Consider the following 144,179-nt stretch of genomic DNA (forward strand, 5'->3'; position numbering starts at 1 on the left):
CCTTCAGGAAAAAACCTTTATTTATTCTCATCTCTTATTTTCCTTTCTTACATCTTGATCTTGGCTCACAGTCAGTCAGCTACAGGGGGAAGTAAAATGATACACCCAGGCTGGGGTGTTGAGTTTAATTTTTATTTTGGGCTATTTTTCTTTTGACTGCTTGTCGTAATGAAAAGTTTCAACAACAAAACAAAATAATTACCCTGGGTGCAATATTTGGAATATTTCATATGTTCGCTTTGCTCAGTTGTGTCAGGTACTTAAGCAATAAACACATTTGATTGATATATTTGGTGTATCTGGGCCATATGCTTTATTCTGGTAGATGTGAAGTAATTAATCATAGTATGTAGAGCTGTAAAAGCAGCTGTGATGTATTTTACTGAATTTATTTTTTACATCAGATCATCTCCATCGTCCTTAAGATGGTCCAACTATGAACTAATAATTAAAAACTGTAGGGAAATTATTTGTGCTATCTTTGTTGTTACTTCAGATATCATTCTCCAACTTATAGCCTATACATATTTTATAGTCACATAATCTTTTTTTGTATTTTTTCTCCTATTATCATCTTTACCTGCAGCAATAAGCTGCACCAACAAGTGTCAGTAAAAATGTAATGCATTCAAATAGGCAGATTGTGGATGAATTTATCTACCAACAATTGTAAGTAAATGATTTTAACCACCTTTGTTGTCACTAGAGATGTCATTTTTCACATTATAGCATATTTTTCATCGTCCCATTATTATTTTTTTCATCAGAGCAAAATTGTTTTTTTTAAGTTATTATCATTTTAACCTGCAGCAATGAGCTGTAGCCATAAATGTCACAAGATTGTTGATGAATGGCTAGCACACGGAGTGAAATATCATAGTGATGTAAGCGTTTGAAATGTACTCACAAATTGAATTATTATGGTTTAATTGATCTTTCTGTGCTCTAAACAGAGGTTCATTCATGTGTAAATATCTGGTAAAACTGCTTGTCAAACTGTACATCTTGAGGAACAATATCAGCAAGCTGGTATGTTACATTATGTTATGTAAATGACAGTTAGCCACTAATAAACGTTAACCCCGCTAGCCTAAACAACAAGAACTAATTTAGAAGACAAAAATATCTTAGTCTTGTTAGCTTGAGTTAGGATGGATTTTTTGGTCAAAAGTTTCTACTCACAACTGAATACTGAGCTGATATTAATGACACAAAAGGTGTCAATCAAGAAAATGGGTGACATTACCGTGATCCCCTCATTCATCCACCTCCGCCTCAGGAGCCTGGGTACAATAAGAGCAGAGGAGAACATGAGGAAAAACTGCAAGAACAGAGCCAATAGTACTAGTTTACTACTGAATTAAAATCAAAACCTACATTTATAAAGTGCACCCACAAAAGTCACTCATCACTCTGTTATTTACTTCTTTATTTCTGCCTTTCCACACTGTTCTCCTGCTCTTTTCCTCTTCTCTCCTTCACTCTTTACTATCAGTCTCTCCTATACTTGTCTTCTCCCTAATCTACAACAGAGCAACATAGAGATAATATTGTAATCTCATGGTAATCTAATATAACAAGTTACACCTTTACTAACAACAGTGACATACAAAACAGTGACTCAGGACATCAGCTGATCAGATGGTCTGCATATATAACTACTACAGTCAACCATTGACTTATTATTAATTAATTTATTATTTTTAACAGAGTCTCAGGTCCCTATGCCTACAGGAAAATCATATACTACCAAAGCAGTCTTCCACCTCCCCCTCTTCCAACAGAGCCACATACAATGTTATCACCTGGTAATCTCATGCTAACGTTAACGTTACAGCTTCACTAATGACAGATATGAAAACATTGTCATAATGTTAACGTTCACTGACTTTTATAAAGTTACGTTAGGTCTTCAGTTCAGATAAACAAACATACTTACTTTAACGTTACATCACTTCACACACACACACACACACACACACAGACACACACAAACACACACACACACACACACACACACACACACAGCCAAGTCTACTGCCAATTCACACAAAATAAATAAGTTCATACATAACATACCATTTACCACGGCCGCTGGTCTTCTTTTCTCTCCTTTTTGCCGCCTCTAGATGTTGTTGTTGACGCTGCTGCGTCTGGTCGTACGTCCTGATAACGTCTGTACGTCATACAACGTTTTCTCTGGCGATGCGTTAGATGGCTACCGTAATAACTGGTGTTTGAGTCTGCGCACATTTTCCCCCCATTCAGTGTCAAAATCAGGGACATTTTCGGGGACAGCTTTGACCGGGCACAGGTCACCCAAAACGGGGACTGTCCCCGGAATTCGGGGACGTCTGGTCACCCTACTGTAAGTCCTAGATTAATCCATGAACTCTGGACTGGAAAGGAGGAAGAGTCGAAGAACATTGATTAGTTTAAATTTATCTTAATGCTCAGTGGTGAGTGAATTATATTCTTGAGCATTGTTAACAGGCATGTGACAGACAACCTGCTCAGGAACTCCTACATTGATACCTCAGTCCAGAAAGGAGGGGTGTATGGAGAACACAGACATGGTCCAGCTGGTCATGGAAGCCTGGGAGAACTTCACACTTGGCAGCACCTAGATACCATTCATCACCAAGAAACCACTGAAGAGCCTGGGGAAGGTGTTTGACACAGCATCCATCTGAAGGACCAACCAAGAGCTGGAAGCCTGGCTAGCTGCAGTGGAAAAGTCAGGTCTACCTGGCAAGTTTAAGACCTGGATATACCAACATGACATCCTCCCATACATTCTCCGGTCCCTCTTGTTCTATGAATCCCCAGTCTCCACAGTTGAGGGTTTTAAGAGAAAGGTTAGCAGGTTTCTGTGGAAGTGGCTGGGACTGCCTCGGAGACCGAACAGCATCGCCCTAGTCAGACAAAACTACAAGCTGAAGCTCCCCATCAGCCGAATTCATGCTTACCTGTACCGAGAGAGACCAAAACAATCTTTCTTTTCAATTGATACCATTGTTGGACTTTTTTTTTGGAGAAATGCTTTTATGCTTTCCAAGTTAAATCGCCCAATATGGCAACATATCTTGGGCGTAAAATGTTCCACCCCTAGATCCACTTATTTTCAGTGTGCTGTGTCATTCAATTAGTGGCCACCAGGAAAAGCTGAACATATTACACACATACTGCCATCTGGTGGTGAAAAGGATGTCAATTGGCACACCAATAAGATTGCAGGCACTTTCTCATTAGTCATCACGTTTGTGTAATCATGTATGATTTATGTCAGAGTAACATCTGAAATTCATACAAACACAATACAACAATAACATGATTAAAAAAAAGTATTTGACCATTGCAATTGCAGTGCCCTTAATGGTCTACATGCCTATGATGCAACAGCAAACCATGTATATTCTAAAATGAGTTTACATTTAATTAGAAACATTATTAGTATTACAAATGTACATTGACATTTGTCATAGAATCTCAGAAAGTCAATGCAGTCATTTAAATCCACCTTTACCAGTATGTGTAAGTTTATTAGCAACCTCACAGCTGGCAGGAAAATGACCTGTCTTGTATTTTCACATTTATGTCATTGATTTCCTTTGAAATGCTCTGAGACAATCTTTAATTGATTTGACAGCAAGGTGTCACTCTCACGTTCTCCTGTGTACACACTTCACTTCCTTCATTCAGGCCCCTATGGCACCCTATTTAGATCTGAAGGAGAAAGGAGGATTTTGCTGTAAGGGTCTTCCATATTGCATGGCACTTTGTTCCGGAGCTGCAGCACAGCATCGCTTCTGCATGCTGTAGACGAGGACTGAATACTGTACTGTAGACCCCAACAATCACAATCTTTCAGCAGCTATGATTAACAGTGAGTTGGAACTAATTTGTTTGTTTACATGTAAGAGAAGTGCTCTAGAGAACAGTACATTCCTGTCCCCGGTTCTATATTTTAATGAGGAAGGCTTCACATTCTGTCAACACACATTCAACACTCAATTCTCTTGGGCTCTCTTTTTTAATCAACACACCCACTCACTTATAGCATGCAGCATATTTCTGTAACTGCCTTCATACTGTTTCATCTGTCTCTCATGCTGGGTTAACTCAGAGCTTTGTATTCACACACTTTGAGGTGACATGGCCATTGTTGTCGTACTCAGTCATTGACAGCCATCCTAAGCCTGCTGCAGTATATTTTTGGCTGATATGCCGATATGATTTTCTTCCAAAGCCTTTGGGGTTCTTAAATCCCACAGCATTGAGGGATGCTTAGCATTGATGGGTCCGCACAAACACATTTCCATTGCTTTGGGCGTTTTGTTGAACAAAACAATCAAGCAGGGTTAGAAAGTCACACGGTACATTACAGTGACAGCTTCCTGAAAGCCCAATAAAGACCATTACATCAATGCCAGTTTCAATTGATTACTTTTAATGAGTGCAAATAAATAATGCAGGGTGTTCACACACACACACACTGATGCATGCACACACTTGCAAGTAACAGAAACTTTAGTTAGGTTTAATGCCCTTCAATTGCTTTTCCTTTCTTAAAATGTCGTTGAGCAGAGTTGCTTGTTAGCCGTTCACTCGCCACCAGATCCCAATACCACCAATAAGATGGTGTCAGAGGAGCCTTCAACTTGTTAAGGCAGAATACTTTTCGGCATTTATAAAACAACATATTGATATAAATTTCTAGGATATCCAATTTAACACAAACAGTACAACTTTTCCATGTGTTGCCAGGAGCAGATCATAGATTTTATTTAATCCATTTTCAGAGTAGATTTGTTTCTTGTTCTTGCTTCTCTTTAAGAAAAAGTGATACAAAACTATACCTAGAATTATAATTGTTTCCACACTACAGATTTAATGTTTGCTTGCAAAATTCATCTGCACCACACTTTGGTCCAGAGCAGTTTATCTCAACATTCATTAGTTAGTTTCCCATGGAGATAGAGTGACATATGGCTAACCTCTACTTTAGCAAGTTATAATAAACCCTCGTGATCGTGAGTCTATAGGCCTGTTACTGTGTGTATATTATACCTCATTACATTAATTAACATATAAGATATAGGAGAATTAAAAAAGCAAATGTCATCAAAAGTAAAAAGTTAAAGAACGTAACATTTTACATAGTCTACTGTCATCAAAGTAGATTTTTTTCATTATTGATGATAATAATTGATGTTATTTTCTTGCACATCGTCACTTTCATATTGCTATGAATAATGGATAATTTTGGATATGTTTTTTTAAGTATTGAGCCCAAGAAAACTCCCTAGAAGTCTGCTTGAGGCCCTTTTAGGACTTGACAAATGGTGGTTTGGATCGTAGACTACCCAGAGACACACCTGTTAAGTGCGCAAGTCTGCAAGTGCAGTGAAGTCCAGATATTTGGATTCTGCCACTGTATCTTAATAATGAATCGCTGAAATCTATAGCAGTAGTTCATGAAACACTGAAACCACGCTTACATTAGCTGATGGGCATCAGCTGCTTATTTCATATTACACAATCACAGGCTCATTTAACTTATTCACAGCTGCTTGGCTATCAGCTGACTAACTAATCATGTTCTTGCTCTGCTAATACCTTCAGGCCAACATTGTTTGCTATCACTGCTCAGATTCTTTAAGAACAAAAAATTCCTATTTTGTATATATATTTGACATTTATGTGTCAATTTGTCTTCAACTGACAATTTGTTCTGGATACTTTTACTCTCCAGAGGATGATTCTGATCTGAGACTGTCCCGACCAGAAAAATGATAGCGTTAAATGCTCAAAACATGTTTTCCTTGTTTTACCTCATAAGCACTTATATTGTGGCCATGCAAACAATGTCTGCTGTCTTTTAGAAGCAAAGACTGAAGTAGAACAACATTGTTATAATACTCTTGAAAACCCTTGAAGGAAGAAGGTTCACATGACTCATTTTCAGTAATGGTAATTATAACAGGTTTGGAAGGGCTGTATTACTAGCAAAGAGGACATCTGCCCCAGACCTCATGGGGCCACAAAAGCCCCTTGCTAATTATTTGGTTTGTGGTAATTTGATTCATTGTAATTTTATTTGGGAATATGGGAATGTGTGCTACTGAAGCACACGCTAATTTGACACTGTAAAGGTCTTAGGACGGGTGATCTTGAAACCCTGTCTTGAAAAGAGGGTCTTTATGTCAAAATCTTCTTTTAAGACCTTCATCATTTCAGCTGATGCTGTGCCTCCATGATGCATATTCATAAATTAATTAGTGCTTAATTATACTACAATGCAGCAAAGGGCCATGTCACATACTGACATAAGAAAAATTCAGAGTGGGAGCAAAGTAGGAGTTAATAAGGGCCCAGAAGCTAATTTATTCCCTGGGTCCCTCATGCAATTTAATGGTACTGACGAACAATGTCATCTTGTTGATAGGGGCACCAGATCAGTAGAAGCTAATAAGGAAATACCATATGTTCTATTTTGTCATTTAGGCCAACCAGGCATTGTGGTGACAGTCCTCCTATTCATTTGCATTGTGCTAGTACAGGAGTTTTGACCACAGTTGTGTTGCACCGGCTTTCCTTTCTGAAGAAATGCAACCTGTGGTGGCCAATCACAGCTGGCAATCAACCCAGCCTTCTCTTCATTTATCAACATTAATTAGTAAAGTTAGACTTTGCTTTTAGCTGCCCTACTCATTTTAAAGATGACGAGAGAGAAAGAGAGTTGCTGTGGTCAATCAAGCTGAAGAATGAAAGAAGAGAGGGAGTGGTGTTAGCGAAAATAGTTTCTGATTGTTTCATGATGGTTACATTCTATAGAGCACAAATAAACACACCCATACCTCCACTCTACCCTGTGACGGTCCCCCTGATTTGGTTTGAATAGTGCCTTAAGTTGGAAGTCGTGTTTATTGATTTTGGTCATCCAGTGGCTCCTGTAGCATCTACACTTGTTGTGACAAAGCAGGTTAGACCACACATGTTGGCCCTCTTGTTTTCATATACTATCCTGTTTTTGTCTTGATTGATTTGTTATAGTGACATCTAGAATTCTGGTTTAATCAAAGGCAAGTATTGTTTAAGGTCAGTTGTTTATCGATTGTAAGTCCAGAGTTTCTTGAGTTATATGTTGTGTGGGGTGTAACTAGTTACAACAATGTTAGGTAATTAAATTACAAAATGGGTTGGACACCATTGACATAGATGGATTGGAGAGCATGTTGAAGGGGAGAGTTGTTGATTTAGGGGGAGAGTTAAAATTGTGCAATCATAAATTTGTTGCGTTTTCCTAGTAAACCAGATTAAGCCATGTTTGATTTGCTTGTTTTCATTTTTTGAGACACTTGTTTTTGGTTACACTGCTCTGAATAAATTACTTTTTTTTTTTTTTTTTGTCATTAAGCCAGTCTGAGTTTGTTTCCTATCATTTTTCTTGATGCTCTGGCTAAGCTTTTTCACACTTGCACTCAAGACATTTTAAATTGTAGTTAATGAATTTGGGGAATTCCATTAACTGTTATAAATGTCATCCTAAAGTCTTTTTTTTTTTTTTTTTTTTTACATTGAAGCAAACCTGAGCAAGCGTGCCAGTATGTAGTTAATCAACATCGCAGCCTCAGCGGGGCCACTTATGAAGCTTCAGAGTTGGTCAAAAAAGGAAAGAACTTCTTGTTTTTTTTTCTTCTTCTTGATACTTCCACATACCTCTAGTCATCCTCCTCTCTAACCTTTAGGCCACTGCATCCCTATGGTGCTGCTGTGGTAGAATCTTCCCCACTTTGTCTGATGTACAATGTCATCCTGGAGGTGTGAGGAAGCAGTTGAGAACAAACTGCTGTGCGCCATGCCGTGTTACCAGTGGGGTGTTATGCATTAAGGCTGGAATCACAGCGTCTCTCTCGCTCAGCATGGATTCTGTCTTCCACAATGCACGTATGTATATTTCATGAGCGTAGGAGAACATAAACTTCAGTTATCTCGACGGTTTACTTTTTTCCTCGATGGAGGCACATGAAACGACGACAGATCTCGGGCCATCTGTGAGCCATCGACGGTGCAACGACACCATATTTGTGAATATGCAAAATTCTAGTCAAACAACAATTTCCACATTTCCTCTTTCTTTCTGTTGTGGTATGACCAGTGTCCTGATTAGAGTGCTAGAGGCGGGCTTGGTGGTTTACGCTATTTTTCGCCTCCACAAAAAATATCTGCGTCATTGCTTGCTGAATTAACAAACGTGGGCTAAGGGTTAATTTTGTATTGTTGCTCGTGTAGCTCTCCTTCCTTTGCTCTCTTTTGCTACTGTGCCTACTTTGCATTCTGAATTCACTGATTAAGTAAACCTGATTAGCTGAGCTGCCGCCGCTGCCAAATTTACTCCTTAATTCCAAAGAGGCTCTCTCTCTCTCTCTCCCTTCTCTATCTTTTCTCTCTCGCTCTCTATTTTCCATTCCTCGATCTTGTCTTTCAAACAGATGAATGGATGATGATATTTGACAGGCACATTTTTTGCCAACAAAGAGGTAGTTTCCTGTTTTCCGAGGCTTACACTGATGAAGGCTGACTGCCAAAAGCGAGATACATGCAGTAAGACCAATTTTGTGATATCGCCTGCAACTGCTACTTGTTTTCCCCTCCATTGCCTCAAATGCCACAGCGATCATTTACGAGGAGTCTAAAAAGTTAAAATCTTAGAAATATACCGTTTAATTATACCGTCAACCCACTCTATTTTTCCATCTTTTAATCAGTGGGCGGTTGTGTAAGTGAAGGCCAGGCTGGTTGGTTTTGAGTAACAATGAGCAGTACTATCAAATGAAAAATGATTAAGCTCACACAAAAGTAACTTTTCTCCGAGTCTGAAAGTGGGACAGTTTTTGGCACTGTCAGCACTTTCTCCGCTTCACTCACTATAAAGCACAGTATGTTACTCACCAAACAGATGGGATTCCTCAGTGTTTGAATTTCATCTGTGAAAATGGTTTTATTTAAATATTATTTTTGATATCGTCATTATAATACAAACTGTTGCAATGTTCCAGTACAGAAGCCTCACACAATACCAAATAAAAGAGAATTATTATTCATCAGAATTTTTGACAGCTCAACAAACAGACAGGACCGCATTGAAATGAAATACATTAGAAGAAACAAATACATCTAGAGTGAGAGAGTGACGTGGTATATAAAACAGAACAGAAAATAATGGAGTGGGTGATGTTTTCCATGTTTTCTGAAGGAACTGCTGCTCTTGCTGCCATTGTGAACTGTTCTCCTCTTTGGTAATAGAGACCTTGTTTGCTTGTGAGCAGTTTGGCCTCCATCAAATTCCAAACTCATAACTTCAAATTTTTTACTAAGCATCGTTTTCTGTCTCTTCATCCCCGATATCACATCATTCATCGCTTCCATCTCTCCTTGTCCTGTTCAGTATGTTGCAAGGACCCACAGTCAAGCGAGTCCCTGGAGAAGGGTGAAAGCTTTATAACGTAGATGTTTCTAATATATATACCTGTAGATATAATTTTTTTTTGTCAAATACATTTTACCCAAGTTCATTTTGAAGAGATGAAAACCTGAATATGAGTACATGACACCATTGTTACAAGTACAGAACATCACTGGCCTCTGCCTTTTTAAATGAATTAAAATAAAATAAAAATGTTAACATGCTGATTATTTCATTTACAAGTTGTACAGATCTGTAACTTTTTACATGAGGGTTGGACTAATTGTCCATTCTACCGGTGCACACTTTCTTCAAAGTGCCTGGGAACCTTTTCCATTCGGAGTCAATATCCAAATCCTGTTTGCAAGACCTCCCGAAATAAGTTGTACTTTTTTTTTTTTGTCATTCAAACATTCAGAATCACATTACATAACAATTTCAAAACACAGCAATTGATTTCCAGTCACAGGAGAGTGGCATATATATGACAGCGGTGTGAGATTGACTGTCCATATACACCCTTGAGCTATTTGGAACTTGAAGAATTAGACTAGGGTTGCCCACACATCTTGTACCCAGGCTGGAAGCTGCTAATCAGTAGACGTCTCTGGTCGGATCCCAAAGCATGACACGCTCTGTCAGCCTTTGAACCTCGGTTTTTATATCCATCCAGACAGTTCTTTGGGAGTGCAGTTCAACTATACAGGGGCGTGGATTTTTGCTTTGTCTGAAAAGCGGAATAAAAGCTTGGAAAGGATGGCGAGTGTTTTGCTTTTGACAACACACAGCACATATTTGTTCTGTATGTTAGGTATGAATGTTAGATTATACCATACAACACACGAGGAACTACAGAATCATGCTTCATGTTACCTTAAGTCGGTGTAAATTTGGGGCATCATCCAAGCAAAAAAAACCCCCCCAAAGAACGGTATGTGCTTGAGGGTCAATGCCAAAGCAAAATAAAATATTGATCTCACTGCAGGGCAAATGCTGTATTCTGGCAGTATGGTACTCATGGTGGGTATTGCGTTTTACACTGTTGACATAAATCAACTGGTCTATTATTCATAAATATTTCCATTTGAATTGGAGCATCTGCATATCTGATGGATGGTGCACAAAAGAACAACAAAAGAATCCCATTAATCCTGGAGGTTATACTGCATCCCGGTAATGATCTAAATAAAGGAGCATGTTTTGCTAAGAAACACCTTTGTCTGTGTTTGTGTCAGATTGTCAAAGCGTTTAGTTCATAAATGCTCTGCGTGGATAAAAACCTCTATGATATATCATCTGAAAATAAAGCTAAAAATATATCACTGCGAGATCTAAGATTCCAACTAAACTTTACTTGCTTCTCCCAAACATATAACATAGTGGTAATGATAAGCAAGTCTACTCTCTCTGTCACCATCCAGCCACTCAGACATCTATCTGTGTATGCAAAAATTTCCAAAGTGGGTAAATACTCAATCATCCTTGTAGTAATACATACCAGGGAGGTGCACAGCAACTGAAGCATGCTGTTTAAAAATGGTGCCGTATGGAACAAGGTGCAGGTCAATTAAAATTAATCATCCACTGGTCACATATTAGAATTTTGAATGACTCATAATTCGTGACATCCTTTTTATTCCTACTGAGGATGCAATACAAATTAAAATGACAAGGGACATATTGTTGTTGTTTTTTCACACCAAAGCTAGCACATTGAAATAAAGCTAAATTCAACATACTTATAACACTGAACTCCAAGTGTTGACTGTTCAAATAACGTAGTATGTTCCTTTCTTTTAAGCCTTCAGACCAATAAGCATGCACACCTGAACATGTACCACTAACAAGATGTAAAATTATGCACATTAGATCATTTGGATGGCCAGTATAGCTTAAAGAAAAATGAAATATTTAACCTTTTTCACCTGATGGCTAGTGTTAACAGTCAAACTTAAAAGACCAGTGTTGAAGATTTAGTGGTATCAGGCGGTGAGGTTGTAGATTTCAACCAACTGAACAACCATTCCCTTCCAAGCGTGTAGGAGGAACTATGGTGGCTGTAAAGCTTGCGATAAATGCAGAAAGTCCTCTCTAGAGCCAGTTTTTAGTTTGTCCGTTCTGGGCTACTGTAGAAACATGGCGATGCAACATGGTGGCCTCTGGAGAAGCGGATCTAGTCCCTATGCAGATGTAAAGGGCTCATTGTAAGGTAATGAAAACACAACTATTCTTATTATCAAGTGATTATACATTAATTGAAACATACTATTATGTTCCAAATCCGCTCTGCTAGAAGCTACTAAATCTTACACACTGGTCCTTTAATACTGGTCCTTTGTACTTTAATTTCTTTTGTTTCTTATCCTTTAAGAGGGCCTATTCACAAAGAAGTTCCATGGCCAATATGGTGAGCATCAGCTATGTATACAGCACATATAGTAAGTCTATGTGTTTCAAATAAAACAGATATACGTATATCTAGAATCATTTATATTACACAAATATAGATTTTCCTTTTTTCTTGTTCACATTTGATCGATGAACACATGAACCGGAACAGCGAAACCATAAGAAAGTCATTCTTCCGTGAGAGTTATCCAACAACAGAGTCCATTTTCACATCGGAGCGTTGTAAATCAGGTGGTGTCGAGTCGGCGTCTGTACAAAAGGTAATCCAACTGGTTTAAAGGTGACTGGTGTCTACAGTGGCTAAGAACAGTAGTGGCTGGGAAATGACGGCCAACTGTGCTGTCCGCATGGTGGTGGTGGTGGTGGGTGGGGAAAAGGGGGTGGGGGGGTGGGGATAAAACAGGCAATTTTCTTGTTCACCTTGAAAGCAAACAGAGAGAGAGAGAGAGAGAGAGAGCGAGATCTGGGCACAAACCACGTCAGTTCCTCAAATTATAACAAGACATCCCTCACCAAACCACAAGCCAGAATGAGGACAGCCAGTCCATAGCTGGTTGATATTCTTGCACCTGTGAAGAAAAGAAACAGCGGATTAAAAAAAAGATGACGCATCACATTTCATTTTCGGATAACAAAATACAAATTTATCTTAGGTGCCAAGTAGACAGACCAGTGGGATTCCAAGAATGTAAGAAATTAGATACTTTTCAACACATGAAAACAAATGTAAGTGCATTTCCCACAGTGAGGGTTTTATCACATATCACTGAATAAAGATGGAATGTGGTCTTTGGAAAGGATATTGATATTTCCAAACAAACAAGATCAAATTTGTACTTGCACATTTACAATCTAGCCAGTGACTATTCAGTGTTGCATTTACTGCCAGCTAGTAAGAACTGCAGCAGCCAATGGAAAAGTGTAGCTTTTTGTGTACTGCGCTGATGTATTATTAACTTAGTTGTTGTTATGAAGAATGTGTTTTCGGTGTCAGCCTTACAAACTGTAGCCTAATATTCACACTCTTAGCTCTGGTTTGGTCTCCACCAACTCTTGAGGTAAATATCTGGCTCTTTAGCTGCTCAAGTCTCCACTATGGAAACCAGGTAGTCGCTAACTTTGTGTATCTGCTGTTTGGTGCTGGATAGGTAGTGTACAGTTGTTTTTTAGCCGAAAACCAGGTTGAGAGTGATACGAGTGAAACAAAACAGTGTTTGGGCTGTAAGACCAAAACAAGGGGCTGAAAGATGCTAAAGGGGAACTGCAGAGTTGGATGATTGAATGATGAAGGATGAATTTGTGATGAGTGCAACATGAAGGGGAAACATGTTGGTAATAGTAAAAAAAAAAAAGAACATTTGTCTATGACACAGTGCAGTCTCTAAAAGTCAGACATCCTACTCTCCTGCCTCACCACACTGAGTGCAGACGACATCCAGCACTGGTACAAGGAATTGGCACTGAACATAAATCTGGCACTGCAGCATCGTCCACTATGAATGTAATTACTATTACTGATGTAATTACACTGCATTCCAAATTTGACACCATATGGTGTCATCAGATCTAGTCCATAAGGCTGCAGTCATCTATCAAGCCAAGGAACACTGCTTGGCTGCAGAGCAGGTTTAAAGGCCTGGATTCAAACACATAAATAGCAACATGTTGGGTTTTTTGTGTCTGTGTCGTAAAACAGAAAACAAGTGAGTTTTTGTATTTTTTGTTTAAGATTAAGAAAAGAGTTATTCCAATGTGCAAGACTTCTTTGCATATTCATCTCCTCAAGTACAGACATGCAGCCGCTGCTCAATGCACTTGCAGAGTTAGGATCCGTAGAGTAGTGGAGTATTCAAACAAAACCGTAAAGGTCTAAGATTAGCACCGTGCTCATAATGATTGGACTCATTCTTACATGAATGCCACAATCGCAACCAAATAACTGCAGAAAAGTGCAAGTGTAACTCCAACTGCTTTTAAAGTGGATTTACACAGGCAGCTACCGTAGCCTCGGCCGGCCGAGCCTCTGTCACACAACAGGTTGCTCTCACAGTTTACTGAGCATCTGACATGACTAACAACTGCAAACTGGAACGCGGCCGCCTCAGCCCACCATTTGATTCGCATGGGGACATCGAATCTGAACGGTTGAGAGCAAAGTAACAGATGACACGTATGCAATTCTATGCAGCAGGATGCTATGGACACAGAGAAAAATATTTTTTTTTAAAGACAAGATTTACTCTCAATTGGCAGAAACTGCAGAAATGGAGAGAAAGAAATAATCAGAGAAAGAATAAAACAGCAGAAAGAAGTGAGAAAACGAGGAATATGAAGTTGTAATCCTGTGAAATAAGGCAGGGGAAATAGAAAATGAAATATTCACTAAATCATATTGACATTTACTGGATCCCTCTGTTAGACCAGGCGATGCTTCTAAGAGGGAAATCGTCCACAGGGACTCTTTGTTCCTTGCGGCCTGGCTCTGGATTGTCTTGGTTTGCTGGTGGGGGATTGAGGGATGAAGGGGGAGGGGAAGGGGGAGGGGAGGACAGAGATGGAGGGCTTTGACCCTTTATTCCTCCCCACCACATATCATTTGGCTTGAGGTGATCTAGAGAACAGGAGTGCCACAGAGGAGCAGCAATCACTCTGGGCCAAAACATCCTTCACACAGAGAATAATTAATCAGCCTCCAGCTAGGAGTCAGAGCAAGACCCAGACAGGGAGAGGAGAGGCAGAGCAGAACAAATGTACAGGAGAAACGTGCCATAATCCAGTAATATTAAGCATTTTTACAATTATTAAAGATGCACAATTTTGTTGAAGTGCTTCATAATATCTGCATGGAGGATTTGTCCTTGTCTGTTTCCTTCTGTTTTTATGGATAAAACCTCAGAAACACAACACAAGGTAGATTTTCCTGGGGGGGGGGGGGTTTCCATACATGTGTGAGTCCCTAAGCCGTTGCACAGTTTGCCTATGCTGTTCAGAACATCCTGTATTGCATCGTGTTTGAAACATAGTCATGGAAGTCACATATCTCATGTTCAACAAGCTGGTAAAGAGACACCGAGGTAATAATTGGATTCTAGTTTTTTAATCTACTATGTCAAACTGCCATTTCAAGACAATTTGGCACATTATTGGCCAGGTTAGTGCTCTACTAAGCGTTGAGTATCCTGCTTCAGATTTCAGTATTCAGGCTTAAATAATGTATTAATAGCTCAACCAGCTCTGGCCTCTTAACAGTGTGAATTGTGACTGTGCTGCATGCTTTAGCTATGTTAATTCAGTGACTCCCTGTTTGTGTGGATTGCATCAGTCATCGTATGAACTCCTACTGCACTGCAAAGAGTTGATTTCATCAGTTGTTTATATTCCTAAACTGCAGATGAGTAAATGTTATATGTGTCCTTGTGTTTTTCTATCTAAAAATTGACATTTATTTCCACTAGATTATTGAATGTGATGAATAGGTAAACTGTACAGTTTGTTTTTACTAATCTCAGCCTAAATTGAGACGCTCCTCTTTGGTATGTGCTGTATCTTCTCCAGTGTTTTCTGTTTAAAAAGTATTGTACATCTTCATGCGTGACCCTTACTGTACATACTGTTCAGGTCAAATTTTGACAAATTTTGATCATTTTGACCATTGACATTTGGCAGCTTTAAAAACACCCCAAATGTCTTTTATTCTTAAATGTGATTACTTTTCCTAAAGTGGCCCAAAATGCACAAAAATGAAATATATTAAAATGTTTGTCCATTGAAGCTGTTTTGGGTCAAATTTGACCCGTATCTATTGAAATGGCCTTTTGTTAAATGAATAGTTAATAGTTTTAATAAGATAGTAGTTATGAGGATTTATTTTAATGATGTAGCAGTGAAGACTGATGGCTCTAATGGTTATACAATAAACCCCACACTTCCATAAAGTTATAAAATACATTTACATCATTATTGCTATGTTATATTTTCATGTCTGAGGTAAAATAGGACATGATATTGTGTGATAGGAGATGTTTAGTGGTGTAAAAGCTAAAAAATACACTCTCTCTGCTCTCTGAAACATGAATCAAGGTTTAATCACATTTATTGATCAGTCAGATCCACTATTGATGCTTTCTAAACACATCTGTGATTCAACATTTGGTATAAACACTTTTTATGAGAGGATTCTTAGACCCTGAACATACCGTTAGGTTGCATACTATGAATAGTATGTAAGAGTTAAAGGATGAGGCTGAAAATATTCTCTATTTCCTTTATTGAAATTGTGATTCAATGGAAAGACCAAAACCAACAATGAATAGATCTCACTAAACAGTGTTAGCCACACTGTTGTATTGGCTGACATGTTCCTTTGTTGTTCCCATGAATAGTAAAAGCATAAAATCCATGCCTGAAAATAACACAGTGGCCGGTTGTTTCAGTAAAAAAGAAACTATATTTTCAACATGTTTTAAAAAAAAAAATGAATGATTCTATTCACGTCTTCAGTAGGAGCTGATGGGCTTAGGGCTGAATGTCACAGACAGTATTGAGATGCACACTAATCCATTGTTGAGTCTGGTCTGCTCATGTGGTTTGCCTTATCCATGAATATCCATAAATCATACTCTGTGATACAGGTAGAGTTAAAATATTAAAAATATTTCAAATTTAATTTTGAACTCTAATTTTCTCCTTTTAAATGAATCTAATTAAATTTAGCTTGTGTTGCTGCTTGATCTCACTTTGGCACCTCTGTCAAGAAGTATTGATAAAAGTAATTAAACATCTATTTGTGTTGGTTTAGAGAACAGTGCTTGTGTTGATTGGTATGCCCTTGGAGTAGATAGCTAATTTAAACTGAGGGCAGAACAAAACTAATCACATAACAACACTGTTCACAATGCTTCCAATCCTAAAAAGGTCCAACCGCAGCACAGCTGTGAATGCTGCATTCTGGATATTAAGACTTTCCTTTGAAACACCTGAAATATCGTTTAACTGAACAAATCTGCGCCTGTTTTTTTGTCAGATGAAACCAAACACAGCAGGATTGCAGAGGCAGGCCGCCCAGCCGTCCTTTAACCCAGCATTTCTTTAGTATTAATTCTGACAACTTGACAACAAGATGCGCTTTAAAAAAAATTTGCATAACTAAGTCTGAATTGTATTCCTGACACCTGCTGTCTCCCCAGAACCCGGCGATCAAGCTACTCTTTACTCACAGAGCAGCAGGGTGATTGTTATTCATGCTTTTGTTATTTGCTGTAGTGATGGTTTTTTATTGTTTCACTCGGTAATTAGAAAGCCTTTTTTTTCAGTTTGGTTGTCTGAATAAACATAGACAGTGTAAAGGAAGTGCATGTTGGTATGATTACAGCTAAATATCACACACATGACCATGACCATGTTTTCAGATGATCTGCAATGATTCTATTCATATTATAATATATTTTTTATTTACTCTGATCAATCTGGGTTTGGGTTTTTTTTGTTGGTTTTATTTTCATACTTTTGGACATGATTTCTTCAAGTTCTTCATTTATGATACAAACTCATTTTTACTATTTTCCATTTATTTCATGACAGTTAAACAAGTTCATAGCTGTAACACAAGAGTCAGTGTAGCAAAGTGGTGTCGAACTGCTCCGTTTGAGTCAATGTATACTGGATTACATCACTAACCCTGGAACTCCAAGTTAATTATATTTGATACATGAGACCTCTACATTATCAGTGTGATCCTGTACAACCTGCTGATATGATCAGTTACATGTAGTGCACAGATAAACCAATGCAATGTTGAATGACTAAATATTTTGTAGCTTATTTGATGGTTCATTCCTGTTGAAAATGTGTGTATCAAATGAGATACAGCAGGTATACTGTAGAAGCTCATTCATCTGTAAATCTGTCAATTATCATTGTATTGCATTGCATGCTTTATGTATCATCATCATCATGCATAACAATTATTCAGGACCTATAAAATGTTGTATAGTATTTAATTAATTTGAATTACTTGTCAGGAGGTAACAGTGACACAACATGTTGATGGTTCAGGCTTACAGAATGAAATATGATGCTGATCTCTAAATGCATTGTTTTATTTTACTTCGAGGATCAATCCTTGAATGTTTCCACCTTTAAATATTGTCATTCACCTTGTCATATCTTATCACTGTTACACAAAAACTTTAGAATAACAACTGTTCACCAAACTTCTTTGGCTTAAAAAAAATGTTCTTATAGATTTCAGACAGCTCCGGGGAAAGTTGGATCAGAGCCGATTATAGATGATTGCAGTATTTTCTGTCTGATTGTACAAAATATAATTGGTCACGATGAATAATATGTTAGCTGAAGCAGTATAATTAAGAATAGAATAGTTTCAACCTATTGAACACCTGATAGGATGTTGAACTACTTTTTTGGGGAACTTTTTATCAGGGATGCAAACAAAGAATAATACCAGATCTGATATTGATTGTTTTTTTAGCAATCATCATTCTAAATGTCTTCATTGTCCACACTTGTCACTGTGGTATAATTCTACATAATATATGTTTTTCTCAGACATACCTCACCCAACATTAGAATGTCTAGCAGCAGAATTTTGTTTCCATTTCAATCAAATTATTTCTCCTGTATCTATATATTTATACATTATTAATGATTTATATTGTTGTTATATTGTTATATGTTAATTATTCCCAGACAATTATAGTTTCCACTCAAATGATATAAAATGTGTGGTATTCTATAAATATACCTGACTATTGCTGAGATGTAAGAACAACATGGCAGCATTGTTAGAATAGAGTCTGACAGGACAATCACACAGATTGGAAATAAGCCAGCAGTTTAGCCACTGGTTCCTTTTTTTTTGGGGTTTGTCCCTTTCTAACATCAAGGTGTACAGATAACCTCTCACAGGTTTAACCAATGCAATTCTGAGTTTCAGTTCAATGATATTCAAAAGGCCAATGAGGTTAAAACTCTCCAACAAAACAAGAAACGAGAGAAAAATGTTGAGAACAGTAAGAAATGAATAATTTGTTCCTTCTTTTTGAATTGCTTAGTCATCTTGCAAATCCCTCAGATATAACTTAAGGAGTCCCAAACCCCACTGATCTACATGTGGGGCTAAAACTAAAACTGAAAGCACCTGGAATGTTGCTAATAATCCCTCATTGCACATAATAATACAAAACTCCTCTTTAATTTGACTGCAGCAGTCATTTGGAGTCCTTCCTTCAATACAAATCACATTGAAATTCAGTCTGATTTCATATTTGCATAACTTGCAAGTATAGCCTCAACCTATTAGCATGCATCTGGTGTCTAACTATTTCCATTTGTTTTTACTCATAAATTGGATGTTTTTTCACTTCAAAACTAACCTTGCCAGCAAGCATACCAAAGGTAAGAGTAGCTACCTTCTGTTTGCTAAAGCTATTTTTAGAAAAACAACAAAGGGGGAACATTTGTGAATTATTGTTTTTTTGTACACTTGCATTTTAATTGCTGAGCGAAGGAAAAATACAGAAAAAAAGAGCTGAATATATAAACATTTCTACCTTTTATGTAGCCAGTAGTATTATCATTTCATGTGTTAATCACTCTGGCTAAAAGCATCTCCAGTCTCTTTCTTTAGTAGATTGGTTGTCTAAAGAAAAAATGAAAGCTTAGATTGAAGAGGCAGATATGATTTGGAGATATCTGACTTTTATTCAGTGTCTCAGGATTTAATAGTGTGCATAATGCCACTTTTGAGTTTGTATTTCCTTGGCTCTGTGCCACCGTGTGAGGGACTGCACACTGACTTATCTGTAGGTATAATGAGTGAGAGTATCTGTCTGAGCTGGAGACCTTTTCAAGCTTTCTCGCTGCACGCTGGGATAGAATAGACCAGCCGCTGAATACTCTTCATTTTGTCCTACTTAACCTAACACAACACTCTATATTTTGCCAAACAGTTTTGGCTCGGTGAAACGGTGATGTGGAATATCGATTCCGGGGCCAGCAATGCGGACAGGTTCAGGGGAGGCAGGGAGGTGAATCACCACAGCGCCTCCACAGGGAGCTCAAACTGGCTTAGTGCCAGTTCCATCTATTCCTCCTGATCCCTGTTTGGCTGACGGGCATGCCGACTGTCTCTGTGACTCGCTTGCTTGCTTGCTTGCGTACTTGCCTGGTGGCTCTGTTGTAAAACTGGCTGTCTGGTTTGCTTGTCGCCCCTGATGTGCTCTCTCTAACTGAATATCTTGCTGCCTGAGTCATGACTGAATTTTTGGCTGACTGGCTGGTTAAATACAACCGGGTGTCATTACCTTGCAGCTCGACTGTTAAACCGTGGGTGAGGCTGAATGTGATAACAGTCTGTGTGTGTAGCACATATTATACAATGTGTAACACAAAAGCTCCAAAATGACCATCCACCACATTGGAAAGAATCACAGTAGCAGTTTGGAGTGGTTTAGCACACATTACTGCAATAATTTACTAAACTATTTCACCTGAACTGACAAGAAGAACATGAAAACTAAGCAGCTGATTAGTTTTAATGTGAAGACCCACCAAGGACTTGAGTTTCCAATTGTATTTTTCATACAAAAATACCTATTCTATGAAGTTTTCATCCCGTCTGTACTCGTTAACACAGGAAATTAGAACCAAGCTGCTAGTTTGCAAAATGTACAGCTAAATGTTGCCTTAAACCTTCATTTAACATTTACCATCAACAGCACAATGTTCCTACAAAACAGTACTATTGCTATACAGACCTGTAAAGTTCTTGCTAAGGTTTTAGAGAGGTGATTGTGTCCATATAGGGTATCCTCAACCCCAACTGGTCGAGGCAGATGGTCGCCCACTTAGAGTCCGGTCCTGCCTGAGGTTTCTACCCGTTAAAAGGGAGTTTTTCCTTGCTGCTCATGTGGGAATGTTGGGTCTCTTTAAATTAAATTAAAGAGTCTAGACATGCTCTATGTGTAAAGTGCCTTGAGATAGCTTTATATAAAAAAAGATTGATTGATTGATTGATTGATTGATTGATTGATTGATTTTCTGGTATGAGATATTCATGACACCATTGTCACATCCTGCCTGAACTTTCTGTTTGTGTTTTAGTTCCTGTTTATTTTGAAATGTTTGTGTTTCTGTTATGTTTACTTCTTGTGGTTGTGGTTCTCTTCTTAGTTGATTTCCTCATGTGTTTCACCTCTGTCTTGTTCGTATTACCCCTCGTGTATTTTAGTCTTGGTTTTCTGTTCAGTCTCTGTTGGATCTTCTGTTCAGTCTTGTCTCCACGTGTCAATTTTTTGTCAGTAATTTTTCTCCTTAGTTCTGTTCTGCTCAGCGCTCAGTTCTTTTGGTTTTTGTTCACACATTCAGGAGATAAAACCTTTTTCTGCAGCCCTGACTTCGGTCTCCTGCATTCGGGTTCCACCTGCTCAGCTTTACATGACAACCATGTCGTTTATGGCTGCATTAGACCTTCAAATGGAGATACTTTACGTGAAATTTGTACATATTCGCCAAAAATTCAGTCTGAAATATTTTGTATTTTTAGAAAATGTTGTGTTCAAATAAAAATTGAAATTAAGTTTGAGCAAAGTTTGGCTACAAGGTATGAGTTTGTATTGACAGACCCACCAACAGGTCAGCTCTTGTTTAGTAGTTTTTACAGAACATAATGTTTGTTATGTAATGTTATAATAAAACTGTATTAAGCCAAGGACTGATGCATCCAAAGCTGGCAAACATTCTGGAAACAACTTCCAATAACATCTCAGTTGTATAAAAATAATTTTGAGAGGACAAGGACAAATGTGACGACTGCTATAACCAAGTAAAAGGAATGAATTCAGTGTGGGCAATTCACTGCTGCCAAAATACAGCTGCTACCCCGCTGCACTGTCTGAAACACAACAGCTTGAAACTGTAGCTTATACTGAAGAATTGTAACTATTTGGAACATGTAGGTGTTGAATGGAAGAGGTCTGAGGATGGACCTCTGGGGAACAATTAAGAGTTGTGAAAACACCCTACTGTATATATATATATTTTTTTAGCCTTTTTAATATTTTTCTAATGTGACCCACAGTATACAAAAATAGAAATACAATGCTTACAAATTTGTATATATGCAAATATACACATCTGACCTGTGTTTATTAAATAACTAAATAAATAAATAATTCAAACATGTTCTTCTGGACCATAAAATAGTTATTGTGAATGGTTTTTTTTCACAAGATTAATCAAACATTTATTAATTGCTGATTGCGGAATTTATCAATGTGAATTGGTGTAGAGACTAATTATGAGTCTGAATATGAACAGTATGTAAGAGTTAAACTAAACGGGCCTCACCTTCATACCATATCAGTTACATGACACCAGCTGAGAGCTTGAACAAGCATCAATCAATCAAACAATCAAACTCAGTAAATGACCCATGATACCTGCCAGTCACAGTTAACATCTTTTGAATTCTTAACATTCAGACTATTGTCAAATAAGCTGCCTGTCAGTGTGGAAAATGTATGGATAAAATGCAGTGGCATGTACAGGTTCAGATTCATTAAATAGGACTTGGTATTACAATCCCTGAAGATCGGGCACTTTACTTGCCAGTGTGGAGTCTTTCTTGGATATGACCACCAGATGGCACCACCATTGCGACACATCTAGGGCTGGGTATCGTTTAAAAAATTACAATACCAGTACCAATAGTACTCTTAAAGTGATACTGACACCAACTGAGTACTTTATTCTATACTCATTACACATTTTGTTTACTTCCTTTCATCCAGTGTAACAGGCGTGTAGTGTAGACACACTTTAGAGCATTCAGGTGACATTTTGGCTGCTGAATGCTCAACACGCTTATTCAAATTCACCACCAAATATGGGTTCTAGCTGCTGTGGCAGTGGACCAATCACATGTCTCGTTATTTTGAAAGATGCTTGTGATGATTGGCTGTGAGGAAGTCAGTACAAACAGTCATATTTTCTAGCTGTGGGTGCAAAAAGGATCGATTGCAGGTTTGACAGAAGATGTTTCTACTTGGTATCGATTTATTTTGGTCGATACTTTAAAAGTATCAAATACCAATACCCGATGTTATTGGGTGATTCGGCCTTTTGTCACAAGTTCAGAAGTAATATTCAGTGGTAAAAATATACAGGGAGTATGGATACTACTTTTTGTTAAAGCTAAAATACACAAAAATACAATCATAAACCTACAAACGTATTCTTGGAAAGTCTTTTTATTGTTCTAACTGTTGAGAATTGTTCATACCAGCTGTATGCTTCTACTGGTTGAATCTATCCCAGTGTAACCTCTCTATGCTCCATTGCAACCGTTGTAGTCTTATTTGACATGAGGACATCCAACCGCATCCACCACGAGGCTTCACTGATGCTCCGAACCGTTTTCCCCCTCACTCTGCACCCTCAGACATTAGCCAGATTTAAACACACACAGACAAGCGTGATTAAGGAAGGACGTGTGGAAGCATTCAAATGTACTTGAAATGACACATTGACATTGCGTGCGACTACTTGAGCGATATGAATGTGGAGGATGAACAGCGGTCCTGCTGTTCTTAACCACCTACTAGAGTGATGACTCATTGGTGTTCTTTCCTAAGACATATGCAGTCGAGGCAGTTGGGAAAAAAAATTACATGGTGGTTCTTAAAAACAAGGTCAGTGATTTTTTGTTCGGATGAATGCTTATGCAATCAAGCTGAGTCCATATTTGTTTTTCTTTCATGCAGCAGGAACCAGGCTGGCCTCAGGGGGTGTGGTGGTGGTGGTGGGGGGCAATTCTCGCTTAGGGGACATTTTTCTTCCCTTTTTTTGTATTCAGCTACCGTCACCTCTGAGCTTTGAGAGAACAACACTGCCAGGAACGATGGAGGCCGAGCTGTGATCTAACAACAACTGACACACTGGTGGGGAGTAACTGTGAACAAACCACTCTGCTGCTGATGCTGTTAATGCTGCTGCTGCTGCTGCTGCTGCTGCTGCTGCTGCTGCAACTCCACCAACCACAGTAACCCCCCCCCCCCCCCCCCCCCCCCCCCACCCCCACCCCCACCCCCCACCTGGAAAGTGCCTCATTGTTTACAGATGCAGCAATGCGGAAAAGGAAAATATCTGCACTCTTCCAGGTTTAATTTCATCTCAGCCCATTTACCTATTGTTGCTCATCTGCCTCAAACCCGAGCGAGGCCGTAATAGAACTCTGTCGCCCTCAGCCGCAACACCTCTCTTCCGCTCAGAGAAGGTGGCTAAGGCTGCCTGAGCAGTCACGGAGAGGCATTTATCAGTGTCAGACACACCGCACAGAGGACTCACTGCAACATAGTTGTCAGCATAATTTGGCTGCCTCATAATCTCCGACTCTGCAGCCCTGGGGATTATTCAACTTTTTACCTCTATTCAGTGGCAAGTAATATCTCTGTGTTTTTGCTTCAGGGTGCAGAGGACTGTCTGAGTCCAGAACAGGGCTGACTTTGTGTTTGAACTGTCTGACCAGTGAAGGGGGGAAGGGGGGGTGATTGGCATTCAAAGATGAGGAAGAACGGTACAATTATAACACAGTGCGATAGTCGGAGGGATGAAAAAAAAATGCAAAGAGTTAATAAGGAAGAATTTAAACTGCATGGGCCACCTGAGGGCAAAATGTAGCCTATTAGATAGGAAGCTATACTGCAAGTTGAACACACCAAAAAATACAAGACTTCTTCTATTCCCTCTATCAGCCTGACGATACCGAAATGAAACAGATAAGAGGGAATGTCAACCCTTCAAAACATCTTTCATAGTCATTAAATTAATCATGCAAAAATGAGATTTGATTGAATTAAAAAGTAAGGATTATAACTAACTAACTTGCAAAGTTAAGTTTTTTCTTTTCACTGACAAAGGCAGATGTAGCTTGATGTGATACTGCTCTAAAGCCCTCATACAGAGGTGGATGGGTTGGATGGATGGGTGTGAAAAGTGATAGAGACTGCCGTATGTCACCTGATAACAATCAGTGTTGGTTTATTTGAAGCATTGACTGAGATCTCTCAGAATATTACCCATCCTCCAGTTCAGTATGTATGTATATATATACTTTTTTCATACACAGTTTCCTCAGTCTGCAGTGATGAATCAGTTGCAGAGGTGAGAATTTCTATACTTTCTATACCTCTCATATTTGGCCCCTCTGAACATGAAAGTCTTAAAATCCGTATTGCATGACCCCAAACAAGGATCTTTCAGCTGTGCCGCTTTAATTTCATTTTAATGCTGCAAAACCTTTATGCAGCCAATAAATCAGTCAATAAATATCCCCTTTATTTGTCTAAGCTGAACTAAACTTTAACCATAGAAGTGGCAGAAGAGGAAATACAGATGAAGAGAATTGTTTCAGTAAATTCTGAAGTGTCATTTTAAAAGGCACTTGACAAACAATACTGCTGCTGTTAAGGGCTACAGGATAAAAGAAAACTCATATATGATGTTTTTTAAAGGCAAAGACAATATTTCTAAAGGAGACCTTTTGGATTATTAAGACTATAACAAAAGCACTTCATATGGTCTGCAGACGTTCATACTTACCAGACAGAAAGACTAAAATGACAAGATAAATGTGCTCTGAATTATCTGTGAAATAATGAAATAAACATGAATCATTTTTTTTTTTTTTTTTATCTCTAAAATTATAGGTTTTATGATTCTATCATTTATAATTTAGCACTTAATCCATTTGATATTCTACAAATGAGTGAGAAACACCTTCATGGACCAAATAAAGCAAATCATTAAAAATGGGTTGAGATAGTAGATAATTACAGCTATTTCAACTAATATTAATAATAACCCATAATTACAGGTTAACATCATTGTGTCCAGAAATTGTGTATTATTGTTATTTATTTAGGATTAACAGGTATATATCATCAAGTTGTTCTCGTGTCTTTTAAACTAGCAACAGCTCCCATAATAGGGGGAAAATAAGGAGAATTTCCACTCTCCATTAAGACACAAAACCCTCATTTAAATACTGCTGTTTTCACCGGTTGTCATTTGCGCAGTTATTCTTAGTAGATCACCAGCAAAACGCACGCTAACATGCAATCTCACACATAATTTAACATTCTTTATTTTGGCTCTAAGTAAATCAGACCCTAAGTGTACCTATGGGCAGGATTTGTCATCACAGCTACATTAGTTTGGAGCTTTGTGTGGTCCCATTAAATTAACACAAGTATGATTTGGAAACTTAAAACCTCTGTAGAAAAAAAAATATATATTTTCATAAGGAGTGTGCATCAATTTATGGATTTTAACAAGGTAACTGCACTTTTTTGTAGGGAAAACTTTAAAAAGATTATATACATCTTAGAACATGATCTTTAAATTCAAAGCTCACATTATTGAATCATGATGAAGTGTGATCAGATGGTTTACTTAAAAAAAAACATTTAAGTAAACCAACTGATGTGAGATGGTGATAGCTTTAGAGGATGATTGAATTGTACAGATTGATGCAACACTTGATAAAATTGCTTGAATGGAGGATTTTTCTCACGTTTGTCAAAGTAATCCACTGGGGAAACACGAGCGAACTCATGAGAGGGCTCAATCATCCTTTGCCGGCTCGGACCACACGTTTTCCATTTCTCGCCGTGGCCGATCGTGTTTGCACTCACCAAGACGACTCAATACACATTACAGCTCCCATGCATTTTTGAAAGGATTTCACCCTCGCTGTGCTTGATGAAGGACAAAGGTAACATTGATATTCTTTGCAATCTGCTGAATGTAATTACATACTGGGTATTAGAATAAACCGACAGAGATGTGGTTGAACTCCCATGATAGAGACATACTGCAGTAAATCTCATGAATTACATTTGTTCAAGTTCGATGGAAATAATATTAACTTTAATCCACTGCTTGTAGCATTTTATGTGATTAACTATTGTAATGGTGTAACTTGTGTGTAGATACACGAGACAATCCTATTAAAAATGAGTGCAGTGTGCGGCTTGTATTACTTTCAGCCCCTTCGTTCTTATAATACCTGATCTGCAGGTGTCTTTTTGATCTGACTAATGTGGCAAATGAGCATGATAACTGAGAAGTGGTGGAATTAAAACTAAATAAATCTGTAACATTATTTAAAAAGCTGCCATCCAGCTTAGAAAAGGGAGTTCCAGAGCTGAGTAGCCTGCAGCTTGAAGACCCTTTGTAATAAAGTGAGTTTTCAGAAGCACCAGAGGAAGCCCCCGCTGCTTATGAGGAATGGGCTTTTCTAAAATGGGAGCCTGACCACATAGAGCCTGAAACATTAACAGTAAACTCTTAAAATCAATTTTAAAACTGGCGGGTGGCCACTGCAGACAGGCAAGAATTAGTGGGATGTGTTCTCATCTCGGAAGCTATTTAAGCAGCAACATTTTGGGTATGCTGGAGGTGAAGGGTTGACCTCCAGCTGAACTCTGAATAAACAGAAGTGCAACACTTAAAAGAAATATGAAGTAAAACAGCAGACTTCTTCAATATCTGTGATGGCTTTAATCCTCAGCTAAAGGAAACCAGATTGCATCCTCATCGATTGGTTATCATCGTTATTATTATCATAGTGGACAGTCCGATTTTGATTCACTGACTCCAGAAAGGTGGCATCTCACTCTAAAGACCTGCTGCTTGGTCATTATGCCTGCTCTGTAAACCTTGTCAGTTATATAATTGAAGCTGTTACACAAATATGTGACTCACGCCTCGAAATTTGACACATCACCGCAGGACTTGCGTGCCGCTCTGACTTTACACTTCGCTGCTGCACTTTTAATTCAATCAGATTCAACTTTGACCTTGTTTTGTCGTGAATTTTTGATGTGCAGCCAATAGGATGACAGCTGTCTATGACTTAAACTGAAAGTGACTTGTGACTGACGAAAAGGTTATGCCGTGTTCCTGGTTTCCTAAAGAGTATACCACCACCTTAAAACCTTAAAACAGTGGTTTCCAACCCTGCTCCTGGAGAGCTACTGCCCGGCATGTTTTAGGTATCTCCTCACTCTAACACACCTGATTCTAATAATGAACTCATTGTGAAGCAGCTGAAGTTGTCAAGGGGTTTGATAATCAATAATTATTAGAATCAGGTGTGTTAGAGTGGGGAGATACCTAAAACATGCCGGGCAGTAGATCTCAAGGAGCAGGGTTGGAGACCACTGCCTAAAGGGATTTCACTAAGGCTGAATGCCAACACAGCTCATTGCGATCATGTAAAATCCAAAATGAAATCAATATTAGACTAATTCAGACAGGTAACTTACATTAATGGATGTGTATAAAGTTCAAGGTTTAAACATAAAATTAAAGTGATGAGGATCGTTGATTATTACCGAAGTCTCAACAATTGTTTGGCCTGCTTTCATTAAAAACACATTTTCCAACTGTATTCTAGGGTCAGAAGATTCCCAGCTCGTCCAGTCCACATGTTGATGTGTCCTTGGGCAAGATACTTAACCCTGAATTGCTCCTGATGGCTATGCCATCAGTGTATGAATTGGTCTAAATGGGTGAATGTGACATTTCACATGTAGTGTAAAAGCATTTTGAATGGTCAAAAAGACTAGAAAAGTGCTATAGAAGTATAGTCCACTATAGAAGTGCTATAGAAGTACAGTCCACTGACCATTCTTAGTTTTCAACTGTTACATTATGTTACAATAGTTAGGTAAGTCCATATACCTTGAACACAGTCTGCTAAACTATTCAGAGCATTTTGCACACTATTCAGGATTCTGAAAGTTGGACTTCCATTGGATCTGCAGGGTCAATCTACATAGTATCTGCATATCTGCATGTCATTCTGAATGATGCAGAATCACCCTTTTCAGAGTACAAAGTTTGAACGTATGCCTCCATTCACTTTTGTCGATTGTTGAATGTACATATAAGGAATCAAAAAGTACACAATAGTGTTATTGAGCATCATTATCTGCCCAATAAAGCCATCAACCTTAACTTTAACATTTGTTAAACCAAATTGGCAGCAACCGATATTACACTGTGACCATGAGTCCAATATTTAACTACCATATCTCACCCTCAACATGTAAAGGCAATATCAGTGGCACAGTTAAATTGCCCAAGGGCTTGCCAAAATAAGACTTCTATCAAGCATTCGCAGTACCTGTAGCAAACCAGATAGTAGTTGAAGTATAAAAATGACAGGTATTTGTTTTGCCACCACCATTAACTTATGGAAAATCTATGGTGGGATACTTATCTAGATTGTTAATTAGTTCCCAAAGCAATCTTTGGTAGGGTTAGGCATTATGTTTCACAAGAACAAAGTCCACAAGAACAGAGGTACAGACAAAAATGCTCATTAGGAAAAGAATTGCCTTCTTTTTTAATGGGAGTGGGGGGTTCATAGAGCACTTGACTGCTCTATGACATCATGCCAAAGCAAAAGTATGTTTGTAGCTCTCAATGTCAACCAAACATTCTTCTAATTCGGTTACTCACTGGTGTAGTAGTGTGACTAGGATGGTGGCTCACGGACATGTCAAACTCATGAAGGTGATACAGCCAGAATTTATGCTGGAAGTAAAAAGGCTGCCAGTATTTTGTGTTCTACAGTGCCCTCTTTACGTAACTCCCTCCCAAGGGCCTTACCTGAGCCGGGGTTGTGTTTAGCTGTATTGGATGTGTGAGAGGTGGAGGTGGAGGCCACCCTCTGGTCTGAACTCATGCCGTCGTGGCCCAGAGATGAGCTGGACTTTCTCGGCTTCTTGTCTGTCAGGTGCAGCGGGGAGCTCTTCTTGGGAGGTGACAGTGGTCGTCGTGGCCTGGCCGTGACATTGACCTTCAGCCAGGCTTGGGCTTTGTATTCCACAATCTCTCCGTAGTTAGCTCGTGTCACCCGGCACTCGTACAAGCCTTCATCATTTTTGCTGACTCTGGACATCTGCAGTTTGTGTGAGATGTCGTTGCCCTGGACTTTCACCGTCTGTAAGAGTGATTACAAGAGACCACAGTGTGAGAACATTGGACTAAGTACTGCAAGGGTTCATGACCCGTCATGCCATTGTATTCTATCCTTTTATGCTAACACATTGAAAGACTAGTCAGACAGAGGTGAGAAATAAACTGCTAGTTGCACAGACAGTATTTGGCTTGACAGGTTGGGGCTATAACAATATGTGTGTTTTCATGCACATTTTTATACATATTTTCAATTTTCACAAAAAGGTTGAAAAGATACAAAAAAGTCTTTGAACTTGACAAACGGAACAGACACAAAACTTGGTTTATCAATACAAACAAAATGTAATTTAGTAAAATGGAAACACACTTATTGAAACAAATCATGACAATAAGTATCTTCCACTAACTGAAGACACAAAAAATAGCAACAGATGCAAATATTTGATCTGTGGAAACGATGAGGAGAGTGTAACATCCCTCAGAAAAGTACATGAAACAAAAATGGATGTAATACTTCCATCATGTTATTCACATTGTTTTCCATCGTTTGAGGTTTGACCAGTGCTCTTTTAATTATGTACATACTCATTGTGCCACCAATTATCGCCACCAACTTTATCTTGATGAATCAACATCTAATGTTAACAAAACAGATGAAGATGGAAAACAATTATTTGCATTCCTTGCAGATTTTCTAAAAAAATATAAAAAATTCGCATTGCATTTGGATGGAAACCTGACTGCCATGATTGTTTGCAGGTTTGTTCTTCCCTCCTGTGAATAGCCCTCAGTGTTCCTGACTATTTTTTTATACTGGTGACAGTTTAGGATGGGCCAAATAGATAAAATACTCTATCACAGTTCATGCACATTTATATAAGGATTTCAATATACTGTATATGATAAAGCACATTTTTCTGAATCCAATATTATTATGAAGCTGTCCTGTTGATCTGTAACACTGGACAAAATAGTCTAACACAATCAGAGATAAAGTGATTGCTTCTTTAGTAGACAGGGTAAAGAAAAATATCTGATGGTTAACACATTTCAGTTGTCTCCCTGTATGTATGTCACTGTTGACAAATGCATCCGGGTTTATCCCGACAATAAACTCTGGATGACTAAAGAAGTGCAGTGCCTGCTAAGGAAGAGGAACACCGCCTTCAGGTCTGGTGATGGGGTGCTGTACAGTGCTGCTAGAGCCAATCTGAAGAGAGGCATTAGAGAGGCCAAGGCTGCCTACAGGAGGAGGATTGAGGACTGTCTCCAGAGCAACGACTCCAGGCAGGTGTGGCAGGGGGTCCAGCATATCACTAACTACAGACCCAGTAACATCTCGTATGTTGTTGGTGACGCCTCAATGGCAGAGGAGCTGAACCACTTCTTCGCCCGCTTTGAGGTGGAGTCACCGGAGGCAGCCACACTAAATCCACCAGCCCACAACAGTCACATCCTCAAGGTGGAGGAGCATGAGGTGAGGTGCACGCTGAGGGCTGTGAACCCGAGGAAAGCTGCAGGACCTGACGGCGTCTCTGGATGGGTGCTGAGGGACTGTGCGGACCAGCTGGCTGGAGTCTTTACCAAGATCTTTAACCAGTCACTCTCTCAGTCTGCCGTCCCTTCCTGCCTGAAGTCCTCCACAATTGTCCCACTCCCGAAGAAGAACAACACCAGCAGCCTGAGTGATTACCGACCAGTAGCTCTCACACCTATCATTATGAAGTGCTTTTAGAAACTGGTCCAGAAGCACATCACTTCAAATCTTCCACCCAGGTTTGACCCTCACCAGTTCGCATACAGAGCCAACAGGTCCACAGTAGACGCTATAGCCACAGCTCTCCACTCTGCTCTGTCCCACCTGGAGCAGCAGGGGAGCTACGCGCGGCTGATCTTTGTGGACTTCAGTTCGGCGTTTAACACCATCATCCCCAACAGACTGGTGAACAAGCTGTCAGACCTGGGAATATCTCACTCCATCTGCCTCTGGATCAAGGACTGCCTGTCTGACCGCTCCCAGAGGGTGAGAGTAGGCCCCCACATCTCCTCAGCGCTCAGCCTAAATACTGAATCACCTCAGGGCTGTGTGCTGAGCCCCCTACTCTACACCCTCTACACCCACGACTGCACCCCCGTCCACTCCAGCAACAGCATCATCAAATTCGCTGATGATACCACTGTGGTGGGGCTCATCTCTGGGGGGGATGAGTCTGCATATCGGGACAAGGTGGAGCAGTTGTCAGTGTGGTGCACAGCAAATAACATGGCACTGAACACTACCAAGACAAAGGAGCTGGTCATAGACTACAGGAGAAATAAAACCGACACTCCGCCCCTGTTCATCGGCGGGGACTGTGTGGAGAGGGTCACAGACTTCCGGTTTCTTGGAGTTCACATGGAGGATGACCTGACCTGGAGCATCAACACCACTGCTATCATTAAGAAGGCACAGCAGAGATTGTACTTCCTGAGAGTACTCAGGAATAACCAACTCTCACAAAAACTGCTTGTGTCCTTTTATTGTTGCTCCTTTGAGAGCGTTTTGACCTACTGCATGTGTGTGTGGTTCTCTAGCTGCACAGCTACAGAGAGGATAGCGTGCCAGAGGGTCATCACCACAGCCCAGAAGATTATCGGCTGCCCTCTCCCCTCCCTGAAAGATCTGTACAGTTCCCGCTGTTTCAGGAAAGCTCGCCATATTCTCAGGGACTCATCTCACCCAGGACACTCGCTGTTTGGGCTGCTGCCCTCAGGCAAACGCTACAGGACATTGAGAGTACGCACAAATAGATTTCAAAACAGCTTTTACGCTAAAGCCATAAATGCACTAAACTGCATTAAATAATGGCAATTATTTATTTATTTTTGTTTCTGCACTTTAAAGACGGCATCTCAATTTCGTTGTGCTTTGTACAATGACAATAAAGACTTTCTATTCTATTCTATTCTATTCTATTCTATTCTATTCTATTCTATTCTATTCTATTCTATTCTATTCTATTCTATGATGCCGGTGCTCAAATTTAGTGATGTCATATTGAAAAGATAGAAAAAGTTTGAAAAAGACTGAATTATGGCCTTTTAGGAGATTTAGTTTATACTCTTACAAATGATTAAAACATCAGAGCAACACTGTTAAAATATTCCTCCATAACATTAAAACTTCATGACTAAATTAGCAACTATTAAAGTTAAGGTTGAGTTGCTATTTATTAGATTTGTAACAGTCAAAATCCCACAAGCATTCAAGGTTCAAAGATAAATTCCAATTGGTGCACAAAACTACTTGACATCACATTTTCCTGACTGAACACAACCACTTCAAAACACTTGAGAAGACAAAAGTGCACGGTCAACATATATTCATGTAGGACCCGTTATCACTTTGTTAAAATGATTGATAAAAAAAGATATGTTCAGGGTCCTTAAAGCAGGTATCCTGAAATGGAGTATTTATGGCTCAGGATTAAACTAAATGACTTGTTGGAGGATTTTGCAGCGATTGCCTCTTGACTGCTGCTGTGACTGGATGACTGTGAGAAGACCAGTGCAGGACTGTTTCAATGTGAAAACTAATACATTAGATATCATATTTGGGCCTGTATATTAAATGATAAGGCTGGCAATTTTTTCTATATTGTTCCGGTTGTCAACAAATCTCATGTAGAGCCATGTGTGTGTATTAACCATGAAGGAACATGTGCCTCACTAGATTGTTGTGCTGTTTGGATGTCATGTAGGTGTATACAACTGCAAACCTCCCAACATAGCTTTCAGTCTTTTATGACTGAACGCTATCCCTCCCATCACCTATTCTCACTACTGCCATCTGGAAGATGCTACAGAGCCTTAAAGACCCACACTTCCAGACTCAGAAACAGCTTTTACCCAACAGCTATCAGTGAACCCCTCCACCCCCACTCCTCCACTGCCACCACAACAATTGTACCTCAAGTGCAATCATAATACACTAATGTGCAATAACTGCATAAGAACTTTAACTTATTTTATGTTGTATTTTTAAAGTTATTTACTCATTCTACCCACAGTTTCTTTTAATGTGTGTGCATGTGAGTGAATTGACATATGAGTAGAGTGAATGGGGTACACTTTTCCTTTTATAAAGACCCAGCCAGCATATCCATGTGGGCCCCATAAGGGTTAAAAATATGGGTCCCATGTGGGTTTGTCTGCCGTTTCCATGATGGCCCCACCTGTGTTTGCCCATATGGGCTTCAAGTGTGTTCTGACCGGGTTTCAGGTGGGGCCCATCTGGGTGAGACTATGGGGTCTAAGTGGGATCAGAATGGACGTTAAATTGGGCCCATTTAGCCAGCCCACATGGGCTTCACATGTGGGGCTACGTTTCTGAAACAAACCCTAACCCACATTTAACCCATGTGGGGCCCACATGGACATGCTGGCTGGTGAGAGACAGCAAATTTCATTGTACAGTATGTTAACATGCAATGACAATAAAGGCATTTTATTCTACTCTATTTATGAGTAACAAAATAAATTCCCAGAGAAAAATCTATATTTTCTAGCAGACCTCAGGGCTTCATTTGAGTAGACATGGAGAATGGGTGTGTCTGTTAACCTGCTTGCAAGCTATGTGTGACGCCTGATAGAACCTTTTTAATTCTATATTTATTCAAGATTAGATCCACTTTACTGACTAATCCATTAAATAAACCAAAGGCACACCTGTGTGTGATTTCAAATGGCTTCCTTTATCTGTGTCTTTTAAATAGAAATTCCAGTTTCACACCTATGGTACTGTTCACACAGCAATGAGGGATTAATATCAACATTTCAGGTGTGCCCACTTTGGGTTTTACCTCCTCATTAAAGTTCAGAAGTGAGTATTGATTTGGCTTTACTTGATCTGAAACCTGTCACTCTGCATTGCACATCATGGCTATTTGACTATATTTAGACTCCAGTGAGGCAATCCTGGAGAGGACAGGTTGGTTCAGTGGGCAGTGGTGTTGAATGCTCCTCTGGGCATGGAGCTCACATGCACAGCAGCAGAGAAACAAGGGGCGGAACATTCACTGGTGCATGAATGCAGGAAGGGAACCACTCTGACACTAATAATACACTGCCACTGATTTCCCTGATTAGCTCCTTTCTCTGGTTGAAGGTGTATTATTCGAGGAATCAGCTGCTGTTGTGTGTACGCTGGGAATGAAACGCTGCCAACGTGGGGTTTTTTTGAGAAGCGCCGGGACACACGAAATGTTCTTAGACTTACACTTATTTTCGTCCCCTCGTCATCAGGATCAGGCTCTGGTATCATCTCCATCTGGGAACACAGAAAGAAAGAGAGCATTAGCAGAGATATAGCAGCAGTGTGTAGCTCTCAAAGAGCCACTCTGAGGAGACATTCAAAGATGTATTTTATGTCAGACTCCCTAAAAACCACCTATGAGATTACAACGACAACTTCGAAAAAAGGCATCGTCCGCTTAGAGTTATAAATCTTTCATTTTGACATTGACGCGCAGTTTACAGACCGAGCGACCGCACTGCCACTGTTCTGCCTTTAAAAAATGAATGCACAAAGATTTCACTCTTGCCATTGTTTTTTTATTTATTTATTTTTAGATTTCTTTGAGAGGTTCTGTGTAGAGAAATTAAAAGGCAACTCTCAGACGCTGTAGTGAATGGAGGGGGGTGAAACCGGTTCAAACCAGGATGCTGTGTGACAAACTAAATTATGCCTCAAAACCTCCATCAGTCTCTGCAGTAAAAATAATATTAGCCATGAAAGCTTATGACAAATAATAAAATGTCAGAAGGCCTGGAATAACTTCTTGGTAAAAAAAAAAAAAAAAAAAAAAGAAGAAGAAGAAGAAAAAAATCAAAGTAGTGAAGCTCCTGGGCTCAAGAATTTACCCATGTTTGAGCCCCAGTGGCATAATTCAAGCACGGTGGCAAACACTAAGCCTACAGCCTACATCATGGACTGGGCATTGATTTTAGAGGCTATAATTTATTTATCTCACATCCGATGCCAAATGGATGTGTGCCCGGAAAAAAAAAAAAAAAAGTCTACTGACTACAAAGCTGAAGAGGAGCAAGAGAAGAGTGGTGCAGCAGAAAAGGGTCGGGGAGGAGGAGGAGGAGGAGGACAGGGTAGCTATTGGCTCCCTGGCCGACACACAAAAAAAAGGAAGGGCAGGAGAGGGATTAGATGGCTACTTATGAGCATTTGCAGGGGGGGGGGTTCCTTCAAGTGCTGTAATTACCTCGGAGAAACCGGCACTTTTCTCTGGAGGATGCCTGGCAGACAGGTGATTAATGAGCAGAATTAGGAGCCATAGCTTTCCTCTGTCTGCATGTATGCATGACTCTTACATCTTGACTTCACAGTTGGACCTGGCATCCTCCATTGTATCGAGGAGACGTCTTTAACGGCGAGGCAGGATTAATTGCCCTCAGTGTTGGCGTCGGACTGTTTCAAGTCATCAATTTCAGCCTCTTTTTTTTTTTTTTTTTTACAAACTTCACAGTGGTTATACGAGCTGGCTGTGCAGTCTATATATGTCACCTGAGAAGGATAAAGTTAGAGTGCTTCACTGGAGGACAGCTGCTCTGCTCGCGTCCTGATGCATTTTTTGGAAAACATTTGTTCACAGAGATAAAGATAGAGACGATAGAGGAAAACCATTAAATTGCTTCTCACACATTTCATTATAGAAAATCCTCTAGGGCTATTAAAACTCTATTATTTTCCAGCTCTAGTTTCCAGTATTGATTCATAATTTTTGCAATACAGAGAGAATAGTTTTCTTTGTTTTAATTGAAATCCTTTACTGGACTAAAAACAATCAAATTAACATGATTTTGCACGCTTATCTGGAGTTTTTAACTCGCTTAACTCTGAGAAAATAACCAGTGTGATGTCGTCAGGGTGATGCCGGCTATTAATAGGTGTTGGCAATTGCGAGCACCCACAGGGAAACCATACTGTGAGCACATATCAGGAGAATAATGCAGAGCAGAGAATCAGCAAGGCAGAGTTTTAACTGTGAGCTAAACCCGTGTCCGTTCTTTTCATGGTGTCCTGACAGTCTCCTTTAAGTTTTGACCACTCAGTGGTTTCACATAGTCGTATAAAAAGTGCATCATTTTGCATCACCTTATGAATCCCTGCTGTCTGACATGATTGCCTCTAACAAGCGCACAGTAACTTTCAGACCAAGGCCTTTGAAACAAATCCAGTCTATTAAAAAAGTTTTTAATGTAAGGTAGAGTTCCCCTTTGGCACCAAAACAGCCACGACAGCTCCTGAGCCCTCCGCCTCCACAGCCTTATTATTTGTATTATGTATACTGTTATTATGATTTTTTTTTTATATATATAAGCCCTATCTCTCAGTCCCTGTCACCCATGATATTGGTTGATATTTTTTTGCCATTAATTGGAGCAGTGCAAGCTTACCTAATGGTTTGCTATGATATACACCATAAGATGATGCCCCTTTGAAATAAAGGGGAGTGAATCCCTCTTACTGTAGTAGAAGTGGAGAAGCATACACTTAAAATGTAAATCATACAAAGTGCGTCATAACTTGTCACCCAATGATTGAGTTAATGTATTTAGTTCCATTCTATTACAGGGAACAAGGAGGTTACTGGTTGCTAGGGATGACATGAATTACGTATAGTAACAGTAACTAAGTGGGACAGTGTTTAAGTTCAGGATTTAGGTTTTTACATTTGTAACTTGTGTTCCCACCACAATTTGTACGTAAACAGGAATTTGATCAGATATTCAATCCTTTTTTGTGTTTGTTCTTCTTTTAAAAAAAATCCAGTGAATGAGCAAAGCTTGACTAATTGCATCAGCCAGCATACCTTCAAATGGTGTGCAAGGATTTAAAAATGACTTCCATGAATTTGTCAGTGTAAAAATTCATCTTAAAAAAAAAGATTAAACTATTTCTTAGGTTTACACAACAGCACGCAGCCACCAAACACAGGGTGCAAGACAGCAGCAGCAGGACTTACACACTAATCATACACACCAGTATCTCTGACTCCAGATCAGCTGACTTTACCTTTCCTAATTCACACAATGAGAACAAATCCACGGCGGTGTTCACCCTCACCTTTTCGAGCATTTGGAAATATTTGATCTAAATTGGTTTGTTGAATTTGCACGCACCACTACAAAAAAGGAGGCAGTATTTTATGATCATGAACCCATTAGTCACCCAGAACTGTGCAAATACACAATTAAGATAATTGTGAAATAATGAATGTCCAATATCGGTTCATAATCCTGGCATTTATCATGTACTGTAAAATACATTTATTTGTGATGAAGATGTTACTATTCGTCCCTAAATATTAACAACAGTAGTAGTAACATAGTATTATTATAGTATAGTATAGTACAGTGCGGTATAGTTCAGGATAGTATAGTACTGCATATAGTAGCTTCAAGTACTAACACTAGGAGCAACAAGGAAAAGAATAATCCAGTAAAATACAGTATAGCATAGTACAGTACATTATAGTAAAGTACAGTAAATTCAAGTATAGTATAGTATAGTAGTAATAGAAGTAATAGTAGGAAGATATATATTTTTATTTAATAGTAAGTAGTAGTAGTTTAATAGTAATTAATAGAAGTAATAGTATTTATTGGCATCCACATATCAGAAGATCATTGGTTCAATCCCTAGTTCCCCCAGTATGCATATCAAAGTGTCATTTGGCAAGATACTGAACCCCAAACTTATCCTGAGTCTGCGCTCTTGGTGTGTATGTGTGTGTGTGTGTGTGTGTGTTTTTGTGAGTGAATAGGTGAGTGAGCATTAGAAACATTGTAAAGCGCTTCATCGCTCCCAATGAGCAGGTTGGCACCTTGCATTGCAGCCTTTGCCATCAGTGCATGAATGTGTGTGTGAATGGGTGAACGTTGGCATGTAGTCTAAAGCCCTTTGAGTGGTCAATAGACTAGAAAAGTGCTATATAAATGCAGTCAATTTACCATAAATAGAATATATATATATATATATATATACAAATTGTTAAAGTATTAAACCTGTTTGACAGAGCAGTCACTCGTTGCATTTAACTATTTCAACTATTTCCAACGCCATCTTTTTCTTATCTAAATGTGTACCTGACAAATGTTCCCTGAAGTAAGTTTCCAGCCTGTGACAGCAATGTAAAAGTTTTCAATGACACTGTTGGAGTAAACCTCCATTAATTTTTCATTTATATTTCATTTCTATCGCATGAGTGCCTTCTGAGCCAAAGCTGCGGCCGCTTGCAAGTATCTCAATTTCAATCGCTTGTCTCTTTATTGCAAAACTCCTCCACCATGACACGCTGCCATTCTTCATGCAAATCTCAAATTGACTTCTTGTAAAAAATGTGCTCCACAATTATTGTGCATCAAAAAAAGGCTTCATTGAGTTCCTGAAACTAAATTAACGTCACATGAAGAAAAATGGTCATCATTTAAAACTGAAATATAGCCTCGACCACCCGGTGTTGCGGCGATTGCATTACGGCTCTTAATGTGACAGCAGGAGATCTCGTGTGAGAGCGTTGACCTCGATGATGGACGTGCACGAGCGATGAAGTGCCCGCTGAAAACACATTAGTGAAACCGGATATTTAAATGATGCCCGCAGTTTATCCGGCAGTCATCAACACAAACATGCAGGCGAGGGTTAAACTAAGGCCACGGACTTCATGTGACACATTATACCCTCTAATCTTAAAATATGGTGGCAGCAGTAATGTGTCATTATGCGACCGTGGTGACAAGCTTATCATCGCCAGTTTGTATAATGTGACACCTGCTTTTCTAAAATATAGGAATACACATCAAAAATTGTCCTTAAAACATATTGATGATAGAAAGCACTAATATTTAAGTGGTAGATGCCTTTGTGATGTGATATTCACCAAAATCGACCTTTACACATATGGATGTCAGTATATTTTTGTATATAATGCGAATGGTAGTGCATGCAGGGTTTAAAAATAAAAAAAATAAATGTATTATAATGAACCATTTTCATGGGTTTGTGATTAAATAGTCACTAATTGTATTGGTGCTCTTGCCATTTATCTCTTAGAAATGTCATCAATTTCTGCTCCTATTTTCTTAATTTTTAACATGTATATTTCATGCTTCTCACATTTGTTTTTCAAAGAATTCATTAGTGAAAAAGGGCAGAATAGAAAACACTGCTCTACCTGGGTATCACCTTTGATTTGTGATTGACAGACGCTATTTAAATGAGTGTTGAGAAATGGACAACATTCCAATTTTGGTGAGCCAACTACAAGTAAAGAACGTTTTTTGGCTCTTTTATTACAATTGAAATTCCAAGGACGCTCAGAGTCAAAGTAACACCTTTTTTCTGAATAAATAGTAAATTGGCAGTGATGCTGTGTTTGTCATCTACATATATTTACAGTGAACACCCACTGGAAACAAACCAATAGACCTTTTTTCACAGAAGACATTTAAATAGTCGGTAGATAAAGCACAGGTGTAAATAATAGTTAATTATAGCTGAATTCCATTTAGCTGTATCGGAAATCACTCATTGTCTACACTTTAAGGTTTACTCTACAGTGAGCAGTGCATTGAGATTTTGGACTCTTCTGCCACATCACACATCATATTGTTCAGACTGTGATTACAAGCAGAGAAAAAAACATTCATGTCAATCTTGTTTTTGTAATTCCAAGTCAGGTATCTGGGATATCTGAGAGCTACAATCATGGCCAGATCTACCATACAGGCAATGTGGGCAAGTACCCAGGGGCCCTAGAGCATCATGAGAGAAAAGTTTTGTCAGAAACCTAGTGTGTCCAAAACTAAATATGGAGTTACAAGGTTTCCAAGCGACAGTAAAGTTATCCAATCGGAATAAAATAATAGTTGTTTCAAAGAAAGTTTAGACTCATGATTGACTGTTTTATTAACCAATCATCACGGCTAGGTAAGTGATGATTGCATAGAAGGCCAAAGTGCACTGTGGGTAGGTTGTGTGGGAAAAATGATCCTCTTGTTGTAAAATGGACAGCGCTGGTGGTAAACAAAAGTCCAGTAAAGTAGTAGTACGGTTGGAACATAAATGTATTGTGTGTATGTGGGGTACATTGGCTTCAGTGCACCCTTGGCTACAATATCTACCACTTTGCAAGAAGAACTGCAGGAATGTCAACATGTACAGAACAAAAGTAGCTCATCCCAGGTCAAATTTTGGGAGATCTTGCCGTTCTTCCCATTCTGCCTGATTCAGGGGTCATCACAAAATTTTTGAGGACTAACTTAAATTTCACATTTAGAATTCAGACATCCAGATAACATGCGGGACAGTAAATAAAGTGTGCTATGTAGAGGTTAATTCCACCAACCATTTTCCAGCAATCACTGTGTTAACACTCACTAGATTGCTTGTTTGGTAGCAAACATCGTGATTATAAGCAACTTAAGACTTTCAACAAAAATTTATGTTACTTTCTGTGGAGCAACACTTTATTTTTTTATTTGTACCAGTAATCTTGGAGGAATCCCAAAAACGACAAACATCTTCCCCACCTGCTAAAGGCTAAACTTTCTGAACCACCACTGTATAGTACCACTTTTTGTCATCTGCTTTACCAGAAATGCTGACAGAAAATTTTCTTTTATTTGCAAAAAAAAGTAGCATACACTTATCAGCTTTCAGTCACTTTATGCTGATGGTTAGCCCTGTGTCACCTGCTTTCCCATAATGCCCTGTGAAGTGAGTCACTCTTGTGCTAAAGACAGTGAAAAGCTGGCAAATGGGTTTGTATGACTCATGAGCCTGTCTCATTTCTCTGGTGTTGCCGTCAGCACTCGGCACAAACTAATGTTTTTTTAATGTTTTTTGATAGGTTGAAGTTGGGGAAGCTGCTCTGCTGTAATTTGTGTGTTTCATGTATGCTTATCGCCATAGCAACATATGATGTTATATGCCTACACAGTATACCACGTGTACTTTTATAGAGATATGGAAGAAAACATGATTATATCTATACATCCATAATAACAGCTATCGGCTGTGTTCCCTGTACACCTGGATCCATTTAGTTATTTTCTGATATGTCTGTAAAACTGGCCTAATGTGCACAAGGTGACAATGTCAGGATATTTGTAGTGCAGCATAAATGGGGCTTGATAACAGGAAATATGTCAGAGATCTGAAAAACCATGTCTTGGTGTCAGTCTCTCAGAATCAAAGAGTGAGGGTCTCTTTGTAGAATAATGATAGAAGGAGAAATCCATCATAGAAGAGGCCAAGATAACAGTATCTCCACCCACGGCAGCAGAAAATAGACCAGCATCCAGTGTAGCAATATGATGATGTGTTTTGCGTGAGACAAACACAAACCCGCAACTGTATGTTCCCACTTCGGAGCTAATCATATGCACAAACATCCACTTTGATTGAAAGCAATGAGTTCACGGCCTTTCTCTTAGGGATGTTGACGAGGAATATAGGACACTGTGAGCTGAAGTCGGTAGACGAGGAGACCTCTGACGCATCGAACATCACAAATTGATGATGTTTAACAATGTAAGAGCGTGAGTAGGGGAGTGTTTTTTCAACCGGTGATCCTGTGAAAGAATACATGGACACATAGGCTGCACAGAAGTATGAAATGGTTTGATTTTATATTATTATACAAAGACGGCTTTCATTATTGTGGATCAACACAGAATATTCTCCCTCTTTCTATTGAGAAGGCAACTGACTCAAGACAAGCAGACTGATTTCCTGAGCCAACCAGATACACCAATACAGACAGAAATTGTGTCAAGTATAGACACAGTTCCTTACATCATCTTTGAGAATATACAGCCTGGAATTTGATGAAAAAACATGGCATGTCATCATCTTCATCAAATAAAGGCTTGTATAAAAGCTGTGTGCGCTTGTCCATCTTGGAAACTTGTGCACGATTCCGAACGCTTCATTAAATCCCATATTTTTGCTGTGCTACAATTGCGTCATAGGTACGCTGTATAGAGTTGAGTAGAATATGGTTGAAAAGGAGCTGTTTTTACATCATCCTTACACATATGAAATTTGCATGCCGGCATATTGGCTTGTGCAACACTGACTCTGCACATCGTCATCACATAAATTATCCCTGACCTGACCCCTGACTCAAATACTTTCCTCTACTCACCACATTTAGCACTTGATCTGCTATAAGAACAGAAAGAAAATGTAAATTGTGATCCTTCTTGCTTTCAGCAGTCATGCAACACTCTTCTCTTTTTAAGGGTTGATATGATATCATACTGCACACCGTAACTTGAGCAGATTCTGAGCAGGTGTTATGATCCAGCACTATAAGGAGACAGAATGTCATAAGCATGCATCAGTTGATTAATAAGACTATACAGCACTTATACATACACTCTTAACGTTTTTAGAAAGATCACCCTTATACATATTGAAGAGAACAGGTGACATAATTCCACCTTGTTGGAGACCGTTGGTCACTAGAAAGGGTGCAGATATACTTTTGCCTCATCTAGCTTGTATGGTTTGATGTGAACATAATATAGTTTAATGCATAGTTTACCATGACTAATATGGTCAAATGCTTTGGACAGCATTAAGTATTATGTCTTCTACGATTACTACCAACTTTCTTCAGTACATACATACATGTCTGTTTCATGTTTATTTTTATAACCAAATTGATTGTCAGTGGTTATTATGTAGAGTAGTCTTAAAGCCTATCCGAGATAATTAATTCTAATTCTTTGGAAGTATGCTGGCCAGAGCAATTGGTCTGTAATTTTCTATGATTGATATTTTACCAGTTTTGTCCTTGATAACATGTGCTAATAAAAAGACAACATACTTGTTTGTTTTTTTTATTTTTATTTTTTTCTGCTTTTTGCCTTTATTGGATAGTTGGTGGCAGACGGGAAAATGAGGATAGAGAGAAATGGGTTTGACATGCAACAGAGGTCGCTTGCCGGACTCGAACCCGGTGCGATGTGTGTATATGGCATGCACTGTAACCACAGGGCTACGAGGGCGCTCTTTAGCCAGACATTTGCCATGTTTTTAGAACATTATAACAAAGTCATCCGACTTTTTGTTACATCATTCTGTTCAGTAAACCTTTAAAACTAAGCTACTTCACATGCTTACCACTGAAACTTAACACATGCCAGGGGAGATTTGTCTGCTGCTAACTTGAAGGAAGGCACTTGAAAAGCTCAGTTTTTTTTAAAGCCACAGTGATTCTGAGGGGTTTGGAGGCCTAACATACTTGATGGCTCAATTTATTCCATTTCAGATCACCAGTATACCAAAGAGAAACTTTTACGTCACTTCTCCTAGATCTAGAAAGGTTTCGGTTTGCTGCACTTGCTGTCCCATTGTCTGACCTTCTCTGAACACCTGGGAACTCTTCCATGTAAAATCCTATGAACTGTATGAAGCTGGACTTGATAATGTTCTTTTCTTACCTGAAAACCATGGTAGCACAACTCTCACCGGTTTGTTTACTTCTAATGACTCATCTTGTGAAATACACATCAACAAACCTTCACTGCAATGCAATAATAAGTAGAGTAAATGCTTAAGGCACCTACACATTGACAGTGTATTGATACTCAATGACACATCTCCAATTATGATGGATGTGTCTGCTGTTTTGGCGCCATCGAGTTCCATTACAGCGAGGACACCTTAATCGTATCTGATCATGAATATTAATACTCATAATATTGAGTTAGGAATGTTGCTTGCAAATCCAATCTGATCCCTGTTAGGAACAAAGTGAGGGCATAGTGGGTGTAAAGTTAGAGTACATAAAGCACAGTAGTGCGCCCTGTAACTGTTCCCTAATTACAATGCTCACTGACTCCCGCTTGAAGATGTTTTGGGTCTAAGCTTAGTTGTTAACCCTAATTACATCCCACAGCTGACAGGGGTCCCATTCACATGCAAACACTAATCCCCTTCACAGCCCATTGGTTTATGACAAGAGCTATGTTAATTACATGTAAAGCCTGCAATTGTGCGTGTAAAAAACATGAAAGTGCTTGAATTGTGTACAATTACTCCATTACTTTATCCAGTGAAGGGTAAATGATCCTTTGACAAGCCAGTGTTACAGGAATTAAAGACCAAAGGAAGTCTCCCATTGAGCTGTGGGATGGTCTCAAAGCACAACTAAAAGAGGAGGTACAGTAAAACATTGCTCTGAGGACTGACTATAAATGCCATAAAAGTCACTGCATCACTATTATCTTTCCAGCTTTATTCATGACACCCATACACACTTTGGCAGCCACATTAACGTCGGAATGAGGACATCAGTCCCAGTGCGCAGCTCTGAGGTCAGAAATTGGAGGTTTGTCCTCTTTTTTTTCAGCTTCTGCTCTTGTAAATAGCCGTGCTGATGTCCTCAGACATGCACTTGACTCTCTTTGTGTCCGAGCATCAGAATTCCACGGCGTCAGCTTCAGCGAATTACAATTAGTCTCCCGGGTGCAAAGGGCTGCTGGAGCACGTTTAGCTCTTTATCGTCCGTTCAGATCTCATCAACACTGCTGCACATAATTGTGACGTCTCATACATATAAAATTATGTCTTTAACCTTTGTTAAAGACAACGGTTAAAGACTGTGGGACCTGTTTTTAAATATTCATTGAAAGAAAAATGATGAGGTGAATTATTTTCATTGTCAACCTGAGTCTCGATAGCCTTGGCTTATTATCTGTAAAGAATATTTAAAAGAACCAATTTTCATTGTGTGTACAAAGTGCACCCTCCTAAACATTCATTAAATATTTTATCAACAGTGTAAAGCTCAGATTCAGCTCAGCAAAAATAACTTAAAGTTATATATATAGCATTTGCAGCTGTAGTTAGTATGACATGTGGATATGACACAGTTAAGATGACATTAATATAAGATGACTTGATAATATGATTTTGCCTTGTTCGGGCGAGGTGGGTTGGGTGGGTTGGTTGGGTGGCCTGATAGTTAGTGAGCTTTGTTGTGTGTTTCCCATTTCCAACTGCAAGTGTCATGTTTCCAACCATGAGTTGGGATTAGAAAAAACAAAAAAACATAACATCATGTGTTTACTGTTTCTATGACGCCAAAGGTTGCATAACTTGGAATAAGGGTATGTAGTACAACGCTTTTTGTTATTAACTTGCACTTTATTAGGTTATGTGTTTTTATGACAGAGTTTAGTATCCTTATTTTTTATTTTGCACTTTATAATCAACTCTATTGACTACTGGCTTTAGTCTTACTCTTTTTATTGTCTATTTGTTGTTCGTTGCTTTATTACTTTTATTGAGCTACTGGAAACCTGAATTTCCCATTGGGATCCATAAAGTGACTATCCATCCATCCATCCATCCATCCATCCATCCATCCTTCCTTCCTTTAAGTACCTTTGAAACAGAGATCCTGCAATATTTCTGTTAAAAAGACCCTTCATTTTGCCAGCTTTGCTATTGTACACTGAACTAAACAAATGCAGCATGTGATTTTCAATAGCATACCAGCATTACAGAATTACAGGCACAACACGTAACACAGCAGTGTCAGTGTCTAGTGTTGACTGTCCCACCATGCTGGCTACCTCATATGGGCTTAATGGCGGAACAATGCCCCCCATTCCATTTTGGTGTGTTTAATAGAGAACGGAGAGGCTAAACAACTGTGCCTGTGACACTGTGACATACCTGCCTTGAACAGGGTATATAAAAGGGGCTTCAGATATGCAGTGTGTTTCATAGATTGAACATGACCCTCTCAACCATTTTATAGGCATTACTGGCAAATGTCCCAAATTTAGAACCAACAAAGGGCTGACGCGGATGGCGGTTACTCATGATGAGAGATCTCCAATCCAGATATGTTTTTAAACAAATGCATTTTTCGAGCTTTACATTTTTTTTAATTTTAAACTTTGCAACCTTTAGATGTAAGGACTTGCAAGAAAGATGCGTAACCTTTAATTTCACATTTGTTTTTTTGACTGAAGTCTGGTTACTGTAATTACTAATTACTGTAATTAAGCGGCTATTTTTGTGCGCTCGTCTTATCTTCAGTTGGAATTTGTAATCAATATGCTTTGATGAGAGTTGGATTCTGCTTCATCTTAAATTGCATTCTTTTATCATCCACTTGTCTGATGCTGTGTATGGTCTGCATTGCTTGTTCAAACGAGTTCACCGCTGTTTAAACAAGTGATGTGCTTCAGCCAAGCCAGAAACAGCCTCCAGGCATGTGTGTGAGATACATCAGCAATAGTCTGTCATGCTTTGGGATAAACAGCCAAAAATATATCTGTTGGACAACACAACAAGCCCAGCCAATAAAAACGTCTCCTGCATTGGGAAGGACTGACTCATCAGCCAAGAAGGGTCTATTCAGTGTGGACTGTGCAGATACACACTGATAGAAAAGTGTTTCATTATCCTGTTTTATTTCAATGGTTGTGGTTTTTGTATTTGCCAAATCTACATAACCCTGAGGCAGAGCAGAAAGAAGAATAAGACTGTGTTGTATTATAAAATAAAGGGATGTTTCCTCAACGTGATCTGGTGGGTATAGGGCAAGTTTGGTGATATTGAGATTAGCGTTTCTATTACTAGTTTAAACACACCAGGGCTGGGTATTGTTTACAAAATTACAATACCAGTACCAATCCAAAAACCTTTGATACAGATACCAATTGAGTACTTCACTCGATACCCATTACACATTTTGTGCACTTGCTTTCATCCGGGGTAAAAGGCGTGTAATGTAGCCACACTTTAGAGCAGTAAGGTGGCATGTTGGCTGCTGAACTGCTAAGCACACTAACACATTAAATCAACAAATGCTTGTGCTGCATCTTCGGAGTGAGGACAAAGTGCGCCTGACATCTTATGGTGACATCTCGCCAACCACAGCCAACCTGTGACACCCTCTTCCCTCTACCCGCTTCTTCCCCTCAAATGAGCCATGATAAGTTACTGCTGATGAAAACATTTTCTGTTGTTGCTTCATATTAAAAGCTTTCCACTAGTAAACTAACTTTTAATGTAAATAATATTTAATAAATGATCCACTGTTTTACAGCCCCAACTTTAACCACATGATGCGTACAACCCGCTGCTTTTGGCTCACGAAATCATCAGTTAAAGACACACCTTCAAGCATGTATCCCTGTTGTAATGGATTAGAAAATCCCTGATGTGCTGGGCTAACTCACCAAGTCAAACGGAGTCAAAAAGTATGGAAAAGGCCTGCATGTTTGCCACTTGTTATAGCAATTGTCTTCTTACAGATAGGGAACTTTTTTGCATGTCATCTACCCACATGTCCTATCTCTCTTCACTGTGAACTGTCACACAGAGGCAAAAAAAACAAAAAAGTAAATAATTAAATAATGCAGGGGAGCAAAATTGTCTAAACCCAGACGTTAGAAGACCACTTGACAGCCCATATTACTATTCAGTCATAAAAGTGTCATGAACAAGTGTCATGAGAGGAAAAGCTATAAATCAGACGGGAACACCAAAGGACCTCACAAACACAAGTGCTCCAGGCTCAGTGACAAAATATGGTGCTTGTCATTGTCGTACAAAACAACACATGAACATTTTCTTATCTAACGCCTCCATCTGCGTTTGTCACTGCCTTTCAAAACCGTCAAATCTGACTTCGAAAAATTATTAATTTGACAGTTTTTTGATTTGAACAGACAAGAAAAACTATGTTGACTGTTGGTACGAAACATAAAACAGACAGGTCTCCTGCGTCAAAGTCACACACTCGGTTGACCCATCCATCAAAATCTCTGTAAGAGGTTTTGTAAGATCACATTACTTTCATCTTTGTTTGGGACAGATATAATATTTAGGTTAATATAACAGCTCATTTTAGTAATTTGAACAAACATCAAAATATAGAAGTCTTTGAGGAAAGTCTTGTCAATGATCAACATCTGTCCAGATAGTAGTGATGGTTGAACTTGGTTGGTTGTTTTTTGGTCTAAAATATTTTAAAAGCGTATCTGAGTCAGTAACAAATAATAGTCGTCAAGATGAGCAATTCAAAAATATCTTCACAACTAGTTTTAAAAGCAGCATCAGGTTCGTTAAAATGTACATTTAGTATTTTTGTTGGTTTTATGACATCTGAAATGACATTTGCACCATTTTTTACCAAAAGTAAGACTGAATGCTCCTGAAAATGTCAAATGGTGTAACCACAAAAGAATGATAAATATTCAATATGTTATCCACCTACAGTGTATTTAGGCAAGTTACAATTCATTTTAAAAGAAAACACTGAAATGGTTCCTGATTGACATCATTCCCCAGATTAAATGTAATATTTAGAACAATTGTATTCCATTACCTTTATTTAATATAAAAAGTTATAATGTAAGATGATGCCAAACTAGTTGATATGGTGTTTTATTGAGAATTTAGTGTTTTTAAGATAGATAGCCTTTTATTGTCCCATGGGGAAATTTGTTTTCACAATCAAAAACCCCACCAAACATTGAACAATATTCTCTCAAAATGGATTAAAAGCAGAAATCTTATGCTGGTTCCACAAAAAAAGGATGTGTGCAAGTTATTTAAACGTTTACTTTTACATTTTAACCCCTTTAAATTTGACCCGACAACAAAAAAAACATAATTGACCCATCTATTTATATTCAAACATGAAAAACATGTCTGTGTTTTCATTTTACAAAGCAAATGAGTTACTTTTTGCTCTGCACAAAATGTTTTGTCCACATTAATAACATAATAATAGCCAAGTAACTGTGCATAACTTAAGTGGGATACTTTGGTGTTCTTTCCAATGCTACATGAAAATAATTTCTTCACAATGCAGCGCCTGTCCTTTAAGTTTCTACCTATAAAGGTTGGCATATAGCAAAAGAGCAACCAATAATCAAGGGATGGAAACTGACAAGCTTAGAAAAGGGCGTGATGAACAAGCATGAAAATGAATCTACACCTTTTGAGAACCCCCAATTGATTTGGCAGTTTAATTTTGTCCTGTCTGGCTAATCCATTTCCAGGGAGACAAAAAAGGTGAAATGGCATGGCTAGAAATGAGGGGACATAGGCAAAGGCAGTCTCAGAGGAATACTGAATGAAATGAGAGACACTGAGTGAAATGTCAATTCAAGTCAACGGCTACCAGAATGACAAAGTATGCACTCCTCGCAATTGGAATGCCTAATGAGAGCCGAAAGGTGACATTTGAGGATAACATTGAATTGTGACAGCTTTAGCCCAGTTTTTAAAACTCAACTAGGCAATTTTGTACATTGGCAGCTCTAACTGACAACTGTTTGAAAAAACCTGAACCGAAATGCATGGAAATCCTCAAAGGTGACATCAGTTAGCAGTCTGTTCAGTTTTATCTGGATTGTGTGTGCTATGTAGGAGACACCTTTGGATAAATTTGGATTTCTCTCATCCTGTGACAACACAGAGGATAGGATTTAATCTGGACGAAAGGGCGAAACTGCAACAACTTAATTAATGGGAAGCCCTTTTCTCTTCCAGCCTCACTTTTTTTATTTTGGCAGGTCACTTTTACATCAATGTTTAGTCTGCTGCAGCTTTGCGTCAAGTCTTTCAGCTTCCAAATGAACCCTATCCCCTTTGTGTAGGAAATATCTATTTCCTTCTTTTCTGCAGGTACATTATAATGTCAGCAAACTTGGTTAAAAAACTAAAAAACACTATTGAGATCACTTTATATTTCATATCCACTTACTGATGATCTTAGCACAATATGGTCCAAACACATTCCGATGTACAGGATAGACTCCTAATGAGTTCACAAAAACTTTAAAAGGATTTGAAGCATGCCCCTTGACTTTGAGAAGAAGAAGTAGAGTCTTTTTTCAAAGCACAGAAGATGGCTGTGGTCTGCTTACAGTAATGGTGTGAGACTGTTAAAAAAAGACCCACAGGGGTGGCACAATAATGGGAGCAGCACATAAAAAAAGGTCTTTGAAATAACTAGATCACAATTACAAATGAAGCCACACAAGCGAGTCATGTCAAGCTGAATGACAATTAGCAGTATATGTGTCAGCAGAGAGAAAGTGAAGAAGAAGTTTGGCAGTCACCACTTTTATAGTGAACAGAATGGGATTTTTAAGGCCTTGTGAATGAAGTAATAGTTACCTAGACCACAAATGATCCTGAAGAGAACTGGTCACAAAAACATCCTGAACCCTTTGGCGGTATTTGCTGTGCATATATGGATGTTTAACTTTGACACTGGAGAGATTGCAACCACTTTAGGATACATCAATGTTTAAAGCTTCACAAGACAGAACAATAGGCATACATTGATTTTATAGAACCGCAAGCTGTTGTCCAAATAGCCAAATTAGAGGATAGAGGTTATGACTCCCCTATAGTAGTTTTCTAAAGTGCAAGTACATTTGAATGTCTTACTTCAGTATACCTGGTTCAGGACCTCAAAGTATGTTAAACCTTCAAGTTTCAAGTATTTGGCAGGTATTAAACATTGTGCACCTCAATGGAGTACAGAGAACACTTCTTCTAAAACTGTATGGTAGGCTACATGAAGCTTATGACATAAAATTTACTTATTTTGATTAATGTGTTGATGCTAGTTGATGAAGTATAATTGTGTACTGTAAATAAGCAAAAGGCTATTAAGTTGTGTGCACAATGACAATAGTAGGAATTAGAAAAAATGACCTGGAGATGTTAAAAGTATTTACATCAAAAAATACAAAAACAAATATTAACATTATCAGGCACGGAATGTTGTATAACTATCAACCAAGCAGTGCAGGCAGCAGGAACAGTATCCACAGGCTAACAGGCTAACAACCACTACTTGTATTTATACTCTGGCAAGCCCCCGAAGCCTACAAGCAGTCTCTTGGTATTCTTAAACATATGGAAACAGTTCAGCATTAATGGAAAGTGTTGAGGGCAGCGAGTTTATATGAGTATCAGTATCAGCAGCATGTGAGTCAAGTCAGGTTGAGTATACCGATTGGTAGTACTGCCCTGAGGGGGAAACCTGGATCAGTCAGTCACCATGCACATTGCTAAAAGCTAAACTTTGTGTTTGTAACATTATATGCGAATCAAACGCAAAAAAGTGTTCTGTCATCCATTGGCAGCACTAGTTTGCTACTTATACTAGATTAGGTAACATTATACACTTGCTAGGGTGTTTTTAGAATGATCATAAATCAATTTATATTAGCAGCACAGTACTGTCAATTTTAAAGATGCATGTCGATGCAAATAGGTGCAAACCCTGGGTGGTCCATCCAGGTTGGAAATATTTCAGTTAGAGCAAAACATTCTTGTGAATCCTGATTGAGCTAGCTACAGCTAATGTCTGTCTATATATTGGCTGTTTGGGGCAAATAAACACCAAATGCTACAACATTGTGCTCTATAAATTTATGCAAATGATGCAAACAGAAAACTTCCTTTGGATTCAGTCAGACCTTAACCATGAACAAGTTTTCATTTTTTTCTTGTTTTCTGTTGATTGAAACATAAAATCAGCATCATCCACATGATTGTTTGGGTGTAGCACTTTTCTAACTTGCTAATGTATCTTTTTCATTTCATTCATGTAACTGGAAACAGTTTTGAACCAGTGAAAAATCTCTCTACAGGCAAAATGTAGTGCGTGTTATGTCTTTGGTTGAAAATTGTCCAACTGTATAATATCGGTTTGATTTGTTATGGTGCTAATTTAGCAAACAAGCTTCTTAAACTCGCATTGGGAAAAGAGAACAGTAGCTTAATATTCTGGGTCTCACTAAACAAAGACAAAGTTTATAACTTAAAAATTGAAGAAGTGGTAAATGACTAAAGAAGTCTAGCACAAGTTTTGATCACAGCTGAGCTCGATTTTGAAAATGATGCCACTTTTCAACTCTATGAAAACTGCTTTGACACATCAATATAGGACAACTTAGATTTAGTGACTCATTTCTGTTGTGCTACTTTTCAATGGTATAACCAAACCCCTTTGTTTCAGCAAAGCAATCCCCCCCCAACACCCCTTCAAAGCCACTTGTCATAAAATAGTGTGCCTCCAGGGTCCTGTAGCGTTACCTATAGCAACATCCCTGATAACACATCTGCCGTCTGACAGTCACTGGAGACAGGGGAGAATGAAACACCTGGCACATTTTAATCTGAATATGTTTTGGGTCTTTTAAAAATCAAACTGAGCCTTTCACCACAAACTATCATATTATATCACTTTCCAGCCTGACAACTTAAGACGCAAAAAGCATTTTCAACATGTTAAGCCCAAATGAGGTAAGTATATTTCTATTGATCACTTAAAACTGCAGTGTACCACACACAGCTCATGTTTACCAACCAGCTTGAAATGTGGTGTTAATAGCAAAGAGATAACAGAAGGGAAAAGAGAGGCAAAACATCTATCGTTGGAAATATCTGCCTCTGAGGTGACTTTACACACCATATTTTTCTGTTCTGCTCATAAAATGCATACTTCAATACTTCCTGTTCTCCGAGGAGGCTTCCTGGCAGATGCAGTTTCCAGCAACCTGAGTTTTATTGTGTCCCATTTCTCATACAGTATGTGGAGTCTCATGCATTGATTGGTATTCAGTATGTACTGGATCTGAGATCCTTGTTTTGACTCATGGATCAGGAGATGTTACTGCTACTATTTTCTACAGGGAAACAACAGAAGATAAATGGTTTGTCCACTGACATATGGACCACACTTGAATGCAATTTAGTATGATTTCTGACAGTTTCAAACAAATGTTCCAGGCACTCTATGGTTGAAACAAAAGCTAAATAAAAAATGACTATGTAACTATGATGATGTTAATCAATCTGGTACCAGCTTGCAGCATGACTTCAGGACTTAATGGTGAATTGTGAGGAATTTAGTGGCAACTACTGAAATGGACTCGGCAGAAATGGAATATAATATTAATATGTTTGTTTTAATTAGTGTATAATTGACAAAAAAATAAGAATTGTTGTGTTTTTGTTACCTGTAATTAGGAACTTTTTGTCTAGATCAGGAGCTGGTCCTCCACCATGTTGCTCCACCATGTTACTACAGTAGCCCACAAACCAAACACTAGCCCTAAAGAAGACCTTTCATTTGTAGGTTCTCCTACACCAGAGATAACTATTCCATAAAGAAGCATGTAGCTGCAGGTTTTCATTCCAACCAAGCAGGAGCACACCAGGCTAATTTAACTCATTTAATCAAGTCAATATTCAGTCTGCGCTGCAATACTGACTCACAATGAACACAGGCACACACAGCTAATTCTGACAGCAGCAAACCTCTGTCTGTTAGACCTGTATGGGAGGGCCTTTCACATCAACATACCCTCAACTACAGACAATGAGTATCAGTCCTTAAGTTCTGTAAAACTTGTTTATATCATCAGTCATGTTGGGATCTCATGGTCATTAAGACGCACTGTCATATTCATGTTGAATAATTGCTATAATTATGCGATAGATATTGCTGATGCAGAGAATAATTACAGACTAAGATATTATCTTATTTGATGGAAATTAATTGGCACATCAATCAAAAATTCAGGAGTTCCATTTTGGTTGTTTCCATGTCAGCAGTATTACTAAATGCTAAATTCAATCACAGTTTTAATTATGACTCCAAATAGAGTGGATTTTATCATAAGATTAACACAAGGTGACAGGGGGAGTCCCATATTAATAGCTTGACAAGCTTTGTAGTTATGGAGATGGAAAAACAGCACTGATTTCGTCACATCTACTGGAAATGGACTCAATGATACCACAGGTGCTTCAAACCAATGCTATTTAACAATTGCTTTGGGGTTTTGAAGTTGAACCTTTTCACTTTTTTCTTCCGATGAACCGTACCCAGGGAAGGTGTATGTGCTGCATTATTGAGAGGCTGTGCTTCAGCGGTGCTTTGATTCTATAAGCAATAGACCTCTTTAAGCAGATAAAAAGTTTGCAAGTGTGAGAGAGAGAGAGATTCCCTTCTGAATATTTTGCCATGAATCCATATCAGCTTTGAAGTTCAGATGCTTGACTTCAGAAGGTAATGAAATAGTTATCACTAAATTTCCCAGAGTTAAAAGGGAGAAAGAAAGCATGGAAGGGAAGAAATTGCAGTTGGATGTCACATTGCTTTAAAAAGATTGTGGGAAGAAAAAAAAAAACTGAGCTTGATTTCTCATGCAAGAATGAACTCCCAGCATATAATATATCAGGCGTGCATTACATCATTAAGACATTCTATGTAAAGGATTTACATAAATCACAGCATGCACTCTTGTGCTTGTATTAAGGCTTTCATGCAGTTCAGCCATCGAGGGGGATGAGCCCCACCAGTCCAAACCCACAAATCATGTGCCCATCAACCTGACACACAGCCATTCTATCTGTAAAGTTTAATTGCATGTTGCTCGTGGCTAATGAATAGCGTTTCAATTTGAGGCGCAACCTTGGACAACTTCTTCAACTCTCACCGGCAGTCATTAGTGTCTTAATCAATTTTATGAGGTAAACGATCACAGTGGAGATGTCGGAGGTGTGGGTGTTGGAGGGGGGGGCAGATGGAGGGAAATACATTGTGAAAAAATTAACTGTATTGCAGATGTGTGCAGTTATGACAGGAAAGGTTTCACTTTAATGATATGATGGTGAACAGTATTGATTCACTGCATTAGCCCAGTGCAGCAGCCTGAGTGCCTCTCTTTCAATGTGTAAAGAAAGGATTTTTTTCCTTTTAATCTGATAAGCACCACCAGTCTGCTTGTTAACTTGTTCCAACACTAGTCCAGAGCAAGATATTTCAACAACTACAGGCCAGATTACCATGAAATCTGTCATGGTTTCTCATTGTCCTAAGAGGATTAATCATAATGATTATAGTGATGTCCTCTGACAGTTACTCCAGCACCACAATCAGGCAAGACTTTAGTCCATGCAAAGTTAATTCAAAAACAAATTTGCATGAAATTTGCTGTGGGTGCTCTGGGTCCCTAGAGGATGTTCTTAGTGACATTAACCTCTAGTCCCCCAACATGACATACCCATTCCCAATGGGATAATTCTTTCTAATTTCAATTCCCTCAGTGCTCCACTAACGTTCTACCCTTAGCCAACAATTGCCAATAATGAAAAGACCAAAACCAACATTTAGTTGATCCACAAGTATGTTGTGTGTATCCAGAGTTTTATACATATTTTTCCTCTGTGCCATAGAGCTCCATTGTTTTCCAAAAAACTTAAAAAAAAACATATTAACAAGCCACCCTATTGTACTGGTCACATGTTCCTTCATGAATGATGAATGCACACACTGTAGTTTATCTTAAGGGCGGCTGTGGCTCAGGAGGTAGATTGGGTCGTCCACCAATTGGAAGATCCCGACATCTCGCTTTTGTGATGCTACATTTGAATGAAAACTCCCACTTGTTAGAACCTCTTCTACTAAATGTCAAGAAAATAAGAGTCACAGTACTGCTTAAAATGATTGAGGCAAAGAAAGTAGAGGTTGGACAAGTTATACCCTTGCTGTTTCATGTACTGATATTTTCATGTTACCTTCCCTTTTATTTCAAATACCTTTTCCTACCATTCACCTTTACCATATAAACCAAGGATAACATTGGCGACTGAAGTGGTATGACAAAGGTTTTTATACAAACACCTTTGTCACCATTGATGTCACATACAATGACAATAAAGCTCAATTGAAATGCAATGGGGTTTTTTTGTTGCTGTTGTTTGGCCGTCCTCGCACTGTCCTGGGAAACAGCACAGCACAGTGATGCCGTCAGCAATCATCAGCTTCTCTGCTCTTATCTTAACAAAACTGAACCTCAATCTCCCAACTGCCAATCAACAGCAAACAGTCTCATTAACTAACACTCCAGCAGAATAAGAAACCACTTTGCCGCAGTTTTCTTAATCTCCAAACTCTGCCTGTTGTGGTAACACTGTAATTTTTTTATTTTTCTGAATAAAAGTGTTACCATTATCACTCAAAAACAGACGACTATAATATTTTTGTCAATCCCATCTCAATTCTACAAGCAGAACATAACAATTTTGCTCCACACAATCCACAAAGATAGGACATTACAGAATTTATCTAAGACAGGCATATGATACAGGCTTGCTTTTTCAACCGCAAACTAACTTTTTTTTCTCATGCGGTTTAAAACCATGGCGTGCTCTCATAGTCAACCCTGCCATCTCTGATTTGATGCTAGGCTGCATGGTACACCTTTCTTGCTCTGTCACATTTTGACAGCACTGCCCATTCCAGTCTGCGTTGTGACTGCTTCTCTGAAGCTCCTTATTCTTTTGAAAGGCATAAATATAATTTGTCAATTTAAAGTGCTTTTGGCTCAGAATAATACAGTGGACTGAAAATAGCTTCTTTGATGGTGAATTTGTCTAAAACAAGGTAAAAGATGCCTATGTTGTGCTTAAATGTTAACATCTATTTTTGTAATGCATTGTTATTTAAATTCACTGGCTAGAATAGATTGTTGTACATTGACATCTTGGGAACAGTCAAATCTAACTTTCCCATTTGTATTAACCACTTCTTTGGATGATTCACATGCACACACATAATTATGCACCTATTACAAAATTTCAACCAGTATTAAGACAAGATAAGATATTCCTTTATTAGTCTCACGATGGGGACATTTACAATATAGCAGCAGCAAAGTGGACAGTAAAAAAGCTTCAATAAAAAATAATAAAGAACAATAAATACTAAGTAAGTACAAAAGCAATAAAAACAATAGTAGTAAAAAATATAGTAAATAATGGTAAAATTATGTACAAAAGTAAATAAGTAATATTGATGTTGAGTGATAATATACCTGAGTTGAGATTGTTATTCTAAAGGTTTAGAGTGAGAATATTTAAATATATAGATATTGCACAGTTGAACTGAAAGGCAATTTGAAAGCAGTGTCTGTTTTTATGGTTAGGACTGCTGATGTGGTGTTAAACTAAAGTGCGTAATATAGGAAATCATGTAGTAAATATTTTGGCACCATGGTGTTTGTGGAATTCTTTACTTTCTGTGCAATTGACCAAATACCAAAATACTGCTGTCAAGTGTTTTATGTGCATTTATTTTCTTTTTATTTGTTGCTTTAATTGGCCAACTACTGTATGCATGCCTTCATTTCTGCCTCTTGGATACTGACTATTATCCAGATTGACTGATTTACTCCTGAGCCAGAGCAAACCCTGGCTCTTCTTCCTCTACTGCCGTCCAGTGTAATCGTCTATTTGACTGACAGCCTCTGTCAGGAGCCGTGCTGGAGAGATACTCAGCAGTGTGTCAGGATTTAATTACTCAGCCATTATTAGGATGTACACTTTTAACTTTTATGCGTGCAAACCTGATGCTTTCAGATCATTCTGGTGATCGTGTTACATAGATGCCAGTAAAGGCGTGAACACATCATTTTTCAATCAGCTTCTTGATATGAATAGATTGTCAGTTGGAATAAAAGCGACATTGTGAACTCCCATGCACCAATCAGGATGTGATGGCAGTTGGTAGTTGACCACACACACACAGACACACACAGACACACACACACACACACACACACACACACACACACACACACACACACACACACACACACACACACACACACACACAGTACTGATTAGCAGTCTTTGTGTGTTAAACTCTGAATAAATAATGCAATTGCTACTTATTTAAGTGTGAACTTTTGATGTGACAAAGGAATATAGTAATTCTCGCTATTATAGGAATGGTGCATTCATGGAAATGCATCATTCAAAAGACAGTATGTTATATGTATATGTAACAAAAAGTAGGGACCACTGAACTGGAAATAAGAAGAAACCAGTTTTATTTGGAGTGACTCAAATCAAGTACTCTAATACACAGACTGCAGCTAATCTGATACTCTATTCCTTCCTGACTGCATGGACATGGAGTGATCTCCAGTAACTGGTCTTCAGTTTGGGCTAATGTCACTGCATTACCAGGATAAACCTCTCTCTGCACTCTAGGTGATTGATACCTCCATCCTCAAGCAGATATCAGCGATTCTTCTTGATTGACAGTTTGAAATGACTTTCTTTACTCACCCAAAGTGTTTTCTGTTTGCCTCCACCTGAGGATATTGAATCAGTCATTCCTGCTGCATCCCCTCCACCCTTCCTCTACTCAAACACACACACACACAGACTGCGCAATTATATAAAGAACTTCCTCCTTTATTCCTGCTAAGTGTATGCTGGCCTTCAGGCTGTCAGTTATAAAACTCTGTCAATTCACCTTATTTCGGAATGTCCGTTTTTGTGTCGCAGTAGATAGATGACATGAAGATGAGGCTTCATATAACATGCAAGGTCATTTTTTACTATTTTGTGTTGTGTTTTGGGGGGGGGGTGGGGCCACAATGTGCAAATACCTTCACAGTGGGAAGAAAGAAAGATGTCCAGCCCAGTCAAAGCAAAGCTGATGTTAACTCTGCCTGGGTCCTTACCACATCAGCCTATGGAAAGAAAAGGCTAATTGTCTGTTCAGAGCCATCATTTACTAGCTGTTACCTCATTGTGACGATTATTTACAGTTAGCCTGTTTCACAACTGCAAGAGAAGATGTTAAATTACAATGTTAAACATTGTTGAACAATGAAATTGCATCTTACTATCATATAAAACTATACAACACATAGTCCTGTATTTTAAAGGTAAGATTGATTGTACGATTAGAAACAGTTTTAGCAGCAGAACTTCAATTTAAATTATATTTTAGGCTCAGCCACAGATTAACCCTGATTAACAGGCTTTTTGACCATAATTTCCCAAAAATATATGGGTAATGATTTAAAATGAAGTTTTGGCTAAAAAGGTCTAACACAGAATTGGGTGTTAATTTATACCTTACGCTTATAAAAAAAAGTCAACAGTCACTTGCACGGACGACAGGAAGACAACAGGAGGGTTAAGGAAAAATGTAAATTGTTGCTCAAAAACAAAAATGACAAAGGAAACACAGGGTGAAGTATTTAAGCATCTTATTCTCTAAGTATACAAGTGTGATCTCAAATGACTATTTGGGTATGGGCATCACGAAGGCAAGATTAAAAAGAGAGTTGTCAATATAAACAGAACTGTCCATCTTTTCTGTTGAAGTGTTGTGAAATCAAAGAAGGAAATACCTTAAAAATGCTTCATTGTTCTATTTGAACTTTTGTTAAAGGTGCAGTTTTGCAGTGTCTAAAGGTCTGGCTGGATTGTCCTTCACCGATGAGCACCACCACTGGAACTCAGGGACGTGGCTCAATTTAGCCCCAACAACGTTCAGCAATATATGTTTCAAATGCTGACATCTCTGAGAACATGCTGCCCTCTCTCCATCTCTAGTGCCAACCCTTGCCTACAGCTCACACGAGGCACTGAAGATGAGCTTAGAAGTGGCCAATGTTCCAGTGGGCTGCCTCCTGCACACATGCATGCTCTCTGCTGAACCACACCAAATTCCAGCAGCACCCACACAACTTCCAACAGCCTCATAGAGAACATGGTACTGACACTTTCTGACATTTTACAGCATGTATGTTAAATTAGATGAGGATTAAAGCAAAAAATAATGACTGCATTGATCTAATGCTTTATTTTAGTCTTAATTCTACACTGTAAAGAGATCATATTGCACAATGTGATGCAGCAGTATCAGCATTGTAAAATAGTTTCACAATAAAACACGAATCTGCTGAAAAACTGCAGACAAAGTCGAAGAGAAGTTTCATGATGCACAGGATTAAAGAGTTTGGGTAATCCCGATGTCTCCCGCATAACAGGCGAAATGCAGAGTTCTAACCAAGCAGTCTGAAGTGTATGGAGGCTGCAGATTAATTAACATATCTGCCCTGCTGTGCTCAGATGGCTGCAAGGATTTAATGACCTGAAGGAGAAGCTTTTCACACAGTTTAAAGCAGCTGTGAACAACAGATACTGTCAGAATCACTCATATTAATTTATAAATCTATGCAGATTAGTTTACTGCCTTAACCACATTAAATTTGATTTTTTTTTTTTAATGCAAAATTAAAAGCATCTTTCAGCTGGGGAGGGTTTGATTAAATATGTTTTTAAAAAAATATATTTTAAGCATTATTCTGTTATTTTTGTGCATTTGCTGAAATAATTTGTTCTTGTTGATAAAATCACTAGCGTGTCAGTTGAATGACATCGCTTCAGAGGCAGATGAGGTTCTGAGACATCTGTTCTCAGCACAGCCACACCAACAAACTCGCTCTGCACTGCTTCATCTGAATAAACCCCCTCCACCGCCCCCACATGTTTGTTCCTCTCCTCCCACCTGTGCGTTGTGCGAGCCGCGCTCGGCTCCAAAAGACACAGACAGGCAAAACAAATTCAGGAAAGCGGTCGGTGCGCTGCCTGCGTTGGTTGTTCTAATCAGTAACTAGAGGCTTCTGTCTCTCCCACTCGGTCTCTCAGCTGTCTCTCACTCGCTCGCTCCCACCAAAATAACCTGTGTGCTATTGCATCCAAATAACAATCGGCAAGACAAGTAATTCACAAAAAGCTTCATCATAGTTCTTTGCCTCCCCTAGCCTCTTATTAGCACTGCATATGGCTGCAGGTTTACAGTTGAGGAGAGAGCGCAGTAGTTAGTGTCACTGAACCATAGCTTTCTGTAAGCCCAGATGGAGCGTTAAACTCTGCAGCACTGCTGGAGATTAAATGTCCTATTTCGAGCAAGTATTTTGTATCTCCGGCTGAACGTTTTTCTAGCAAGCTCACAGATGTGAAGCTGGTGGACAGGGTTCCACAGGTGCCACCAAACAGATCCCATGATTACTGTATAAGACCATACAGATGCAACCTGCTTGTCTAGGCTCTGTCTGAGAAATTCATTGTTGATGTGCCATCTGATTTGACTTTTTGTTCACATGCTCTCCCTAAACTCACATCCCTATATTTTAGTCTAGGATTTTAGTAGGTGTCTCTCAGGCAGACTGACTCTGTGATATAAATATGTACATAAGTCAATGATGTTTTTTGTGTCCATGCGGTTTAGTCAAATTTAAAGGGGTTAAATGTGAAAATAAACGTATGAATAACTTGCACACATTCTTTTTTTGTGGACCCAGCATCGACTTTCTGCTTTTAAACCATTTTGAGAGAATATATTAGAGGATTATGGCAAAAATGTCTAAGTGGTGTAACCATAAAAACTTTGTACCAAATAATTCAACTTGCTTAAAAACAGTAAATTCTCAATAAAACACCATATCAACTAGTTTGGCATGATCTTACATTATAACTTTTTATATTAAATAAAGGTAATGGAATACGATTGTTCTAAATATTACATTTCATCTGGGGAATCATGTCAATCAGGAAACCTTTACATTATTTTAATGAGGTAATTATTTGTAAGTCCACTTAAATACACTGTAGGTGGATAAAATATGTAATATTTATCATTTTTTGTGCTCACATCATTTGACATTTTCAGGAGCATTCAGTCTTACTTTTGGGTTTTTTTTAAAAATGGTGCAAATGTCATTTAAAATGTACATTTTAACAAACATATATATGTACTGTAATAGGTTCAGGTTGCATTCTTAAACCTGCTGTATGGAACTCTCCACCTTTTTACACTTTATTTCCATTTTATGGCTCCCAGGTCACTTAGGGGAATGTCTTCCAGATTTGACATGGTAAGAAAAAACATAAAAAACAACAACTTAGAGTCCTGGTATTGTCAGGAAAGGTAATTAGTCATGCTATAATAACAATTATATGATTCCATTAGAAATTGTGTGGTTGATGTAAAATGGATCACTAAAGGTTAAACGTGCACCACCACAGTAATTTAAGACACAAGCTTTCCAGCGTCTGTGATAATGTGTAATAATAACTTAATTAACTGTTAGCTGACTCCATGTAATGGTAATAATTGTAATGAATTTCTATGGCTTGAATAAATGCCATATAACACAACAAATGCCATGAGTGAAATATACCCTTTCCAGTTTATAATAAGCTTTCCTTTTCTTTCCTTACATGTGGTTCAGTTTATGACCAAATCCACCATCTCAATACACTGTATGAGTAAATACAACAAATAACATTAGCAAATGAAACTAAAACAGAATGAAGACTTGAACAATGGCAGACATATTTTAGTTGAATACAATTTAAATAGCAACATATTTGTATCTGTAAACATTTAAATAGTCTAAAAATCTTCAATATCATTCAGTATGAGAAAAGTCAAAGCAACAGTAAAAACATCAAGGGGTCAAACTCAAGAACTGCTTAGTATAAAACATGAGATCACCCAAGACACACCTGCTTCTTTGTGAATTATAATTATAGTGGTTTACAGTTTACTCCAAAACAAACAATCAGCAATGCGACACTGAAATGCCTGAAAAATATAATTTTAGAGGCTATTCATATGTATAAATGAAAGTACAATCAAGGCACCGCGGGCTGTCTAATCAGGTCCACTCAGCAGGGCAAATAAGTCAATATTTACAAATATTCAGGTTCAATGGAAATCAGAATCTTTTCAAAATGTAATCTGCCATTCTCAATCAGAATCCTCACAGATGTTCCAAACCTACGTGTCAACAAGTGCTGCACAGATTTGGAGGGTTTTTTTGTCCATTATGTGTGCCAGGTTGATATGTACAGTCTGGGAGATTATTTTGAACACTGATAACTCTGTGCTCATTAGCTATCGTCCTTTTGCCGGTAACATCCTCGTCAAACAACAGACAACCCTTATTTCAATAGAATATCTCTGACAGTAAGGCCTCTGTTTGCCATCACTTCACCAGGCTGAAGGTACTCCAAGAAGCCAGACTCTTAAGGTGAAGACTGCTTCAATGAAAGCAGGAGAAATGAACATAACAAGCTGTAGAAAATGCAAGAAATTTGCTGGAATCATGATGGCTGTATGATCTGCCCCTGGAGTCAAGGGTATGTGGTTTCTGCTGGGTGGTTTCAGTGCAGTCAATGATGTGGTGGTGTTGTGGAACTTCAACCCGAAGAAATGAGGCATCATACTCCAGATTGTCTCCCATGGAAGCCAAGGAATGTAGGGCCTCATGTACTCCTCCACTTTGTTCATCTAATAGGCAAGAATCCTGCTGATTGGGCACAGAAAAGTGTTCTGCAAGATCTCCCTGAAGTAGATTCAACTTAAACCTCATTGCGGCTCAGGAGGTAGAGCAGTCGTCCACCAATCTGAAGATCGGTGTCCTTTGTCAAGACACTGAACCCCAAACCGCTCCCGATGGCTGTGCCAATGGCGTATGAATGTTAGTCTCCATCTGATGAGCAGGTTGGTACTGTGTGTGGTAGCTCCTGTCATCAGTGTCTAAATAGGTAAATGTGACATGTAGTATAAAAGCTCTTTGAGTGGTCAAAAAGACTAGAAAAGTGCTGTAAGTACAGTCTTTTTACCATTAAGTACATCTTAAAGTTGGCTTTATAAAAAAAGACACTGAAAGAAAAACTTGTGTATAACACACCACTAGTGTCATTCTTCAGGGTAGCATGTTCAAAGGGTTCTTCACCATCACATTGTGTTTCTCTGTAGCAAACAAGCTTTTTGTTTTCTCCTAATGTGTAGCTGTGATCCATCTGTGCCTGAACCTCCTACTGAGTGTTGGCTTCTTTATGGTTTGGTGACACTGACAGTGGAACAGTCTGGTCAACCTTTCTATCACAGTGCGTATCGTCTGCCAAACATAAGATAGCACGAGACCGCAGGCAGTCAAGCATACAACATGAAACATACCCAAACTACTCACACAAAGCTAATATCACCACTTTTTTTCCCAAGAGTAACTATAGTAGAATAGACATATAGGTGATGAACAATAGTGACATGGGAAGATAAACTTAAAGACAGCTGGCTCTGCAACCTTTATGTGAGAGCGTATTAACTGTTATTAGGGACAGCAACTGACACTACTAACTAAGATTTAACAGTACCTAGTTTAGGTAGCCAAACGTCCTTTACCTGTGGCTGCTGATGTCTTGTAAAGACATCGCCCGATTTTGCATCATTTTTTAATTGGGGATTCGTAGCCCTAACACTTCTCTGGAATCAGGTGGTCTTCCGTATGAAGGATGAAGGTCATTGGGCGCCTCATATCCACATTCAGGTCTTGTGCACAGTTGATAAAGAAAACACTTCTTCTCCCAGTAAAACCTTCAGTTTGTACCGGTTAATATGGCAACCCCAACTTCACAAATAATTCCCTGGAGCCGTAGTTGTCCAAAGACTTGTTGTGTTAGTTGCATTAGTTGAATTAGCTAGCTGGAAGTCTCACACAAAAAAAAGATAAATTGGCTGCACCTGTGTTTCCATTGATAATAAGGTGGATAGAATGTCTGCAGTGTGGGAGTATTCAGTCTATGAAACAACCAACTCATTCATCAAAATTGTGTTTTGAGGTTCTGGTTGTATTATCTTATATTATAGTAATGAAATACTTCTTAATTTGCAGCCACAGTAGTACATTGACAGCACACATGTCAGTGTTTTGGCATCTCCGCTGGGGTTATGCAAGTGGAGAGCACAGATAATACTCACATAAAGCATGGTTGGGAGGGTAATTTGCCCTGAATGCAAAACTGTTGCTGCTTCATCATCTCAAGCGTGCTGTAGAAAATTGCCTAAATGTTAATCCAACTGTTGTAAGAGCTCGTGACATCTCCTCTACCCCTCCACACCAACAGAAATCCTCTTCTTTTGTATTCGTTCTGTGTTTTTACAGAACAGTCACTCCATTCACTATGGTAATATTACTGTTCCAGACAGAGAGGCAATAAAAAAAGAGAGAAAAAAAAGGAAAATAGAAAAGAAAAAAAAACGCTGAATGTAATTCAAACAAAAAACCCACAGGATGAGTCAAGATTTAAGTGGCCATTTAAATTAGGTGTGAGGAGTTGGAGTGGAATGAGTGTGAAGTCTCAGGTGATGAGGGTAGTGTCACTGGAAGGGTGAGGCAGGTTTTAAATGAGCTCATCCCAGTTTGTCGGATTGGAAAACCAAACGCGATGACAAGTAATATAAAATACAGAGATCTGTTTCAGGCTCTGCTTTCTAGGTGACCATGACCCATTGAGTGATGGTTCATTTGGTCAACATTAACACTTCATTAAGGGATATGTTTTTTAGATTGTTAAATGAATGGTTGGAGGCTGGAAAACCAGTTCCAAATGAGAACCAAAAATAAAATACCAAGAAATTAGTATTGTGGTTCCGCATTCAATTTCTAAGTAAAGTAATCCTTCATTATTGCAAACTAAGGTTATATATCTGCTACATTTTTTTTTTACCATATTTGAATTGAAACTGGGAATCGATAAGCAGAATTGGAATTGGAGTCAAATGATACCCAACCCTACAAATGACTGTGTAATATGAAAGGGCAGCTACCTCTTACCCTCCTGGGAAATAACAACTCAGCTCTGCAGCTCTATGCAGTTTTTAGCCAATTTAATCTTATTGTTTGTGGGTTTTTGTGCTCATACAGACTGTCAGCAAGGTCGTGCACAGACATTATGAGGAGAAGTGTCTCAGGTAAGAGCCGATATACCTAAAAAAAAAAAAAGTAGAAAGTAAGAAAAAAAAAGTCCTATAGCCTGCTTCGAATAACATACACACACAAAAACACACATGTAATGGATGTATTTACTTGTTTTGTACTACCAGAGTGTATAAAATGACACTGCTGACATTTTTTAGTTCTATCTGTTAAAGTTGTCATTTTTTTAATTGATATTCAAGCTACCGTGCAAACATTCCCAAAATGCTCTTTCATTCTGATCTCTCCATCCAGCCCCTACAAGCCCTATCATTACACTAGATAACTGCTGTTGTCTTAGTTATCACAAAATGCTGACGACTAGGAAGACGTGCTCAACACATAAACACGAAACTGTCAGATATGTAATGTGTGGAAGGGTAAAATGCATTAACCTTACATGAACATTAGCTTGTCACTCAAGCGAGGTGGGAGAGGCACTGAAGAAAGTCAAATCCATAACATATAGTTTACTACCAAACTCTGAGTGTTTCATTTGCATTTGTTCAAATGACCTACATGATAGTTTGAATTTTTTATAACTTGTTTTTTTAAGTGCTTTACTTTCCATTTAGTGTACTTTTGTCCTTGTTTTTTGAATGTCTAGTTGTTCCATTTGCACTGCCAACCAACCAGTAGGAGTCAAGGACAAGATCTTGACTGCAAATGTGAACAGTTGTGCTGTTGGAAAGCACAGCTATTGAACTCGGATTGTTTGTAATGGTGGCCGTGAACTTCACCTTTGCCTCAGCCATGTGCCTGAATTTCAAAAGATTTAATCCTCTTTTTGTGTGGTGTGGTTACCTGAGATATTCTCTAAGCTTGTCTCAGGCTGGAGTTATAGTTAGTTTAAGATACACATAAAGATCTCTTTGTACCTATGCCAAGAAAATACAGGGAAATAAATAATTCATGTATGAACACAAGTATATAACTCAATTTTTCACCAGTGTGCATCCCAAAACGACTTGCTCCAACATTGACACTTCTCCACAATTTGGTTTAATTCCCTCCAGCTGTAGTAGCTCATCAAACTCTGTTGTGCACTGGCCAACAATGTTCATTATTTTTAATATACTTAATCTAAATGTTCCCATGTAAACACACTATTCATGCTCAAAACCTTTCTTCACTTGCCTCCCTCAGCTCCTGTCTGCTTCCCCTCTGGAGAAGCTAAAGTAACTGTAAGCTAAGCTATGTGCAGAAACCAATATGAAGCTTCATTTGGAGAGTTACATTAACCGTAGCTGACTACAGTCAACAGTTAACCTATAACAATGTTAAGGGATTATGAGCTCCAGTATATCCAATGCAAGATGATGAAAACAGTACTGAACAATTTAGAAAAGAAAGGCACGCTTACTAACATTAATATTATTAGCTCTCTAGAATTCCCAATTCCCCCACACATTACACAAATGTATTTTTTAGTATTTGATTCAGGGGATTTGCATGCTGTTCCCTTTGAATTGGATTGTTACATATTTAAAAGTTTTTGACATCCCAATACAGGTTACAAGGATTTAAGGCTAAGAGTAACTACATAAAACAACATAACTAAACACTAATCAAAGTTTACCCTCATTAACTGATTAACGAGATCCATTTTAAGGTCCAGTTTGTAGAATTTGGTGGTTTTATTAGTCTTTAATCAGCGTATAATCACCTGAAAATAAGAATAGGTGTGTGCATTCATTAACTTACAATGAGCCCTTTAAAGGAGCAAGCCATGTTGCACCATGATGTTTCAACAGTAGCCCAGAATGGACAAACCAAACACTGACTCTAGAGAGGAACTTTCAGGTTGTTCCGGAGTTTCACGACCTACACACTTGGAATAGGAGTGGGAGTACAGTGGAACCTCCATCTTTCAGAAACAAACTCAGCAAAGTACCGATAATAATGAACAAGCTTTATGATATAACATATAATATAATAGATAATAGTGATTAAGTAAACAATAAGTAACACATTACTTATTTTTAAAAAGTAATAAGTAATGTGTAATATATAACATTTTTTGAATGGTATTCATGTGGTTGCAATCTGCTGTCTCTCTGCTAGATGCAACTGAATCTGACTCACTGGTCCTTTAAGAGCTGGTCATGTCAGACTAACCTGGGTTCCAAGCAAACAACTGTACCAGTTGATTAAATCAGAGTTGTGATAAGGACATGCTTACATCATGTTCATCCAAAGACAAAGGTGAATGCAGGCACTCAAAATCATGACATCATCGCTCAATGAGAGCTTGAATCGAAAGCAGCAGCGGCGGCGGCAACAATAACAAGCACAAAAGGAATAACATTTGCAATGTTGATTATTTATTAAATATGTATATCCAGAAGGGCACTCCATCCAAACAGTGCAAAAGAACAGCTGTGTTAATGCCATAGTCAGCTATTTTCCTGCAAATAAGCTGCTGCCATTATGCTACCTTATCTCTCAAGATAGAGCTAGGTCTTTTTTCTCTATGGTTTGTGGAGACCGAACGGTTAAAGAGAGAGAGAGAATATTGTTAAATATAACATTTAATAACCTGACAAAAATCCAAGGTAATAAAATCCATCAAACTTTTTAAAAACACCAGCTGCTACCCCCTGTTGTCATTTAAGGCTGCTAAAGTGAGACATGGCCAGGCGCAGCTTTAAAATAAACAGGCTGATATTTTGGGAAACATTCATTGATTGCCATCTTACCCAGAGTCAGATGAGAAGATCAATATCTTTTTTATCTTTTTATTTTTAACCTAGCTTATCACAAAGATTGGAAGCAAAGAGAAGCTGTTATCGTAGCAACAAAAGGGAAACGTGAAAAATGCTCTCCAGCAACTCCAAAGTTGTCCTTTTTGCACCTTTATTGATGTGTAGGATCATAAATGTAAAATCAATCTATTGTATTTTTGGAAGCAATGGAGCCATTTCTTGGCCAACAACAGCTGACTGAATGCACCACATACTGAGGTTACCAGACACACATGGTTAGAATTGAGGTAACATCTCAACATCACTGTCAAAACCCCCCTACCTACAACATGACCTTGTTTATCAGTGATTGTTTACTGTATTGTAGGCAGGATTTGAATTTATCTCTCAAACCCCCTTTTTAAAATTCTACACACAGCTACATCTGTCATATTTCATGTGTGAAACACCATGAATACCTTTGAGGAGAGACTGCATAAAAAATGTGCATGGTTCTTCTCTTTTTTTTAGCAATTGCTGCTTCTTGCTCCTGTCTATGACGGCAGGTGAAAAACATTTCCAAGACTGGACCTACAGAAGTGTCGCATCCAAGCTCCTCCATTTGCTCCAGTCAAAATCCCACAGATACTATCCCTGACATCCCAGTTGGGGTACGTAACAGTTATAGGGGGCCTGTATAAGGGCTGGGTATTGGTACTCAAAACCTTTAAGGTATTGACCAAAATAAATCAATACCAAGTAATACGGAAAGGTCTCCCGTCAAACGATACCTTCAGTCGATCCTTTTTGCACCCAGAGCTAGAAAATATGACTATTTGTATGGACTTGCTCACAGCCAATCAATGCAAGCATTCTTCGATTTAATGTGACATGTGATTGGCCCACTGCCACAACAGCAGTGGCATTTTATGCAATTTAATGCTTCTATTCACATGATGGGTATCTAATGAAGTACTCAGTTGGTATCAGTATCACTTTAAGGGTACTTGGATTGGTACTAATATCTTAATTTTTTAAATGATACCCAGCCCTATCTGGGATATTATTTAGCTAGCATAAAAAACATCATACTAGTACATAGTTGTACAGTACTGGAGCTGTTGCTAAAACAGTTGTTTGTGTTGGTTAAGGATCTCCAAGTGGTACTCAGTTTGTACTGAGTATTAATATTGGCACTTGTTCATAGTCACTTTTGCTGATTAGTTAGCATTTTAAAGTGCTTTGGGAAAATTGGTTAGGACACCTTTTGGATCGATTTGTGTCTAATGCGGTTATTTGAGCTTTGTTGGATTTTCACATGGCAATAGAAAACAGATAGAAACACTTTTTGCCTTCAGACATGGTCCGACAAAACACTGTACAGCAACTGCACAAATGGACCCCTTGAAAAATAGTATCATTACATTGCTGGACCGGGGAGAAAAAGTTGAAAAGTCTTTTGATCAAATGGGAACACCTTGGTTTAATGCAGCGCTGGCATTTGATACAAAAATAATTCCAGCCGCATTTCTCTGAAAACCATTGAGTACAAAGAAACCCATTGAAAGGAGAGGAGGGCAGTGATACAGGGAATCATTAGTTTGGCTCAATAAAATATCCATGCTGGATGAAAACGCAGCGTTGCTCTGTCTGAGTTGTGCCCCCTAAACAATCATGGTAATTGTTTGGAAGCAGCCCCAATCGATAAAAGGATTATTGGCACTGACAACACATGAGTACATATCAGTGTGTGATCAGTGTCATAACTGTTCTAGAGCAACAATACATTACATTTAATATCCTCAGACTGCTATCCAGGCAGCGGAGGCCTAAAGCAATTAAAGGCAGAATCAATGCCCTGAGTCAAAACACTGTGACAGCTCTATTATCCCTAGATATAGGAGGCCTAGTGGAGCCCCATTTCTCTGCTTCTCTCTCTTCCTGTTGTCTGGTGCACACACAACACACACACACACACACACACATGCACACACTCTCTCTCTCTCTCTTTCTCCCTCTCTCATCCGTCTTTAACTATCTGCAGTGGAGTAGATACACCTCCGCACTATCACACACATAATACACCGACCTTTCACATTTTCAGCCATTTTCCGTCTTCTTTTTTTTTTTCAGTTCACAAGAACATTCTTTGCCGTCTTTCATTCTGAAATAATCCCTTCTGGTATTTTCGTACTTTTTCCTTCATTACCTGCCTCTCCCAGTTCTGTCTCACTGTCTGTCAGCATCAGTCTTCTGCTGCTGAAATCCACCCCATCAATGTCAGTGGCACATCAGCACTGACAGCGCTTTCATCTAATCTCTTTAATGTGCTCAGACTCTTGTACTCCTCCAAGGAACCACAGGTGAAAATGATTTTTTTTGCTTGCATTTGTTCATTTTGACACATAATACTTTGCTTCATTGACCACTGTAACTACAGGCTTACATTATCTGAGCTAAATCTTTTAAAAAATTACATCCCTCCATTCTTTTCGGAGCTTAGCACTTACTTTATCGTGCTCAACAAACCAGCCGATCATAGAAGACAGCGAGGTCATATCCTGCATGTAGAATTCAGAGGTTGTAGTGACCTAAAAGGAGATTACAATCTACCCTTAAAAAAGATACATATTGTTAGACTAATTACAGTATTTTCAAACCTAGAAATGTTCCATCAGCATAAAGAAGGCTTTGAAACAGCATTTAAAGTCATTTTCTTGGATGTTTCTTGGATTGACTCATGGACTCCTGAGTTTGGCCCTGGAATCAAGCAACTGGTGACTGATGTCTGAAACACAAAAAAAAGCTGCAAAAGCTACAGACAAAGGCCAGCTGACTGTCAACGCTGACAAATCTGAAGTAACTCTTCTTCAGAGCTCCAAATGCTGCATTGATATTATACGGAATGGAAAGAGATGGAAATATTCCCGTGATTATGAATAGCCTGTAATCAACTCAAGATTGTTACATTACAGAGACAGTTGTGTGACGGTTAAGAATACTGTGCATATGTTTACCAGTATATCTATAAATTGGCTGATGTGAAGTATGCAGGTTTTTAGACACTCGTGATACCGTAACAGTCAGAAAATACCCAGTCTTGATCACAACTTGGGTGATGACTTAAATGGCATTAACAAATAGGAAACTGGTCACTCCAATAACTCTGATATGGCATGAACGCAGCATACTGTAGCACCCACCCAATACTGTAAATCTGTTGGCAGTCTTGTCATATACTTGGAATATTAATTTAAAATATGCCTGATAAAAAGTTGCAGCTGGCACTGGGAATTTGTGCTGAGCTTTATACTGACATTTGGAGCTCATAGGGGTGTTGCTTATGGAAGAAGATAAGAAAAAGGTGGTGGCAGTGAAATTTTAGCTGGGTAACCAATGAAAGGAAAAGGCTGTCTAACTCATCACTCCTTAATCTCCCATGGGTGTTCAGCTGGGTTGAGATCGGGTGACTGTGAAAGGCATAGTACATTATTTACATAATTTCTGTACTCATATCCATTCATTTAACTCTTACATACATTTCAGAGCTGTAAAAACACCCTATACACATATCTTTTAGCTGGAATTTTCCTAATGTGAGCCACAATACACAAAAATGGAAATAAAATGCTTTTATTTTTTTAATTTTTGTGCAGCTGATACACATTTTATATATGTAAATGTACAAATTGGTACTGTATTTATTTAGAAAATTCAAAAATCATATTTAATAAAATCTTCTCCTATACCATAAAATAGTGATTGTGAAAGTCTTTGTTCCATAAGACCATAATGACTGATTGAGAATTTATGAATGTGAATTGGCTACTTATGAGTCAGTATGTAAGGGTTAAATAGGGTTGGTCTGTATGCCCCAAAACAACCAATGTTATTCACAGATTATGGTATTAAAAAAATGTAGACAGTAGCTATTGGATTGTGACAGGACATGATATACCACCACACCAACGTCCACACTCTTTCTACATAAACAGCCCTATTTTTCTGTATTGTTACTGAAGCTGGCATCGGATGTTACTGTGTACCACAGAGTCATCCAATATAAATATCATTCCTAGGAACACTGGGCAGAAATTCTCCAGGCTGAACGGCCAGTCAGACTACTCTCTCTCATGGGCTACTGATTCAACATGTTCAGTTGGCCAGACGAGCGCTGATAAGGTCTGACTACAGCCAGCAGCCAACGCGGGACTAACTGCGAAAGCTCACTGCAGACGCTCAGCAATGATCCAGTCATTTCATGTCAGTATATGTGTCAGGCACTGATAGTATCTTGTAGAAATGGCCTAATTTGACATGTTGAGTCTTGGTAATTTTTCTGTAGTTACTTTACTGAGTCTTTAATATCTTTTTTGTCATATCTATTTATGAGATCTTTCACATGAATGATGTAAGAATGCTGTCAGCTGCTATTTATTTATGAAAATGAAAATGAAAGGAAAACCTTTCATTGGCCGCAGGCACTGAAAAAAGACATACATTCATGTTTCTCACTAAAATATAGAGTCCACTTTGAAGATACAAGAGTATTTAAGGTCAAATTCCACTTTGAAAGAATGAACCATGTATAACATATATTATTCCATACATATATCTACCATATGTCCCTCCTAGTCACCTGTGCTGCTTTGTCTTAACAGTCCATCAGCCCTCCCAGGCATCACGGTGGTTAGTAAGCTTAATGCTTGCAGACAGACAGCACTGACTGATGAAGACAATGCCTGAGGAAGTCACACTTCATGCAGACTACCTACATGTTTTTTGTCACTTCACCGTCAGCTAATGAACTGTAGCAGATCCTGAAGCCTGCTGGCATTACAGTGAGTATTGTTACTTGACAAGCATCTGTAATGAACCAGGTGCTTTATTTATCCCGGGAATGTACCGTAAACAAAGACTCAGCTGCTCGGCATTCATAACATTCCATGCGGTCACAATGGTAAAATGATGGCCTACGTTGTGGTGTCCTGTCTCCATGCAAGAGCAGATTTGGTACCTCATTTACTAGCAAACCTTCCACCAATACAAAGCTATGTCGAGTGATTGGTTTCCTGTTGTGTTCTCTAACGACCAATTTATTTGATTCCTCCTGCTGTGGGAGAGGGAAAAGTAGCCATCATCATGTGGATGAGCCTGAATGTACAGAAAGAGTACAAATCTTCCAGAAGTAATAACATACTCACACATTTTCAAAGTTTTTTTTTAATCTGATGGAGCTTTCATTCAAACTTTTCATGGAATAAAAAGGCTCAATAGATTACATTCACTTTTTTATAGACTTTCTTCTATCTTTTTTTTTAGCAACCTTTATCTTCCAAGCACCCTTATTCTCTAAACTACTTCTGCTACAAGTCTAAAGTCGATCACAGAAATAATAATGAAATGATAATAAATAAAGAGCCGGATGTTTTATACTTGTGTTCTGTTGTCAACCCAGAAATATGATTCATGTCTTCAAGAGGTATTTTTTCACGTTACCTACAGTCCTGTCCTTCACAGCAAGCTGCAAAGTCATTGGGCAGCTTTTTATATCATCAGCAAGTCTTAACAAAATATAAACCTGAAATGTGCTGCAACTATTGGAATTAAAACCACCATATATCCAATTTGATGTAAAATCAGCTATAATTGATGCCGTATGTTTAGAAAAAGAAAAAGAAAAAATCTGCCCCTAGGTACCAAATAAACAAAGATGATTTTATATGAGTCTACATTTTTCCTCCTGTTAATAAATCCAATGAAAATACTCAAATCAACAATTAATTGATAATAATGTGAAGCCTGATATATCGTATTGCTCTGTACTGTGGAGAGCCATGGTCGTCCAAACATATCAGTGAGCCATACTGCTGCACTGGGTGATATGTTCCTTTATTACCATGAACACACACACTGTAGTTTGTTTGGACTCAATGTCACATGCACCTTCCTGCTGCAAAAAGTACAGACTATAGAACAAATGTGGATTCATCCGCCACTGAAATTAGTCCCCGACAAATGCACTATTAACTCCTGTTTGAGTAGGGCTTGCGGAAAACTACAGTGACCAGATTTTTAGGAAATTACAGACCCTTATTTTTCAAAATTAAAAAAAATAAAATAAAATCAGCTCTTTTTAAAGATTTATGCCTTCTTTTAGAACCAATCAGCATGGGGCAATGTGAGTGCCACAGTAAGAGTGCGGTCACCTGTGATGACTTCATTATTTGATTAATACTTAACCATCACTGCAAACCAATTATTACTATAATTACTAACTAACAAATAATGCAATACAATGCACAAAGAGTAAGAGGAACTGTGTGTGAGGGCGTCAGTTGGGGGCCCACTAAGTATACTTTATGCTACTTACTACAAACTTGAGATATTATTATCTATATTGCATATATTGATATGGTTTAAAATATGAATTGATTGGAAACAGTTAAAAGTAATTATTTCAACTAAATAAGAAACAACACAGTGCATATTTAAAATTTGGCACCGGGCATATAATTATCTATATCTCAGTGAAGTTAGGTGAATAAGGGGACTGCAGGCCATTAAAGGAATTAATCATAATATCCAATAAAAGTCCACTACATTAGATCTAAGCTCCTCAGGGAAAGCATTATGGGCCATGAGTCTTGTAAGCTGAAACAAATCATCCTCCACTCTTCCTCTGGCAATAACCCGTTACCATTATGATTTAGAGTAGAACTAGAAAGCAATACTCCCCTCCCTGTATATAGTATGGCTGTCCTGCCCTCCAGCTCACATAGGGATTTTCATAACCTTAAGAATAAACAATCTTTGTAGTTATGCACATAAGTAATTCATAAAGTTTTTCTTTTAATTTGCACATAATTCTGCCATATGATAATTTTCCACATGATATACGCTGTAAGTTTATTTATTATTCATGTTAAAAAGCTAAAGATGGCCAACAGGATCTTGGATAAAAGGCATTGCATGTGGAACATATAGACGTTTCTGAAATATAGAATCATTTTCTTTTCTTGATTTTCCTTTAATTTTGTTTCTTCTTGGGTTGTTGCTTTACTAAGTTTTGTAAAGAAGCCAGATGAGGTCATGTAGCACCTTTGATGAATCTTTTGAAGATGCTATGCTTCATAGGATCTGGCTGTTATTTCTACCATAACATTATATATGACTGCAATCTGAAGGAAACGTATATGTACATTCGGTGTTTGCACCAGTTGGCAGTAAGCTAATTTGGTTAGCATTAGAAAAAAATCTACCTTTTTTTTCTTCTGTCTTTTATGCAAGTTGTAGCCTTGTAACTACAAATCAGATAAACTTTGCATTTTTAAACCATGTGCATGACATACGATAATGTTTATACTCACCGGCCACTTTATTAGGTACACCTGTTCAACTGCTAGTTAATGCAAATATCTAATCAGCCAATCACATGGCAGCAACTATATTGCATTTAGTCATGTAGACATGGTCAAGACGAGCTGCTGAAGTTCAAACTGAGCATCAGAAAGGGGAAGAAAGGTGATTTAAGTTATTTAAAATGTGGCATGGTTGTTGGTGCCAGACGAGCTGGTCTGAGTATTTCAGAAACTGACGATCTACTGAAGTCTCTACGGTTTACAAAGAATTTTCCGAAAAAGAGAACATATCCAGTGAGTAGCAGTTCTCTGGGCGGAAATGCCTTGTTGATGCCAGAGGTCAGAGGAGAATAGCCAGACTGGTTCTAGATGATAGAAAGGCAACAGTAACCCAGATAACCTCTTGTTACAACCAAGGTCTGCAGAAAAGCATCTCTGAAGGCACAACAAGTCGAACCTTGAAGCAGAAGCAGAAGCAGAAGCAGAAGACCACACCGGGTGCCACTCTTGTCAGCTAAGAACAGGAAACTGAAGCTACAAATGACATGGGCTCACCAACATTGGACAATAGAAGATTGGGAAAACGTTGGCTGGTCTGATGAGTTTCGATTTATGCTGCGACACTCAGATGGTCGTGTCAGAATTTGGCATAAACAACATGAAAGCATGGATCCATCCTGTCTTGTATCAACGGTTCAGGCTGGTGGTGGTGGTGGAATGATGTAGAGGATAATTTTTTTGGCACACTTTGTTCTCCTTAGTACCAATTGAGCATCATTTAAATTCCACAGCCTACCTGAGTATTGTTACTGACCATGTCCATCCCTTTATGACCACAGTGTACCATCTTCTGATGGATACTTCCAGCAGGATAACGTGTCATGTCACAAAGCTCAAATCATCTGAAACTGGTTTCTTGAACATGACAATGCGTTCACTGTACACTTCCAGTCTCCAGATCTCAATTCAAAAGAGTACCTTTGGGATGTGGTGGAACGGAAGATGGACCAAAATCTCTGAGGTATGTTTCCAGCACCTGTGCTATGAAGAATTAAGGCAGTTCTGAAAGCAAAAGGGGGTCCAACCAGGTATTAGCAAGGTGTACCTAATAAAGTGGCCAGGGTGTGTATTTTTCCCACAGTTCCACACAGCCAATGCCTTGAAAATCAGTTGACACACTGTTGAATTTTGAATTTGGAGTTATTTGAGTCGTGTCATCTATCACAGAGAACACTGAATCTTCATTACATTGTCATTGCAGTTGATGCACACATTGGTTTGGAAGTTCCAATTCAACTTTAAAAAAATATTTTAGACTTGAAAAATTACACACAGCTCAAGCAAGTCTCAAGAGTTTGCTAATTAGTATCTCTACCACTTAGAAATTAATTCAATTCAACCTTTACTTTTGTTCCAACAGAAAATATTGAGGGAGAAAAGCCTTACAGCCTTTGCTTACATGTGTTTTAAAAATGTAACATCAAGACAAAAAAGCCAGGAAATAAAATAGATAATGATCATATCAAGAATAAATACACTGAAAAACGTTCTCTACTCTTCAAAAACATGCCTTACGAACATTGGAAGGGATTTTGGTTGCGGTAATTAATCCTACTGTTCATACTGGCAGCGAAGAGATGCTCTTCATTTTGTGAACGTTTTTATGTTCCTATTCTGAAGTCCAAGTTAATATGAAGCCACATCATACTGAGTGAGCCAAATCAAGTGGGGGATCATAGCTAGAGTCTATTTAGCACCAAATTGCCACTTTGTGTTTTCTGTCCCTCTCATGGCTCAGCAAGGACAGAAAAAAAGACAGAATTTCATCATTAAAAGCTTTAATGTTTGAGGATCTTGATGTATCTGACTCAGACTGGTGATGTCTCACATTAGCTTCTGTTAGACTTTGAATGAGAAGAGCGGTCTTTGCTCCCCATCACTTATATTAAAATCACATTAGGCAGGAATCTGTTTGTAGCCAGTATGAACAGAAGGATCATTAAGAGCAACCCTAACCCTAACCCTTGCAATATACATATAGGCATGCCTCTAAGGTTTTCATATAAGAACTTATCGCTATGTATATCACCATGTATTCTCTGAAACTCAGATTATCAAGCTTCAGAATCTGGTTTTAATGATTCTATGAATATGGAGCAGTATCACAAAGCAGACTCTCTAAGCTCAGTATTAATGGAATGAAGACTCATGGATCCTCATAATGATATACAAAATACCTTTAATTTTGCCAAGGCCCCTGTGCATTGTATGAATGTAGACAAGGCCAGACAGCTGAATATTAAAATCATGACTCTGTCTCTGCTTGCATTCTTTTTTATTCTTTTTTTGTATTACACTGTAGTGCTATCAGACATTTGTACATCATACCTTCCTCAAAGTTGATACTGTACTGGCTTATACATATTTAGACCTTATGAGTCCTAGCTGATGGATCCTTTCAAAAAATACCAAATCGTTTTGGATGTAAATGTATATTTACCACAGACAATGCAGAAGAGTCAGTGCTGTGTATGATATCCTTGACACAACATGGCATAAAGCTAAGGTTGGGGTGGGGGTTAAAGATTAGCTAATCCAAATCTGAAAACAGGCTAAATATATAGCTATGCACATACACACATCCAATTTCTGTGTAAAATTCTGTATAAACTGATGTTTAAAAAGTTATTCTTTCTCTCTGTGTGCAACCTTTCCCTGGTTTGGAACCACATTCTCCAATCACGAACCTTTGTGCAATATGCTTCCCCAAACTATTTTGACACTTACAAAAGTGTTAGACTCAACATTTTCAATGCTGCTTGAAATATTTACATAGCACATGCAGTCTGCACAACATGAGGTGCTATCATAAAATATGCCACTGGCACAACAATCTTCTTTATTCATTTATGAAGGCAACATGTGTTGCCCCAGAACTCCACCTGGTTGACCGCAATAATTAAAGTCATACCGTAAGTAGTTTTAGATAGTTGACACTGAGCCAAGGCCAAAAAAAACAAAACAAAAACATACTCGAAGTGCATTTTAGTGAAAATTCAACCTCTTTCTTGGGTGCTGGCTATAATGTTACTTAGTGTATTGTCGTCCATATTAACTGTTGTTGGTGTGACTGTATACATTACTGTTTGTGGTTAGGGTTAACGTTAATTCTGATTTAGCTCTTAAAATTCAAACCAATAAATACACAATAAGTATATTTAATGATTTAAAAAATAATAATATTAATTTCTAAAATACATGCATATGGTGTGATATGAATTGTTCTAAATGGGCTAAGCAACTCTTTTGACAACTATTTTAACATTTTTGGGGCCTAAACTTTTGATATTGTATATGAATGACGTATGAGAGGTGTGTGAGAATATAGTCTGGTTTGTTTGTTTGCAGATGACACAATTATTTTTGTTTTAGTTCAGGAGATGAATTCAAACCTTTAGCAGAAAGAATTGTTAATGAAACTGTCAAACTTTAAAGATGGTTTGATGAAAATGTTGTCACTGAGTTTGAACAAAACTAAGTTTATGTTTTTTGTTAATCAAAAAAAGGACAAAAAAGTCTCCTTATATATAAGTATAGAGTTATGGAGTTGAATTGTGTAGAGTTGATATTGAACGATTATTTGAAGTTAGATTTGTGGTTGTAATCAGATCTGGAATAAAGCAAATATGTGTTAAAGGTGATGCAAATTCTGTATTGGTCACTTATTTTGGTCACAATATTTCAGTTACTGTATAGAATAAGGGAACATACATGAGCAAAATAAAGCCATTGTTTATATTACAGAAAGGAGTAGTATGGATTATTCATTAAGTGTATTCAAGAGAAGAAGCCTGGCTTAATAAACACTAATGTAAATGTAAAGACTTAGTAGAGTTACAGACATTATTAGTGATGTACCAGGGCAAACAACAGAATATTACCAGAAAATGTACAAAAGTTGTTTGTGTTTAGTTCAGAGGACGAGGACCATAGAGGGAAATTCACTTTTAAGCATCAGTAATGGTGGCCTGGTTTAAAGCAGATGTGCATTTCAATAGTTGGCATCAAACTGTGTAATTCTCTACAGAATGATTTAAAGGGTTGTATAAATGTCTTTCAGCTCAAGCAAATGCATAAGGAAAGAATAATTATATATTATTTGAAGTTGTCACGTAGTGGTTTTACATAGTCGATGGTGAATTATTGTAAATGACTTTTGATTCTTTGTTTCTCAACTACACTGACATAACATGTATGTCTATTGTTTATTTCTATTTTGAGTAAGGGGCCGACACTCCTTTTCAGTAGTGTAATGTGTAAATCCAGCTCATTTTGATCGTGAATTTTCTGTATTTCATTTTTTGGATCTGTGTATCACTATGAGCAGAACAAATACATTATGAATCAATTAATGAAAATAAAATTAAAAAATAATTTATACAGAATCCAAACACTTCTTTTGAAAACATAAAAAATACCAAATCCTATTGAATGTAAGCTGATTCAATATTACTGTAAATCCCATCTGAATGGCACATTTACTGTTTTGTTTATGTGCCAGATAGTATCTATTATGTATCTACATACAAAAATCTCTCATTCCAGACTCAATGGAAATATGCAAAATCACAATCAATAAAACATGTGTAATTTATGGCTGCAACTAATGATTGTTTTTCATTAAATCTGCCAAAACTAAGAATAGCAGCAAAGCCTCATAAATGACAAGCTGTAGCTGATTTAAAAAATGGTTTAAATGATTTTTCTCCTGATTATCTAATCGATCTTTCAACTAAATAAAAAATACATCCCGGTGTCATGAAGACAGCACCGACTGACAGAGCATGTGAAGGGCTTCAACTTGGCAACATTTCCAACCATGGAGGCGTATTCCAAGTGAGCCAACATCAAAGGCATCATCTGTAGACATTTCAAGAAGCCTCTTATTCAATTTGAAAAGTGCTTCTCTGAGTCTGACAATTGCTGTTGTGACACCAAATGGATTCAGTTTCCTTTTGGTGACAATGTAATAGAGGGGTCAAGACTAACAGTGACAGCAAAGGATCTGTTGATTGAATTATCTGCTGCCGCTGTTGGAAAAAGGCAGATATGAGATCTTGCCCCTCCTTGTCTAGCGGTGGATCGGCTTGCTCGGCGGTTACCAGGGCCGACGTCAAAAGCAATAAAGTGCTGTGTTTACGACCATGTAGCTGTGACAGTAGATTCTCCACCCTCGTGTGCAGGAGGGACAAATATAAGGCTTCAAAATGAGTCTGTGACCAATCTACAAGAATATATGTGTGCGTGCGTGTGTTTGTGTGTGTGTGTGTGTGTGTGTGTAGTTCAGGATGTTCAGATTTCCCACTAGCAGGAGAGACGGAGCATTTTTAAATATTTAATTTTTCTATTAATGAAAAGAGATTCATGGTTACGTTTTGAGTCTGGGTGGAGCCTGAAAACAGTGATATTCTGAAGGAACACAAGCATCAGATAAGACAGCCGTAGTATACAACGTATATATTCAGTTTAATCCCCACTGCAATATCAGCAATAAAATATATAAGATAGAACTTGTGTATTCAGATCAACATGAAAGAAAATAGTCAGTGTATATAAGCTCATTTCCATGGTGCCAACCTTAACACCTCCATCATTACACATGTATTATAATCTGTCTCTGCTATCAAACAGCAAGGATAAACCATCTCCATAATCCATGTTTAATTTCCTGCCCCACTGTGATATATATAAGCCCTTTTTCTGCCATCACTGGTCATTATCTGCTGCTGATTAATGCACCAAAAGGAATATGGTGGATTAAGGGGAAGCTGTTGGTAAATATATTGGTTGCAGTGGATGTATACACATTGTGAGAGAAGCAGTGATTGATGTGTGTGAGTGTATGTTTTTGTCACGTTTTCACCAAAATAAGAGCCCGTGTTAGGTTGATTGTGTTCTTTTTTAAAATATTTTTTTATCGGTATATTTGTTTGTTTGTTCTTTTATATGCCACTGGAAGGAGAAGCATTGACATGGAGTTGTACAGTTATTGTTTATGTATTCTATTCTATTCTATGTTGATTCCTGTTGTAACTGGTTGATGTTACAGCTTCAAAGCGGTTTCCAGAAATCCTTTATATTCCATTTTTTACACGGGTATCTGTCAAGTTTTCCCCAGTGAAAATACACAAAATTACTTTTTATTTTTTTATTTTGACTTTGTGTGAAATGAAAAAGAAAAGGGGCACATCTTTTGTTATGATTGTTTATTATTGGACTTGAAGACAAAAAATAATGAACATAAAAATTGCCATTTTATAGTAAACTTAGCTGAGGTTGACCCATTTTTTACATTGTAGAGCTGTAAAAACACCCTTTACACATTGTTTTTTTAGCCAGGCTTTTCCTAATGTGACCCACAGTATCTTTTTTATTTTATTTTGTGCAGGTGATACACAAACTTGACCTGTGTTTGTTACACAAATTCCAAAATCAGCATCAAACATGTTGTATTCATCATATTCTATCAAATGTTCTCCTGGACCATAAAATAGTGATTGTGAATTTTTCACAGAAGGATTAATCAAACATGTATTAATGACTGATGGGGAATTGATTAATGTGAATAAGTGTAGAGACTAATCATAAGTCTGAATATGAACAGTGTCTAAGAATTAAATCTTGTCCATAGTGTTGTTCCATCACATTTTCTGTGATTTGGTAACAGGTTTGGAAGGCATAGACTAAATATAACTTCTATGTGATTCCAAACAACATATTCTCCGTTTAATTTGGAGAACTTGCCACAAAACTAGATCATCTAAAGGCAGTGTTTCCCAACATGGGAGTCAGGACACTTTATTCTCGGGTGTTTCTCTTTATTTCTTGTAAAATACTAATATTTTAATTTTTTTTTTTTTTTAACCTCTGTTTTACCTCTTCTTCTAACAGTTATACAGATAATCAATATACAACCAGAGCAGTTTTGTAACAAAAATCTTTCTGTGGTTAGAGGGTTTGCAAGTCATAGACGTATTGACCTATGAATGGGGGTTGCAAGTAGACACTGCTTCATTTTAAAGGCGCCATAGGCAAAAATATTTATTAACCGCAGTCAGGTTAACCTATACGATTTATTAATGAATGAGGTTGTTATAGGTTCAGGCAGAGAGTCGTAGTAGGTCAGTGGTCATAATGTACTTACACATAAAAAATGCCTAGCTTGTTTCCATGAAATAAATGTAAACTAATCTTTTGCAATGACATAAAGTTTAACGTATAATAAACTCAGTCATAATTCACGATCAATATCACATTAACCTAAGCTGTGCCCCAATTATCCACTAAATACTACTTGCACTATGTAATAAATACTAGTCACTGTTACCTTTATTTGTATAGACAGGTTAGTGAATTTCAAGAAGCAAATATGGAAAAGTCATAATAAAACCACTAACAGATAAAAGCAGAAAAAAACTGTAAAATAGACAAAAGACAATAGAAAATACAAAAAGATAAGGGGGAATAAAACCTTTTAGAACAATATAATACATAATGACCATAAAGCAGCCGGGCTAAAACGGTGGAATTCAAACTTTAGTTTAAAATGCCAACAGTTCTTCAGGCAAACTCTTCCAATTGCCCAGATTATAGAGGCTAAAAAAGTTGCTTCTATAAAAGTTTTTAGAACAAGTAAAACACTTGTTAGAGGACCTGAGAAGCCGCACTGGTTCATACATTACAAGGATGTCAGACGAGTAGGCTGACGCAAGACCATGAAGTGCTTCAAAAACAAGTAAGAGAATTTTAAACATCAATACGGACACTGACAGACAACTAGTGTAAGGACTTTAAATAAGAGAGTATTATTATAGTCCAGCCTGCTGGATATGAAAGCGTGCATTACTCTCTGTTTTGTTTAGAGCGAGAAATGGCCGCACTAAAGCAATATTTTTGAGATGATAAAAAGCAGATATGTTGGCATACCCCACAGGAGCCCCACAGTTTAGTTATTCAGTGAGCACTGTACACACAGGCCCTGTGCGGCGGAGGCAGAGCCGGTCATCCATTAATTGCTCAAGTGTCCAGAAGCAAGACACTGAATCCCAATTGCTCCAAATGGTAAGATGGTAACTCACAGCTATTGGTTTTTGAGTGTGTGTGTGTGTGTGTGTGGGTGTGAATGGGTTAATGAGAGGCAAATTGTAAAGCACTTTGGATAAAAGCACTATATGAATGCAGTCCATTCACTATTATTACCATGAGGTGAGGAGAATCATTAAGGATCCCAATCACCCGATTAACGGCCTTTTCTTCCTGCTGTGGTACGGGTAAAGGTGCTGGATACACCAGGCCAGAACCCAGAGGCTCAGCAGAAGCTTCTACTCTCAGGCCACTAGAGTCCTAAATGAGGTCACTGCCTAAGACTGCACTAGGATATATACACTGTTCTGTGTGTATATAATAATATGAACTTTATTTATGTAGTACCTTTCAAAACAAAGTTACAAAGTGTTTTTACAGTAAAAACAGATAATGCAAGTAAAAGATCCAAAGCAAAAAATATGGACAATATATATTAATATATACAATAAAAGTGAGTCTTAAGAAGAGATTTAAAAGATGACGCTGTCTTTACCTGCCTGAGATCTCCAGGCAGGGAGTTCCACAGCTGAGGGGACCGAACAGCAAAGCTTGTGTCCCCTATATGGTAACATGCCACGATTTTGGAACCATCAGTAGGGCCCTGCTGGAGGATCTCAGGCAGCGGTCGGGCTCATGAAGAGTTAACAATTCATAAATATAGGCAGGAGTCCACCTTTCAATGCTTTAAAAACAAGCAGTAAAATCTTTAGATCAATTCTAAAACTCACAGATAAGCAGTGAAGGGCAGCAAGGATTGGTGTAATGTGCTCACTTCTCTTAGTACCTGTTAAAAGCCTGGCTGCAGCATTTTGCAGTCTGTGGATGTTTCTCCTGCTGATGCCAGAATAAAGTGTAGTACAATAATCAAACCTGGAAGTGATAAAAGTATAAAAATATTTACTGTAAATTGGAAAAAGATAGATTAAATCATGACAAACAGGTCACATGAGATACTGTATATTACATAGTGAGATCCCCTTTGGTACAGAGAGAGAACAATATATTGGAAATATGTTGAGCACAAAATGAACAGTCCTGTCGGTGCTTTGGAGGCTGATCAAACCGAGCTGGATGCTAACAGCAGTGGTGATGGTGTATTGCAACATCTGCTGTGTCAGTTAAAGCATATAATCTCTTATTGCAGATATGAACAAATGATACTTGTGATCATGTTTTTTTTCCCCCTGCAACATAAGTATAATGCTATTACACTAACAGAGCAGTAGTCCAGCATTCAAAAGTGTCCGTTTATGACCTAAAAACCTCAGTGGTTATGGAGTTTAGTGTTATGATGAATCATTGTGAGCCCCAAAATGCTAGTTTGAGCCACTAACCTAACTAGCACTCTTTCTCCTATTATGTGAAGGACATCAAGTCCCTTCTTCGTGAGTCTACTGTTATCATATCGTACAGTCTGGCCGATATACCGAGCTGTGAAGATTCACATGGGACAGTAAACGAGAATTTGTTTTCCACGCATGTATGAATCTTTTCCAGATATTTCCCCGGAGGCTTCCCCGTATCCTTATTGCATCACACCTCCCATATGTTTTTTCCATCTGCCCGTTCATCTCCCCTCTCCATCATCTCATTCCTCCACAGGAGATGAATGGACTCGACATGGCTGAAGGCCTGGCTCCAAAAAAAAAACGGAGCCATTTCAAGTTCCACATCAGGGTTTGCTGGCATGTTGCAAAGGAGAATTCGGAGGAGGTGTGACATACAGAATGACTAATAGAAGGCATATTTATCTACTTCATTCATGATCTGAATGTGTGCAGGTTTTTTCTCAATAAGCTGTACTCATATCATTTATTTAACAGCATTTAAAATCATATCCTAATGTGGGATCCAGCAATGTTGTACACAAGGGATCCAGGAATTTCAAGCCTGAAAGAGTGCCACATTTCCTTTTTTTAAAGGATACCAAATTGAAAATATGAAAATCCAAACACAGTTAACATCCTTTGTTAAAGGATTTGTGACCTTCAAAACTCACACAGTATTATGTTTGTATTGTGTGACAGCCCGACGAGACATTCCATTGCTTTCATTTTCAAACAGTAGAAAAGCAGTAAGGCATCTGGATCAGATTGATCAATATAGAGAACTACAGCAGTGGCATCGATATATTGCAGTCAGCTGACAGAGCTCCATCTGTCGTTCTCTGTGACATCAGACCAGTCAGTCATATTCCGTAACGTTCACTCAGCTGCCATCATGAGAGGATAAATGTCCTTAAAGTAGAAATCCTTGGCATAACCTTTCTACAGTGTCGCCTTTCTCCATTATTCACTAGTTACCATTCATCAAGCAATTCATTTGACCTATACTAATTACTGAAAATAAACTGACTACTGATTACCGGCTGACTAACTGTTAAACTAACAAATATTGTCCAAACACTGGTATATCTTCTTCCTCCATTGCGCCATTGTTGTCCAAAAACAATTAATAACACATAAATTAGCCACAGGGTGACATGCTCCTTGAAAATAGTCCCTAACAGATGCACCATTTCCTCCTGTTTGTTTTTAATAAAATGAAACTTCAAATTTGTGACTTGTTTTTATAAGTTTAACATTTTTTAGAGAGACTAATTGGCTTGACACTTACTGTGCCAAAAACAGTAGATAAGTCAAAAACATTTAGAGACAAATTAACACGTTGTTGATTTTGGTATTTTTACAGGATTTAATGATATCAAGAGGAAAAAAATAGAATAATGCCAATGGTTTTACATTCAGTTCACTCATGAGTGGTATTTGCATATGAAAACAGCTGTGTAATATATTCTCTGGAACAGCTTCTTAAATCTACGAAAATAACCCTGATGATCTTGGCTTGGGTTCGGAGACATTTCTAACAGAGAGCTTGCATCAAAAAACTGGCGGCATGGAGTTTGAAATACATGGGCTGTATCCCAAATCACTATTCAGTATATTCAGTATAAGGTACTATATTTACTGAGTGTAGGAGTGTGTAATTTTATCAACTATATAATGCCTTCAAAAATGACATAATGGAATGAAAAAAGTAGTGTCCATTGCAGATATCACAATGCAATGTGTCACATTATGTAGATGCCAAAGTTAGAGTTGTGTGACTCCACAAATGACAGTAATGATATAAAATGATGATTACTACTGAGTATCCAACATCTTACTACTACTAAAATGTTGAGTGTACAAGGGAATGATTTCGGACAAGCAGTGATGGTCAAATCAAATGAGTTGTATTATGGGAATTGTAGGATCCGGTGTTATTGGAGATTGAGCCATCTCAAGGACTAAAAGCCTGTTTTCCTTTCATTTAGACCATGTTTTTATTATAATTTACCTATTGTGAGTCTTTAAATTTCATCAGTCCATTACCGAATCCCTGTAGTACCACTTCAAGTTTAATTAACTAATCATGAAAGTTGGACACAAACAACAATAGACGTATATACGGTCATTAACAGTGATCTGATTGTAGAGTATGGACATATGTCGGTACAGTGGAGAAAAAAATACATGTGTAAATAATAAACTGAAGGTATGGATGATTTTTATTTAGCTACTTCAGTTTCACGGTCCTGGTATTTCACATGCTGACTCACTGTCATACTATAAGTCATTACATTACTAATATATGGGTCAATAAATAAACGTATGAATAAATTACACACATTCTTTTTTTGTGGACCCAGCATAAAATGTCTAAGTGGTGTAACCATAAAAACGTAACTAAAAAATTAAACTTGCTTAAAAACACTGAATCAATAAAACACCATATCAACTAGTTTGGCATGATTTTACATTATAACTTTTATATTAAATAAAGGTAATGGAATACAATTGTTCTACATATTACATTTCATCTGGGGAATCATGTTTTAAATGAAGTCATTATTAGTATAAGTCCACTTAAATACACTGTAGGTGATAAAATATTTAATATTTATCATTCTTTTGTGGTTACACCATTTGACATTTTCTGGAGCATTCAGTCTTACTTTTGGTTAAAAAAAATGGTGCAAATGTCATTTCAGATGACATAAAACCAACAAAAATACTAAATGTACATTTTAACAAACCTGATGCTGCTTTTAAACTAGTTTTTGAGATTTTTTTTGAAATGCTCATCTTGCCAACCCTTATTTGTCACTGAATCGTGAACTTTATCCATCCTGGCTTTTAAAAGCAAATGTGACAATGACACTGGTCAAATACAACACAAGGCCAGTGCATCATCAACACAGTGCAGTAATACAGCAGTGATTTCAGAGGATGCATTTCTTCATTGACTGATAACTGTACTGGAGCCTGACAGTCAGACTACCAGTCTAAAATGAAAGCAGCAGGCTCTTTGTGTGTGTGTGCATGCTCAAACAGAACAGCAGCTCTCCTGTGGAGACCCCATGTTCACCGCAAACCATTTGGAAACCATTACAATCATTACAGACGCGTGTGTGCATAGTGGGGCAACCAGGCTGATGAGAGCAGTTACCGGGACGACGCGTGGCACATCATATTGACTCCCGATGCAGTTATCTCAGCGAGAGTGTCGGCAGAGGCTGCACACGCCGCAGTCAGCCGGTGATGGAGGGGCGGAGAAGCAGACACTAAGGTCATTCTGAGAGCACAGCGGCCAATGGATTTTATGCTTCCTTGCTGTTCCACCCACTGGATTTATAAACTCACTTGTTAAGAGAGGTAAAGCTCGCTGTGGTTTGAGTGCATTCTGGTCAAAGTGCGCCGGTTGATGTTTTATGTAATAGTTGTTTGTATTCCGACTGTAGGCCTCAGCTGATCCCCGGTTTGGCTGTTGGGCGGCCTCGCATCATGTCCTCTCACCCTCTTTTTTAACATTTTTTATAAATTCATCTCAGTTTTACAGAAACATCACAGAGGCTTTTAACATATCCCAGGTCTGGTAAATCCAGGTTTGAATCCAACAGCAGCCTAGCCATTCATGCACTCCAGGCGGTATTTGAGGAATAAAATGCAATATGAATTTTTAAACAGCACACATCTGTGCCGAGTCTCTGGCAGCATCTCTGATTCTTCGTGCCTTTTCTTGATCCAGAAACGATTTTCATACTATTGGTATGGCTACTGGTGTAGCTTTCCTATACCCTAGATATAAAGATCGTTTTCCAGCACAAAAAAGCATTCATTTGATTCTAAGCTGGTTTTATTTTTATGTAATTATACTTAAACTAGACTAGAATATAAATACCGGAGTTCACACTCACCAAGCAGTGGCTGAAAGGATCAGGATAGTTACCTTCACAGATATAACTTGGCTTTTCTCCCTTTCCCCCCCCCCTTATATCCAAACATAATCCCACACCAAATAGAATTACCAGTGGACAGGGTTGTAAAGATTTACTCAATAAATTGATCTTATGGCAAACAACAGAGGGCGGATTAGCTGGATAAAAAAGAAAGATCAAACCCCGAGAAGAATTGAATCCACCTCTTCAGAATAAGAGGGATTTAGGGTTTTATTGGTTTTTAATGTGTTTTTTAAATTGAAATACATGGAAATGAGGCGCTTTGTCCACCGTGTGTCATACGCAAGACTACCCAGGAGGCTGCGTTCTCTCGATGCTTTCTGATTCTATGATGGAGGTCAACGCTGCAAAGCAAAAAATGCACAGCCTGAGGATATACTTATTATGTGTTGGTGTATTTATTACCTGCACCAGTGAACATGCGTTATGTTTTCACCTCTGACTTTTAAGTATGATATCAGCAGAGTAGCAGACTTCACTGATATGTGGTGAACAGGGTGTAATCTGAATCTATAATGTCCATCTTTAGATCATTTTTTTGGTTATAAAGACTCAGTTTATCATCGCCGGCTTTCACAACATGGACACAACACAGCACCGCACTCACGTGACAGAAAATCAAACCCGGAGGTCAAATTATAACGACACACATCACCAGACTGTCACTTGCCGCTACTACTGCTGCTCTTCATATACTGTAGTATTTCATAAGCCCCTCCTCACCACCCCTGCATTCACTTGTAGGCTCTAAATCATGCATTTCATATTGCTGTCACTCTCCACTCGTAGCTGTGCTGAGCTTGGTATTTCTCTTTGGTGAGTGATGAGGTGGTTAACATCAAGCTATACATGCAAACATTTATGTTTTAAATCAGGAATGTCCAAACTGTGCCATAAAGGTTCATGTGGCTGCAGGTTTTCATTCCAACCAAGCAGGAGCACACCAGGCTTGACTCATTTAATCAACTGATCTCAGTCTTCAGACAGTTGATTGGTTGAATCATGTGCTCTTGATTGATTATAAAAAAAAAAACCCTGCAGGCTCACAACCCTTAATGGAATAGTTTGGACATGCCTGTTAAGTGGAGATATGTTGAAGTCAACAGTTTTTGAACATTTTGCATGAATGAGTATATAACCTGCAGCTTTTTATGGAAAATGGAGCTTCCACCTTTTTATGCAATGATGGTTTACAATAAAATATTGTATGTAGTGTTAGTTTAGTTTGGTTGCAACATTGTATGTTTTCTATTGTGGCCATATATATATATATATGAATTCCCCATTGGGTTTTCCTCTTGGAATTTCGTAATGTTAGGTATCTGTAAGAGTAAATAGGTTACATTTTCTTCTAATGATAGTAATGTTACATTCAATCACTTTAGATCAGGCATGTCCAAACTATTCCATAAAGGGCCGTGTGCCTGCACATTTTTGTTCCAACCAATCAAGAGCACACAATACAACCAATCAGCTGATTAAATGTGTGCTTCTGCTTGGTTGGAATGAAAACCTGCAGCCACATGAACCTTAATGGAACAGTTTGAACATGCCTGGTATAAACAGAATGGTAAAAGCTCCTGTTATACTGACTTGGGTGTTGTGTGTTCATTTATCATTCTGAAATGATCACCAGAGCCAATTTTAGTCATGTGCCCAACCATTGCCACACCATTCGCATGCAGTACAGAAATGAAGCATTTTTCTACAAAAATAACCCAAAAATTCCCCCTGAAACGTAAGTGGCAAAACAAATGAAGTCATCAAGGACTATTGATGTAAATATTGATCAGAATCATACAAATTACGTCTGTGTTGTGACATTTCAATTACAAGCAGCCAATATGGGGGAGTGTAACATGGCTTTTTAAATGGCAGATGTTCAAAACAGCTTCCTGTGCTGCTGCATCTCAGATCTATACAATCATTGTGAGTGTAAAGTTATGCATCGGCATCTTTTGAGAGCTACATTTGTTTTACCATTGTAGTTAATAATTCAACATGCCAAAAAAAATGATAAAGGGCATGCAACAGGATATTTATGTGTAAGCGAGGGCACGCATTGGTTCGGTCTGCGGTTGGAAAAAAGTGCAGCCAAACATGCCACATAGAGTGATGACCCAGCACTTCCACAGCAATCTGCTTCATGTTCTGTAACAGCGAAACGTTGAGCTCGGCGCGGCTGCTTCGCGGTCGCTCTCTCCTCTCTCTTGTGTATCTTTACTCTTTGACTTGAATCAACAACATCGCAAGTGTAGCAAATCCCCGTCGCGGCGTCGCTCCTCTTTGTCATGAAGGTGTGAATATTTTGTTTTCTTGCCTGCCTGTGTTTGTGCATAATTATGAACCGGCAGCGTGTCACTTCTAATCTGAGAGGAGAATCATTTACCACTTGTTGTAGAAGCTGAAGCCCAAACAACAGCATCCTCTATTGAGATGTTTGTTTTTTTTTTCTTCTCTTTTTTCTTTCTCCAAATCACGACCACTGCAGTCACACAGACTTTCATGAGATAAGCACAAACAGTGTAGCAATGGTTACATTGCAATTACATTACATTGCATACAGCAGAGGTCACTACTAGGAGGACTACGGTTCAAATATCGAGGATTGTTACATTTTGAATGAGGGTTTCTATTTTAAGGGGCGCAGCTTCTCCAGCTATTACGGTAAAAGTGGAGCGGCCCACGGAAACACACAGACCGCTGTGCATAGCCAATCTTCTCATGCGACGCTACTCATCCAATCAGATCATTCGGACATGCGGAGAAACTTCGACTGTCGCTGAAATACACACGGAGAAAAGAAAAGAGACAGAGAGGTGGAAGATAAGAGGAAGATGTTTTACGAGGTGCGCTCGGAAGCCAGTTCAAGACCTGTATGTCTCATATGTTCTGAGACAGTGGCCATTATTAAAAGCAGCAATGTTAAGCACCACTATGAGACACTTTTTGAATAAACATACCCACTCAAATCAGCACACACACATTATGATGTTCTTGACCTTCACATTTTCACAAATTGGACCTCAGTGAATTTTAATTGAATACATCTGGCATATTTTTTCTAAAGTTTTAAATCACATTAACATAATTCCTAATGGCATTCGCTTGCATATGGAGTATGACCTGGGTTCTGTTTAAAAAAAGAACCGTGATATAAGATGAAGATAATGATAAAAATCCGCTTTTTCTAAAGGATTGTAATGTTAAGCGATCTTGGAAATGTTCTAAACTTAACAAGAACCTTTGACACACTGTAGAAGGGGAACGTGCAGAAGAATATGCTGGAGGGACAGGTTTCACTGCAGTTTTAAATTGTATTTGCTTATTTTAAGTTCATATTTCTTTAATTACCCCCCACTGATAAACTCTTATTTGTAAAGCAATAAATAACACCAAACTAGCTCATACATCGCAAATGAACAAATGATTTCCACAAAAAAAGAGTGTGTATGTTGTGTGCCACGTGCATACAGTAGGTCTATGATGGCAGGATGACAAACGTGATAGATGACATATATACTTGTGAAACTCATAGAATCATCACTGCTTCATTTTAGGAGCTTAAAACGAGTAACGTATGAATCCTGCAGCAGCTAAATCATTCCAAGTGCTTTTTCCATTCCGCCCAATAACCTGAATCATAAAGTGCAGCAATAAAAGAGTCCAAAAGATTCCAAGTATAAAGCATTTCTTTGTGTTGTTTGCAACACTTACACTTTGTGATTTATGTATTTGTAAAATATAGCACGGCTTAAATATGCCAGGTTACTGTACTTTCAAGTGTGCTCAGCATTCTGCTCAGCGCCGCAGACAGTCGGTCGAGTTTAGAGGGAAAAAAGTTCAGCATTTTTCAACCTCTCCTATCATTTCGTGTCTAAGTGACTAATGGGGACAAGAATTGGTCCGGTATTGAGCGGGGACGCTTCAGCCAGCAGCCGTAAAACTGGCTGCAATGTAATCCGATGGGGCGGTAGCGCTCGGTCAATGTACGTCCACTAAAAGTGTTTTCTTTTTGCCAGACGGGCTCAGATTGACAACATTACGGCAAAGAACCGTACAGAGAAACACAACACATTTTTTCTCTATCTTTTTCTTGATCCAATCTGTTGTGTCTAACCGAGTCTCTCTCATCAAGAAGTCTCACTAGGAAGTCTCACCAGAGTTGAGTTGTTGTAGATATCAGCTAAATATTCAGTCATGACAAAAGCTGGAGAGAGCGGTGCCAGGAAGAGTTTATTGTGTTGGAGTACAGAAAGTGCAGCTCAAAGTCATTGCTGAATATTTATAATAGCAATCTGAACCTTTCAATGGCAAAAACTAGCACTCTCAGTGGACGTACATTGTCAGGACGCTCTTGCGCAATACTGGACCAATGTCAAAAATGTTTCCCCTTAGTCACTTTGGACACAAAAAGATGGGAATTAACCCTTAAACAGACAGGAGTGGAAGAATAATTTGATGTTACTAGTTATCTCACTTGCATCGAAGTACAAACATTTCCATAAATATATCAAATGTTTCATTTTATAAATAGAAGTGATACATTCTTGTTTTCCCTGGTCATTAATATCACATATACTAGTTTTTAAACTGATCCGAACATTTCTATCAAAGTATAGATCTACCACTATTCTACCAATTCAAGGCACAACCACCATAGTCAGTTATGCTCAGTAGTAGCTCATAATAGTGTCGACGAGCATAAAATATTCAAAAATATTCAAAAACTTAGAATGTGTTTTTTTGTAAGGATGGACTATTGTTGGGAGAATTGGGACTCCGTAAAGCAAAGAAGGACATTTTGTTCCCATTTTTTAATTGAGTGATTTTTTTTAGAGATTAGAACAGCTGTATGGAGTTTGCATGTTCTCCTCATGCTTGCGTGGGTTTTCTCCAGGTACTCTGGCTTCCTCCCACAGACCAAAAACATACAGCTTAGGTTAATTAGTGACTCTACAATTGCCTGTAGTTGTGTGATTGTGAATGGTTGTCCGTCTACTATATGTTAGCCCTGTGATGGACTGGTGATCTGTTCAGGGTGTCCCTGCCCTTTTGCCCAATGACAGCTGAGATTGGCTCCAGCCCCCCTACGACGCTCCTTAGAATAAGTGGTATGGAAAATGAATGAATGAAAGAACAGCCGAGGAATAGCATAGTTTTGCATAGTTACACATATTCCTTCAGTACTTTGCTGCCTCCTGCCTCCCATTGAGTTTGTTACCTTCACCTTTGTCCAGTGTTTGTATTTCTTAACTAATCTCTTCATCATCACAGGACAATAGTATACAACATGCCAGTATTGGCTAAAGCCGGTACACTTGTGTTGATTCATGTACACTAACCCTTACATACTGTTCATATTCTATCCCCTCAGTACGTTCCCCTCATAAAAAGTGTCTATACCAAATTTTGAACCACAGATGTGTTTAGAAAGCATCAATAGTCAATCTGACTGATCAATAAATGAACCACTCATTTTTGGAGAAAAAACAGCTACTATCACACAATATCATGTCCTATTCTAAGAATTCCTCTCAAATTTGACCCAAAACAGCTTCAATGGAAAAAAATGTGTAGCATCTATACAAAAGGGCAACGTTAGGAAAAGTCATCAAATTTCAGAGTAAAGACATTTGGGTTGTTTTTACAAGCTGTTAAATGTCAAAACGTGTCAAATTTGACCTGAACAGTATGTAAAGGTTAAAATATGAATGTTGAATTTCAACTAAACACTCTCCAACTAAATCAACACAGAAAATAATATTTAATGTGATTAAAGCAAGAAGGTCACTAAATCAGTTTGCATTGATGTGTAAATGAATGTGAGCCATTCTACGTAATACTACACACGTCTGTTATCAACAGCTGTTTATACTGTATGAAAAGTTCAAATTTCAAAGTAAAATAAATTTGGGGTGTTTTAACAGCTGTCAAATGTAAAAAAATAAATTTGAGCTGAACAGTATGTAAAGGTTAAATGAAATAAGTAGCCATGAATGTATATGACTCATTCTAAACGCATGGGTGTTATATCTTCACACTCATTTGCATTTGCTGACGTCGCCGTCATTCCTTTAAATTTCCTGTAGACCGGAGAGTTCCCAAGCAGCATGTCTCACACAGCCTCCAACTCTGTTCCCATTCAACAACTGCAACAACACTGCAGGACGAAACACAGAGCGGCTTCTTCCATTTCAAACAGCCTTTCCCGCGATAAGAAATGCGGGTAACAATGTGATGTCTGCATCAATAGGGCCACTTCAGCCTAACATCCAAGAGTCACACGGGATCAAACCCACATCAAAGCCTGGCCGACGCCACTATGAGAGCTGAGCAACAATGGAACAATAATTAAAGCCACATGGATATCCAACCACCCCACTGTCACACACGCACGCACACACACACACACACACACACACACACATACTGTATCTCTCTCCCTCTTTGTCACCGAAATAGAAAGAGCTTGCGTTTGATGTTCTGTCATGACAATACAGCAAATCTTCTAAATCTTGACATGCAGCTACCTGCCACACAATATGTAAGCAGTCATTTCCTTCCATTTAAATGCAGTAAACACATTTTAGCGGATGACTAGCAGATCATTATTTGGGCCGAGGGGAGAAGCTGTCATAACCGGCAGTAACGCAACAGCAATATATAACAAATAACAAAAAAAAAATGCACTGCTTAATGAGGCAGTGTACACAAATATGCTTTTGCTGCATCAATTCGTGAATAGCAAGGCACATTTACTTCATTTGTCATGTAATTAATATCCAGAACGAGCTCTTTCTTTCTTTTTTTTCTTTCTTTTTTTTGCCACAGTAGTCCTTGATAAATGTTCTTTTTTTTTTTCTTTCTTAATAGGTTTAACCACTGCTCCCTGCTCAGTGTGTGGAGGGATTATTTTAACTGTTTGAGGCAAAATAAGAACATTTCAGCTCAAAATATTAAATGAAATGTGAAAAATTGAGAGAATTTAGAGAGTCTGTGGATATTTAATGCCTAAAGTATGAGTTTTTTTTTTGCATATCTCTGTACGTGGAGCTGTGGTTTCTTATCATATGTGGTTTTTTGGACGTTCAGATCAGTTTAAAATGAAGGAGAATTAACTTTTTAATCACTTAGAGGCAGCAGCTTAAGTCATTTGAAGGTCATGAGACGTTGTCCTGCGTAAGAAAGAATCGGTCAATAACTAGAAAAAAGTTCTACCCATGGCTGCTCCACCACACCTGATGCACTCTGATGACATAAGGCGCTTGTGCGTAATAGCATGTTGGATGCCCTTATTCCTCTTTATGAGTGGGTGTGTTTCAAACGGAACTCGCACAGCTTAAAAAAAAAAGAAGAAGGGGGGTTAAAAAAAAAAAAAAAAAGGTCCCTTGTACCTCTTCAGGATCGACGTCCTCCTCGCTGTCAGTGGGTTCCGGCGCTTTCACGAACCACCACTGGATCTCCAAATACACCGACGCGGTTACGCTCTGGAACGCACACGCCATTTCTATGTTTTGTCCCTCTTTAACCGTCATGTTCGAGGGCAGATCCGTGAAGCGACCTGCAGATGAGAGGGGGGAGGAGGAGGAGGTGGGTGTCGGGGGGGGGGGGGGGGGGGGGGGGGGGGGATCATGATAAAGACAGAGAAGGAGAGAGTGAAGGAAGGAATTGGGGACATTTGTTTGATTTGTGCATCCATGAATCCATCACATGTTACAGTGTATGCTCCGCTTTATTTGAAGGGGGGGGGGGGGGGGGTGCTCTGCGGTGATGAACATGGATGAATGTGGTGCAGTCACATCACAGCAGCTGTGTTATTGATAAAGGTGCGTCCTTGTTTTAATTGAAAGAGATGACCCTCCCCCCCCCCCTCCTCCTCTTCCTCCCCCTCCACCACCACCACCCTTGTCACATACTGACGCGTCTTCATCGGGAATTTACATAACGCACAGTCTCACCACGGCTACATTATTCATACAGTTAATTACACGTAAATTGATGCTATTTTATTTTCAATTCCTCCATCCCATATTCTGTCGTTCTGTGTCCGATGATGTGTTTATTTGTAGCAGCTGTAAAATACTGCATAAACTTGCAGAATGAGGACAAACCCGAGAAATCATAGGTGGATTAAATACAGTAAATGGTAAAGGAGTTTGATTTAAGGGATGTCTAAAGATAAATACAGGAAAAAGAGAGTGGTGGCGACACTACAAGAAGAAGAAAAGGAGTCAGGGTATTGGATGTGCATGCAAACTTTCATAAAAAAAAACATCGTTTTAATTCTTTTGAAGGAATCTAATGCTGTTATTAGGGTGTTTTAAGGCTTTTGTGCGTTTTGCCGTCAGTCATTTAGCAAAATAGGAGCAGAGAGGCTTTTGGAAAGTGTGAATCTGAGCCACATGAAGCAGAAAAAGGGGAAGGAAGACCGTCGCTTTCTTTCAGCACCGCGGACAGCTGCTTTATGCGGCTGTCCGCGGTGCTGAAATCAGCGGCGGATCGCTCACTTTTCACTCAAATTAAAAAACAGAAGTTCTTTAACATTGAGCCGGTTTCCTGACATGAACAGAAAATTGAATTAAAAAACAACAACAACCGCACTGTATCCATGATTTCAAACAATCAACCAGTTGCATTTGTTTTCGTCATCACAGGCGAAGAAAGAGGAAAAAACCCGCAACCTTCCTCTTTTCATCTTTTATCATGATGCTGCTTTTTCCATTTTTGATGCTTATTCACCATCACTTAAAAACAACCCCCCCTCTCCCCTCTCTCTCTTTTCCCTCCAACAGCCGTTTTGCCTTTTCCAGAAAAGGCTGCGCACTTTTAACACTTTCTCCGACCGTGCAGCTCTCCACCATGCAGGTCACCGAGCCCGGCACGATGACACACACACACACACACACACACACACACACACACACACACACACACACACACACACACACAGACACACACACACACACACACACACACACACACACACACACACGCAGTTAGTGGAAAGAGGAAAGGGAAATAGGAAAAAAATGCAATCCAAAAGTCCTTACCTTCAAATGAAAATCCGAATTGAACGCAAAAACTAGCGAGGAAAACAAATCCAACAGTATCATGAGAGGTCCACATCATTCCAATATAGAAGAGGATATTTTTTTTACATGAGCCGAAGAGAAATAGAATCTTTCCACACACACACCAAAAAAATCCAGCAAAAATCACACAGTTGCTGGACGAGTGTGTTTAAACGGAGATTGTAGAAGGTGAAACATGCTGGAAAACTACAGCTTTGTCGTTGCTGAAGTTCTTTTTTCCCCCTCCTCTCTTCCTCCTTTCCTTTTCCTCTGTGTCTCTGCAGGAGAGGATGTCGACTGCTTGGCTGTACTGAAGTCTGTAAAATAACCGGTGCTGCGGTCTTCGTCTGCGCTACCGGAGAGACGTCAGTCTAGTGGATGACTGTGGCATCCACACACTCTACACCTCTGCAAATCTAGTCCTCATCCGGCCCCTTACTGTCACCTTGACCGCTTGATTTTTTTAAAAATGCGGCGCACATTTCGACGCCGAACGCAAAAAAAGCTGCGTCTTTATGAAGGGGATCTTTTTTCTCCTCTCTCTCTCTCTCTCTCTCTCTCTCTCTCTCTCTCTCTCTCTCTCTCTCTCTCTCTCTCTCTCTCTACATATGATGAGTTTTCTATTTCTTGTGCTGCACTTTTAAAACAACAGATGCTTCCACACTACAGGGCCTCCTCCACCAAACCTGCTCATTATCAAATGAGAAACGAGCAGAATAGAAAACCCCTTCCTGAAAGCGATCACATAATAATCGAGCAGTTCTATAGATCATAAAGAAGTGTGTGTGTGTGTGTGTGTGTGTGTGTGTGTGTGTGTGTGTGTGTGTGTGTGTGTGTGTGTGTGTGTGTGTGTGTGTGTGTGTGTGTGTGTGTGTGTGTTGGTGTGGGTGTGTCACAGTCACAGGATATAAAGCAATATTGTGACATTACTTAAGAGTAATGTGTAGGTTGAGAACTCTCTGTCCTTTGTTCAATACACACTAATTGTGCCATTTCTAATATTTTCTTATAATTGATTCCGCCACCAATCAGGAAGTACTTTTCCTCTCTCCTCAACAACAGTGTGTATTGGCAGAGTTATTAAAGTGACAGGTGTAAAGTCAGCTAGATAATCATTGCTCCCTGTTGGCATGTAATTCACAGCAGACCCTCAGCAGTGCTTTACAATACACGTGATAACACTTACTGTAAATAATTCAGTGATTTTATTGGTTGAAATGAAATGTTTTTGATGTTCAAAGACGTTGACTCTCAAGCTGATTGGTCACTTGTCATTGGAGAAGAGTCAGACATGCAACTTTTGTTCTCCTGGGTCAGTTTTGACTGTTTATAAGATAAGATAAGGTATACATGGTCACATAATCATCAACCAAGTGTGTGTTAGACCTCTTTTGCCAACTTTATTCTAACTTTACATTTATTTCTTGGAAATGATGGTAAAGAAAGAAAATTAAGCAACAACTGGCAACTCTTATTTTCAGCCTCAAGTGAAATGCATTTAACATTCCAAAACACACAGCAACTCATCATGCTGATGTTATAAATTGAAAAAAAAACTTTAATTAAACTGAAGTAATGATTCACACTAAAAAGTTAAATAACATAATTCTGCTCTTCTCATTTATTAAGTTAAAGCAAACCTTTTTACTAAAGCTGGGCTGTTTATTTAAACTTCTTCCAGTGTTCAGGACAAATCTGACTGATTTAAAATTTGCATACATCAAAAATATTGTGTTTTTCATCTGGTTGCCTCAAAGCCTCATGATTTCCTCCACACTAGACATTTGAACATATACAAATTATTGATCGCCACTTTCACTTAATACTGAGTTCTTAAATTAACATGTTTACACTTGTGGTGTTTCTGGTCTAAAATGACCACCATAGGAAATGAATGGGTAAGACCTCCACTCATCCACACACATAAGCCCTCCATGTGAACTACACCTTCCACACTAAACTATGTATCATATCTTTTTCCCAGACCCCATGTATAAAGCTTTATTTGCATCTTCCTCTCATTTTACAAATGAGGAGGTGACTGACAGGTGATTTAATGTTACTCATGTTAACTACTAGACTGAGACATTGTTTCATAACTTAAAAAAAAACTCTTAAACAAAATGTGGTGATGATTTCTGGTTTTTGCAGTTTAAACAAACCATGAACACTTCAATAAGGATGGAGCACTGAACACTGGAGGAGGGTTAAACTGTAACAGACCACCTCCTTGTTTTAGATGTGATCACATAGTGCAGTACTGTACTCTTACATCATCATCATCATCTATAGCCTGCTAATCAAGAGCATTTCAAGGCTCCTTTCATGAGAGCACTTTGCAAGAGCTGCTCACATGCACATTGTAAATGGTGCCAGTGTCCAGTTTCAAAAGTGTTACTCATAATTTGCAGATTCATTTGGAAACCCTATAGTGCTCCCTTAAGATCATGCATGGGTCATTCCTTTAGATTGTTAAATGTCAAAATGTACACAAGAAGAAATGATGTTGCAAGCTGCAGTTCATCTGTTGCACGTTTGGTGAAAGTGCCTCCAGTTTCCTGACTGAAGACTGATGGCTTCTTTGCCACCACACACACAGTGAAGGTCTACTATATGCACTCATACTGGGGACCATTTAGTCTATACAAAGAACTGACTGTATAGATATAATGGGATTGTGGAAACATGCACATATTGTATTGTCTCAGTGCACGCTGATAGATTTCCTTATCTAATTATTTTTGAGTCCAACAAGTGTTTTTACTGTTTTTCCTACACTAGCAGTTTAATTATATTCAATGCTCTAAAATAAAAAATAAAAAAAAAACCTAATAGACATCAATAATAAATGAATCATTCTAGGTTGATGGAAATACTGGCTGGAAATACATTTTAGTATTTAACTTTTATCAGTAAGTCTAACAACTGAAACATTGTATTTCTATTAACGTTCAAGTAAGAACACAATGTGCAGGACTTCTCTCTTCTCTTGCCTATAGGCTGATGGAAATACAAAATAAACGTTAAATGAACAACTTTATTATACTTTTTTGTCAGTGTACAAGAATTGAATGTGATATGTTTCAACCGGTCAGAGAATAATGCATCAACTCCACAGACTAAGCACTATCACCAACTCTTAAACTGAAAATGTTAAATAATAGTAAATAAAAACAGCAAAACAGATGATATACTGTAACAGATATTTCCACACATGTAGATGCAACACCAGTCATCTGCTCACTTTGCTATGTTTTCTCTTACAGCTGTACTGTATGTAATTTAAATTGTGACATTCATGTTTTTTTTCCACATATGTGTCACCGTATTTTTCAGTTTCCAGTCTCTTTCTAAGGTGGCTGTGCATGTAATACATGCTGTATTGTGGGATAATAGTTTTCAATATTGTGAATATAATGTTATAAAAATATTTTGCCTAATAAGAAAATGCCTAACGTGCTATTTATGATTTTTATAGAAAGAAGAAGAAAAAGTTCCAGGCATTATTTTGTCCTTTACAGCTTCTACTAATCAAGGCTTTCCTCCTAATACCTAAACAACTAAAACTAAGACTAAAACTAAATATAAACTCAAATAAAACTACTTCATCACTTGTTAAACTAACTGAAACTAAACTGAAATAAAAAAAAGCAAACTGAAAAACTAAATAAAAATAAAAACTAATGAAAATTTCAAAACAAAAAAATACCATTATTTAGTCATGTAAAAGCCTCTAATATGGAACAGTATATCAGGAAATGATGGACTTAAGACATGAAATTAGTTATTATGGATCCCAAAAGTGTCACACAATGCACAAATTTGAGCCATATCTACTGACATGTGTTTTAGTTAAATAAATAGTTAATAGTTTTAATAAGATAGTAGTTATGAGGATTTCTTTTAATGATGCAGCAGTGAAGACTGATGGCTCTAATGGTTATACAATAAACCCCACACTTCCATAAAGTTATAAAATACATTTACATCATTATTGCTATGTTATATTTTCATGTCTTAGGTAAACTAGGACATGATATTGTGTGATAGGAGCTGCTTTTTCTCCAAAAATGAGTGATGTAAAGCTCAAAAATACACTCTATCTGCTCTCTGAAACATGAATCAAGGTTTAATCCTGTGGTGGCTGGTCAATGCGGGGCGCTGGGGCGCCGCCCCATCCAATAATCTAGAGAAGGTCTACTTAAACATATTAAATATAAATTAATTATATAATGCTAAATAATTATGAAATAAAAAGTATTTGCTTGTAAAATGCACCTGTTAATCTCTCAGCACCTGTCAGCATTCATTATAAATTGATTCCAAATTGTATTTTATTAATTTCTATATGTACTTCCTGTATGCGGGGCGCCGGCCTAATGGGAGTCAATGCAAGCCCTCAAACCTTTGACAAGCACATGACCTGAGGCTGCTCTCTCATTGGCCTGCGTCACGGTGCGCCCCGGACACGCCCACTTTTATTGGCAGCGAATTGTTGTTGTTTCATGTTTTTTAATCTACTGTGATTGGACAGTTCCGGCTGTCATTCACACCCTCCCGTCAGCTGCTGTCACCCAAACTTAAAGTGGAGCCGCGGAAATTAAAGAAGATTATTTGGTTATTTCTCTAAAAAAACATAATTTCAGAAGACTTTCACTTGAAGAGAGAAAGAGGATAAAGCAGTTTGGACCGGACCGGCTTCATCAGCAGCAGGTGATACCTGGAGCTTCTCCCGCTGCTGTTATGATAAACAGAGCTGGCTAGCTGCATTCAGTGTGAGTTATTCCTTTTATTGTTTTATGTGTTTGCTGTTTCAAAGTGTCAGCACCGAAACGTTGTGGACAACGACAGGGGAACGAGACCTAAAACATCTCTCTGAAAAAATGCAAACAGAAAGCTGCAGGCATCGAGACAATAGCATGGAGCTAAGTTGTTTTTAGCAGACTTAGCATTGCTGAGCCCTTTCTGCAGCTGTTTCAACTTGGGTAAAGTTAGAAAGAGATTGACAGATTCGAACTTCAGTGATCAATAGCTCATAAACGAAACATTGTTAAAACATAAAAAATGTCTCTTTCCTATCGTAGTAAGGTAGACTATTGACTACAAACTAATTTTCGCCAAAACGAGTGGTCATAAAGGCTGCAGGAAATTGCTCTCTATGCGCTGCGGGCGGAGAGGCGAGCGCTTAGGGACCGTCTACAAAGTGCAGTACCAAAGCAAAAAATATTCAATATCTCCACACTACAACAGTTATTTCATAAAAAATCTTTTTGCATATTTTTGGGGAATTTTATTGTGAAAAATCGTCAATAGCGTTAATATTGTACAGTGTAGGATGACCAAAATCATGATACACAACAAGGGTCACCTGATAATCATACTACAACAGTCATTTTAGAAAAAACATTTTTTTTGCATATTTTTGGGGAATTTCATTGTGAAAAATCGTCAATAGCGTTAATATTATACAGTGTAGGATGACCAAAAATTATGCTACACAACAATGGTCACCTGATAATCGTACTACAACAGTCATTTCAGAAAAAAAAATCTTTTTGCATATTTTTGGGGAATTTTATTGTGAAAAATTGTCAATAGCGTTAATATTATACACTGTATACTCACCAAAATCATGCTACACAACAATGGTCACCTGATAATCATACTACAACAGTTATTTCAGAAAAATATTTTTGCATATTTTTGGTGAATTTCATTGTTAAAAATCGTCAATAGCGTTAATATTATACACTGTATACTCACCAAAATCATGATACACAACAAGGGTCACCTGACAATCATACTACAACAGTTATTTCAGAAAAATGTGTTTTTGCATATTTTTTGGGAATTTTATTGTGAAAAATTGTCAATAGCGTTAATATTATACAGTGTAGGATGACCAAAAATCATGCTACACAACAAGGGTCACCTGATAATCGTACTACAACAGTCATTTCAGAAAAAAAATCTTTTTGCATATTTTTGGGGAATTTTATTGTGAAAAATCGTCAATAGCGTTAATATTATACAGTGTAGGATGACCAAAATCATGATACACAATAAGTGTCACCTGATAATCATACTACAACAGTCATTTAAGAAAAAAAAATATTTTTGCATATTTTTGGGGAATTTCATTGTGAAAAATCGTCAATAGCGTTAATATTATACAGTGTAGGATGACCAAAATCATGATATACAATAAGGGTCACCTGATAATCATACTACAACAGTTATTTCAGAAAACAAAATCTTTTTGCATATTTTTGGGGAATTTTATTGTGAAAAATCGTCAATAGCGTTAATATTATACGCTGTATACTCACCAAAATCATGCTACACAGCAATGGTCACCTGATAATCGTACTACAACAGTTATTTCAGAAAAATGTGTCTTTGCATATTTTTGGGGAATTTTATTGTGAAAAATCGTCAATAGCGTTAATATTATACAGTGTAAGATGACCAAAATCATGATAAACAATAAGGGTCACCTGATAATCATACTACAACAGTCATTTCAGAAAAAAAAATCTTTTTGCATATTTTTGGGGAATTTCATTGTGAAAAATCGTCAATAGCGTTAATATTATACAGTGTAGGATGACCAAAAATTATGCTACACAACAAGGGTCACCTGATAATCGTACTACAACAGTCATTTCAGAAAAAAAAATCTTTTTGCATATTTTTGGGGAATTTTATTGTGAAAAATCGTCAATAGCGTTAATATTATACACTTTATACTCACCCAAATCATGCTACACAACAAGGGTCACCTGATAATCATACTACAACAGTCATTTAAGAAAAAACATTTTTTTTGCATATTTTTGGGGAATTTCATTGTGAAAAATCGTCAATAGCGTTAATATTATACAGTGAGGGATGACCAAAAATTATGCTACACAACAAGGTTCACCTGATAATCGTACTACAACAGTCATTTCAGAAAAACAGTTTGCATATTTTTGGGGAATTTTATTGTGAAAAATCGTCAATAGCGTTAATATTATACACTGTATACTCACCAAAATTATGCTACACAACAATGGTCCCCTGATTATCGTACTACAACAGTCATTTCAGAAAAATGTGTTTTTGCATATTTTTGGGGAATTGCATTGTGAAAAATCGTCAATAGCGTTAATATTATACAGTGTAGGATGACCAAAAATCATGCTACACAACAAGGGTCACCTGATAATCGTACTACAACAGTCATTTCAGAAAAAAAAATCTTTTTGCATATTTTTGGGGAATTTTATTGTGAAAAATCGTCAATAGCGTTAATATTATACAGTGTAGGATGACCAAAATCATGCTACACAACAAGGGTCACCTGATAATCATACTACAACAGTCATTTAAGAAAAAACATTTTTTTTGCATATTTTTGGGGAATTTCATTGTGAAAAATCGTCAATAGCGTTAATATTATACAGTGTAGGATGACCAAAAATTATGCTACACAACAAGGGTCACCTGATAATCGTACTACAACAGTCATTTCAGAAAAAAAGTTTGCATATTTTTGGGGAATTTTATTGTGAAAAATCGTCAATAGCGTTAATATTATACACTGTATACTCACCAAAATCATGCTACACAACAATGGTCACCTGATAATCATATTACAACAGTCATTCCTGAAAAAAAAATATTTTTGCATATTTATGGGGAATTTTATTGTGAAAAATCGTCAATAGCGTTAATATTATACAGTGTAGGATGACCAAAATCATGCTACACAACAAGGGTCATCTGATAATCATACTACAACAGTCGTTTAAGAAAAAAAATATTTTTTGCATATTTTTGGGGAATTTCATTGTGAAAAATCGTCAATAGCGTTAATATTATACAGTGTTGGATGACCAAAAATCATGCTACACAACAAGGGTCACCTGATAATCGTACTACAACAGTCATTTCAGAAAAAAAATCTTTTTGCATATTTTTGGGGAATTTTATTGTGAAAAATCGTCAATAGCGTTAATATTATACAGTGTAGGATGACCAAAATCATGATACACAATAAGTGTCACCTGATAATCATACTACAACAGTCATTTAAGAAAAAAAAAAATTTTTGCATATTTTTGGGGAATTTCATTGTGAAAAATCGTCAATAGCGTTAATATTATACAGTGTAGGATGACCAAAATCATGATATACAATAAGGGTCACCTGATAATCATACTACAACAGTTATTTCAGAAAACAAAATCTTTTTGCATATTTTTGGGGAATTTTATTGTGAAAAATCGTCAATAGCGTTAATATTATACGCTGTATACTCACCAAAATCATGCTACACAGCAATGGTCACCTGATAATCGTACTACAACAGTTATTTCAGAAAAATGTGTCTTTGCATATTTTTGGGGAATTTTATTGTGAAAAATCGTCAATAGCGTTAATATTATACAGTGTAAGATGACCAAAATCATGATAAACAATAAGGGTCACCTGATAATCATACTACAACAGTCATTTCAGAAAAAAAAATCTTTTTGCATATTTTTGGGGAATTTCATTGTGAAAAATCGTCAATAGCGTTAATATTATACAGTGTAGGATGACCAAAAATTATGCTACACAACAAGGGTCACCTGATAATCGTACTACAACAGTCATTTCAGAAAAAAAAATCTTTTTGCATATTTTTGGGGAATTTTATTGTGAAAAATCGTCAATAGCGTTAATATTATACACTTTATACTCACCCAAATCATGCTACACAACAAGGGTCACCTGATAATCATACTACAACAGTCATTTAAGAAAAAACATTTTTTTTGCATATTTTTGGGGAATTTCATTGTGAAAAATCGTCAATAGCGTTAATATTATACAGTGAGGGATGACCAAAAATTATGCTACACAACAAGGTTCACCTGATAATCGTACTACAACAGTCATTTCAGAAAAACAGTTTGCATATTTTTGGGGAATTTTATTGTGAAAAATCGTCAATAGCGTTAATATTATACACTGTATACTCACCAAAATTATGCTACACAACAATGGTCCCCTGATTATCGTACTACAACAGTCATTTCAGAAAAATGTGTTTTTGCATATTTTTGGGGAATTGCATTGTGAAAAATCGTCAATAGCGTTAATATTATACAGTGTAGGATGACCAAAAATCATGCTACACAACAAGGGTCACCTGATAATCGTACTACAACAGTCATTTCAGAAAAAAAAATCTTTTTGCATATTTTTGGGGAATTTTATTGTGAAAAATCGTCAATAGCGTTAATATTATACAGTGTAGGATGACCAAAATCATGCTACACAACAAGGGTCACCTGATAATCATACTACAACAGTCATTTAAGAAAAAACATTTTTTTTGCATATTTTTGGGGAATTTCATTGTGAAAAATCGTCAATAGCGTTAATATTATACAGTGTAGGATGACCAAAAATTATGCTACACAACAAGGGTCACCTGATAATCGTACTACAACAGTCATTTCAGAAAAAAAGTTTGCATATTTTTGGGGAATTTTATTGTGAAAAATCGTCAATAGCGTTAATATTATACACTGTATACTCACCAAAATCATGCTACACAACAATGGTCACCTGATAATCATATTACAACAGTCATTCCTGAAAAAAAAATATTTTTGCATATTTATGGGGAATTTTATTGTGAAAAATCGTCAATAGCGTTAATATTATACAGTGTAGGATGACCAAAATCATGCTACACAACAAGGGTCATCTGATAATCATACTACAACAGTCGTTTAACAAAAAAAATATTTTTTGCATATTTTTGGGGAATTTCATTGTGAAAAATTGTCAATAGCGTTAATATTATACAGTGTTGGATGACCAAAAATTATGCTACACAACAAGGGTCACCTGATAATCATACTACAACAGTCATTTCAGAAAAAAAAAATCTTTGCATATTTTTGGGGAATTTCATTGTGAAAAATCGTCAATAGCGTTAATATTATACAGTGTAGGATGACCAAAATCACGCTACACAACAAGGGTCACCTGATAATCGTACTACAACAGTCATTTCAGAAAAAAAATTCTTTTTGCATATTTTTGGGGAATTTTATTGTGAAAAATCGTCAATAGCGTTAATATTATACAGTGTAGGATGACCAAAATCATGCTACACAACAATGGTCACCTGATAATCATACTACAACAGTCATTTAAGAAAAAACATTTTTTTTGCATATTTTTGGGGAATTTCATTGTGAAAAATCGTCAATAGCGTTAATATTATACAGTGAGGGATGACCAAAAATTATGCTACACAACAAGGTTCACCTGATAATCGTACTACAACAGTCATTTCAGAAAAACAGTTTGCATATTTTTGGGGAATTTTATTGTGAAAAATCGTCAATAGCGTTAATATTATACACTGTATACTCACCAAAATTATGCTACACAACAATGGTCCCCTGATTATCGTACTACAACAGTCATTTCAGAAAAATGTGTTTTTGCATATTTTTGGGGAATTGCATTGTGAAAAATCGTCAATAGCGTTAATATTATACAGTGTAGGATGACCAAAAATCATGCTACACAACAAGGGTCACCTGATAATCGTACTACAACAGTCATTTCAGAAAAAAAAATCTTTTTGCATATTTTTGGGGAATTTTATTGTGAAAAATCGTCAATAGCGTTAATATTATACAGTGTAGAATGACCAAAATCATGCTACACAACAAGGGTCACCTGATAATCATACTACAACAGTCATTTAAGAAAAAACATTTTTTTTGCATATTTTTGGGGAATTTCATTGTGAAAAATCGTCAATAGCGTTAATATTATACAGTGTAGGATGACCAAAAATTATGCTACACAACAAGGGTCACCTGATAATCGTACTACAACAGTCATTTCAGAAAAAAAGTTTGCATATTTTTGGGGAATTTTATTGTGAAAAATCGTCAATAGCGTTAATATTATACACTGTATACTCACCAAAATCATGCTACACAACAATGGTCACCTGATAATCATATTACAACAGTCATTCCTGAAAAAAAAATATTTTTGCATATTTATGGGGAATTTTATTGTGAAAAATCGTCAATAGCGTTAATATTATACAGTGTAGGATGACCAAAATCATGCTACACAACAAGGGTCATCTGATAATCATACTACAACAGTCGTTTAAGAAAAAAAATATTTTTTGCATATTTTTGGGGAATTTCATTGTGAAAAATTGTCAATAGCGTTAATATTATACAGTGTTGGATGACCAAAAATTATGCTACACAACAAGGGTCAACCTGATAATCATACTACAACAGTCATTTCAGAAAAAAAAAATCTTTGCATATTTTTGGGGAATTTCATTGTGAAAAATCGTCAATAGCGTTAATATTATACAGTGTAGGATGACCAAAATCACGCTACACAACAAGGGTCACCTGATAATCGTACTACAACAGTCATTTCAGAAAAAAAAATCTTTTTGCATATTTTTGGGGAATTTTATTGTGAAAAATCGTCAATAGCGTTAATATTATACAGTGTAGGATGACCAAAATCATGCTACACAACAATGGTCACCTGATAATCGTACTACAACAGTTATTTCAGAAAAATGTGTTTTTGCATATTTTTGGGGAATTTTATTGTGAAAAATCGTCAATAGCGTTAATATTGTACAGTGTAGGATGACCAAAATCATGATACACAATAAGGGTCACCTGATAATCATACTACAACAGTTATTTCAGAAAAATGTGTTTTTGCATATTTTTGGGGAATTGCATTGTGAAAAATCGTCAATAGCGTTAATATTATACAGTGTAGGATGACCAAAAATTATGCTACACAACAATGGTCACCTGATAATCGTACTACAACAGTCATTTCAGAAAAAAAAATCTTTTTGCATATTTTTGGGGAATTTTATTGTGAAAAATCGTCAATAGCGTTAATATTATACAGTGTAGGATGACCAAAATCATGCTACACTACAAGGGTCACCTGATAATCATACTACAACAGTCATTTTAGATAAAAAGTTTGCATATTTTTGGGGAATTTTATTGTGAAAAATCGTCAATAGCGTTAATATTATACACTGTATACTCACCAAAATCATGCTACACAACAATGGTCACCTGATAATCATACTACTACAGTCATTTCAGAAAAAAAAATATTTTTGCATATTTTTGGGGAATTTTATTGTGAAAAATCGTCAATAGCGTTAATATTATACGCTTTATACTCACCAAAAACATGCTAAACAACAATGGTCACCTGATAATCGTACTACAACAGTTATTTCAGAAAAATGTGTTTTTGCATATTTTTGGGGAATTGTATTGTGAAAAATCGCCAATAGCGTTAATATTGTACAGTGTAGGATGACCAAAATCATGCTACACAACAAGGGTCACCTGATAATCGTACTACAACAGTTATTTAAGAAAAAAGTTTGCATATTTTTGGGGAATTTTATTGTGAAAAATCGTCAATAGCGTTAATATTATACAGTGCAGGATGACCAAAATCATGCTACACTACAATGGTCACCTGATAATCGTACTACAACAGTTATTTCAGAAAAATGTGTTTTTGCATATTTTTGGGGAATTTCATTGTGAAAAATCGTCAATAGCGTTAATATTATACAGTGTAGGATGACCAAAAATTATGCTACACAACAAGGGTCACCTGATAATCGTACTACAACAGTCATTTCAGAAAAAAAGTTTGCATATTTTTGGGGAATTTTATTGTGAAAAATCGTCAATAGCGTTAATATTATACACTGTGTACTCACCAAAATCATGCTACACAACAAGGGTCACCTGATAATCATACTACAACAGTCATTTCCGAAAAAAAAAATCTTTGCATATTTTTGGGTAATTTCATTGTGAAAAATCGTCAATAGCGTTAATATTATACAGTGTAAGATGACCAAAATCATGCTACACAACAAGGGTCACCTGATAATCGTACTACAACAGTCATTTCGGAAAAAAAGAGTGCATATTTTTGTGGAATTTTATTGTGAAAAATCGTCAATAGCGTTAATATAATACACTGTATACTCACCAAAATCATGCTACACAACAATGGTCACCTGATAATCATACTACAACAGTCATTTCAGAAAAAAAAATATTTTTGCATATTTTTGGGGAATTTTATTGTGAAAAATCGTCAATAGCGTTAATATCATACGCTGTATACTCACCAAAATCATGCTACACAACAATGGTCACCTGATAATCGTACTACAACAGTTATTTCAGAAAAATGTGTTTTTGCATATTTTTGGGGAATTTTATTGTGAAAAATCGTCAATATCGTTAATATTGTACAGTGTAGGATGACCAAAATCATAATACACAATAAGGGTCACCTGATAATCATACTACAACAGTCGTTTAAGAAAAAAAATATTTTTTGCATATTTTTGGGGAATTTCATTGTGAAAAATTGTCAATAGCGTTAATATTATAGTGTTGGATGACCAAAAATTATGCTACACAACAAGGGTCACCTGATAATCATACTACAACAGTCATTTCAGAAAAAAAAACATATTTTTGCATATTTTTGGGGAATTTTATTGTGAAAAATCGTCAATAGCGTTAATATTATACGCTTTATACTCACCAAAATCATGCTAGACAACAATGGTCACCTGATAATCGTACTACAACAGTTATTTCAGAAAAATGTGTTTTTGCATATTTTTGGGGAATTTCATTGTGAAAAATCGTCAATAGCGTTAATATTATACAGTGTAGGATGACCAAAATCATGCTACACAACAATGGTCACCTGATAATCATACTACAACAGTCATTTCAGAAAAAAAGTTTGCATATTTTTGGGGAATTTCATTGTGAAAAATCATCAATAGCTTTAATATTATACAGTGTAGGATGACCAAAATCATGATACACAATAAGGGTCACCTGATAATCATACTACAACAGTCATTTCAGAAAAAAAGTTTGCATATTTTTGGGGAATTTCATTGTGAAAAATCGTCAATTGTGTTAATATTATACAGTGTATACTCACCAAAATCATGCTACACAACAATGGTCACCTGATAATCATACTACAACAGTCATTTCAGAAAAAAAAATCTTTTTGCATATTTTTGGGGAATTTCATTGTGAAAAATCGTCAATAGCGTTAATATTATACAGTGCGGGATGACCAAAAATTATGCTTCACAACAAAGGTCACCTGATAATCGTACTACAACAGTCATTTCAGAAAAAAAGTTTGCATTTTTTTGGGGAATTTTATTGTGAAAAATCGTCAATAGCGTTAATATTATACACTGTATACTCACCAAAATCATGCTACACAACAACGGTCACATGATAATCATACTACAACAGTTATTTCAGAAAAATGTGTTTTTGCATATTTTTGGGGAATTTCATTGTGAAAAATCGTCAATAGCGTTAATATTATACAGTGTAGGATGACCAAAATCGTGCTACACAACAAGGATCACCTGATAATCATACTACAACAGTTATTTCAGAAAAAAAAATCTATTTGCATATTTTTGGGGAATTTCATTGTGAAAAATCGTCAATTGCGTTAATATTATACAGTGTAGGATGACCAAAATCATGATACACAATAAGGGTCACCTGATAATCATACTACAACAGTCATTTCAGAAAAAAAGTTTGCATATTTTTGGGGAATTTCATTGTGAAAAATCGTCAATAGCGTTAATATTATACACTGTATACTCACCAAAATCATGCTACACAACAATGGTCACCTGATAATCATACTACAACAGTTATTTCAGAAAAATGTGTTTTTGCATATTTTTGGGGAATTTTATTGTGAAAAATCGTCAATAGCGTTAATATTATACACTGTATACTCACCAAAATCATGCTACACAACAAGGGTCACCTGATAATCGTACTACAACAGTCATTTCAGAAAAAAAGTTTGCATTTTTTTGGGGAATTTTATTGTGAAAAATCGTCAATAGCGTTAATATTATACACTGTATACTCACCAAAATCATGCTACACAACAACGGTCACATGATAATCATACTACAACAGTTATTTCAGAAAAATGTGTATTTGCATATTTTTGGGGAATTTCATTGTGAAAAATCGTCAATAGCGTTAATATTATACAGTGTAGGATGACCAAAATCGTGCTACACAACAAGGATCACCTGATAATCATACTACAACAGTTATTTCAGAAAAATGTGTATTTGCATATTTTTGGGGAATTTCATTGTGAAAAATCGTCAATAGCGTTAATATTATACACTGTATACTCACCAAAATCGTGCTACGCAACAAGGGTCACCTGATAATCATACTACAAAAGTCATTTAAGAAAAAAATTTTTTTTGCATATTTTTGGGGAATTTCATTGTGAAAAATCGTCAATAGCGTTAATATTATACAGTGTAGGATGATCAAAATCATGCTACACAACAAGGGTCACCTGATAATCATACTACAACAGTCATTTAAGAAAAACATTTTTTTGCATATTTTTGGGGAATTTTATTGTGAAAAATCGTCAATAGCGTTAATATTATACAGTGTAGGATGACCAAAATCATGCTACACAACAAGGGTCACCTGATAATCATACTACAACAGTCATTTAAGAAAAAAAAAATTTTTTGCATATTTTTGGGGAATTTCATTGTGAAAAATCGTCAATAGCGTTAATATTATACAGTGTAGGATGACCAAAATCATGCTACACAACAGGGGTCACCTGATAATCATACTACAACAGTCATTTAAGAAAAACATTTTTTTGCATATTTTTGGGGAATTTTATTGTGAAAAATCGTCAATAGCGTTAATATTATACAGTGTAGGATGACCAAAATCATGCTACACAACAAGGGTCACCTTATAATCATACTACAACAGTCATTTAAGAAAAAAAAAATTTTTGCATATTTTTGGGGAATTTCATTGTGAAAAATCATCAATAGCGTTAATATTATACACTGTATACTCACCAAAATCGTGCTACACAACAAGGGTCACCTGATAATCATACTACAAAAGTCATTTAAGAAAAAAAAAATGTTTGCATATTTTTGGGGAATTTCATTTTGAAAAATCGTCAATAGCGTTAATATTATACAGTGTAGGATGACCAAAATCATGCTACACAACAAGGGTCACCTGATAATCATACTACAACAGTCATTTAAGAAAAAAAATGTTTTTGCATATTTTTGGGGAATTTCATTGTGAAAAATCGTCAATAGCGTTAATATTATACAGTGTAGGATGACCAAAAATCATGCTACACAACAATGGTCACCTGATAATCATACTACAACAGTCATTTCAGAAAAAAAGTTTGCATATTTTTGGGGAATTTCATTGTGAAAAATCGTCAATAGCGTTAATATTATACAGTGTAGGATGACCAAAAATTATGCTACACAACAAGGGTCACCTGATAATCGTACTACAACAGTCATTTCAGAAAAAAAAAATCTTTTTGCATATTTTTGGGGAATTTTATTGTGAAAAATCGTCAATAGCGTTAATATTATACAGTGTAGGATGACCAAAATCATGCTACACAACAAGGGTCACCTGATAATCATACTACAACAGTCATTTAAGAAAAACTTTTATTTTTGCATATTTTGGGGAATTTCATTGTGAAAAATCGTCAATAGCGTTAATATTATACAGTGTAGGATGACCAAAAATTATGCTACACAACAAGGGTCACCTGATAATCGTACTACAACAGTCATTTCAGAAAAAAAAAATCTTTTTGCATATTTTTGGGGAATATTATTGTGAAAAATCGTCAATAACGTTAATATTATAAAGTGTAGGATGACCAAAATCATGATACACAACAAGGGTCACCTGATAATCATACTACAACAGTCATTTAAGAAAAAAAAATGTATTTGCGTATTTTTGGGGAATTTCATTGTGAAAAATCGTCAATAGCGTTAATATTATACAGTGTAGGATGACCAAAAATTATGCTACACAACAAGGGTCACCTGATAATCGTACTACAACAGTCATTTCAGAAAAAAAAATCTATTTGCATATTTTTGGGGAATTTCATTGTGAAAAATCGTCAATAGCGTTAATATTATACAGTGTAAGATGACCAAAAATTATGCTACACAACAAGGGTCACCTGATAGTCGTACTACAACAGTCATTTCAGAAAAAAAATCTTTTTGCATATTTTTGGGGAATTTCATTGTGAAAAATCGTCAATAGCGTTAATATTATACACTGTATACTCACCAAAATCATGCTACACAACAACGGTCACCTGATAATCATACTACAACAGTCATTTCAGAAAAATGTGTCTTTGCATATTTTTGGGGAATTTTATTGTGAAAAATCGTCAATAGCGTTAATATTATACAGTGTAGGATGACCAAAATCATGATACACAACAAGGGTCACCTGATAATCATACTACAACAGTCATTTAAGAAAAAAAAATGTATATGCATATTTTTGGGGAATTTCATTGTGAAAAATCGTCAATAGCGTTAATATTATACAGTGTAGGATGACCAAAATCATGATACACAACACCTGATAATCATACTACAACAGTCATTTAAGAAAAAAAAATGTATATGCATATTTTTGGGGAATTTCATTGTGAAAAATCGTCAATAGCGTTAATATTATACACTGTATACTGACCAAAATCATGATACACAACAAGGGTCACCTGATAATCGTACTACAACAGTCATTTCAGAAAAAAAATCTTTTTGCATATTTTTGGGGAATTTCATTGTGAAAAATCGTCAATAGCGTTAATATTATACAGTGTAGGATGACCAAAATCATGATACACAACAAGGGTCACCTGATAATCATACTACAACAGTCATTTAAGAAAAAAAAATGTATATGCATATTTTTGGGGAATTTCATTGTGAAAAATCGTCAATAGCGTTAATATTATACAGTGTAGGATGACCAAAATCATGATACACAACAAGGGTCACCTGATAATCATACTACAACAGTCATTTAAGAAAAAAAAATGTATATGCATATTTTTGGGGAATTTCATTGTGAAAAATCGTCAATAGCGTTAATATTATACACTGTATACTCACCAAAATCATGATACACAACAAGGGTCACCTGATAATCGTACTACAACAGTCATTTCAGAAAAAAAATCTTTTTGCATATTTTTGGGGAATTTCATTGTGAAAAATCGTCAATAGCGTTAATATTATACATTGTAGGATGACCAAAATCATGCTACACAACAAGGGTCACCTGATAATCATACTACAACAGTTATTTCAGAAAAATGTTTCTTTGCATATTTTTGGGGAATTTCATTGTGAAAAATCGTCAATAGCGTTAATATTATACACTGTATACTCACCAAAATTATGCTACACAAGAAGGGTCACCTGATAATCGTACTACAACAGTCATTTAAGAAAAAAAAATGTATTTGCATATTTTTGGGGAATTTCATTGTGAAAAATCGTCAATAGCGTTAATATTATACAGTGTAGGATGACCAAAAATTATGCTACACAACAAGGGTCACCTGATAGTCGTACTACAACAGTCATTTCAGAAAAAAAATCTTTTTGCATATTTTTGGGGAATTTCATTGTGAAAAATCGTCAATAGCGTTAATATTATACACTGTATACTCACCAAAATCATGATACACAACAAGGGTCACCTGATAATCGTACTACAACAGTCATTTCAGAAAAAAAAAATCTTTTTGCATATTTTTGGGGAATATTATTGTGAAAAATCGTCAATAGCGTTAATATTATAAAGTGTAGGATGACCAAAATCATGATACACAACAAGGGTCACCTGATAATCATACTACAACAGTCATTTAAGAAAAAAAAATGTATTTGCGTATTTTTGGGGAATTTCATTGTGAAAAATCGTCAATAGCGTTAATATTATACAGTGTAGGATGACCAAAAATTATGCTACACAACAAGGGTCACCTGATAATCATACTACAACAGTCATTTCAGAAAAAAAAAATCTTTTTGCATATTTTTGGGGAATTTTATTGTGAAAAATCGTCAATAGCGTTAATATTATACAGTGTAGGATGACCAAAATCATGCTACACAACAAGGGTCACCTGATAATCATACTACAACAGTCATTTAAGAAAAACTTTTATTTTTGCATATTTTTGGGGAATTTCATTGTGAAAAATCGTCAATACTGTTAATATTATACAGTGTAGGATGACCAAAAATTATGCTACACAACAAGGGTCACCTGATAGTCGTACTACAACAGTCATTTCAGAAAAAAAATCTTTTTGCATATTTTTGGGGAATTTCATTGTGAAAAATCGTCAATAGCGTTAATATTATACAGTGTAGGATGACCAAAATCATGATACACAACAAGGGTCACCTGATAATCATACTACAACAGTCATTTAAGAAAAAAAAATGTATATGCATATTTTTGGGGAATTTCATTGTGAAAAATCGTCAATAGCGTTAATATTATACACTGTATACTCACCAAAATCATGATACACAACAAGGGTCACCTGATAATCGTACTACAACAGTCATTTCAGAAAAAAAATCTTTTTGCATATTTTTGGGGAATTTCATTGTGAAAAATCGTCAATAGCGTTAATATTATACACTGTATACTCACCAAAATCATGCTACACAACAACAGTCACCTGATAATCATACTACAACAGTCATTTAAGAAAAACATTTTTTTTTGCATATTTTTGGGGAATTTCATTGTGAAAAATCGTCAATAGCGTTAATATTATACAGTGTAGGATGACCAAAATCATGCTACACAACAATGGTCACCTGATAATCATACTACAACAGTCATTTCAGAAAAAAAGTTTGCATATTTTTGGGGAATTTTATTGTGAAAAATCGTCAATAGCGTTAATATTATACAGTGTAGGATGACCAAAATCATGCTACACAACAAGGGTCACCTGATAATCGTACTACAACAGTCATTTCAGAAAAAAAAATCTTTTTGCATTTTTTTTGGGAATTTTATTGTGAAAAATCGTCAATAGCGTTAATATTATACACTGTATACTCACCAAAATTATGCTACACAACAATGGTCACCTGATAATCTTACTACAACAGTCATTTAAGAAAAAAAGTTTGCATATTTTTGGGGAATTTTATTGTGACAAATCGTCAATAGCGTTAATATTATACACTGTATACTCACCAAAATCATGCTACACAACAATGGTCACCTGATAATCGTACTACAACAGTCATTTCAGAAAAAAAAATCTATTTGCATATTTTTGGGGAATTTTATTGTGAAAAATCGTCAATAGCGTTAATATTATACAGTGTAGGATGACCAAAAATTATGCTACACAACAAGGGTCACCTGATAATCATACTACAACAGTCATTTAAGAAAAAAAAAATCTTTTTGCATATTTTTGGGGAATTTCATTCTGAAAAATCGTCAATAGCGTTAATATTATACACTGTATACTCACCAAATTCATGCTACACAACAATGGTCACCTGATAATCTTACTACAACAGTCATTTAAGAAAAAAAGTTTGCATATTTTTGGGGAATTTTATTGTGAAAAATCGTCAATAGCGTTAATATTATACAGTGTAGGATGACCAAAATCATGCTACACAACAAGGGTCACCTGATAATCATACTACAACAGTCATTTCAGAAAAAAAAAATCTTTTTGCATATTTTTGGGGAATTTTATTGTGAAAAATCGTCAATAGCATTAATATTATACACTGTATACTTACCAAAATCATGCTACACAACAATGGTCACCTGATAATCATACTACAACAGTTATTTCAGAAAAATGTGTCTTTGCATATTTTTGGGGAATTTCATTGTGAAAAATCGTCAATAGCGTTAATATTATACATTGTAGGATGACCAAAATCATGATACACAACAAGGATCACCTGATAATCATACTACAACAGTCATTTTAGAAAAAAAATGTTTTTTTGCATATTTTTGGGGAATTTCATTGTGAAAAATCGTCAATAGCGTTAATATTATACAGTGTAGGATGACCAAAAATTATGCTACACAACAAGGGTCACCTGATAATCGTACTACAACAGTCATTTCAGAAAAAAAAAATTATTTTGCATATTTTTGGAGAATTTTATTGTGAAAAATCGTCAATAGCGTTAATATTATACAGTGTAGGATGACCAAAATCATGCTACACAACAAGGGTCACCTGATAATCATACTACAACAGTCATTTTAGAAAAAAAAATGTATTTGCATATTTTTGGGGAATTTCATTGTGAAAAATCGTCAATAGCGTTAATATTATACAGTGTAGGATGACCAAAAATTATGCTACACAACAAGGGTTACCTGATAATCGTACTACAACAGTTATTTCAGAAAAATTTGTTTTTGCATATTTTTGGGGAATTTTATTGTGAAAAATCGTCAATAGCGTTAATATTATACAGTGTAGGATGACCAAAAATTATGCTACACAACAAGGGTCACCTGATAATCATACTACAAGTCATTTAAGAAAAAAAAATGTATTTGCATATTTTTGGGGAATTTCAATGTGAAAAATCGTCAATAGCGTTAATATTATACACTGTATACTCACCAAATTCATGCTACTCAACAAGGGTCACCTGATAATCTTACTACAACAGTCATTTCAGAAAAAAAAGAATCTTTTTGCATTTTTTGGGGAATTTTATTGTGAAAAATCGTCAATAGTGTTAATATTATACAGTGTAGGATGACCAAAATCATGCTACACAACAATGGTCACCTGATAATCGTACTACAACAGTCATTTAAGAAAAACCTTTTTTTTTTGCATATTTTTGGGGAATTTCATTGTGAAGAATCGTCAATAGCGTTAATATTATACAGTGTAGGATGACCAAAAATTATGCTACACAACAAGGGTCACCTGATAATCGTACTACAACAATCATTTCAGAAAAAAAATCTTTTTTCATTTTTTTTGGTAATTTTATTGTGAAAAATCGTCAATAGGTGTTAATATTATACAGTGTAAGATGACCAAAATCATGCTACACAACAAGGGTCACCTGATAATCATACTACAACAGTCATTTCAGAAAAAAAGTTTGCATATTTTTGGGGAATTTCATTGTGAAAAATCGTCAATAGCATAAATATTATACAGTGTAGGATGACCAAAATCATGCTACACAACAAGGGTCACCTGATAATCGTACTACAACAGTCATTTCAGAAAAACATTTTTTTTTGCATATTTTTGGGGAATTTCATTGTGAAAAATCGTCAATAGCGTTAATATTATACAGTGTAGGATGACCAAAAATTATGCTACACAACAAGGGTCACCTGATAATCGTACTACAACAGTCATTTCAGAAAAAAAAAATCTTTTTGCATTTATTTGGGGAATTTTATTTTGAAAAATTGTCAATAGCGTTAATATTATACAGTGTAGGATGACCAAAATCATGCTACACAACAAGGGTCACCTGATAATCATACTACAACAGTCATTTAAGAAAAAAAAGATTTATTTGCATATTTTTGGGGAATTTTATTGTGAAAAATCGTCAATAGCGTTAATATTATACAGTGTAGGATGACCAAAATCATGCTACACAACAAGGGTCACCTGATAATCATACTACAACAGTCATTTAAGAAAAACATTTTTTTTTGCATATTTTTGGGGAATTTCATTGTGAAAAATCGTCAATAGCGTTAATATTATACAGTGTAGGATGACCAAAAATTATGCTACACAACAAGGGTCACCTGATAATCATACTACAACAGTCATTTAAGAAAAAAAAAATCTTTTTGCATATTTTTGGGGAATTTCATTCTGAAAAATCGTCAATAGCGTTAATATTATACACTGTATACTCACCAAATTCATGCTACACAACAATGGTCACCTGATAATCTTACTACAACAGTCATTTAAGAAAAAAAGTTTGCATATTTTTGGGGAATTTTATTGTGAAAAATCGTCAATAGCGTTAATATTATACAGTGTAGGATGACCAAAATCATGCTACACAACAAGGGTCACCTGATAATCGTACTACAACAGTCATTTCAGAAAAAAAAAATCTTTTTGCATATTTTTGGGGAATTTTATTGTGAAAAATCGTCAATAGCATTAATATTATACACTGTATACTTACCAAAATCATGCTACACAACAATGGTCACCTGATAATCATACTACAACAGTTATTTCAGAAAAATGTGTCTTTGCATATTTTTGGGGAATTTCATTGTGAAAAATCGTCAATAGCGTTAATATTATACAGTGTAGGATGACCAAAAATTATGCTACACAACAAGGGTCACCTGATAATCGTACTACAACAGTCATTTCAGAAAAAAAAAATCTTTTTGCATATTTTTGGAGAATTTTATTGTGAAAAATCGTCAATAGCGTTAATATTATACAGTGTAGGATGACCAAAATCATGCTACACAACAAGGGTCACCTGATAATCATACTACAACAGTCATTTTAGAAAAAAAAATTTATTTGCATATTTTTGGGGAATTTCATTGTGAAAAATCGTCAATAGCGTTAATATTATACACTGTATACTCACCAAAATTATGCTACACAAGAAGGGTCACCTGATAATCGTACTACAACAGTTATTTCAGAAAAATTTGTTTTTGCATATTTTTGGGGAATTTTATTGTGAAAAATCGTCAATAGCGTTAATATTATACAGTGTAGGATGACCAAAATCATGCTACACAACAAGGGTCACCTGATAATCATACTACAACAGTCATTTCAGAAAAAAAATCTTTTTTCATTTTTTTTGGTAATTTTATTGTGAAAAATCGTCAATAGCGTTAATATTATACAGTGTAAGATGACCAAAATCATGCTACACAACAAGGGTCACCTGATAATCATACTACAACAGTCATTTAAGAAAAACCTTTTTTTTTGCATATTTTTGGGGAATTTCATTGTGAAGAATCGTCAATAGCGTTAATATTATACAGTGTAGGATGACCAAAAATTATGCTACACAACAAGGGTCACCTGATAATCGTACTACAACAATCATTTCAGAAAAAAAAATCTTTTTGCATTTTTTTTGGTAATTTTATTGTGAAAAATCGTCAATAGCGTTAATATTATACAGTGTAGGATGACCAAAATCATGCTACACAACAAGGGTCACCTGATAATCATACTACAACAGTCATTTAAGAAAAACATTTTTTTTTGCATATTTTTGGGGAATTTCATTGTGAAAAATCGTCAATAGCGTTAATATTATACAGTGTAGGATGACCAAAATCATGCTACACAACAATGGTCACCTGATAATCGTACTACAACAGTTATTTCAGAAAAATGTGTTTTTGCATATTTTTGGGGAATTTTATTGTGAAAAATCGTCAATAGCGTTAATATTATACAGTGTAGGATGACCAAAATCATGCTACACAACAAGGGTCACCTGATAATCATACTACAACAGTCATTTAAGAAAAACATTTTTTTTTGCATATTTTTGGGGAATTTCATTGTGAAAAATTGTCAATAGCGTTAATATTATACAGTGTAGGATGACCAAAATCATGCTACACAACAAGGGTCACCTGATAATCATACTACAACAGTCATTTAAGAAAAACTTTTATTTTTGCATATTTTTGGGGAATTTCATTGTGAAAAATCGTCAATAGCGTTAATATTGTACAGTGTAGGATGACCAAAAATTATGCTACACAACAAGGGTCACCTGATAATCGTACTACAACAGTCATTTCAGAAAAGAAATTTTTTTTGCATATTTTTGGGGAATTTCATTGTGAAAAATCGTCAATAGCGTTAATATTATACAGTGTAGGATGACCAAAAATTATGCTACACAACAAGGGTCACCTGATAATCGTACTACAACAGTCATTTCAGAAAAAAAAAATCTTTTTGCATTCATTTGGGGAATTTTATTTTGAAAAATTGTCAATAGCGTTAATATTATACAGTGTAGGATGACCAAAATCATGCTACACAACAAGGGTCACCTGATAATCATACTACAACAGTCATTTAAGAAAAAAAAGATTTATTTGCATATTTTTGGGGAATTTTATTGTGAAAAATCGTCAATAGCGTTAATATTATACAGTGTAGGATGACCAAAATCATGCTACACAACAAGGGTCACCTGATAATCATACTACAACAGTCATTTAAGAAAAACATTTTTTTTTGCATATTTTTGGGGAATTTCATTGTGAAAAATTGTCAATAGCGTTAATATTATACAGTGTAGGATGACCAAAATCATGCTACACAACAAGGGTCACCTGATAATCATACTACAACAGTCATTTAAGAAAAACTTTTATTTTTGCATATTTTTGGGGAATTTCATTGTGAAAAATCGTCAATAGCGTTAATATTGTACAGTGTAGGATGACCAAAAATTATGCTACACAACAAGGGTCACCTGATAATCGTACTACAACAGTCATTTCAGAAAAGAAATTTTTTTTGCATATTTTTGGGGAATTTTATTGTGAAAAATCGTCAATAGCGTTAATATTATACAGTGTAGGATGACCAAAATCATGCTACACAACAAGGGGCACCTGATAATCATACTACAACAGTTATTTCAGAAAAAAAGTTTGCATATTTTTGGGGAATTTTATTGTGAAAAATCGTCAATAGCGTTAATATTATACACTGTATACTCACCAAAATCATGCTACACAACAATGGTCACCTGATAATCATACTACAACAGTCATTTAAGAAAAAAAAATGTTTTTGCATATTTTTGGGGAATTTTATTGTGAAAAATCGTCAATAGCGTTAATATTTTACAGTGTAGGATGACCAAAATCATGCTACACAACAAGGGTCACCTGATAATCATACTACAACAGTTATTTCAGAAAAATTTGTCTTTGCATATTTTTGGGGAATCTTATTGTGAAAAATCATCAATAGCGTTAATATTATACACTGTATACTCACCAAAATCATGCCACACAACAATGATCACCTGATAATCATACTACAACAGTTATTTCAGAAAAATGTGTCTTTGCATATTTTTGGGGAATTTTATTGTTAAAAATTTTCAATAGCGTTAATATTATACACTGTATACTCACCAAAATCATGCTACACAACAAGGGTCACCTGATAATCATACTACAACAGTCATTTCAGAAAAAAAATTTGCATATTTGTGGGGAATTTTATTGTGAAAAATCGTCAATAGCGTTAATATTATACAGTGTAGGATGACCAAAATCATGCTACACAACAAGGGTCACCTGATAATCATACTACAACCGTCATTTAAGAAAAAAAAAATCTTTTTGCATATTTTTGGGGAATCTTATTGAGAAAAATCGTCAATAGCGTTAATATTATACAGTGTAGGATGACCAAAATCATGCTACACAACAAGGGTCACCTGATAATCATACTACAACAGTCATTTCAGAAAAAAAAATCTTTTTGCATATTTTTGGGGAATCTTATTGTGAAAAATCGTCAATAGCGTTAATATTATACAGTGTAGGATGACCAAAAATCATGCTACACAACAATGGTCACCTGATAATCATACTGCAACAGTTATTTCAGAAAAATTTGTCTTTGCATATTTTTGGGGAATTTCATTGTGAAAAATCGTCAATAGCGTTAATATTATACAGTGTAGGATGACCAAAATCATGATACACAACAAGGGTCACCTGATAATCGTACTACAACAGTCATTTCAGAAAAAAAATCTTTTTGCATATTTTTGGGGAATTTCATTGTGAAAAATCGTCAATAGCGTTAATATTATACATTGTAGGATGACCAAAATCATGCTACACAACAAGGGTCACCTGATAATCATACTACAACAGTCATTTCAGAAAAAAAAATCTTTTTACATATTTTGTGGAATTTTATTGTGAAAAATGTCAATAGCGTTAATATTATACACTGTATACTCACCAAAATCATGCTGCACAACAATGGTCACCTGATAATCGTACTACAACAGTCATTTCAGAACAAAAAAACTTTTTACATATTTTGTGGAATTTTATTGTGAAAAATCGTCAATAGCGTTAATATTATACAGTGTAGGATGACCAAAATCATGCTACACAACAATGGTCACCTGATAATCATACTACAACAGTTATTTCAGAAAAATGTGTTTTTGCATATATTGGGGGAATTTCATTGTGAAAAATCGTCAATAGCGTTAATATTATACAGTGTAGGATGACCAAAATCATGCTACACAACAAGGGTCACCTGATAATCATACTACAACAGTCATTTAAAAAAAAAAATTTGCTTATTTTTGGGGAATTTCATTGTGAAAAATCGTCAATAGCGTTAATATTATACAGTGTAGGATGACCAAAAATTATGCTACACAACAAGAGTCACCTGATAATCATACTACAACAGTCATTTCAGAAAAAAAATCTTTTTGCATATTTTTGGGGAATTTTATTGTGAAAAATCGTCAATAGCGTTAATATTATACACTGTATACTCACCAAAATCATGCTATACAACAATGGTCACCTGATAATCATACTACAACAGTCATTTCAGAAAAAAAAATCTTTTTGCATATTTTTGGGGAATTTTATTGTGAAAAATCGTCAATAGCGTTAATATTATACAGTGTAGGATGACCAAAATCATGATACACAAGAAGGGTCACCTGATAATCATACTACAACAGTCATTTAAGAAAAACATTTTTTTTTGCATATTTTTGGGGAATTTCATTGTGGAAAATCGTCAATAGCGTTAATATTATAAAGTGTAGGATGACCAAAAATCATGCTACACAATAATGGTCACCTGATAATCATACTACAACAGTCATTTCAGAAAAAAAATCTTTTTACATATTTTGTGGAATTTTATTGTGAAAAATGTCAATAGCGTTAATATTATACACTGTATACTCACCAAAATCATGCTGCACAACAATGGTCACCTGATAATCGTACTACAACAGTCATTTCAGAAAAAAAAATCTTTTTACATATTTTGTGGAATTTTATTGTGAAAAATCGTCAATAGCGTTAATATTATACAGTGTAGGATGACCAAAATCATGCTACACAACAATGGTCACCTGATAATCGTACTACAACAGTTATTTCAGAAAAATGTGTTTTTGCATATTTTTGGGGAATTTTATTGTGTTAAATCGTCAATAGCGTTAATATTATACAGTGTAGGATGACCAAAAAGTATGCTACACAACAAGGGTCACCTGATAATCGTACTACAACAGTCATTTCAGAAAAAAAATCTTTTTGCATATTTTTGGGGAATTTTATTGTGAAAAATCGTCAATAGCGTTAATATTATACATTGTAGGATGACCAAAATCATGCTACACAACAATGGTCACCTGATAATCGTACTACAACAGTCATTTCAGAAAAATGTGTCTTTGCATATATTGGGGGAATTTCATTGTGAAAAATCGTCAATAGCGTTAATATTATACAGTGTAGGATGACCAAAATCATGCTACACAACAAGGGTCACCTGATAATCATACTACAACAGTCATTTAAAAAAAAAATTTGCTTATTTTTGGGGAATTTCATTGTGAAAAATCGTCAATAGCGTTAATATTATACAGTGTAGGATGACCAAAAATTATGCTACACAACAAGAGTCACCTGATAATCATACTACAACAGTCATTTCAGAAAAAAAATCTTTTTGCATATTTTTGGGGAATTTTATTGTGAAAAATCATCAATAGCGTTAATATTATACACTGTATACTCACCAAAATCATGCTATACAACAATGGTCACCTGATAATCGTACTACAACAGTCATTTCAGAAAAAAAAATCTTTTTACATATTTTGTGGAATTTTATTTTGAAAAATCGTCAATAGCGTTAATATTATACAGTGTAGGATGACCAAAATCATGCTACACAACAATGGTCACCTGATAATCATACTACAACAGTTATTTCAGAAAAATGTGTCTTTGCATATTTTTGGGGAATTTTATTGTGAAAAATCGTCAATAGCGTTAATATTATACACTCTATACTCACCAAAATCATGCTACACAACAAGGGTCACCTGATAATCATACTACAACAGTTATTTCAGAAAAATGTGTCTTTGCATATTTTTGGGGAATTTTATTGTGAAAAATCGTCAATAGCGTTAATATTATACAGTGTAGGATGACCAAAATCATGCTACACAACAAGGGTCACCTGATAATCATACTACAACAGTCATTTTAGAAAAAACATTTTTTTTGCATATTTTTGGGGAATTTCATTGTGAAAAATCGTCAATAGCGTTAATATTATACAGTGTAGGATGACCAAAAATTATGCTACACAACAAGGGTCACCTGATAATCATACTACAACAGTCATTACAGAAAAAAAAATCTTTTTGCATTTTTTTGGGGAATTTTATTGTGAAAAATCGTCAATAGCGTTAATATTATACACTGTATACTCACCAAAATTATGCTACACAACAATGGTCACCTGATAATCTTACTACAACAGTCATTTAAGAAAAAAAGTTTGCATATTTTTGGGGAATTTTATTGTGAAAAATCGTCAATAGCGTTAATATTATACAGTGTAGGATGACCAAAATCATGCTACACAACAATGGTCACCTGATAATCATACTACAACAGTTATTTCAGAAAAATGTGTCTTTGCATATTTTTGGGGAATTTTATTGTGAAAAATCGTCAATAGCGTTAATATTATACACTCTATACTCACCAAAATCATGCTACACAACAATGGTCACCTGATAATCGTACTACAACAGTCATTTCAGAAAAAAAAAAGTGTCTTTGCATATTTTTGGGGAATTTTATTGTGAAAAATCGTCAATAGCGTTAATATTATACAGTGTAGGATGACCAAAATCATGATACACAAGAAGGGTCACTTGATAATCATACTACAACAGTCATTTAAGAAAAACATTTTTTTTTGCATATTTTTGGGGAATTTCATTGTGAAAAATCGTCAATAGCGTTAATATTATACAGTGTAGGATGACCAAAATCATGCTACACAACAAGGGTCACCTGATAATCATACTACAACAGTCATTTAAGAAAAAAAATGTTTTTGCATATTTTTGGGGAATTTCATTGTGAAAAATCGTCAATAGTGTTAATATTATACAGTGTAGGATGACCAAAAATCATGCTACACAACAATGGTCACCTGATAATCATACTACAACAGTTATTTCAGAAAAATGTGTCTTTGCATATTTTTGGGGAATTTTATTGTGAAAAATCGTCAATAGCGTTAATATTATACAGTGTAGGATGACCAAAATCATGCTACACAACAAGGGTCACCTGATAATCATACTACAACAGTCATTTAAAAAAAAAAATTTGCTTATTTTTGGGGAATTTCATTGTGAAAAATCGTCAATAGCGTTAATATTATACAGTGTAGGATGACCAAAAATTATGCTACACAACAAGAGTCACCTGATAATCATACTACAACAGTCATTTCAGAAAAAAAATCTTTTTGCATATTTTTGGGGAATTTTATTGTGAAAAATCATCAATAGCGTTAATATTATACACTGTATACTCACCAAAATCATGCTATACAACAATGGTCACCTGATAATCATACTACAACAGTCATTTCAGAAAAAAAAATCTTTTTGCATATTTTTGGGGAATTTTATTGTGAAAAATCGTCAATAGCGTTAATATTATACAGTGTAGGATGACCAAAATCATGATACACAAGAAGGGTCACCTGATAATCATACTACAACAGTCATTTAAGAAAAACATTTTTTTTTGCATATTTTTGGGGAATTTCATTGTGGAAAATCGTCAATAGCGTTAATATTATACAGTGTAGGATGACCAAAATCATGCTACACAACAAGGGTCACCTGATAATCATACTACAACCGTCATTTAAGAAAAAAAAAATCTTTTTGCATATTTTTGGGGAATCTTATTGTGAAAAATCGTCAATAGCGTTTATATTATACAGTGTAGGTTGACCAAAATCATGCTACACAACAAGGGTCACCTGATAATCATACTACAACAGTCATTTCAGAAAAAAAAATCTTTTTGCATATTTTTGGGGAATCTTATTGTGAAAAATCGTCAATAGCGTTAATATTATAAAGTGTAGGATGACCAAAAATCATGCTACACAATAATGGTCACCTGATAATCATACTACAACAGTCATTTCAGAAAAAAAATCTTTTTACATATTTTGTGGAATTTTATTGTGAAAAATGTCAATAGCGTTAATATTATACACTGTATACTCACCAAAATCATGCTGCACAACAATGGTCACCTGATAATCGTACTACAACAGTCATTTCAGAAAAAAAAATCTTTTTACATATTTTGTGGAATTTTATTGTGAAAAATCGTCAATAGCGTTAATATTATACAGTGTAGGATGACCAAAATCATGCTACACAACAATGGTCACCTGATAATCGTACTACAACAGTTATTTCAGAAAAATGTGTTTTTGCATATTTTTGGGGAATTTTATTGTGTTAAATCGTCAATAGCGTTAATATTATACAGTGTAGGATGACCAAAAAGTATGCTACACAACAAGGGTCACCTGATAATCGTACTACAACAGTCATTTCAGAAAAAAAATCTTTTTGCATATTTTTGGGGAATTTTATTGTGAAAAATCGTCAATAGCGTTAATATTATACATTGTAGGATGACCAAAATCATGCTACACAACAATGGTCACCTGATAATCGTACTACAACAGTCATTTCAGAAAAATGTGTCTTTGCATATATTGGGGGAATTTCATTGTGAAAAATCGTCAATAGCGTTAATATTATACAGTGTAGGATGACCAAAATCATGCTACACAACAAGGGTCACCTGATAATCATACTACAACAGTCATTTAAAAAAAAAATTTGCTTATTTTTGGGGAATTTCATTGTGAAAAATCGTCAATAGCGTTAATATTATACAGTGTAGGATGACCAAAAATTATGCTACACAACAAGAGTCACCTGATAATCATACTACAACAGTCATTTCAGAAAAAAAATCTTTTTGCATATTTTTGGGGAATTTTATTGTGAAAAATCGTCAATAGTGTTAATATTATACACTGTATACTCACCAAAATCATGCTATACAACAATGGTCACCTGATAATCGTACTACAACAGTCATTTCAGAAAAAAAAATCTTTTTACATATTTTGTGGAATTTTATTTTGAAAAATCGTCAATAGCGTTAATATTATACAGTGTAGGATGACCAAAATCATGCTACACAACAATGGTCACCTGATAATCATACTACAACAGTTATTTCAGAAAAATGTGTCTTTGCATATTTTTGGGGAATTTTATTGTGAAAAATCGTCAATAGCGTTAATATTATACACTCTATACTCACCAAAATCATGCTACACAACAAGGGTCACCTGATAATCATACTACAACAGTTATTTCAGAAAAATGTGTCTTTGCATATTTTTGGGGAATTTTATTGTGAAAAATCGTCAATAGCGTTAATATTATACAGTGTAGGATGACCAAAATCATGCTACACAACAAGGGTCACCTGATAATCATACTACAACAGTCATTTTAGAAAAAACATTTTTTTTGCATATTTTTGGGGAATTTCATTGTGAAAAATCGTCAATAGCGTTAATATTATACAGTGTAGGATGACCAAAAATTATGCTACACAACAAGGGTCACCTGATAATCGTACTACAACAGTCATTACAGAAAAAAAAATCTTTTTGCATTTTTTTGGGGAATTTTATTGTGAAAAATCGTCAATAGCGTTAATATTATACACTGTATACTCACCAAAATTATGCTACACAACAATGGTCACCTGATAATCTTACTACAACAGTCATTTAAGAAAAAAAGTTTGCATATTTTTGGGGAATTTTATTGTGAAAAATCGTCAATAGCGTTAATATTATACAGTGTAGGATGACCAAAATCATGCTACACAACAATGGTCACCTGATAATCATACTACAACAGTTATTTCAGAAAAATGTGTCTTTGCATATTTTTGGGGAATTTTATTGTGAAAAATCGTCAATAGCGTTAATATTATACACTCTATACTCACCAAAATCATGCTACACAACAATGGTCACCTGATAATCGTACTACAACAGTCATTTCAGAAAAAAAAAAGTGTCTTTGCATATTTTTGGGGAATTTTATTGTGAAAAATCGTCAATAGCGTTAATATTATACAGTGTAGGATGACCAAAATCATGATACACAAGAAGGGTCACCTGATAATCATACTACAACAGTCATTTAAGAAAAACATTTTTTTTTGCATATTTTTGGGGAATTTCATTGTGAAAAATCGTCAATAGCGTTAATATTATACAGTGTAGGATGACCAAAATCATGCTACACAACAAGGGTCACCTGATAATCATACTACAACAGTCATTTAAGAAAAAAAATGTTTTTGCATATTTTTGGGGAATTTCATTGTGAAAAATCGTCAATAGTGTTAATATTATACAGTGTAGGATGACCAAAAATCATGCTACACAACAATGGTCACCTGATAATCGTACTACAACAGTCATTTCAGAAAAAAAGTTTGCATATTTTTGGGGAATTTTATTGTGAAAAATCGTCAATAGCGTTAATATTATACACTCTATACTCACCAAAATCATGCTACACAACAAGGGTCAACTGATAATCATACTACAACAGTTATTTCAGAAAAATGTGTCTTTGCATATTTTTGGGGAATTTTATTGTGAAAAATCGTCAATAGCGTTAATATTATACAGTGTAGGATGACCAAAATCATGCTACACAACAAGGGTCACCTGATAATCATACTACAACAGTCATTTCAGAAAAAAAAATCTTTTTGCATATTTTTGGGGAATTTTATTGTGAAAAATCGTCAATAGCGTTAATATTATACACTGTATACTCACCAAATTCATGCTACACAACAAGGGTCACCTGATAATCTTACTACAACAGTCATTTAAGAAAAAAAGTTTGCATATTTTTGGAGAATTTTATTGTGAAAAATCGTCAGTAGCTTTAATATTATACAGTGTAGGATGTCCAAAATCATGCTACACAACAAGGGTCACCTGATAATCGTACTACAACAGTCATTTCAGAAAAAAAAATCTTTTTGCATATTTTTGGGGAATTTTATTGTGAAAAATCGTCAATAGCGTTAATATTATACAGTGTAGGATGACCAAAATCATGATACACAACAAGGGTCACCTGATAATCATAGTACAACAGTCATTTAAGAAAAAAAAATGTATTTGCATATTTTTGGGGAATTTCATTGTGAAAAATCGTCAATAGCGTTAATATTATACAGTGTAGGATGACCAAAAATTATGCTACACAACAAGGGTCACCTGATAGTCGTACTACAACAGTCATTTCAGAAAAAAAATCTTTTTGCATATTTTTGGGGAATTTCATTGTGAAAAATCGTCAATAGCGTTAATATTATACACTGTATACTCACCAAAATCATGCTACACAACAACGGTCACCTGATAATCATACTACAACAGTCATTTCAGAAAAATGTGTCTTTGCATATTTTTGGGGAATTTTATTGTGAAAAATCGTCAATAGCGTTAATATTATACAGTGTAGGATGACCAAAATCATGATACACAACAAGGGTCACCTGATAATCATACTACAACAGTCATTTAAGAAAAAAAAATGTATATGCATATTTTTGGGGAATTTCATTGTGAAAAATCGTCAATAGCGTTAATATTATACAGTGTAGGATGACCAAAATCATGATACACAACAAGGGTCACCTGATAATCATACTACAACAGTTATTTCTGAAAAATGTTTCTTTGCATATTTTTGGGGAATTTTATTGTGAAAAATCGTCAATAGCGTTAATATTATACAGTGTAGGATGACCAAAAATTATGCTACACAAGAAGGGTCACCTGATAATCGTACTACAACAGTCATTTAAGAAAAAAGGTTTGCATATTTTTGGGGAATTTCATTGTGAAAAATCATCAATAGCGTTAATATTATACACTGTATACTCACCAAAATCATGCTACACAACAAGGGTCACCTGATAATCGTACTACAACAGTCATTTCAGAAAAAAAAATCTTTTTGCATATTTTTGGGGAATTTTATTGTGAAAAATCGTCAATAGCGTTAATATTATACAGTGTATGATGACCAAAAATCATGCTACACAACAAGGGTCACCTGATAATCAAACTACAACAGTCATTTAAGAAAAAAAGTTTGCATATTTTTGGAGAATTTTATTGTGAAAAATCGTCAGTAGCGTTAATATTATACAGTGTAGGATGTCCAAAATCATGCTACACAACAAGGGTCACCTGATAATCGTACTACAACAGTCATTTCAGAAAAAAAAATCTTTTTGCATATTTTTGGGGAATTTTATTGTGAAAAATCGTCAATAGCGTTAATATTATACACTGTATACTCACCAAAATCATGCTACACAACAATGGTCACCTGATAATCGTACTACAACAGTTATTTCAGAAAAATGTGTCTTTGCATATTTTTGGGGAATTTTATTGTGAAAAATCGTCAATAGCGTTAATATTATACAGTGTAGGATGACCAAAATCATGATACACAACAAGGGTCACCTGATAATCATACTACAACAGTCATTTAAGAAAAAAAAATGTATATGCATATTTTTGGGGAATTTCATTGTGAAAAATCGTCAATAGCGTTAATATTATACAGTGTAGGATGACCAAAATCATGATACACAACAAGGGTCACCTGATAATCATACTACAACAGTTATTTCTGAAAAATGTTTCTTTGCATATTTTTGGGGAATTTTATTGTGAAAAATCGTCAATAGCGTTAATATTATACAGTGTAGGATGACCAAAAATTATGCTACACAAGAAGGGTCACCTGATAATCGTACTACAACAGTCATTTAAGAAAAAAGGTTTGCATATTTTTGGGGAATTTCATTGTGAAAAATCATCAATAGCGTTAATATTATACACTGTATACTCACCAAAATCATGCTACACAACAAGGGTCACCTGATAATCGTACTACAACAGTCATTTCAGAAAAAAAAATCTTTTTGCATATTTTTGGGGAATTTTATTGTGAAAAATCGTCAATAGCGTTAATATTATACAGTGTATGATGACCAAAAATCATGCTACACAACAATGGTCACCTGATAATCAAACTACAACAGTCATTTAAGAAAAAAAGTTTGCATATTTTTGGAGAATTTTATTGTGAAAAATCGTCAGTAGCGTTAATTTTATACAGTGTAGGATGTCCAAAATCATGCTACACAACAAGGGTCACCTGATAATCGTACTACAACAGTCATTTCAGAAAAAAAAATCTTTTTGCATATTTTTGGGGAATTTTATTGTGAAAAATCGTCAATAGCGTTAATATTATACACTGTATACTCACCAAAATCATGCTACACAACAATGGTCACCTGATAATCGTACTACAACAGTTATTTCAGAAAAATGTGTTTTTGCATATTTTTGGGGAATTTTATTGTGAAAAATCGTCAATAGCGTTAATATTATACAGTGTAGGATGACCAAAATCATGCTACACAACAAGGGTCACCTGATAATCGTACTACAACAGTCATTTAAGAAAAACTTTTATTTTTGCATATTTTTGGGGAATTTCATTGTGAAAAATCGTCAATAGCGTTAATATTATACAGTGTAGGATGACCAAAATCATGCTACACAACAATGGTCACCTGATAATCATACTACAACAGTTATTTCAGAAAAATGTGTCTTTGCATATTTTTGGAGAATTTTATTGTGAAAAATCGTCAATAGCGTTAATATTATACAGTGTAGGATGACCAAAATCATGCTACACAACAAGGGTCACCTGATAATCATACTACAACAGTCATTTCAGAAAAAAAAAATCTTTTTGCATATTTTTGGGAAATTTTATTGTGAAGAATCGTCAATAGCGTTAATATTATACAGTGTACGATGACCAAAATCATGCTACACAACAAGGGTCACCTGATAATCAAACTACAACAGTCATTTAAGAAAAAAAAATGTATTTGCATATTTTTGGGGAATTTCATTGTGAAAAATCGTCAATAGCGTTAATATTATACAGTGTAGGATGTCCAAAATTATGCTACACAACAAGGGTCACCTGATAATCAAACTACAACAGTCATTTAAGAAAAAAAGTTTGCATATTTTTGGAGAATTTTATTGTGAAAAATCGTCAGTAGCGTTAATATTATACAGTGTAGGTTGTCCAAAATCATGCTACACAACAAGGGTCACCTGATAATCGTACTACAACAGTCATTTCAGAAAAACATTTTTTTTTGCATATTTTTGGGGAATTTCATTGTGAAAAATCGTCAATAGCGTTAATATTATACAGTGTAGGATGACCAAAAATTATGCTACACAACAAGGGTCACCTGATAATCGTACTACAACAGTCATTTCAGAAAAAAAAAAATCTTTTTGCATTTTTTTGGGGAATTTTATTTTGAAAAATCGTCAATAGCGTTAATATTATACAGTGTAGGATGACCAAAATCATGCTACACAACAAGGGTCACCTGATAATCGTACTACAACAGTCATTTCAGAAAAAAAAAATCTTTTTGCATATTTTTGGGGAATTTTATTGTGAAGAATCGTCAATAGCGTTAATATTATACAGTGTAGGATGTCCAAAATCATGCTACACAACAAGGGTCACCTGATAATCGTACTACAACAGTCATTTCAGAAAAAAAAATCTTTTTGTATATTTTTGGGGAATTTTATTGTGAAAAATCGTCAATAGCGTTAATATTATACACTGTATACTCACCAAAATCATGCTACACAACAATGGTCACCTGATAATCATACTACAACAGTTATTTCAGAAAAATGTGTTTTTGCATATTTTTGGGGAATTTTATTGTGAAAAATCGTCAATAGCGTTAATATTATACAGTGTAGGATGACCAAAATCATGCTACACAACAAGGGTCACCTGATAATCATACTACAACAGTCATTTAAGAAAAACTTTTATTTTTGCATATTTTTGGGGAATTTCATTGTGAAAAATCGTCAATAGCGTTAATATTATACACTGTATACTCACCAAAATCATGCTACACAACAATGGTCACCTGATAATCATACTACAACAGTCATTTAAGAAAAACTTTTATTTTTGCATATTTTTGGGGAATTTTATTGTGAAAAATCGTCAATAGCGTTAATATTATACAGTGTAGGATGACCAAAATCATGCTACACAACAAGGGTCACCTGATAATCATACTACAACAGTCATTTCAGAAAAAAAGTTTGCATATTTTTGGGGAATTTTATTGTGAAAAATCGTCAATAGCGTTAATATTATACAGTGTAGGATGACCAAAATCATGCTACACAACAAGGGTCACCTGATAATCGTACTACAACAGTCATTTCAGAAAAAAAGTTTGCATATTTTTGGGGAATTTTATTGTGAAAAATCGTCAATAGCGTTAATATTATACAGTGTAGGATGACCAAAATCATGCTACACAACAAGGGTCACCTGATAATCATACTACAACAGTCATTTCAGAAAAAAAAGATTTATTTGCATATTTTTGGGGAATTTCATTGTGAAAAATCGTCAATAGCGTTAATATTATACAGTGTAGGATGACCAAAATCATGCTACACAACAAGGGTCACCTGATAATCATACTACAACAGTCATTTAAGAAAAAAAAATGTATTTGCATATTTTTGGGGAATTTCATTGTGAAAAATCGTCAATAGCATTAATATTATACACTGTATACTCACCAAATTCATGCTACACAACAATGGTCACCTGATAATCTTACTACAACATTCATTTAAGAAAAAAAGTTTGCATATTTTTGGGGAATTTCATTGTGAAAAATCGTCAATAGCGTTAATATTATACAGTGTAGGATGACCAAAATCATGCTACACAACAAGGGTCACCTGATAATCGTACTACAACAGTCATTTCAGAAAAAAAAAATCTTTTTGCATATTTTTGGGGAATTTTATTGTGAAAAATCGTCAATAGCGTTACTATTATACAGTGTAGGATGACCAAAATCATGCTACACAACAAGGGTCACCTGATAATCGTACTACAACAGTCATTTCAGAAAAAAACATCTTTTTGCATATTTTTGGGGAATTTCATTGTGAAAAATCGTCAATAGCGTTAATATTATACAGTGTAGGATGACCAAAATCATGCTACACAACAAGGGTCACCTGATAATCATACTACAACAGTCATTTAAGAAAAACATTTTTTTTGGCATATTTTTGGGCAATTTTATTGTGAAAAATCGTCAATAGCGTTAATACAATACACTGTATACCCACCAAAATCATGCTACACAACAATGGTCACCTGATAATCATACTACAACAGTCATTAAAAAAAAAATATTTTTTTTGGCATATTTTTAGGGAATTTCATTGTGAAAAATCGTCAATAGCGTTAATATTATACAGTGTAGGATGACCAAAAATTATGCTACACAACAAGGGTCACCTGATAATCGTACTACAACAGTACTTTAAGAAAAAAAGTCTGCATATTTTTGGGGAATTTTATTGTGAAAAATCGTCAATAGCGTTAATATTATACACTGTATACTCACCAAAATCATGCTACACAACAATGGTCACCTGATAATCGTACTACAACAGTTATTTCAGAAAAATGTGTTTTTGCATATTTTTGGGGAATTTTATTGTGAAAAATCGTCAATAGCGTTAATATTATACAGTGTAGGATGACCAAAATCATGCAACACAACAAGGGTCACCTGATAATCTTACTACAACAGTTATTTCAGAAAAATGTGTTTTTGCATATTTTTGGGGAATTTTATTGTGAAAAATCGTCAATAGTGTTAATATTATACAGAGTAGGATGACCAAAATCATGATACACAATAAGGGTCACCTGATAATCATACTACAACAGTCATTTCAGAAAAAAAGTTTGCATGTTTTTGGGGAATTTTATTGTGAAAAATCGTCAATAGCGTTAATACAATACACTGTATACTCACCAAAATCATGCTACACAACAATGGTCACCTGATAATCATACTACAACAGTCATTTCAGAAAAAAAAATGTATTTGCATATTTTTGGGGAATTTCATTGTGAAAAATCGTCAATAGCGTTAATATTATACACTGTATACTCACCAAATTCATGCAACACAACAATGGTCACCTGATAATCGTACTACAACAGTCATTTAAGAAAAAAAGTTTGCATATTTTTGGGGAATTTTATTGTGAAAAATCGTCAATAGCGTTAATATTATACAGTGTAGGATGACCAAAATCATGCTACACAACAAGGGTCACCTGATAATCATACTACAACAGTCATTTAAGAAAAAAAAGATTTATTTGCATATTTTTGGGGAATTTCATTGTGAAAAATCGTCAATAGCGTTAATATTATACAGTGTAGGATGACCAAAAATTATGCTACACAACAAGGGTCACCTGATAATCGTACTAGAACAGTCATTTCAGAAAAAGAAAATCTTTTAGCATATTTTTGGGGAATTTTATTGTGAAAAATCGTCAATAGCGTTAATATTATACAGTGTAGGATGACCAAAATCATGCTACACAACAAGAGTCACCTGATAATCGTACTACAACAGTCATTTAAGAAAAAAAGTCTGCATATTTTTGGGGAATTTTATTGTGAAAAATCGTCAATAGCGTTAATATTATACACTGTATACTCACCAAAATCATGCTACACAACAATGGTCACCTGATAATCGTACTACAACAGTTATTTCAGAAAAATGTGTTTTTGCATATTTTTGGGCAATTTTATTGTGAAAAATCGTCAATAGCGTTAATATTATACAGTGTAGGATGACCAAAATCATGCAACACAACAAGGGTCACCTGATAATCGTACTACAACAGTTATTTCAGAAAAATGTGTTTTTGCATATTTTTGGGGAATTTTATTGTGAAAAATCGTCAATAGCGTTAATATTATACAGAGTAGGATGACCAAAATCATGATACACAATAAGGGTCACCTGATAATCATACTACAACAGTCATTTCAGAAAAAAAGTTTGCATATTTTTGGGGAATTTTATTGTGAAAAATCGTCAATAGCGTTAATACAATACACTGTATACTCACCAAAATCATGCTACACAACAATGGTCACCTGATAATCATACTACAACAGTCATTTCAGAAAAAAAAATTCTTCTTGCATATTTTTGGGGAATTTTATTGTGAAAAATCGTCAATAGCGTTAATACAATACACTGTATACTCACCAAAATCATGATACACAACAATGGCCACCTGATAATCGTACTACAACAGTAATTTCAGAAAAAAAAATTCTTCTTGCATATTTTTGGGGAATTTTATTGTGAAAAATCGTCAATAGCGTTAATATTATACACTGTATACTCACCAAAATCATGCTACACAACAATGGTCACCTGATAATCGTACTACAACAGTTATTTCAGAAAAACTTGTCTTTTTGCATATTTTTTGGGAATTTTATTGTGAACAATCGTCACTAGCGTTAATATTATACAGTGTAGGATGAACAAAATCATGCTACACAACAAGGGTCACCTGATAATCATACTACAACCGTCATATAAGAAAAAAAAAAATCTTTTTGCATATTTTTGGGGAATTTTATTGTGAAAAATCGTCAATAGAGTTAATATTATACAGTGTAGGATGACCAAAATCATGCTACACAATAAGGGTGACCTGATAATCGTACTACAACAGTCATTTAAGAAAAACATTTTTTTTTGCATATTTTTGGGGAATTTTATTGTGAAAAATCGTCAATAGCGTTAATATTATACAGTGTAGGATGACCAAAATCATGCAACACAACAAGGGTCACCTGATAATCGTACTACAACAGTTATTTCAGAAAAATGTGTTTTTGCATATTTTTGGGGAATTTTATTGTGAAAAATCGTCAATAGCGTTAATATTATACAGAGTAGGATGACCAAAATCATGATACACAATAAGGGTCACCTGATAATCATACTACAACAGTCATTTCAGAAAAAAAGTTTGCATATTTTTGGGGGATTTTATTGTGAAAAATCGTCAATAGCGTTAATACAATACACTGTATACTCACCAAAATCATGCTACACAACAATGGTCACCTGATAATCATACTACAACAGTCATTTAAGAAAAAAAGTTTGCATATTTTTGGGGAATTTTATTGTGAAAAATCGTCAATAGCGTTAATATTATACAGTGTAGGATGACCAAAAATTATGCTACACAACAAGGGTCACCTGATAATCATACTACAACAGTCATTTAAGAAAAAAAAAATCTTTTTGCATATTTTTGGGGAATTTTATTGTGAAGAATCGTCAATAGCGTTAATATTATACAGTGTAGGATGTCCAAAATCATGCTACACAACAAGGGTCACCTGATAATCATACTACAACAGTCATTTAAGAAAAAAAAGATTTATTTGCATATTTTTGGGGAATTTCATTGTGAAAAATCGTCAATAGCGTTAATATTATACAGTGTAGGATGACCAAAAATTATGCTACACAACAAGGGTCACCTGATAATCGTACTACAACAGTCATTTCAGAAAAAAAAAATCTTTTTGCATATTTTTGGGGAATTTTATTGTGAAGAATCGTCAATAGCGTTAATATTATACAGTGTAGGATGTCCAAAATCATGCTACACAACAAGGGTCACCTGATAATCGTACTACAACAGTCATTTCAGAAAAAAAAATCTTTTTGCATATTTTTGGGGAATGTTATTGTGAAAAATCGTCAATAGCGTTAATATTATACACTGTATACTCACCAAAATCATGCTACACAACAATGGTCACCTGATAATCATACTACAACAGTTATTTCAGAAAAATGTGTTTTTGCATATTTTTGGGGAATTTTATTGTGAAAAATCGTCAATAGCGTTAATATTATACAGTGTAGGATGACCAAAATCATGCTACACAACAAGGGTCACCTGATAATCATACTACAACAGTCATTTAAGAAAAACTTTTATTTTTGCATATTTTTGGGGAATTTCATTGTGAAAAATCGTCAATAGCGTTAATATTATACACTGTATACTCACCAAAATCATGCTACACAACAATGGTCACCTGATAATCATACTACAACATTCATTTCAGAAAAGAAATTTTTTTTGCATATTTTTGGGGAATTTTATTGTGAAAAATCGTCAATAGCGTTAATATTATACAGTGTAGGATGACCAAAATCATGCTACACAACAAGGGTCACCTGATAATCATACTACAACAGTCATTTCAGAAAAAAAGTTTGCATATTTTTGGGGAATTTTATTGTGAAAAATCGTCAATAGCGTTAATATTATACAGTGTAGGATGACCAAAATCATGCTACACAACAAGGGTCACCTGATAATCATACTACAACAGTCATTTAAGAAAAACTTTTATTTTTGCATATTTTTGGGGAATTTTATTGTGAAAAATCGTCAATAGCGTTAATATTGTACAGTGTAGGATGACCAAAAATTATGCTACACAACAAGGGTCACCTGATAATCGTACTACAACATTCATTTCAGAAAATAAATTTTTTTTGCATATTTTTGGGGAATTTTATTGTGAAAAATCGTCAATAGCGTTAATATTATACAGTGTAGGATGACCAAAATCATGCTACACAACAAGGGTCACCTGATAATCATACTACAACAGTCATTTCAGAAAAAAAGTTTGCATATTTTTGGGGAATTTTATTGTGAAAAATCGTCAATAGCGTTAATATTATACAGTGTAGGATGACCAAAATCATGCTACACAACAAGGGTCACCTGATAATCGTACTACAACAGTCATTTCAGAAAAAAAGTTTGCATATTTTTGGGGAATTTTATTGTGAAAAATCGTCAATAGCGTTAATATTATACAGTGTAGGATGACCAAAATCATGCTACACAACAAGGGTCACCTGATAATCATACTACAACAGTCATTTCAGAAAAAAAAGATTTATTTGCATATTTTTGGGGAATTTCATTGTGAAAAATCGTCAATAGCGTTAATATTATACAGTGTAGGATGACCAAAATCATGCTACACAACAAGGGTCACCTGATAATCATACTACAACAGTCATTTAAGAAAAAAAAATGTATTTGCATATTTTTGGGGAATTTCATTGTGAAAAATCGTCAATAGCATTAATATTATACACTGTATACTCACCAAATTCATGCTACACAACAATGGTCACCTGATAATCTTACTACAACATTCATTTAAGAAAAAAAGTTTGCATATTTTTGGGGAATTTCATTGTGAAAAATCGTCAATAGCGTTAATATTATACAGTGTAGGATGACCAAAATCATGCTACACAACAAGGGTCACCTGATAATCATACTACAACAGTCATTTCAGAAAAAAAAAATCTTTTTGCATATTTTTGGGGAATTTTATTGTGAAAAATCGTCAATAGCGTTACTATTATACAGTGTAGGATGACCAAAATCATGCTACACAACAAGGGTCACCTGATAATCGTACTACAACAGTCATTTCAGAAAAAAAAAAATCTTTTTGCATATTTTTGGGGAATTTTATTGTGAAAAATCGTCAATAGAGTTAATATTATACAGTGTAGGATGACCAAAATCATGCTACACAATAAGGGTGACCTGATAATCGTACTACAACAGTCATTTAAGAAAAACATTTTTTTTTGCATATTTTTGGGGAATTATATTGTGAAA

The 144,179-nt window shown here is 36.3% G+C and overlaps 1 protein-coding gene across 1 annotated transcript; it reads right to left on the reverse strand.

Annotated features, from left to right (window-relative positions):
- Window positions 1–12,370: 12,370 nt before the first annotated feature.
- Window positions 12,371–99,198, reverse strand: vstm2a (V-set and transmembrane domain containing 2A). Its single transcript, XM_062441776.1, has 5 exons — window positions 99,120–99,198; window positions 97,464–97,630; window positions 35,148–35,198; window positions 29,585–29,912; window positions 12,371–12,447 (listed from the first exon to the last, which is right to left on the reverse strand). The coding sequence occupies exons 1-5, from the start codon at window positions 99,196–99,198 to the stop codon at window positions 12,371–12,373; spliced, it is 702 nt and encodes a 233-aa protein (XP_062297760.1).
- Window positions 99,199–144,179: the final 44,981 nt, after the last annotated feature.

The sequence above is a fragment of the Scomber scombrus genome, chromosome 20 (genome assembly GCF_963691925.1).
Source record: "Scomber scombrus chromosome 20, fScoSco1.1, whole genome shotgun sequence".
NCBI classification, from domain to species: domain Eukaryota; kingdom Metazoa; phylum Chordata; class Actinopteri; order Scombriformes; family Scombridae; genus Scomber; species Scomber scombrus.

Excerpts from the sequence above, each read along its gene's own strand:
- vstm2a (XM_062441776.1), bottom strand. The coding sequence starts at position 99,198 with ATGATGTGGACCTCTCATGATACTGTTGGATTTGTTTTCCTCGCTAGT. Across the intron at positions 35,199-97,463 it reads AGGACGTCGATCCTGAAGAG|ATGGAGATGATACCAGAGCC; the intron begins GTACAAGGGACC and ends CTGTGTTCCCAG. Across the intron at positions 12,448-29,584 it reads TACAGCTAAACACAACCCCG|GTGCAAGAATATCAACCAGC; the intron begins GCTCAGGTAAGG and ends TTTTCTTCACAG.